Genomic DNA, 121,896 nt, shown 5'->3' on the forward strand with positions numbered 1-121,896 from the left:
CCCCTCCCCCTACACTGCCACCGACATGGTCCAAGGCACTCTCAGGAGCATCCTCCTTGGTCCCCCTGCTTCCTCCCTCATCCCCACCTGCTGCAGATTCCCCTCACAGCAGCCAGCAGCCACAGGAATCCTGTTAAAATGTAAGTAGGATCATGTCACTCCTCTGCTCTAAAACCTCCTGTGGTTTCCCATCTCAATCAGTGTGACAAAGTCCTGCAGTGGCCCAGTGCTCTACCCAGTATGCCCCCCATTATGTCACTGGATTTGTTTCCTCTGTCTCTTCCCCTGGATTGCACCACCTCCAACCAGATCTGCTTCCTTGCTTTTGCCTAAACATTCCAGGCATACTTTGACCTCAGGGCCTTTGCGCTTGCTGTGCTTGCAGCCTGAGACTCTTTCGCAGTTATTAGCATGCCTCACCCTCCCACTTCCTTCAGGTCTCTGCTCAAATGCCACTTTGTCAGTGAAGGCTCCCTGACTTCCCTATTTAAAATGGAAGACACATCCACCTCATTCCCACACTCCCTATTTCTCTTTTCTCAGTTTTAACTTTCTCCATAGCGCCTTATTACACCCCCCCTCCCCGGATTTGACCATCTCTCCCACGAAAATATTAATACCATGTGAGCAGGAATCTTTCTCTATTTTGTTACCTGCTATAACCCCAACACCTAGAATAGTGTCTGGAACAATAAGTAAACACTGTACTAAATATAGTATATAATATAAATATGAAGAGTATAACATAATATATAATTATATGTAAATGTATAATATATTTATAATTATAATAATAAAATATATGTATATAGTATACTTCTAGTAATTATGTTATACAATTGTAATAAATATATGATGATATATTTATATCATAATCATATGTTATATATAATATTTGTGTTATTGAGCTGCTATAACAGACATATCATAGACTGAGTGGCTTAAACAACATATATTTCTCATAGTTCTGGTGGCTGGAAAATCCAAGTTCAAGGTGCCGGCAAATTTGGTGTTTGATTAGGGCCAGATTCCTGGCTCACATATATGGCTGTCTTCTTCCTTTGTTCTCACATGGCAAAAAGAGGGCAAGGGAGTGCTCCGGGATCTCTTTTACAAGGACGCTAACCCCATATACGAGGGCTTTACCCTCATGACCTAATTACCTCCCAAACCCACTTTTCAACACCATCACCTTGGGGGTTAGGATTTAAAAATATGAATCTGAAAGGGACATGCAAATATTCAGTCCATAACAATATATAAAACATAATACATAATAAATTATATTACATATAATTATAACATATAGTGTATATTTTATATAACATTATTTATTATATATAATTATATAAGATATAGTATATGTTATAAATAGTAATATTAAAAAGCGACTGCTCAACAAATACTCACTAAAGGAAACAATTAACTGAGGCTGAAATTCATGCCCAGAACAACTCTTCTGAGCCCTGCAATTTCTTTTCCTCCTGCACCAGCCCTTCCAGTTTCCCAAAGCACCCCCACGCCCTCCTCCTTCCCTCCTCCACATCCTTGCTCAGGCTGGCCTCCTGGCCCTGCATGCCTGCTCTACCCCACAAGTCCAGACCTTACTCCTGCTTCCCCTGTAGCCCAGATCAAGCACCTAAATTGCTGGGAAGAACTTCCCATTATTCCAGCCCCCACAGTGGACTCCTTTGCTAGCTGAGGCCAGCATCTGCCCTCCATGCCATGTAAGCAGCCATGTGATCATGTCCAATTTAACACTTCATCCCTTCTTTGATCATTTTATGTATATTAATCATGCCAGCCCCTATCCAGTAGAACGCAAAACATATTGATGGTTTTGTTCTGAGATCAGGGACCCAAGCTATAGGATTTGCCCCTCATCTTCCCTTACAGTACCTAGACTTGTAGTCTAGGTACACACACTCCCAGGAGAATTAAATACACACATATAATATAATACAGTATAATATAATATAATATAATATAATATAATATAATATAATATAGTATAATACTATATATATATATATATATATATATATATATATATATATATATATATATATATTCCCAGGAGAATTAAAAACATATGTCGACACAAAAACTTGTACACAAGTGTTCATAGCACCATTATTCATGATAGCCAAAAAGCAGAAGATACCCAAATGTCCACCAACTGATAAATGGATAAGTAAATTTTGGTCTATCCATATAATGGAATGTTACTTAACCATAAAAAAAGATGAAATACTGATCTAGGCTTCAACAACTATGAACCTTGAAAGTAATATGCTTAGAAAACAAACTTACGGTTACTAAGGGGAAAGGAGGGGAGGGATAAATTAGGAGTTTGAAATTAACAGATACACACTACTGTGTATAAAATAGATAAACAGCAAGGATCTACTATTAGCAGAGGGAACTATATTCAATATCTTGCAATAACCTATAATGGAAAAGAATCTGGAAAAAAATATATTATGTATATATACATGGGTATATATAATTAAATCACTTTGCTGTACACCTGAAACTAATACAACATTGTAAATCAACGATACTTCCGTTAAAAAAAAGAAATAAAAATAGACGTTTGAACATATGTATTGTATGTATGTGCATGTGCTATATTTTATATAAGATACATGAATACATACACACATATTATGTATACAGACATATAGGTAGCATGATAGAGAAAGACGTGGATACAGAGAGAAAAATACAGAGTGAGAGACTTTATAGATCTTATCTACCTTATTCACTCGCAGTTTAATTTCATGTACAGGGGAAATGCACTAGAAAATAAAAATTGGAAGAGTAGGCAGTATGTTAACCATGACTGTCTTTGGGAGAAGGGAATGTGGGTAATTTTTGTTATTTGCTCTTTCTAGTTATTTAATCATTATATACTTACATAACCTTTGTAATTCATGTAGTATTTTAAATAAAAAAATTTTATATCCAAATTTCCAGTCATTTCTAATAAAAAGTATATCAGCAAAACTTAATTATTTCATCTTTCGCCAAGAAATAAAACTCATACCACATTTTCTATTGTTATGAAATGAAATTTGGGCATAGTCAGTAAATAATATCGACCAATAAAATGAACCTTGAATGGTTCACTTTAATTAAGCATTAAATGAACATATGCTACGAAAAAGCAGGCATTAAAGACGGCTCCTCAAATCATTCTTAAAACATCCTAAATTCAATACTACAACTTTAATTCACCCAAGTTAACATTATACAACTACATGTAACACATTTCGAAATAACCAAGTCACATGAAATTTTAAAGTAAAAAGAATTCAGAGACATCTCCAGTCAAGTATTACATGGGATTTATCATTCTGTCAGCCAATGTACCTAGGAAGCACGATAATTGATAAATATCTTTGCTTTGTGTAGAATGGAGGCACACGGCTTTTCTTTTCTTCTTTTTTTTGTGGGGTGGGTAGGTGGGTGGGAAGCAATTAGGTTTATTTATTTATTTTCAGAGGAGGTACTGGGGATTGAACCTAGGACCTCATGCATGCTAAGCATGTGCTCTACCACCTGAGCTATACTCCCCTTCCTTTTTTTAACGTGGCTTTAAGTACTTTTTAGTATAGCACTATTGAAAGCAGAGTCAAAATTAAATCAGGAAACTCTGTTTTCTGTATTAGTTTATTCTTGGGATTTTTTTTTTTTTTTTTTGTACTGGCTCTGTTCTACCAGGCAAAAGGGATGAATGGGGATTTCACAGTCCTCCAAAAGCTTCTCCAGACCTTAGTTTACCGAACCTTATCATATCACATTAGAACAATTTGCAAAGATGGGGAGGAAACTTCAGACGAGGAGGACCCAGATCAGAAGAAAATAGCCAACTGCCTTCCCTACTTTGTAGGTCAGCAGAAACTGGGAAGAGAAAAACATAAACCGGCTCTTGGTGTGCGTATTGGGGCCTGGGAGGTGCGGTATGTAGCAGACAGGCTCGGAGGCCCTACCTCATCTTGGGAACTGTTTTGATGAACATGCAATGTCTCCTACTTTGTAAAGTTCCTTTCCTGTACTGTGTCTTAGCCCATGACTCAAGATTTAAGAAACTTCAGTCTTGCCCCACATTTTCAGGGACAGTGTAGGTGTGCAGACTGCTTTGATCTGATGGATAGTTACAGAGAAGGCCAAGAGAGAGTAAGGGCACTTCTGAGAGGATAAAAACCAATGACGTTAATAATGACCACAGTTACAAGAGTTAGTGGGAAACTTTTATCAGATTATCAAAATTGTGAAATACTGGACAGTCTACAGCTGGGAAACCTGATACCTGGGTTGTGACTCTAGATTTCTTACGGTCATTTATGTGAGTCTGGGCAAGTCAGAGGCTTTGGAAATCAGTTTCTTCAACTTAGAGATGAGTTTGGGCCAGGTTTATTAAGTTATTAAAATCCCTTTCAGATGCATAGTTGCATCACTCTAAGGTACATACAACTGTGGACACTTAACAACCATCAGGTACTGCTTTGGCAACAGTGAAAAATAGCAGTTCCAATCCTATTTAAAGCAATAAATGAACTACTAACATTTTCACAATGTGGTGCAATACAAACCACTGGAATATTGTTATCCCTGAGAAGTTCTTATTTTCTTACATTAAGAAAATTTTAACCTCCTCCTGATCTAAAAATACCACGTTTCCTTTTCTGTAACACTATTTCTTTTTCATAGTTATTATAAAATTTTAGTTCTGAATAAAATTGTATTTTTCAGTATTACTATTTCAGTTTCTAGGGAATTGTTCTCAGAAATGTTTTAGGTTTACTTATTTGTTTTTTATTTTTATTTTTAGAGGAGGTGCTGGGGATTGAACCCAGGACCTTGCATGTGCTAAGCATGCGCTCTACCACTTGATATATATTCTCCCCACTTAGTAATGTTTTAAAATATTCATTAAAGTCCTACTTACTTTGAGGTGTCAGTATTCTTCAAGTGAGCAATACAGTTTACAGAACTAGAAGTTTAATCTGAAAATCTATAGGCTTTTAGTGTCTTTAATTTGAGTTAATATTCCTTCATATTATAATGAAAACTTAATGAAAGTTAGTGATATTGATATCTGATAATTTCTAAGGAAAAATGGGGAAATACCTCTTAAATAGATAAATATATTGAGAATTACCAGGCTTGATTCTCCCCTTTGGATCTCAGAAAGTAAAGAGCACTGTATTTTCACCCAGCTCCCAAAACTCACTTTATTTCTGCTACAGGAGAAGAGGTTGATTTCATTCAATGAGACAACTGAATCCGCACAGCTTGCTGTAAACAGGAAATAATACATTATTTATGATAGTGAGAAGAAAATCCCCATTTAAGGGAAATTACTTGTTAGGTCTTTGCAAACACCTCAACTTCCCACCTCAGCCTACGTCACAAGCAACACTAAGGGATTAGTGTTTCAATTTCTTTTCAGAAGGTCCCAAATACAGATTCCCTCTTGAGCGCTATGGCCGAGCCTGGGCAGAAGGGCCGAGATTTCTTCTTGTAGGCCAAATAGGAGCAATGTCAAATTACCACTATCAGCCCCATCCATGTTAACCTTCTCACAAACATGAGGTGGGGAAATACAGGGCTCGAGGTAGGAAATAAATGGAAACAGTGAACATTTATTAAGCCTTTTATTATGTGCCATATGCTTTACATTAATTAACCAGCTTCATTCAGTTCCCACAACTAAGAAGTGGTAACAGTTAATCCACTAAACATGATAAATTAGAAGAAAATAATCAAGACATTTAAGTAAATATACAATGTGAAATCTACGACGCACACACTTAAGATCTCACACCCCTAAAAGTAGCTGTGCTTTTTTCTATGTTTCCTTCTACTTCCCTGGAATTCAAAAATACCTTTTAAGCTCTGAATAGTTAATTTAATACAATAAACACTTAGCAATCTGTTCTGGTAGGCATTGTGTTTGGTACTATGGAGGACACACGGATGAATAAGAGAGGCTTTTTAAATCCCACGCTGATAACACATATTGCTGGTAATTATTTCAATTTCACGACATATTCACCCAGTTCCTGCAGTATAAAAGGCTTCTAGTTTCACTTATGAAATTTTAAAAATCTATCTGTAGCACTGATGGGATCTTACAAAGTGATCCACGACATCTATCGTGTCTTGCACGTACACTGCAGCAAGAAGACTAATGCTCAGTGTGAAAACTCCTGAGTGACTATCGCAAAGCCTAAGTTTCATACCCGCTGGGAGTTCTGACATTCTAGTACTAGATACAGGCATTTGACTAATTCCTTAAATATTATGAATTCTTTTTTTCCTTTTATAGATCTAATGAGGTTCACTGTCTCTAATAACAAACAGCCTGTTTCTTAAGGGGAAGATAATCTCTGGGTAACAATTCATGATTCAAGGATCTGAGAGGTAAAACGTGTCTATAAGGTTAATATAATACAGAGGTCTTAACAGAACTTAACAAAGAGCATGAACACGAGCATCCGGATTCCAGAGGTAGAGAGATTTCAGCAGCTCTAATCCCAGCTCAATCACGTGCTCAATGCGTGGTAAGTTCTTTGATTTCTCTGAGTCTCAGTACTTTTATCTGCCAAATGAGGCTAATAACACCTACTCTGAATAATTGTTGTAAAGATGAAAATAACATTTGCAAAGATTCAGCAGAGAGGATACAACAGCTGCTTGATAAATAGTAACTGTTTATCCTCATCTAACACTGTACTGCATCATTGGCTAAAGCAGCATTTCAACTCTGGGAGTATTCATTTGGTGTGTGATAAACTAGCTGACCAGTTCCAGTGTGAGTCTGATTAACGTAAGGATATGCAGAGACCAAATATAGATTCTTTGGACATTTTCTACAAATTACCTTCCCGCATAGCTGTCTTCAAATATAAGCTATAAGACTCTGGGTTAATTAAGAGGACAAAAACTGCCTCTATCATCTTTATGGCTTTAGTCTGGAAAATAATAATAGTGATAAAGACCTTGGATTCTTGTGGAATTTCTATAACTAATGTACATCACTACCATGAAATGGATATCTTTTGATATCAATGAAATAATAAATAAAACAGAATTTAGAAAGACATGTTTCAGAGGTCCGCTCATTATAAAGTGCCTATGATTGTCACTTAAGAAGGAACAGATAAAGATACTAAAACATAAGGGAACATTCTTAAATAAAATGCCTTGATGATTGGTGTTCTACTGAACTCAACTGACCAAAATTCTAACTTACACAGTATAATACAACTGCTTTGAGCTAAAGATTAGTTTTAAAAGGAATAATATATGCATACTCCTCAGGGACAATTCATTTTAAAATGTGAATCTAAATGCACAATCATTCACAAATTCAATTTTTGTGATTATGGTACCTAGATGGTTTTCTTTTTATATTGGGGAATAAACATACTTAAACAACATGCACAGGTTAGTAAAAAGTGATCATGGTTCATCAGACTATAAGAATTATCAGGACATGATAAAGGGCTATGTATCTGAATGGTAAAAGCAATCTGATTATTAGGTTTTCATTTGAGGCAGTTTATCTACAGTTCAAAAAATGCTTTCAATGCTTTCCTTTCACTGATTAAACTCCAAAGCATCTTTTCACTGTCAGCAGAAATAACCAGCATCTAATTAAAATAGACTCTTCTCACTATAAATAACTGAATGAATAGCTTTAAATTTAGTTTGGCTAAAATTGGTGAACTGATAAGTAACTAAATAATGCGAGAGTAAGAATTATCAAAACACTTTGGAGAACACAGTTCTGCTTGGAGGGCTCCATGGAGGAAGGGCCTCATTTTCAAGAAAGGAATGACGTTTCTTTTGTTTTCGTTCAATTCTTTCCTGCCTCTCTTTCTTTTCCTAAAAAGAAAATAGAACTATAAATTTATATACATATACGACCATTATTTTCAAATCAAGTTGTCTGCTGAAGAACAAAATAATCACTATAAGATATTCAAATGTCATTTGCTAGTTTAACTGGTTATAAAGCAATGGCAGCTAACGAACATTGCTATTTATAAGTATACTCTCAATAGGCATTAATGCACTACTTTAAAAAGAATTGTGTAAAATAGAAAAAAAAAAAAAGACCTGTGATCTCATAATTCAAAGAGAATAATTATTAGAAGTTAGTGATGACTTTCTGAGAACAGAGTCTCAGAAGTAAAGTTCCTGGGTGCAAAGGTTGAACACGTGATGGCAGTAGGGGATACGCCACATTTTTACAAACAGTTGAATATTGAGGCTCATTCTTCTTTGCTTATTATTGAGCTTGAGCACATTTTCATTTCTTTGGCCCTTTTGTGAATTTTCTGCTCGATTATTTGGCTCTTAGAACCACATGGGTGTCAGTGCTTTCAAGCTGTAGCAATTTTCATAGAGTAAATACCATCCTTGCAGCATTTTAGCTACTTTATTTTTAGTCCTTAATTTTTTTACCAAAAAAAGAAAAAAGAGAGAAATATTTCAACCACAGACAGCTAAACTGTTTAAAGAGTAATATAATCAAAACCTGTGCACCCTCTACTTGCCTTTTGAAATTAAACATGGCCAATACTTGTGAAGCCCTGTACCCACTCCCTCACTGCACTTGCCTTCTCTCCGCCCTCCAAAGCCAACCATTAGTCTGAATTTCCTGCTTATCGCTGCAGTGAACCTCTTAATACCTTTATTACACATGCATTCGTCCCAAACAACAAGCAATTTTGTTTTGCAGGTTTTTTTGAATTTATGCTAAAAGGTAACATGCTATATATTCTTTTGCAACTATCTTTTATTTATCATCCTATTTCTAAGATCCATCTATATGGAGCTGTAGCTCTAAGTTCACGGAGGCCCAGAATTCCAGCATATCAACATATCACAGTTTATTAATCTATATGTTAATCTATTTAGACATCATGTCCTAATGTTTTTTCCGCACAAAGACAATGCTGCTGTAAACATCCCTGTTTGACTCTCTGTGCTTATAAGCCAAGATTTTCCCTCCACATGCATGCCCAGGAGCAAAACTGCCAGTTTTCAGGACATAGATATGTTTGACTTTGTTGAACAACGACAATTTATTCTCCAAAGAAGCTGTAGGAAATTACCCTCCAACCAGCACCTACACTGACTTCTGATCTTGATGTATTAACAATTTTAAAATCTGTATCTGTTCACCGTTTCCTTTGTTATTTCTAGGGCCCTTCTAGACTTAGAAATGCATTTCATCCCCATAAGATCTGATAAATATTGTTTCTTTTTTATTCTTCTAATGCTTGGTATTTTATATTTAATGCTTTAATTCTTCTGAAGTTTCTATTCAGAAGTAAGGTAATTGTTTGAAGCGATTTTATGTTCAAATGTTACAATCTCAATTTTTATTGCCTCGCATCCACTAATTTGTGTTACTTTATTATACAGCACATCCTTACAGGTAATAGGTTCTGAGGTGCCCATGGGTCTATTATTCTGCTGTTCCCGTCCCTTAGGGAAATTTCAAAATAGATGGTTAATTAAAAAGTAAATAAACAACAGATAATTCCAAATTATGTGAATTTCTATGAAACATATAAACAAGCTTTTGTGATTGACAAAAAAAATAATAAAAGCACTTATTTTCAAAGAAAAGCAGACTCAGGGAAAGTCGCGTTAAGAGAGATGTGACGGTTCAGAGGAGCCACTGGTGATGTGCACTGAGGGGAGGGCATCCCAGGCAGAGAGAGCAGTGTGTGTGAGGCTCTGACAAGTGGGGGAAATGCTGGACAGGGCAGGAAACGAGAGAGCCAGTGTAGCTAAAGCCTGGTGGGAGATGGGAGATGGAAGATGGAACTAAAGCCCAGAGGAGAATGATAAGGTAGATGAGTAAGATGAGGTGGGGCCTGGCAGGCATGGGTAACATTCAGAACACAGGTTTGAAAAAAAAAAAAAAGGCTGTCAACAAGTGACTTGGAGAAGAAAAGTATGAGAGGTAAACCGGGGAACAGGGCAGCCAGGGAGGAGACAGTCACATGCAGCAGAATGCCCAGAGTTCTAGGAAACAGGGCAGAAAAGAATACATTCCATTGGCTAAATGGTCTGGCAAAATCTTAACTCTCAAAGTGTAGTTTTGTGAAAAGGACAAGACTGGAGTTTATTGAGGTTGAAGCGGATATGGAGAACTAAGGAAGGGTAAGCAAACTTTCCAGAAGTTAAGCTATAAAAAAGTGCAGAGAAATATGGGATTGTAGCTAGAGAGAAATGAAGAATTTAGAGTTTATTTGTATGTAAGATTACATATCCTGAGACTTTTTGGGAATAATCCAGGAGGGTAGAAGAATGCTGATTCACAGCAGAGTGGAATGGTACGTTCATATTTCATTGCTTGATTGGTACAGTTCTGTTTCCTGTTATTCTGAAAATATTACTTTCCATAGCCTCACACTGTTAGCAAACCAGGTGAATTTTAGAACCACTGGTTTCCCTGCACATACTCCCTTCCAAGAAGTGACTAAGTATGTGAGGATTACTATGAAATCTAAACGTTGATCTAGGAATACCTCAAATGTTAACGGCATTAGGCCTTTCCATCCTGCAGCAAAGACTGTCTCTTCATTTCTTTAAGTCTCTGCTAAAACTATAAAGTTAGGTGGTTTCCTTGCATTCCAAAAGGGCAGTGGTGTCAGGCAAACTTTGGACAACCCCGTCTCTGCCCCTCCTGGATGGCTTGGGAGGAACGGCATTTTGGTAAATTATTAAGATGTCTACACATCCTTCATCAGTACATATATGGAACTGATAATATCATAAGAGGAATACAGTAATGTAACGTTTCCATTAGCATGCAGTTATCCCCATACAACAAAAGGAATGAAGAGAGGTGTGAGTTTTTTGTTTGTTTAACGCCTTGCTCTTCATCATGATAATGTCTGCATCGTTGCTACTCCTAACAAAGCAAAGAGGATACCTCCTTTCAGAATCCTAATTGAGAATTAGAAGTTGTATCTGGACAACTGGGGAGGCAAGCCCTCCAGCTGGATAAGGGAAAAGCAGTGACGGGCTGTGGCCACAGAAACTGACAAACCTCTCTGTCCATTCCGCCTCACGTGGGGAGAGAGAGGAACTTGAGTGTGATTTTACTAGCAGGCGCTAAAAAGTCAGGGCAGGAAATAGGCAATTAAATTATCCACCTTAATATCAATTCATATGAATCAATGCTATCTTGGGTAATAATTTAAAAAGCCTTGATAGAACTTCCTCCTGACTGTTGTCTGTTGGACGCTGAACCTTTTGCTCATTTTCTTATCTTAGGTAACTATGAATTAATCTGGGAACCAGCATGAAGAAGCATCTTACCTGATCTCTGGCAACAATTTTCCCCTAAAACAGTTACCCATCTAATCCTCACCCCCCAAGCTAGGTTGTACATCAAAATTTTGAGATATTACTTTACATGAAAATGGAAGTAATTAGCTCTCCTGTAGTGGGGTATTTTTCCATCCTCTTTGCCAATAATTTTAATAAGATATTGGTAAGATGGGGAATAGATTTTCAACATGTTACACATGAATGTTTTCATAGGTAGCACTATATTTGTAGAGTATACTATATATCAAAACAAGTTATTTTGTCTTAGGTCTTTGATGAGTTTTTGTTCTCCAGAGGGTTGATTAGAATGAGAAAATGACTAAATACTATAATAAAACATGATGTACCTACACGGGACTTAGTCATTAAGGGAATTCTATCACCTTTTCAAGATAATGTGAAAATAAAACTGAAAACTGAAACACTTACATTCAATTCCTACTACCCTAAGTGATACTAGCAGAATCAGCACACATCTCCTTAATATAAGAAGATTTAAAATTTTTCCTAGAACAAAGCATTATTTAAGAGTTTAATCTAAGGAAATCATGGAACACTACTTCCCTTGTTCAAACCATTGAACCAAGGCTGATCGCCTTATTTTAATGCTCTTTCTCTGCATGGATGTAGCATTACAGCACTGCCGAAGTCAACACATAAAAAACAATAAACTGTTAGTATTTTTATTAGGATTGCATTAAATGTGTAAATTACTCCAGGGAAAACTGACATCTTTATAACATCATTATAAGATGAAGTGTTTGTATCCATAGGCAGTTTTGTTCCATTTTGATCTCAAGTCTTCATTTGTGTCCTTCAGGAGTGCTCTTAAGTTTTCCTCATACTGGTCTTACACATTTCCTAAGTTTATTCCTAAGTGTTCCATTTTTTTATCCTATCTTTAAATAGCCTGCTTTGGGTCCTGTGCGCCTCTCTAGCTACTACTAATTCTAAAATTTATGTGGAAAAAACAAACAAACAAAAATATTCAGAAATATTTTGAAAGAGCAATGAAGGGAGATTAATCTGAATGACATGAAAACATATAAAGCCCAGTGTGGTACTGGAATAGTATGAGATGGACCAATGGAACAAAGCCAAGAAATAAACAGACTCTAAAATGTGAATGTATCTAATGCATCATATAACAAAGTACCTCAAATCAGTGGGTAAAAGATGGGCTGTTCTATGAAAGATGCATTTGGAAAAAATTAAGGTGGAATCATATTTCCCATCATACATCAGGATAAATTCTAAGTACAGCACATGTTAAAATATTAAGATATTAAAATCATAAAGTTATTAGAAAAAAATGGGAGCTTTGATCTCAAATTATGGAAAAGGTTCTTTCAACTATGCCTGAAAATCAGAACCCATAAAAAAAAAGATTGATAGGTTTGACACCTGAAAATAAAATTCTTTATGGAATAATATAAGCAAAGTTGAGAGACCAAGAATACAATGGGGAAAAAAATTTGTAACTGGTATCAGAAATGACAGGCTAATTTCCCTAGTACATAAAAAAGCTTCCAGAAAACAGGAAGAAAGAGACCAACAGAAAAATATACAGTTTATGAATTGACACTTGACAGAAAACAAAATACAAATAATCCTTATCCAAATGAAAAGATGCTCAAGCTCAGTCCTAACCAGAGAAATGCAAATTAAAACATAAACTGGATGATACATATTTTTTTAAACTAGCTGATAGACAGAAACTCAGAAAAAGTTTGATACGTAACGCTGCTGGATCCTGAGTCCTGCGGAGAAATCCTGCACTTTTTGTTTGCTGAATCACTGAACGTGTTAACTACTCATACAAACGTTGTCAACTATTCACTTAAAGTACTTATTCATTGGAATGTATCATTAATTCAAAAATTAATTAATAAAATAAATATTTATATTGGTATTTTAACATAGAAGGTGGTATTTTGTTTGACATAAGGAAAAGTAACTATAAACGTTAAGTACACGGAGACAAACCAAAAAAATGTAAGTCACCAAAGTGAGTGACTGAACGTGGGATGCAGGGAGGGAAGAATATTCTGGCTGAAGTTTCAGGCCTGAGTGCTTTAGGGAACAGCAGAATCATTAATAGAAGTGAGTGAACCGAAGCAATTATGTGTTGGGTATGTATGAAGACATGAATTTGAGAGATCGAATTCAACAAGGCAGCTTCCAGGTAGAAGTGGTCAGCAGGCATGGAACAAACAGGAATTAGGGACAGAAAGGTCACCAAAAAAGTGCATTTAAAAGACACAAGTGTGTTAACAAGTTACACCTACCAGCCATTTTTCATATTCATCAAGAGCTTGTATATCTTTATCTTTTTTCTCAGCTCTTTTCAGTTCTTCTTTTCTTTTCTCATTTATTTTCTCTTTTTCCTTTTCCTTGAAAAAAGCTTCCTTTTTTTCATTCCTAGGTAGAACAGTACAAAACACTGGAAAGTTAAAGGACAATACAGAAGAAAGATTCCCGAACGTATATTTGCAATCATGAGATTGAGTGCCTTAGTAACATTCAAATCAATGAATTTTAGAAAAGCCTAAAGTGTTATTAATTTAAAATCTATCAGAACATTTATTATTTTGGATTACCATTTTTCAACAGCAGTCAAATTATCTTTCCTTTTCTCAGCAACAGTTTCCTCCTCTTTCCGTTTCTTGGCTCTTTCATATTCTTTCTCTTTCTTATTTTTCTCTTTAAGATATTCCATCTTTTTCTCTTTCCATTTTTCAAAAGCCTGAAAAAGTTCAGAATTATTTTCTTAGTTAAGGTGAGTATTATAAAATAAGTAAAAACACAGTTAATCACTAATTTTCAAGTATTTAAAAATAATTAGGAAAGATAGTTCAAGCCCCGGCATACTTGAAGTGCTTCTCCTTTTCTCACAGCATTTTCTTCCTCGGTTTTCTTCTTGTTTTTTTCCTCAAGCCTCTTTTTTGCAGCCATCTTCTTTGCTTCCTTTTCTTTCATGGCTTTCCAGGCCTCAAATGATGCTAATGCTTCTTCTTTTTTAGCAGCTCTTTTCTATTTTGGAATGATAATAGACAGTTACATGTGTATGTAAAAACAGCCAAATACAAATAGATATGACAGACACATGTGCCCTTATCTTTAATTTCCTTCATAGTCATCAAATGAGGTTTCAAAGCAATTTATTTAAAATTATTTAGAGAAGTTAATTTATAACAAATGTTTCTGAATTCTTCATTGCATTCAAAAATCTTTCCGGACCCTCCTACACTGTTGGTAGGAATGTAGTTTGATGCAGCCACTGTGGAAAACAGTAAGGAGATTCCTCAAAAGACTAAAAACAGACTTACCATATGACCCAGCAATCCCACTCCTGGGCATATATCCAGGGGGAACCCTAATTCAAAAAGACACCTGCACCCTGGTGTTCATAGCAGCACTATCTACAATAGCCAAGACATGGAAACAACCTAAATGTCCATCGACAGATGACTGGATAAAGAAGTTGTGGTGTTTTTATACAGTGGAATACTACTCAGCCATACAAAATGATAAAATAATGCCATTTGCAGCAACATGGATGTTCCTGGAGAATGCCATTCTAAGTGAAATAAGCCAGAAAGAGAAAGCAAAATACCATATGATATCATTCATATGTAGAATCTAAAAAAAAAACCAGACAAACAAACACATATATAAAACAGAAACAGACTCACATAGAATACAGACTTGTGGTTGCCAGGGGGAAGGGGGAGGGAAGGTATAAACTGGAAGTTCGAGATTTGCAGATACTAACTGGTATATATAAAATAAATAAACAAATTTGTACTGTATAGCACAGAGAAATATATTCAATATCTTATAGTAGCTCATGATGAAAAAGAATATGAAAATGAATATATGTATGTTCATGTATGACTGAAGAATTGTGCTGTACAGCAGAAATTGACATAACATTGTAAACTGACTATACCTCAAAAAAAAAAGTCTCCTTTCCTAAGCATTTATCAGATATTGATCTACTACTATTCATGAGAAGGAACTTTTTTTTTGGAAGTGTACTGAACCAACGTTATCAAAACAAACTGTAATAGGCTAAGTGATACTGTGAAATGATTGTAATAAAATATTGCATTAAAAGATAAATTTCAGGGAAGTTACTGGCTTACAGTCAGTCAGAGTAAGGTAATTTGGCCAGGTCACACAGTACACCACAGATCTTTGCTTTGACCCTGAGGTTTGACTGACATCAGAGCATAAAATTCTTACTGCATAAACTTATCCCAAATGTTGAAAACATGTGCCAGGTTGGAAAATAGGTAGGTGAATGTACAGCAAGTATGCTATTACTTTACATACTTCAATCTAATCCCATAATATTCCATGTTTGCTCCATAATACTGCTTAGCATTAAATCATATAGAGCCTTCTCATAGAGATAACATAATTTAGAAGTCAAAGTATGACCTCCCTCACTGCGTCGTGAAGACCAAATGAGAAGGTGTCTGGCACTGGCGGCAGAGAACTCCTCAAACGTGGTGCCAAGGTCCAAGCACGCCCCCTGCAGGGCTGCTCCACATGGCGCTGTGCGCTGGGGAAACAAGTTTCTATCCGTGGTGGTATTAAAAAGCAAAATGAAGGGTCTGCTTTGTTTTGTTTTTTTTTTCGATTTTACTTTAGAAGATGGGAAAGAACTGAGCATGCTGTGGGCTACGGGGCAGGAGTCAGAGGCAGGAGAGACTGAAAGAGAGCCCAGCTCCAGTCCATGTAGGGGCTGGTCCTGAAGATACATACAAAATACAAGACAGAAAAGAGGAAAACTGAAGGGTAATGTCTAAAGACAGTATTCTTGGCTAAGTTGTAATACTGAAGTCAGCTTTTAAGAGTGAAGTAGGTTTCTGGTCACAAGAAAAAATAAGTTCAAAATCAGTAGTACCAAAGCTATTCCACACATACAAAAAGCAAAATATCTCTGTGTATTTGTGTTTTCATTTAAACAGTTATAATATATTTATATCAAACTAAAAATGTACAAAGTACCAGAGAAATAAAATCAGAAATCAACCCTTTTATATATAAGTTATTTCACTGTTTAAACAGTTGATTCAGAAATACTAAACATTCAGAGCAAATAGCTGACTTAAAAATCCAGAATATTTTTCTCTTCTATATTTCAGAATACCTGTTCATTTTGAATCCTTAAGTTTTCACTTTCAATTCTTTTAATTCTGTGCATTTCATGTAAATACACATTTTTCTTTTCTAACCACTCCTGTGAGAACAAGAAAAAGGCTATATAACATTCAAAGTGTCACAAATGAATTAGAATTCATTTCTGAAACATATAATTAAAACTTTAAAAAAGCAAAACGTAAAACTTACAAACTATATATACTAGTACCACTTTTCTTTTTCTGATAATATTCTAATATATAAAGATGAATAAGAATTAAGAAAACCCTATGTATGCTATTTTTAAAACAGATTTCAAAGACTAAATATAGTGGCTAGATATATTAACATTTTTCTCTGAAATTCACATGGACAATTTTCTAAACTGTACTATATTCTGTATAACAAATAAAACTAAAAAAAGACACTTTTGGAATTGTGAAAAATTTAGGAAAGTTTTTTTTTTCTATGCAAGTTTAACTTAAATACAAAGTCTCAGGAAAGAAAAAAAATGAAACCCCCTCTTGTTCATTACAATATAAACTTTAAGGAGAAAAAGTATAAGAACACATATGCCTTAACTATATTTTGCTTTTGCTATGTTTTTATCAATTGCATGGCATATTCTCTTTCTTTAAAAACAATGATGGTCAGTTAAGCAAAGCTTGGAAAGAGATAATGCAGTACCAAAAAAAAAAAAAAAGCTGTAGATTGCTCAGGTATTATAAAGGAAATAAGTTAAGTATTAAATCATTATTTCTGACAGGATCATTTTGTTCCCTAATAAACAAATCTTACGTAAGTGATTAGTTCTTCTAATTTTTTTAAAAATATTTTCCTTTTTACCTGATAAACAGCTGCCCTTATGTTATCTGCTCCGTCAGGCTCTGCATTCTGTTTCTGTGAGGGCTTTTGGTCCAAGACTCTCAAAGTCCCTAAATAGTGAGAAGTGGGAACTGTTGACGGAGTTCTCCTTAGAGAACTAGATTTCTTTAAGAACTCAGAGGTCATTAATCTGAAAAGATCCAAATGAATCAAGATAAGCTATTACAACTGCACCTGGTAGAAGAAAGATTCATTAGAATTTGCAACTATATTTGAAAACTACATTATAATTCAATAAATTATAATCACTTTGAAAATGATGTCTAGTCTTAGTATACAAAGATCCCCATTCAACATAATTTAAATTTTATTACTTTAAGTTATATAGCTTCAAAGCAATTTTTCTTTTTAGATATTTGTAATTAGAACATTTTTAACAAACATGGGCCGCATCTCAGGTAACATGGAAAAAAATATTAATAAATCGGTTTTAATAATTTCTTGTATCACTTTGTTACACAAACCACCTTAAATATAAAGTTAGATTAGTATGCTCTGTTTCAGGGGTTGGTGGGAACACCTAGCCCACCATCTATTCTGGGATATAAAGTTGATTAAAACCATGACTATTTAATCTGTTTACATATTGCCAACAGTGGTGGCTTCCCTGCTACAACAGCAGAACTGAGTAGTTACAACAGCACACTCGCCACGTGGTCTACAAAACCTGACATAGGTACTCACTGGCAATTTACAGAAAAAGTTTACCGACCACTGTTCAATTTCACTGATGATAATTTAAGATTCAGAAGGTTTGGATTAGCATTTTTGAGTTAGGCAACCATTATCATCGGTATGAACAAAGCTATATTAGTTCTTCTCATTTTAATACACCAATTTAGTCCATAAAACCTCAAAGTTTAAAGTATAATTAATTTTTCATGTACTGGACAAAGACACTTAACAGAAAAGTACCATGCGGGGCTTCAGCTTTATTACCTCTTTACTGCTACCATGTCAGGAAAAACAAGAGAAAGAAATTTTATCCCAGGAGCAATGCAGAGCATGGAGGATCCTTAACCAATTCCTTTTGATATAAGAATATAATCAACTATTGGGATGTATCATGAAATAACTACTTCATTCTTCTCATGAGATAAAAATTAAGAGAAAATTAAGTAACACCAAATGAAACTTACTTTACAGAAGTCACACCAAAACTAGCTTTGTTGGAATATGAACCCATAACTGAGGGATACTGATAAATCTATTACCTGCCAGATGCACTGGATGCTCTGTTATTTGCTGACTTCTTATTCTTCGTATTTCTATCTTGAATTGTGTTCTATTAAATAGAAAAAGCCATAAATGGGTTGGTTACTCACTATATCTATCACAGACTCAGCGGTCAATCTGCTAGTACATCAATATTTTTTAAGCATCTACTATGTGTCAAGAACATCTGTCAGCAGGGACAAATAAGAACATTAGATTTTAGAGAGGGTTGACTGACGATAAATGCATAAACAAATGTGACTCGTGAAGGTGATGAATTAGGGGCAGTGACAGTCAGAGCGGAGTTGAGGGACTACTTTAATGAAGGCGATCGGGGAAGGCCTCCCTAACAGCTTGACATCTAAGACAAATAATGAACAGAAAAGGGCCACATGAAGTTCTAGGGAAAGACCCTGACAATTTTGAGGACCAGAAAAGGGCACGCAAGCAGAGGCACAGTGAACGGCAGGGAGAGGGGAGGAGTGTAAGGTCCGGGAAGAATCATATGAGATCTCCAGAAAGTGCTGAGTTTACGTTTTATTCCATAATGAGAATCCAGCAAAGAGACCTTACAGGGGAATGATTCAATTCAACCTTAAGAAAGATCACACAGTAGAGAGGTAAGAGTAAAGCCAAGAATTCAGTCAACAGAAGTATGTTGTAATCTTCCTTGCTATACATAAATCACCTGTTCTAATTTACAATTATCTCTGTTAGACATATCTGTGGCCCTGTCTATAAATTCCAGAATACCTTTCTTCCTTTTAAGGGATAACTTTTTACTTTACACAGACATGTGGGTACTAGGACTAAAATGAGGGCACAGAGTAAACACTTTCCTAACTTGGCATTAGTGTTTTTCCCTAAAGAACGTGGTTGAGGACAATATACCTGGAACATGGCTTAATGAACCTTCTTCATAGAATGTATAAATAAATAATATTCTGTATTTTAAGAGTCCTCTTCAACCACAAGTTTTCAGCTAACACTGTTATCTTCCCCAATAATAAATACATACAGCCACCAGCTAACTGCAGACGTAAAAGATAAAGAAAACTCAGGGGAAATAAAGATTAAAAATGCTATGCCACAGCTTTTACAAGTACGGTATTCTGGTGCAATATAGCATAGGGACAAGTAATTCTATACACCACAAACCTGGTTCTCAAGGTAATTAATAATAATAAGATTCCTGATAATGATTCTGTTCATCCATTTAAATAAGCACAGATGTTGAAAAACATTTCTTAAAGATTTCCAGTATAGTTTGTAAAATATTTAAAAATGATATTCAAAAAATTATCTTTCACTAATTCAAAATCTCAGAAATCGTCCCAGACAGCTACACTTTTATAACACGAAGACCTACAGAAACCTACTCACTTGTGGGTATGTATTTCTGAAACATTTAAAACTATATTATGGTCATATACCTCTGATAATTATAATGAAGCACTGGGTTTTATTATATTCACTGCAAAACTTCCTTGAAGTTAAAATGCCATTGAATTAAGAATCACCTGACAGTATAACACCACTATCAAAAGATGAGTTTTCCACAGATAATTCAGAAGTACCTAACATGGAAGTTAAAATATTTAAAAGTTCTATTTCAAGATTTAAGCTGTAGTATAGAAGGTACAATTTTATATAAATACCTTTGCAGACTCAGTGCATAAGATCCCCTGAGGTAGCAACAGTGGTGGATTGTCAACTGTTACGTCATCATTCGTAATCGGTTCAGCTTTCTCCTTTTCTTCTTCAGGGTCATCAGTAATCACTCGACTTTCCTTGGGTTCCTCAAGTGCACTAGTGACAAAGTCTATCAAAAATTCATTTTCGTATGATTTCAAGGAATTACGGTTTTCAGTGCATTCTTCATTCTCATCTATTTTGTGACAACGTATCAGAACTAGATCCCCTTTCTGAATTAATAAGGTGGATAACAGATTCATTTGCTTTCCACTAAATGAGAACTGTATGTAATCTCCTTTTCTTTAACAATAAAATATGGAGAAAACTATCATATTCAACTTGAATAAACTTTTTTCCAAAGTGATCTATGAAAGAGAAAATGGCTACTAAATCTACTAAAGCATTTGACACACTTAATACTTAGAATAATATCATATAAGTACATAGATATACCACAAGCACTTGCTGATGTGTAAAACCAAGTGAGAGGGTTATATCAGTTCCACTCAAAACCCTGTTTCTTAGCTGGAACAGGAGGCACAGATCTCTAAGCTACTACAGTTACTAACAATGCAGTTGTAAAGTTGTACAGATGCAGAGAATCAAGAATCCATGCACTATACCTCAAAAATAAAAAAAAAGAATCCATGCAATTTGAGATGAGTCCACCACCCAGAGATTCAAGCCACCCTGTAGAGTTTTATTCCCACTAAGGTGCAGTGTTGCCTCTGACGCCGCACAGGCAGTAAAGGCTTAGTACTTATCCTCTCAGTGCTCGAGGGACAGGCCCAAGCTCTGGCATGGAGGGTTCAGCTTTGTTTTTACAGAACGGTTTCTGTTACTCTGATCCTAGCACACTTTGGCATGCTCAACAGAAAATCAGTGCTCTCCGTACTGATCACCAACTTTCATTTCCACTAGGACCCACCTACTGGCCAAACTTGTGTCTTTACTGCCAAAGTCTTAACTCTGCGGCCTTCATTACAGCCATTTTGGGGGACCTCGTTTTGAGGTAAACTAGATTTAATATCACTTTATAATTCCAGTTATACATTCATATTTGGAGAGTACTCGTGATTCACAGTATCATTAATGGATTCTTTAGAGCTGCTGATCAATGTACTCAGTGAAAAGAACAAGGACTTTGGAGCCATAGATTCTAATTATGGCTCTGTCACTGACCTTGGGTATGTTTCCCAATCTCTTTGCACTTCACTTTTTCTCATCTATAAAATGACAAAAATCACACTACACAGTAAGCACTTAATAAATGTTAGCTACACATCGCAGTCCTAGAAACGGCTTTGCCTTCAGCTCTCATTAAGCTGTATGTCATAGGAATAAGGGAAGAAACAATACTAACTACTAGTACCTCACGTTTACTACATACTAACTATGGTCCTATTCTGTGCTTTATATGTATTAGCTAGTTGAATTCTCACAACCACCCTACTCTTATTATGCTTATTTTAAAGATCAACATACAGGGCCAAGAAAGGTTACTTTGCTCATGTAATTGTGCCTGGATTCAAATCTAGCTTAGTCTCTCTCTAAAAGTCCACCTAATCATCATGCTGACTGTTGCAGCAACACATACATAACAACAGCTCACATTTACGGACTACTCTGCTTGTGCCAGGAATTGGGTTAGCAGCTAAAATGCCGAGTATCACTTAATTTTCACAACAGCCTTATGAGATTGGTCTTATTATAATTTGGGGAGATGGAGGCACTGAGAGATTAAGTTCTGCATCTAAAATCACATGGTTAGTAAATTGCATAGTTGGGCTTAAAACTCAGGCAAACACATATATTGTTCCTATATCTATGTAAATAATTATTAACTATCTATTACAGGTAACATTCTAAGCAACACAGAGTTCACAAATGAAGTAGAATAATTTGACATAACCACCAGTAGTGGATGCTTTTTCCCCAGATTCTGGTGCAAAGGAGTCTCCAAGACTTTCTTTAAGGGATGATGATGATAGACTTGTTAACCATGGATCCTATGAAAGAAAATGTATTTAATATGTAAGTTCAGTTCTCAAGATTTGTTGGGGGGCAATAGCATGACTAAGACTATTTCATAACTCTGACATCTGCATTATTAGGAGTTTTCTGCTGAAACACCACAAGTGTTAAGTCGATAGAGGTTATAATATGCTTTACTTTCTAGCCTTGATGTCTTGATCATTAAAAGGGGTCATTAAGAGCTAGTCTAGTTCTGCATTTGTTTATAGCATTTTCAAAGCTCCTGTCGCTCGAAAATCAAATCTTATAAATATTTAAGGCAAACATTTGATATCTCTAAGTATATACTTTCTAAGAAAGTATAAAGAGGATAGTAGGTAAAAACCCTTAGTTTCAAACAAATATTACTGGTTGTTGAAATAAAAGTAATTTATAAAACCAAGTAGACAGCTACTTCCAAATATTTTAGATTAAAAAAAGTAGATTTCATGCACTTTAGCTTTCCTCAAAATTATTGCATCTAAAATAAAGTAATTATTGTATCTAAAATGAAATAATTGTATTTGTGTGCCTAAACTAAACAACTCTTTACAGAATAATATTCAAGTCCAAAGGTGACGATATGATAATGTAAGAAGTTTCATTTTGTTGCATAAGTAATAAAACTTAATTTTCTTCCCCACAATATTTTATAGGTACAAAGAAAATCATATGTCAAGAGCAACAGAGAGAAACCATCTGGGAAGATGGCAGAGGGGGTGAAACAGTGGAATCTACCCTGAGAGAGGATGCTTTGCCCAAGGAGATTTGCAAGTTAATAGCTTTTTTTCTTGAGGAAACTCCCTCAGCTATGCAGCTCAAGCAGTAGAAGGCTGTAGCCTTACTGGACTGGCTTGAGGGGTCAGACAATAGAGTTTAGGACTGTAAGATTAGCTGATACATTTGGAGAAGGGCTGCAGAGGGCATGAACCCTGAAATCTGCATATAGAATCCACCTCAAACCCTTGGCTCACCTATGCATGGCATGGGAAACACCCCAGAGGGTCCTGTACAATCACAGTAGCTTGAAAGTGAAAAAATTAAGTAGACATTTCAGTCAATGCCTACAGCAAGGGAGACAGAAATGGGAATTTGAGTCTAGACACATATCTATGTGCTAAACACATGTTCAGAGGAATAGAACAGAATCCAGAATCTCTACAACGTATCATTCATAATGTCCAGTATTTAAGCAAAAAGTTAATAAACAGGTAAAATAACAAAAAACACTGATACATACTCATGAAAACAAAAACAAAACAATAAAAACAGTCTATAGTAACCAACCCTGAGATGACTCAGATGTTGCAATTAGCAAATAAGAACTTTAACGTAGGTATCATAAATATATTCAAGCACTTAAGATGAACTATATACATAGTGGCTGAAGAGATGGGTGTATCTTATTACTAGAGATACTGAAAATACAAAAACTATCACTGGAAATTCTAGAGATGAATACTACTGAAATAAAAAAAAATCAATGGATAGACTTTAACAGCAGATCAAAGATGGCAGAAAAGGGCAGTGAACTTGAAGACAGAACAATACAAATTACTCAGTCTAAAAAAAAAAGGAAAAAAGACTGAAGAAAGATGAAAGAATTTTAGAGCTCAGTGAGACATATCAAAAATGTGAATGCACATGTAATGAGAAACAAGAGGGAAGAAATATAAAACAAAAAATATTTTTAGACTTCCCATTTACATGGAAAGCATCATTTTACAGATCCTGAAAGCTCAGCAAAACCCAAGCGTGATAAATATAAAGAAAACCACACCTAGACATCTTGTAATCAAACTGTTGTAATTCAAAGACAAAAGGCAGTATCTTGGAAAAAATTCTGAAAACAGTCAGAAAAAAACCAAAACATTATATACAGAGGACAACAAAATAATGTTTTGCTGATTTCCTAAAAGAAGTAATAAAGGGTAGGAAAAATGGAAACCTATAAAGAGCTAGGAATAGGAGAAGGAAACTGTCAACCAGGAAGTATCTATTCAGCTAAACCATCCTTCAACAATGAACATAAAGTGAATATTTTTTAGATAAGACTGAGAGAATCCATCACTGGCAAATCTACATTACAAGAAAAGCAAAAATAAGTTCTTAACACTGAATGGAAATAACACTCAAAGGTAATCTGGGTCTAGAGGAAGAAATGAAGATTCCCAGAAATGGCATATATATTTAAGAAAACTATGAATATTTATTCTTTCCTTTCTTTAGTTCTTTAAAAGTCAAAGACAAAAGGTTTAAAAGGCTCTTTAAAGAAAAGTTATAACACTATATTTGGGAATTATATCATGTAGAAGTAATGTACATGACAACAACAGCATGATGGATGAGGGAAGTATATGGAACTATACTGTTATAAGGTTTCTATATTAAATGTAAAACAATGCAGTGTCGGCTACTAAATTACTATCCTGTAATTCACAGAGCAACCACTAAAAACAGAATGTGGACAGGTGCAGCTAAAATGGCAACAGACTAAAAGGTATGTGATTAACTCTGGGGAAAAAAAGGCAAGAGGACTTAAGAGATGAACAACAATAACATCAATTTTAAAAAAGATAAAATAAATAGAAAACAAACAGTAATAAGTTGGCCCTAAGTGTACTTCCATAAAAAGTATATGGACTAAACACTCATAAGTGGAAAAATGGATTCATAAATGGACCACAATTAACAAGCAGATTGTCAGACTTGATAAAAAAAAAAGTAATACCAAACTGTTCTTATAAGAGTCCTTTAAAGAAAAAGACACAAATAGTTTGAAAGAAAAGTGATAGAAAAAATTATACCATGCAAACAGTGAAGTACTGAAATATCAGACAAAGCAAACTGGAAGACAGGAAGCACGACCAGAGATAGAAACATTTCATAACGCTAAATAGGGCCAAGACATAATAGTAACACATGTGAATGTGTCTGACAGAGTCATGGAATGCTGCCTGATCTAAAAGGCAGTGCAGAGAAATTCATAAATATTACTGGAGATTTCAACACACTCTAGGTGGTACTTGGTAAATCAACTAGACAGAAATTCAGTAAGAGTGGAGAAGATCTGAATGACACTACCAACCATCCTGACCAAACCAAAATTACAGAATATTGTATATAACACTTGCAGAATACAGTCTTTGTAAATGCAAATGAACTTTCACAAGGCACACTTAGTCTGGGCCATAAAAAAAAAATCTCAAAAATTTTAAAAAATGTGAATTCATGTAAGATAATATTCTGTTTACAATAAAATTAAATCATAATTAATGCAGAATAGATCAAGAGAAGATACAAATGTTTGGAAATAAAATCATTTGCCACAAAATAACCAACTGGTCAAAAAAGAGATCACAAGGAAAATTAGAAAATATATTTAAAGGGATGATGGTGAAAAGAAATGGCATAAAAAAAATTGGGTGCTGTTAGTCAGTGCACAGAGTAAAATGTACAGCTTTCAATGGTTTTGATAGAAAGAATGAAAGGCTTAAAATGAATGGACACTTAAAGGTAACCAAATCAAACCCAAAGAAAAGAAAAGAAAGAAATAATAAAGAGTGAAAATCAATGAAACTGGAAACATACAATAGAAAAAACTAACAAAGCCAAAGCTGGTACTTAGAAAACAAAACTGAGCAATGCCTATCAAAATTTAATAAGAAAGACAGAAAACACGAACTATATATTAGAAATGAAAGATGGAATGTCATGATAACTATACTGCCTTCAAAAGGATAAGGGAATATCACAAACTTTATGTTTATAAATTCAACATCTCAGATAAAACGGACAAATTTCTAAATAGATATAAAGTACCACACTGATGAAGTAGAAAATCTGAATACCAAAATACACACACACACACACACACACACACACACACACAATCAAATTTAGTGTCAAAGACCTCTCCAAGAAAGAAAATTCCAGGCCCAGATCATTTCACTGGTGAATTCTCTCAATTAAGGAAAAAAAATGATACCAAACTTTTGGTCATACCAACAAACGTTTAGAAAAAAAGGAAGAAGAGACATTCTCCAATTCATCAAATACCCATGCCTGATAATAACATTATAAAGAAAAAATTATAGAAAAATAGCCTCCATAAATATAGATGTAGTTCTAGCAAAATATTAAGAAATCAAATCCCACGCTAAAATAGTCTATTACGATCAACCAGATTTTATCCCACAAAATTAACATATAAGCATGAATATATATCATCATACACACTCATACACACAAAGGAAAGCTGGGAAGTGCAAATAGCAAGAAAGAAAATGTCACCCTTTCAATATCTAGCTATGGCAGCTGCAGGAAGCTAAGGCAGTAGGGAGGGAGGTGCAGTTTCAAATGAGAGTTCATACAAATTTTAAGAGGTTTGAGCACAGTTGAATGTGGATGGAAACAGACCCTTTCAGAGCCAAAGGTTCTGAGAGAAGGGTTGGACAAAAAAAATACATGGGAAATCCCTGAGAAGGTTGCCTTGAAGAAGACTCAGAGCCTGGTCAGGAAAATTTTTATAATGAGGAATATGGAAAATTTAGATTATTAAAAATAGGAGTATCTAATATAGCCAACAATGAGATGATAGCTCTACATTATGAGCTATGTCGTGGTCATAAAGGTGAATGCAATCTCAATGTCACCCAGCAACACAGAAACGTTTTATGGATTAAAAAAAAAAGTATGATACAAAACGTTATGAATGTTAAGATGACAAATATGATAAAACAAGTAAAGAAAAACAGCCCAAAAGGGAATAAAAATAAAAAACATAGTTGTTACTATGTGGTGGGACTATGGGTAGATAATTTTCAATTAATTTTGTCATAGTAGGATGTTACTTTAAAAACTTTAGGAATACTTTAATTAAGCGACACAGAAATGCACTGAAAAGAGAAGTTAGGTATCACGACCAGTTTGCATAGTGTTCTCTCAAACTTCATGCCTATCCAGAATCTCAGAATGTGATCTGATTTGAAAATAAAGTGTTTGCTGATGGAATTAGTTAAGATGAGAACACACTGGGTTAGGGTGGACCCTAAATCAAATGACTTATGTCTTAATCTTAGAGAAAAGTGAGAGGAGACCAGAGACTCAGGGAAGAGGGCCATGTGACCACAGGGGTGGGGAATGGAGAGAAGCAGCCACAAGCCCAGGAACACCAAAGATTTCTGACAACCACCAAAAGCTGGGAGAAGCAAGGAAGGATTCTTCCCTGGAGACTTCAGAGGGAACATGGCCCTGTCCACACCTCGATTTTGGACCCCTGACCTCCAGAACTGAGAGAATAAATTTCTGCTGTTTTAAGTCATCTAGTTTACGGTAATTTGTTACAGCAGCTACAAGGAACTAACCGTAGTCACTTGGCCAGACGATTCTACCAAATGTAAAATAATTGTTTGGTGTTGATTAACACCCTCTCTTCTTCTCCTGATTTTCGGAACAAATCAGAACACAGCATACTGAAGTCAGATTTATATCAAATTGCCAGCTTTACTGGTAGAGCTAATCTACAGAACAAGACTGAAATCAGTAGCCCGCTGTGCTCATCCTTCTGGTCTGAATTAGAGAGATTCATCCATTCATTCACGATACAAAGGAGTTCCTCTGGCTCCCTTTGTTCTCCCTCCCAGGGAGCACAGCCGTCCTCACACCAGTACCAGAGAGGAGTCAGAAGAAGAAGGAAGCTCACTTGGCCAGGCATCTAGTTCCTTTTCTCTGATCTGCTCCAGTAGATTATGGAGGAGGAATGTTCTTTCCATACTTTTCCCTTCTGAACCGTGTTGTGGAAGTTCCCTAACCGTAGTGAAGTAGAAACACAGGGGGCCAAGTGTTCTTCCCTAATAACAACACACAGTTGACTCCCTGATGAAATCCTGGAGGATCACATCTCCTCCCATCCTGGCACATCCCCCAAAATATCGCACAGTGCCACGAACGTTCAATATACATTTGTGGAGGGAATAAAACCAAACGAATAAAATGACATGGCCATATTATCCTTAGCCATAAATTATACAATTCAAAGATATGCAAAGGAAAACTTACTTATCTATAAAATAAACTTGTTTATCTATAAAATATAAAATAGATAAACAAGTTTATACTGTATAGCACAGGGAAATATATTCACTATCTTGTAGTAGCTCACGGTGAGAAGGAATATGAAAATGAATATATGTATGTTCATGTATGACTGAAGCATTGTGCTGTATACCAGAAGCTGACACAACATTGTAAATTGACTATAACTCAGTGAAAATAAATAAATAAATAATAAAAATATTTTTTGAAAGTTTTGCAATTAAAGTGCTTCATAGATTCAAAAAGGCAACTTTTTTTCATGTTTCTCTTTCTCTGAAATTGCATGCGTCTTACATATAATTCCTGTGTGTTTTGGCTTTACCGGCAGTTTTCTTCTTTCTTAGCAGTACATAAAATAATGCTATATCTTTGCTATGTCTTACAATCAAGTTTTAGACCCAACAGAATATATCTGAAAAAACTTAAAATTATTTCCTTATCAATTGCTAAAGAAAACATGTGAAATACACACACACATGCATGTACATAAATAGTCTCTCTCTCATAATCAGATGCAAAAAACTGAATTCAAAATACAATTAAGTGGTAGTGCTAACCTCAGGATCAAGGTTTTCAGAGACGGCATGTTTCTCAGCTTCCGGCTGTCCGCCATTCAGCTGTGGGAGGGACGCAGGTACAGAATGTGCGTCTAATTCTTCACGGAGGGTGGTTTCTCTATCTTCTCCCAGCCCATCTTTCTCCTCCCTGTGGCTGTGCTTTTTCAACATGCTCCTTGGCCGAGGTGAAGGCTTAAAGTGCTTGTCTGCTTCAAGGCTGCTGTTGTTTTCTGCAGAAAAATACAATGTTTTCAGGTGAGTGTATAAAAAAAATGACCACAGCTCGTACTACACCCCAAGTGCCCCCACACTTCCCTCCTGTGCCCCAGCACCTTGGCCCTCTGTCCTGGAGCGTCCAGAGGAAGCCCACACCCTTCTCTACACCGAGCTCCAGGAAGTACAAATAAGTTCACAATCAAAACTCGAAAAAAAAAAAATACGGGGGACGGTATAGCTCAGTGGTAGAGTGTATGCCTAGCATGCATGAGGTCCTGGGTTCAATCCCCGGTACCTCCATTAAAATAATAAATAAACAAACAAAAAAACCTAATTACCCCTCAAAAGAAATTTAAAAACACATTAAATAAATAATGAGAGAAAAAATAAAAATTAAAAAGTTTAAAAAAAAAAGCTGCCATCTCAGAACTAACTAGTATTCATGTTTTAGGAAGAATTAAGCCTTCAATGTCATCAACTCTCACAATATTAATTTTTTTTTTAAACAAACAAAACAAAACCATGCCTCAGTTTCAGCCTTTATAAGACGAGGCAGTTCATCCATCAGACCTTTAACTGAGTGTCTGCTGCCAGGCCCCCCCCACATCACTCACAGTCCTGCACCTCATTATCAAGGTGCTGGCAGTGGCCATGTCCAAGGACTTTAGAGGATGGGAAGGGAGCCAATTCTAAACAAATACAATTATAGGACAGAGGTAAGTGCTGTTACGAGTATGAAGATGATGCCAGTACAGGAAGCAGAACAGCCAACTGTCACCGGAAGAAGAAATGGAGAAGGAGATGACTTATGAGTTGCTGTTCTCTGAGTCCATAAAACTTCTGCAGCAGTTATTAAAGTTTCTCCATCACAATTTCCAGTACTTCTAAGTGTAAAACAACAATCTAATGTTGGTACACTTCCAGCCCTCAAAACATAAGAAAGTTTTTTTCACATGAACTCTTCCCTGAATTGTACCTATTGCACATAACCAGTTCTCCACTGTTTCACCAGTGTAGTCTTCTGACTAAGCTTCAAAACTGAACCAATTAACACCTTTCTCCTTTCTATCTCTAAGTGGGCTTATAAATCCTGCTACAAGATTCTACAACCATACCTAACTGGAACCACTATACGTGTGTTGTTGCCAATTTGAGATATGTCCTAAACTCTGGCTGAATTGTTCAATCCAAAATCCAAGAGTCAACTTAGATTCCTCCATCTCCATCCAAGGCACCATGATACCCTATTGATTCTATGTGCTAAATTTCTCTCTCATTTATCTCACTTTCTTATCCCCACTGCCAGCTCCTTGTCCACTCTTACCTAGGCGACTACCTCAGTGAGATTTACAAAATACACATCAGATCACATCATGCCTCTCCAGAAAATTCTTCACTGGCTCCCCATCACCCAGTCCTGCAGAATAAAAACTTCATTGCTGCTGAACAATATAAATGTAAGGTTTTACGGTCTCGTCCATGTCTACCTGCGCTGCCTTGTCTCTGGCAGACCCACTTAGGAACCTACCCTGAAATGCTAGGCTCACTGCCCTGCAGCTGTACCACATCCCTTCTGCCACTACGCCTTTACCCAAGCTCTCCCTCTGCCTAGGATGTCCGCCTCCTGCTTCTCCTCCTGATAAACGCTTGCATGCCTCTGGAACCTGTTTCAGCAGAGTATTGTATATCTGAAAAGAGGTGTTGAGTCATTTTTTTCATTATCATTTCAGAAGAGGTTCCCTCGTCACAAGTTTTTAAATGCACAACATGGTATTGTTAACTAAAGGCACAATGCCATACAGCAGATCTCTAGAACATACTCAACTTGTGTAACTGAAACTTTGGTGAATATCGGCTCCCACTCCCCCCTGCCCCCAGCCCCTCACAACCACTGTTCCACCCACTCTCTGTTGGGTTTGTCTATTTCCGATGTTTCCCATTTGAACCTTGCTCTGACACGCATTAGCACTGCAAACTTACACAAGTCAGATGATACCACACACCCCCGTTTTCCCATTGGTAGCATCAGTTAGGAGTTGCTAAGGTGCTCGTGAGACTTGAGTGAGACAGTATTTACAAAGTACACCGCACAGTGCACCGCACACGGGAAGTGCTCAATGAAACATCAATGACTATAGACATTTCCTGTTTTGGTTTGTCCATCACTTCAGTTTTCCTCCTCTCCTTTCCCTCAGTGTGATTCTGGTGGACTAACAAATACGTCCTGCATACCTCAGTGAGAAGGGTGGGTCCACCATGCACCCCCTTCCTTCCTGCCCAACTGGTCACAGAACCTTCCCTTCCCCTGCCCACAGCAGGCAGTCACAAGGTCAGGATTCTACCTGGAGTTGGTGGGTATGCCTTTAAGGCCATGGAGCGGCAGGATGCGATCTGGAGACTGTTAGGGGCATCTCCACTGCCAAGTGAAGGTCTGGCCGAGACAGACCAAATGACAGAAAAATAGAACTAAAGGATGGAGAAAGCGGGGCAGTGACAGAGGGGGAGGAGAGAATGAGAGGGTCAGGGAGTCGGGAAGGGAGGACAGAAGTAAAGAGAGAATCCTGAAGACACAGAAGTACTGATTCTCTACACTCAATCACACCTAAAGCAAGGCCTTCTGACATCCCTGCTCAATATGGTGATAAATTCCTCTTTCAACTGGTTTCTGGGTCATTTACAACCAAGAGTCCTGACTACAGGTGCTATTATTTGTCAGTTTTTGCTATTAACACCGCTTCCTCTAGGAAGCCTTCCCTGATGCCCTCAGGTAAATTTCTGTGCCCACTTTCCTGTGTTCTTACTGTACCGTTTAGACACCTCCCCACCAAACTGTAGAGTCTTTGCTATGGCCTGAATGTTTGTGCCCCCAGCCAATCCTTCTGTTAACCCAAAGGTATTAGGAAGCGGGGACTTTGGGAAGTGATTAGGTCATGAGGGTGGAAACTTCATGAATATGACTAATGCCCTGAAAAAGATGCTCCCTCTCCCCTTCCATCGTACAAAATTACAATGAGAAGTCTGCGACCCGGAAGAGGGCCCTAGCAGACCATGTGAGCACTGTGCTCAGACTCCCAGCCTCCGGAGCTGCGAGAAACAGGTGTCTGTTGGTTAGAAGCCACCCACACTATGGAATCTGGCCACAGCAGTGCGAGCGGACTAAGACAGTATTGGAAGACTGGTACTAGGTCTCGTAATGTCATAGTCTCAGTTACCATCACAGCGCTTATAACAGCGAAATATATTTTACCCACAATAAATTGTGTGGATAAATAAAATGATCTGCTTATGAACAAATGCTGAATAATCAAATGAGCAGTAAAAGCATTACAGAGTGCTTAATTTATGCCAAGGTTGCTCTCAGCACTTCAAATATGAACTCATTTCATTGCCTTAAACCTCTAGTGGTGGTTCAACTACTGTCCCCATTTTACAGATACATAAAATGAGGAACAAAGAGGGTGTGTACCCATGGACATAAACTCTATGTTGTGGGATTAAAGCAGGAGCACCCTGACTCCAAAGTTCATGATTTTAGTCATTTTGCTGTTAAAATTAAAAAAAATATACCCGGTAAAAATTACTTTCTAGTAAATTCACATTCACTACCAATGTGACCATTACTTGATAAAGTGAAAGAATCTGATAATTGTACTTTTTACAGAAGACAAGCAAGAACAAAGGAAACTTTCAGGTTCTAATGTTTCTATAAAGCATTAAATGACACTCAGCAATATCTTACCACATTAAGAACATTAAGTTCTAAACTCTGTAATTAAAAGTCTAAAAATTCAGAGAAAGATAAAGCTAAGCTCATGAACCACATTCCTTCTTTCATGAATGACTCATTCATTTACACATTTATACATTCAAATACTTAATGAATTCTACATGCCAGGCACTAACAAGTAGCCTCAACTTTTTTTTTCCAATCTGAATTAACCTATGGAATAATAATTTTAGGGTATTTTATATCAAAATTCCACTTCCAGAAGCACTGTCAAGTTTTCATAAAGAAAAAAAAGTCTATATATTATCAAAATGTTTTGTTTTATAATGTACATGATTACCTATTTATCAATTACTTTTATAATACATATACTGAATTGCAAATGGTTAGTAATTGTTTAAAAATACAGTATTGTACAGTTAGAATCCTGGTGCCATCTTGTGGTCAAATACAGTATTTCCCTATTTGTTTTAATTTGTCACAGGTTTTTTTTTTTTAAGTATTAAATAGGCAGATTATTGCTGATTATCTACCATAAAGGTCATTATATACCTCTATCTATATCAGAATAATTTTTAGCTTCTATGATGTGCTCACATTTTCTTATTAACCTAATGAAAAGCTTTTCAGAATCAGGACAAATAGGACAAACATAATCCACAAAAACAGGTTTCTAAACTCAGTTAGAACCAAGGAATATTGCCTACTCTTTCTTGAAGAGTCACTGTGCATATTTCTTTATTAACGGCTCCAAGACGTTCTCTCATAAAAAAATCAGTTTAAAATTTCTATAATTCTGTTTTCCCCTTAATACCAATGAACAAACCGTGGAAATGGTGACATAGGGAATTAAGTCACCGTATGATCACATTTCCCTTCTCCCCATTTTTGATTTTATTTGGGACACTGGAAAGGTACATTTTAGCAAGTTAATTCTATTTCATTCAGCCTTGTCCTTATGTTTTTACAGAATTTCATAGTTTGAGACAAACTTCAGTAGATTCTTACAACAATTCAGTAGGAAGGAAGAACAGGTTTTCTCCCCCTCCTCATGAGGACAGTAAGGCTAACCCTGTATTTAATTGACATTCAGTGGCTTTTTCCCTAGTATCTCTGCTTGTTCATATCTTCTCCCCATTTGAAAGTAGATGGGATGATGAGGGTGGAAAACATAATGGGTCCCTAATACATGGATGAAATAAAGCTCTGCCTGAGGTTACCAGTGGTATCTAATACGTAAAATACGAAATACTTACCAGTACCATATTTAATAATGATATAAAGGAAAGAGATTTTTATTAAGGTTAGCATCAACAACCATTTTTTTCTATAAAACAAAAAAAAGACTGGAAGACCCCCAAACCCTTAACCTTCCACGCCCTCCTTTCTGCGTGGCAGCCCAGGGGACGTCACAGCGCTTGGTAGCTGCTCAGCTCCGTCTGTGCTGCTCTGTGCCCAGAGCTCAGTAGAATTGTGGAGAAACTATTGTAATATCACACCAGGAAATTTCCCCTCAGAAAACTGCGTTTTAGCGGGTTTTCCCGGGGAACGGAGAAACCAAATGGAGATTCTCTTTTTTTAAGGAAAGCCTGGAGGCTTAAACAACGACAGTAGCGACAAAACACCCCCCTCAATATACAAACAAATGGCAAATGGTTGTGTGGAAATGACGGTTTTAAGGACTAGCCTCAATGCTGCTCTAACTCTAATATCTGGAGTGGCCTCCCTCCTATCAGGCACCAGCAGAGACACAACACTGAACGTACAACTGGACATCAGAATTAGGGCATTTCTCTAAGGTTCTATTAATTTTGATTTATATCTGTAAAATTAAAAAGTCTGATTTTTTCCCCTAAATATTTACTAGCCACCATATAAAAGTATTTTGTGATTGAATATCTTAAAATAAATTCTGAAGAAATGCAATGAAAGTAACCTAACCAACTACCTGGAGATGCGCTTTTGATTGGAAGAATTCTGGGTTTAGTTTCCATTTTAATGTTCTCTCTTTCAGGTTTCTGTGGCTTACTTTGAGATTCAGATAAGCGATTCACTACCAAGTCTTCACTACCATCGGGTACCAGCTCCTCATCATTTTTGACGGTGACTACAAGCTCATTTTTCTTCACTTCATTGTTTGAGTTCTTGGTTTTCAAAAAAGACAGTTTTGGAGAATTCTTTTCTTCATCATCAGATATATGAAAATCATTCATTTTTTCCTTAACTGAATTTTCATCTACTGAAGTGTCAGAAAAATCACCTAAGGAAACTAAAAAATAGAAGAGAAAAAAAATGTTTTCAACAGAATGTTTTAACATTTTGAAGGTTACATTAATCAAAAAGATTATCTTAAAGACTAGAAATGAACTTATAACTGTGAATAGATTTGTAGCTCTAAAAAAACAGCTAACTTAGGTCGTTTTATTGACATTTATAAAATAAAAATTTCAATTTCATTCATTTATTCAAAACATACTTATCAAGTGTGAATGGTATGTCAAGCCAAGGACTGTATTAGCTCCGAGAAAAGTCATCCAAAAGTTCTTCAAAATAACAGTCATGGACACTTAAATTAGATTTTGGACTGTAAAGCTTTTATTTACAAAAAATTCATCATACAGAATCAAGAATATTTGTAAATGGAAGAATTTGCTAACTATATATTCTTCCATAAAAATTTTGGAATTGCCATTCCATCTACACCAGAGAATTAGATTTTACTATGAGAAGAATAATAAAGAATGTTAACCTAGCTATATGGCAATGAATTAACTATTGTTCTGATTACTTTTACAGAGACCACTGAGTTCCTTATTGAATATTAAATATAAAACACTGAATTTCAAGTTTAGAATTTCGCATGTTTATCCTGAAATGTAACATGTTAGTATTTTTACATAATCAAAAGAAATAAAATTAATCATTACAGTACTGACAGATTGTGTTTTTAAAACTGATCCCCTTTCACAGCCAAGAAAATCTGATTTATAAAAAGCATTATAAGAGATTCTGATGTGCACAAAGTTTAGTTCTGTGCTCTCTAGTTATGAACTCTCTGTAGAGTCTCATAGGGTTGACCTTAAAGATGAACTTGTCATCTCCAGTGTGGTTTATCACTGACAGTAAGTCTGCTGTCAGTTAATTTTCATTTTCATATACATATTCAGAAACAATCAAACAGGACTATCATGCAAATTCTTGAAAATTAAGAGTGGCTTTTTACTCATTAAAAAGTTGGAGATCTAAAACCAGTGAATTCATAGGCATTATTTTAACCTAGTGATTTTCTTGGAGGGCTGGGCTAAACGAAACCATGGAAGAAAAGACAAGAAACATGGTTTACTTTCCCACATTCCCACATACCAATCTCATCACTGTCAAAGTCATCTGAGTATTCAGAACTCCTTTGTCTAGCTGAGCGAGCTGTAATTGCTTTTATTAGCTCATCCTGAAATGAGATAATTAAAATCAATTTCCAATCAGATGTGAAGGTCTCACATTTAATTCTTGAAACAAATAAGCTCGATTAATATATGCTTTAAAGCCTAGGTTTCATTCATCTAACAAATATTCCCTGAAAGCCTATCTTGTTCCATGCACCCAACCCCTCAGACTCAATGCAGAGCATCACAGACATGATCCCTCCCCTCATGGAGCTTACAGTTAAAGGAGACAGACAATATGTAGTAAATTCATTGAGAAACTCAATTTAGACAGGGTTCATTATAAACTGGCATTTTGGAAGAAACTGGCATCCTTTATGATCTTTTGTTTCAAGATATTGCTGTTAACAGATGTAATCAATACTGCAAATTTAGAGGCTGAGTTCAACATTGTACTGACTGGACAGAAAAAGCTTAAAGATTATGTTACAACAAGAAAAAAAAACATTAAAAAATTTATATGAAAATAGCAATCTGAAGTTGTTATTCCATTTTAGAAGCTAATTTAACTTGTAACTTTGTAAGAGCCTAGTATTGAGTCTAGTTTGGTAGTCTTAAAGCCACACAGAAGAGTCAGTAATATTGGAGCCCAAATACAATCAATCACCTGCAGAATCTCAAATGAAACATGAGATTTACTCCAGCTTTACACAGGGCAGTTCTAGAACCACTTTCAAGTCCAATATTCCTAATACAGTGTTTACCTTGTAAAATCATTCAAAATAAAAAAATCCTTTACCTGGAAAGTAGTTCTTTTGGTGACTTTTGGACTCTTTGTATATGCCAAAGTTGTACTAAAAACTTCATCGGACATAGTGTGTGTTTTAATTCTCTACCTTTATCAAATGGCTAACAAATGACAGGAATATTTCATCCTCTGATGGTGGCTGAAATATACAAAAAAAAAAAATCAGACTTTTTTGCATGCTTGAGAATTTCTATTACTACACTTAGTGCTCCACCCCCCCCCAAAAAGCCAAACAAAAACAAAGAAAGCATCATATGAACAGTGAACTACTTCTTCACTTAAAAATGTAGAGTTCTTGTAAAGAAATAGCAAATTCTAACTAACTTATTTTCAAAAAAAAAGTAAAATTCAAATTGAACTTGCCCTAAAATAGTTCTACAGTGAAGGATGAGCAAATAAATGACTGCAATAGGTTGTCGCCAATTAAGACAAAGTTTTTCTCTGTGCCATTCAAAAAGTGTAATATTGACAATAGCCATACTTATTTAAAAGGCTACCAAGAGGACAACTGTCAGCATAAAGTATATAACCAAGACCAATCATCACTAAAAGCAAAAAAAAAAAAAAAAAAAAAAAGCTAGCGCACAACGCTGGGAAAAAAAAAATTATAAATAGCGATATCTTTCTTGTCACTCTTCCCTCTCATAAAAGTGTTGATAGTATTAGATAAAACAAAACGAAGCTTCCGCGATGGACTGCACTAAAATCACTATACAAAAGGTCCCGTGAACGTTTCCAGAGCTCGAGACGGAGGCCAGAGCCCAGCCCCGCCGCCCGCCGCGCGCTGGGACCGCTGGGCCCGACCAGGTGGCGCCGGGTCCCCGGCCGCTCCGCCCCGCGCGGCGGGCCGAGCGCCCCGCATCAGCCAGGCGGGTGCACAGCCGAGGGCCGCCGACGCTCCGATCCTCTGCGACGCCCAGGTCCCCAGCTGCGCTCACCCTGCATTCCCGCGGACAGCCCCCCACGGCTTGGAACCCAGCGGCGGGCCTCGGGTAGGAGCCCCTCGCCTGCGCCTGCGCTTGGCTGCTCTCGGAGACCCGGCTCTGCTGGCAGCGAGGAGGCGGGACTAAGAACGGAGGTGGGAGGCGGTTGCTAGGAAACAGCGTCTCCGGGAGGAAGTGACTTCCCCGCCACCTGGTCCCTCGGTTACCTAACACCGCCCTACAGCCCGACGCGTCACTGGGGCAACGGCCCAGACGACGGAAATGACATCAGCCCTCTGGGTCTGGGGAGAGGGGTGCTTTATTTGCGGCCTGTGTTTCAGTCGTTGCCTAGGAAACAGGACCCGCGCAGCTCCCACCGGGGAACTGAGAGCTGGCGCCTGCCAGTAGCTTGAGGGTCTTCATGCGCACTGCCATAAAAACCAAAGCACATCCATCATTTTGTCACAGTTAGGACATGAAGTTCTATGAATCGGAGTAGTGTACTGATGGAAGAGTGCACTGACAGATGGGACAGAATAGTACAATAGTGACGTTTGCACAAACTGCGCGTTTGAATCCTTGGCGCCCCTCCCTCTATTCGTGTGATGTCGTGCAAGTTAATGTCTGTGTATCCCAGTTTCTTCTGTTAAAAAAAAAAAGCCACCTTAATAGCTTTGCTATGAGTAGTGAATGAAATCATGCAGATGATTGCTTGGAAGAGTGCCTAGGATTGCATTCAGTCAATGTTAGTGAAATTCTTTTTGCAATTCAGCCGCAAAGGACCTGGACAGAATTCATCCCTGTCGACACAGCGAAAACCCATACCGAGTGTTTCTTAACTGTGAAGTTTCCCCCTTTGTATACTCAGTGGCAAATCTGGCTAAAATCAAACAGTCAACAAAATGATCTAATGGGCAGAGGACTGTATGTTGATAAAGGAACCAAAATCAGCAGCACTTAATTATTATAGGTAATCCTTAAACAAAAGACAAAAACACTTATTTAAAGACTCTAAAATAATGAGGGAGGGGGGATATAGCTCAGTGGAGAGCACATGCTTAGCATGCAGGAGGTCCTGGGTTCAATTCCCAGTTCCCCCATTAAAAAAAAAAAACAAATGAATAAATAAACCTAATTACTTCCCCTCCAAAAATTAACAAGGACTTGTTATTTTGAATTTAAAAGAAGCTTAATCCTAGTTAAATTGTCTGAATGAATTTATTTGTTATTGATTAGTAATTAAACTTGTTACCGGTATTTTTTCCTTATCTCCGAAATTCATTTTCACTTGTTCAACAATTATTTCTAAACAAATCACACTGAGATATATGTTTAAAAAATCAACGTATTGAAAAACTAAATGTACATAGAAAGAAATAAGAAATATAGTTTAAAAAAAACTATGCTTTTAACAATATGGGCAATGCAACTTTTTAAATGCTGTGTTCAGTTTATGCTCAACTTGTCCTTGTTTGAACAACTCAGTTTGATCAACATTTGTTTCATGTTTAAGTGTCTCTGCATAAGAAAAAGATTTTTCATTCACTACTTAGCGTTAAATTTCTGACCTATATAAGTTATTAATCAACAAATGTGATTCCATCATAGTAGCAGTGCCCACAGTGAGAGGACAATGTCCACATTTTGCTTATATGTGCAGTACTAATTTTCTCATGTTGAAATATTTATATTCATTCAAAAACCTCTACTCTGTTAATTTTTTTCATCCATTTGGCTAAAATAGTTTTCACCTAGATACAATTTAAGAAAATAAAATTCCAAAAAACTAATAAAAAGAGCCTGTAATGAAAGATTCTATTTTTTTACAGAACGCATTAGATTTATATTTTCAACATTATTCAAAATAATTTTAAAGTATATCAAAGCTATGCCAGACATAGCCACAGTAAACAAAGACAATTAACCTGAACCGGTTCTTTTCTCCACAAGCCCCAGAGTACAATGCTTTTCCACTATTATCTTAAGCAGCAGAATATGATGCATTTTATTAATATTTTCAGGTTAATATATTAATAATATCATATAAAATCTGAATTAATAGTATGAAGTTATCTAACGTATAGTTTGCAATAAACAATTATTGAATGAAGGAACTCAAGAATAAACAAATATTTTTTAAACCAAAAAATAATTTTTGAAAAGTTCCTAAAATAGCTCACAGATTCTCAGAAAATGAAAACACAACACACAAAATTTCAGTAGTGTGTGTAACATTTTCTCTATATTTCATTTTTATAATATATATTTGATCACAGAAGTTATTTACCTAGCAAATTTAAGTTTAATACTCTTCACTTCTGAACCTTGGCTTCACTCATTCATTCACTGGATAAGAAAGCATACCCATATCAATTACATTCTGGGTCAGATTTGGTGAGTTCTAAGGTGAAGTAGACTAGGTCCCTGCCTAGGGATCCTGTCGACTAGGGAGAACTAGAAGACTGGGTGAACACATGATGACTGCACACTGTGATCATTTCTCTATAGCAATGCCAAGTGAGAAGCTCTCAAGGCAGAAAAATTCTTCCTGGACGTTCTAGAAAGTTTTCACAGAGAAAGTGAGTTTGAGTTGATTAACGAGTTTAGGAGATAAGGAAGGGTCAGTAGTACATTTCAAGCAGAGGAAACTATCTATATTAAGGCTACTCCATTGTGGGTGTAAGAAATTGAACAGAGATTGTGATGGTGCTCAGACTGTGCTAACTACTGGGCAAGGAGGGGAGCGAGAAGGTCCATTTCTAGATCAAGAAGCCACTGAGAAGTGACTCTTCTTTAAAAGTTCCCTGCCTTCATCTCATCAGGCAAATTGTTTATCTCCTGTGACTGGCACAAGCTAGAGACACAGGATCTTGTACTCACAGCCAGCGCTGGTTGGAAAAAAAAAAGCACTTGTCTAACATTTTGAGAAGTCTACTACAAAAGCAAATCCCCAAGGGTGTCGATTGCTAAAGATTACACTTAAACACTGAATGCCCACGTTGGCAGAGGGCAAGAGCCCAGATACAAGCACACTTACCAGTCAATACCAGAGCTGACTTACAAGATGAGAGCAGCAAGAGGCTTACAGAAGGGAAATATCTGAATCTTGAGGAAGGACAATCGTGATCAGCTTCAGTGGTGAATGTGTTTATCAGCTTCTTATGAGTGAGGGAAAAGTGGCCATTGCTGGTCAAATATACCAGTACGTATTCTTTTGGATTGTTATGTAGGGAGACATGAACTATTATATGGCAAGAGAAACGTGATTCCTCATGATTCCAACTCAGAACGTGTCATTCTGAAAAAAAAAATTACTTTCGTTATTAGGATAATGTCCTTAGTTAAATGCTCCCTACAGATATTGTTCTAGACAAAGATAACTGATCTGGGCGGATACCACATCTATTACCTGTATACTGTGCCTAGTATAATTCTTTGTACTTATACCATTTTTTTAAACAAAACTCAGTGAAATTGTGGCTTTTTATATCTACATTTTACAGGTGAAAAAAAGGAATTAATTATTAGCCCCATTTTACAGATGAGAAAGCTGATGCTCAGAAAGGTGAAATAACATGGCCAAGGTCATCCAGTTTGTAAATTGCAAAACCAGGCATAAATCCAGGTCTCTCTGACTCCAGACCCACCCTGTTTGCTGCTGCCATGCCACTCCCTGCCACGTACAAGGGCCCCTTGAGGGCAGAACTCCCACCCGTTGGTCCATGACGATGTGGAAATGTGGGTCACTGTTTTGCTAATGTAACCTCTAGGTAGAGGTCTTTAATCCACTGATGAGGAACTGGTCATCTAAACCCTCAGACCCCTTTAATTTTAGGGCAGCATACACTTCTGATTCTTTTCTGTAACATTTATTTCACACCAAGGCACTATGCTGAGAGCTGGAGATAAGATAAAAAGAAGCAGACCATGTACTCCGGTAGCTTACAAATCCAGGGAGAGAATGGACATGCAAACAGAGTGTCCGAAACAACGTAAGACTTCATTATGTCCTCAGACTAACCCTGGAAGGTCAGGAATCTAATCCCCACTTTAGAGATTAGAAAAAACAAAGGCTTGGGGAGGTAACATGACTTGCCCAAGGTCGTCAGTAGAAGACCCAGGGCTCAGCTGAACCCTGTCATCGGGGCCTGGGGTCTGTCTGTTCCATGACAGAAACTCACATCCACTGGTCTGGTCGTGACAGAAGAAATTCTCTTCTTCCTGTGATCACTCGAGAAGAAGGACCAGGTCTTTTTTTTTTTTTTTTTACCATTTTTTTAATTAATAGACTTTATTTTTTAGAGCAGTTTCAGGTACACAGCAGAATTGAGCAGAAAATACAGAGTTTGCACATAGCCCTCCCCACCCACATATATACTCCCCTACCCTCAACATCCCTCATCAGTGTGGCATATTTGGTACAATCGATGAACCAACATGGACACATTATTATCAACCAAAGTCCATAGTTTACACTAGGGTTCATTCTAGATGTTGTACATTCTATGGGCTTTGACAAATGCATAATGACACGTAGCCACCACTATAGGATCATACAGAATAATTTCATTGCTCTAAAAATCGCTTGTGCCCCATCTATTCATTCCCCCCTCCCTCCCTCTCCCCAAACCCCTGGAAATCACGATCTTTTTATTGTTTCTGTAGCTGTGCCTTTTCCAGAATGTCATTTGGTTGGAATCATACAGTTTATAACCTTTTCAGACTGGTTTCTTTCATTTAGTAGTATGTCTTTTAAGTTTCTTCCATGTCTTTCATGGCTGGATAGCTCATTTCTTTTTTTTTTTTTTTTTTCTGCACATGTATTTTTTAATTTACATATACGTACTGTTCATTGTTTCTAAGAACGTTTAGACCTTTAGCTTTTTAAACTTACACAGTTATCAAAGGAATAAAGCCAACCACAAAATGAGAATTAATTCAAAAAAATACATACACCCTGCGATTAACAGCAACATTATTTATAATTGCCAAGATACGGAAGCATCCTAAGTGCACACCAATAGCTGAATAGATAATGAAGATGCAGCATATATATGTGTAATGAAATACAACTCACCCATAAGAAAGAAGGATACTTTGCCATTTGTGACCCTTCATTCACTTTTTTTTTCACTTCAAAAACCAGAATTTTATAACCAGCATAAACATTTCCATTACATCAAAAACAACAAAATACCTAGAAATGAACTTAACCAAGGAGGTTACCTATACTCCGAAAGCCGAAATGACACAAAGAGATGGAATGATTTCTTGTGCTCTTGGATTGGAAGAATCAACACTATCAAAATGGCCACACTACCCAAAGCAATCCACAGAGCCAATGCAAGCCCTATGCCAGGTGCTGTTCTAGGCACTAGGGATACAGCAAAGAAGTCTCTGTCCTCTCGGAGCTGATATTTCAGTGGAGAAGACAGACAATTGACCAAAAAATAAAGAGCAGAATAATTTCAGGTAGTGAAGTGTGCTGGGAAGGACACAAGACAGAGTGACATGATAGAGAGTGACTCGGGTGGTGTCCACTTTGCTTAGAGTGGTCCAGAAGGGTATCTTTAAGAAGATGAAATTTGAACTGAAACATAAATGACAACAAGTCAGCCATGTGAGGATCTAGAGCGAGAGCATTTCAGGAAAGAGGATCAGCATGTGCAAATATCCTGCAGCAGGAATCGGCTTGGGACATTTGAGGACTAGAAAGGAGCCAGTGTGGATGAAGGGAGGTGAGAAAGGAAGACGACAGAGTCTGGAAAAGTGTTTGATATATGATGTGAATGTATCACTGCTTGGTCAGCATAGAGACATGGACAGAGGCCAGAGCATCTCAACCAAGGGAATGCTAACTCCCTCCAGGGAAACCTGGTAATGCTTGGGGCGAGCTTGTTGTCATAGTGACTATGGGACCACTGACATTTACTGGATGGGGGCCAGGGATGCAAAATATCCTCAGATATGCCAAAGAGTCCCACACAGTGAAGTTCTGTCCACTCCGAAATCCCGGTAAGGCATTTGGACTTTATTCTGGGTGTGATGGGAAGCCACCCGAGGGCAGGGGAATCCAGCATGTGTGTTTATGAGATAGCTGTGTGTGGAGAAAGGCAGTAGCGGAGCATGAGCAGAAATGGAGGCCACTTCAGATCTTACCTGTTTCCGGGAACACTGCTGCCCTGTCTCCCTGACCTTCAGAAAACAGCAGTGGCTGGACTAGGGTGGCAGTAGCAGAGCTAGGGAGACGCGACCTACTAGGTCGGGATCTGTGCTTTAGGAGAGTAGACGGAACTGGCTGCTGGGGAGGGGTCAAGGAAGATCCCTGGGTTTCTGGCCTCACAGGGTGGTGGCCATGCCATGTCCTGTGCTAGTGGAGGAGACACCGAGAGCGTCCGCCCAGATTTTCAAGTGGCTGGTGCAGCCTTCTCCTGGCACTGGGGGTGATGGCTCACAGCTGGCCCCAGGGGGTCAGGGCGGTTCTGCCTCCACTTGAGACCAAAGCTGCTTCTCTCCTGCTCTCTCCTGCCCCCCTCACCACTCCCCTTCTCCAGAGGACCTTCCTTCTGCAGATCACTTACCCAGGAGTCCTCATCATAGGCCCCACTTCTCTCCAGACTTTGACCTAAGACAGATGGGGCAAGGGCTCCCTGAAATCTTATGATTTAAATACAAAAAGTTTATTAAAAAGGTTTTTTGTTTTTGCTTAGGAATAGGAGGGCTGGGGAGGGGCTGGGAAGTAATGGCTGAAGGGAACAGGGTTTCTTTTGGGGGTGATGGAAAAGTTCTAAAGCTGACTGTGGATCTGGTTGTACGTACCTGTGATAGCCTAAAAACTACCGAACGGTATAGTTTACAGTGGTAAATTGTATGGACTGGAAGGTGAATTATATCTCAATAAAGCTGTTTAAAAAAAAATAGTTGTCTGTCTTCTGTCCAAAACAAAAATAAGGCCACCCTCCTTGATCACAGCCCTGCGTGCCTTTTCAGTCACATCTCCCACTCCTGCCTTCAGGTACGGGCTCCAGCTAAGGTGATCACCCCCTAAAGCATGTGCTCTTCTGCCCTGTGGCTCTGCCTGCCTGCCCACCCCTCCACGTCCCCCATCTCTCCCCATCCTCTCACCCACAGCAAGTGAGAAGCCGTCACTCTCCCTGGGACTCCTCAGGGGTCAGTGTGGTGAAAAGGAGGCGGCAGACAGCCTCAGCTGGCCTCAAATCCTAGCTCCCCACGTACTAGGTGAGTGGGGCCTCTCCTAAGTCAGTTCGTGTGCCTGAATCTCAGTTTACTCATCGGTAAAATGGAGATCAGCCATTCGTCCTACAACTGCTAAGTTCCTGGGGCACCACACTCGGCATGGGGTGTATGGCGGTTAGCAAAAGACAGGAGGGTACCTGCCTCACAGGTTTCAAAATCGCCTGTTTACCGCCTCTCCTGGTATTTGGCATGTAACTGTCACTTAGTAAATGAAGCGTATTAACATCATTTCCTTCTACTTTTTAGTCATGATCCAGGCGTCATCCAGAGCTGTTTCATTTTCCATCTTGTATTCCGCCTAAGTGTCTCCTTTGCCTAAATTGGCCACAAAGTCCTTTAAGACAGGGATTAAGACAGATACTTGTTTTGTGTTCCTCATAGCAGTGGCTCACTGGACTCATTAAAAAGTGGCTGAACAGATGCGTGCATGCAGATTCTTTAGAGTTTTTGAATCTGAAAGAAAATCTGAAGGCATTCTGAACTCACTGGCCTGGATAATTAAGACTGGTTTCACAGTCAGGGCTGGCACAGAGCGACGCCGAGAACGCGCTCCCCGGCTGCTGCGCGCACCCCCACCGAGAACGCCCGTCACAGCGCGGCCACAGCCACCGCGCGCAGACAGGCGCACCCCGCGAGCACCTCAGGAGCGTTTTCTAGACATTGATCCTGATGACTCATAATTCCAGTCAGGTTAGCCAGTCATCGAGAATTAAGTATCTCTATTCCTAAACTCGAAAAAAGACAGATCCAGAATGCGCTAGGGGAAAAACAGTCAAATGACATAAAGAGTTCACAGAAAGGCAGATACAAGGCATCTGAAAAGATGTTCAGCCTCCTTTTTTAAGAGAGATGCAAATATAGTTATACTGAACTGTCACTGTTCGCCTATCAGACCGACAAGGGTCCAAGTTTGATGGAAGGTAGTTTGACAAAGGTGTGAGGAAAGAGGCTGGGAGGGCTGTAACCAGGTTCAGCCTCAAGGGGGGACAATTTAGTATCACACGTCCAAGTAACAAGTCTAAACCCTTGGAACCAGCACCTTTACAGCGAGACCTATGTTCAAAGTTGCTCTTGGTCCTCGGGGTTAGTGGGAAACACTTCATGCGAGTAGGCGTGGAGGAGAGACTTCCCTGTTCTAGGTGAGTGTGTTACCTATTCAAAAAAATACACCCGATTTTTAAATTCGGAAGAGCTTTAAGCCTAAGGGGGGAACTTTTTAAAAAATAAAAACAAATTGGTTCATTGGAATTGGTTGTCTAATTCCTGCTATTCCCGCTTTGCTTAGCACCCTGTATCTTTAGTAGCGCTTATCCCAAGTATAATTAACTGCCTTCTGACGTGTTCAAGACCTAGTTCCCGTTAGAACATCACCCCCATGTCTGTGTCAGTCACTGCCTAGCCCCCGTGACCAGCACAGATGCAGGACGTGGCGTTTCGAAGGTGCTCCGTATTTCTTGAATGGATAAATGACCGGGCCAGCCAGCTAAAACCAGCTGCATCTAATTTACATGCATTAAGAAATCAGTTGAGACCAAGAGGAGGGCAATAGTTTTTTACACCATAAATAAGTAATACAAAGCACTCCTTAGATTTATCAGAGAGAATGAGTTTTGTTGTTTATAAAAATGATTTCTTTCTGCCAGTGTCGGTGCAGTGCTTCCAGGAGAAGCAAATGGCCCTGATTTGTATGAGGACTGAGGCCTAAATCTACGTGAAGGGAACAGCTGGTGTCCTACAGCACATAATTTACTCCTACAAGCCTCCTTTATCATAGCTTTACTTCATATCCCCATCCAATACTATTTACATTCAGTTCTGTTTTCTAATCATTTCCTGTATGTTACACAGACACACTTCTTATTTGCTACTTACTCAAAGTTCTTCCAAATAAAATTTCCTTTCCGTCTCCCAAAGGTATTCATAACGTAGGCATTCAATAAATGCCTGAAGAACTGATTCATTTATTCCATATTCCAAGTTCCCATCTAGCTAAGAGCTGCCGAATGCCAGCATTTCTCTAGTGTCAGAGGTTCAGGGACCCCTAATCCCAGTTTTTCCTGGACATTTCTGATGAAGTAAATGACAAATACTGTAATATAAGAAAATGGTTTTATTCCTAAGTTTTAGTTCCCATACAGTTTACAAATACACTTTTACTCTGATAATACAGCTTTGCAAGTAGCAAAGCAGTTGAACTAACACCCATAAATACAGGTGGGGAGACAATTAACATCCACTAATGTTTCTCTACATAAACTATTCTTTTAATGTCACTTTTTTTTTTTAAAACAACTGCAAACAGACTACATAATATACGTGGGCAAAAAAGGCAATTAAGTGAATCTCTTGAAACACTAAATGTATAATAAACAGTGCATATTATCAACATTTACATGATTCACATCAAAATGATGACATCCTAAAACGTATTCCTTTTAAAGGATAGATTTATCAATAAAATATTACATATCTTTTAATACTCTGGTACAATACTTCATATACTGCAGGAAAATTAACTGTAGGCCTAGTCATCAGCTTAAGAAAGGATCCTTTCCCATTAGCTTTTATTAATAAAAGAATCACAATTAGGTCATAAATAAACAGGCAAATTATTAATTACATGATTTGAGGTTTAGGATGAAAACTTGTAAAAATTAGTTTGATATACAGCAAAGTTATACAACACGCTAAAACCAACTGTTTAATATTGCTGCCTTGTGTGAACCGCCCATAGCAAAAAAGGAACAAACTTTTTTTAAAGATGGAAGATACAATAAACTATATTTTGGAACTTATTTTTCAAGAGGAAGAGGGGAAAAGATTTCAACGAAATTAAGGGCTAACACAGATCCTAAGAAAGGCATATTGAAATCGGGGAGGCCATGTGCTTGCTATACAAAACTTCATTCCCCCAACAACACACAAAACAAAAAACCGCACTGGGTTTGTACTTATGTCTACAGTCTAAGTGTCCCTTATGGATTAATAAGCTACAACAAAACAGTTCACAATTGCATACCTTTTCCACATTCCTCTGAACTAGAAATAACCCAGGATATTATATTAGTTCTTAAAAATCCCAGTAAACCCTTAACAACCCCTTAATAACCCCTAAAAATAATCCAGATGATTTTTCTTGCCTGTTCTAAAGCAACTGGGCTCCGTAAAGGACGCACAAACACCAAGAAAGTCGTGCATGTGTTTTCGCAGCCCCATTTAGCCACATTTGGAAAGTTATTGATTTTGATGAGAGAGATGACCAGAATCTGCAGGAGGGCCACACTCTGGCTATAAGGTGTCTTTTTGGTTGTTGTTGTTGTTTAAAAAAAAAAAAAGCTATTAAGACTTTGAAATTTGGCTTTAAAAAAAAAAACAACCCAATACCATGTGCCAGATAATTTCTTCACCCCAAATAGAAAATCTTATGTTTATCATTTTTAAATACTTAGCCAGCTATGGGATATTGTGCAAATTTAATGTCCACCAGCAACCCAGAAGCAGGTGGCAGACATGCATCTATCACACCTGTTTTCCAGGTAACCTGATTCAACCGTTACTGACTGTTGTGGCCCCAGGCCCTCTGACTTCCTCAGAAACCACCTCTTTGGAACTTTCATTTCCACTATTTTTTTTCACACCCGCACTCAAGCTGCACCTCCGCCCCAATCCTCACAGCCACTCCCCACACCTGAATCCATCCCGCATAATCTCATCTGAGAACCTGCTATCACCTTTACCAAACACACGACAAACCTCAGCAACCTAGGGACTATTACAACCGTGTCTTGGCATCAGTTTATATCACAGGATGGTTTGTTGACTTCGTGGAGGGAAATCCAAATGAAATCAATGTCCTATTACAAACGAAGCTGGTCTAGATCAGGTGTTTCCGTTCCAAGTGCAAACACAACTGATCTTAAGCTACAGGCAGAGACGTTAATGCAGCAGATATATTGTACAAGCAAACCCTTGTATGCTGGTGAGAGACCCTGCCCCCGAAGTCAAACGTTATCACAAAATCGAGGCAAAATGAGAACCATTCACTGTGGCAATGCAATAAGAGTAACAGGATTCAAGATCCTTGTTGCAAATACTGACCTGGAATCTCTTTCTTTACAGGCTTGACAATAAGACAGTAGTCATTTACATCCTTCTTATAAGGTAATTACCGTCAGGCCACACGTGTGTTCTGAAGCAATTCTAAGTTCCATAGATGGGTGCGGGAGGTGGGTGGGCAGAAAATCAATGTACGTTTTATCTGAAAATGGCAGCCAGTCTCCCCAGACGACCTCAGAGTTTCAAGGGAGGTAAAGACACCAGAAAGGAACTACTAACAGGGCTGGATCTCGCCCTTCCATTTCAGGAGACAAAGCAAGAAGAATCCGATTTAGGAGACCATGACTTAATGGCAGAGCTGCCGTGGCATTTTATTATCTTTCAAAGGCCACCAATGATACTTTAATTGAAATGCAGTCACTGAATGATGATTCAACACACCGGGCAAAGAGGGATGGCTTTGGAGAAGGCACTTCAGGTAGAACATTAGCAAATCTTACTGCTCGGTTAAAACAAAAATGAGCTACTGCTAATTCTGGCTGATTAGCGGCCTCATTAGAACTGCCCCTCCTCACTGCAGCCCGGCTGCGAGCCTGCGTGCGGGGCCCGACCAAAACCAGGGGCGTGAAGAAAGTGCCCCATTCACCTCCCTCTGCAGGGGCCGTGGCCATGGGGTGGTTCTGCTTTCAAATGCTCTGCCCTCCCAAACACAACCATCCTGATGAGACCAGTTTCCCCAAGTGATGGCTCAGAAAATACGCTCAGAGCCAGCAGAACTGGTTCAGGAAGCTCACTGAAGGCCCTCTGCTTCTGTCCGACTTCCAGCTTACACCAGCTGTCACAACCAGCTTCAGCTTCCCAGGGTCACTAGCAGCTTCTACTTTTGCTAACTTTTTTTGTTTTCAGCTCTTTTTCCATGACACTGGTTCCGACAGTCTCAATGGCTGGGGGTCTCCAATGAACCTCACCTCCACTTCACACTCTCATGCCCTCTTCCTAGAGTCTGGGCTGGGCCTGGGACTGGTTTTAATCATTAGTAGAAGCAATGCTGTGACAGTTCCGGGTTTAAGTCTTAAGAAGGCCCGGTCACTACTGCTTTATACTCTTGGGACCTCTGAGCTGCCATGAATATGGTCCAGCTACCCTGCTGGCGAGGCCACATGGAGAAGGGGATACCTGAGGACCACCTGCAGATGGAGAGGTCCAGCCATCTCGCTGACCACGAGAGATAACCAGCAAGACAAAGAGAGGAACAGTTCAGCGGGGCCCAGCCCAGACTGAAAAACAGTGGGGAAAAGCAAGTTGTTGTTTTAAGCCACTAAGTTTTGGGTTGTCAGCAATAAATGATAACCAAAACACTGGTTATTCATCGATGCCTTTGTTTTTTCTAAATACAAGACAGTTACTCAAATGAAAAGAAAAGATGGCAAACGTTTGTCCACCACAAACTTCTCAGTCAACAAGCTGACTGGTCAACTGCTAAGAAGAAAGCGTGCCTTTTATCCTAAGTTCCCATGATTTTTTTCCCCCATGATTTTTTAATGGTAATACAAAGGTAGACAGTCTGGGGCACTGACTTAATTATTATTTAGCCAAAATAAGAGGCCGTCAAAATAAACTATCCACTACTGGATAAGTGATGATACATGAAATTGTTTTCACTTTCATAGGACGTTGTTACTTAATTATCCCAAATCATTTTTCCTCTTAAAAGTGCCCTATCATTCCCCACAAAGAGGAGGAAAAAATTAAATTTGTTGAGGTTATCAAAAGAAAAAAAATGCCAATAACTAGAATTTGAGTCAACATCATCTGTAAAATAGAGAACACATTTTAACTGCTTCCTCAGTCTAAAATAAAATTCCATAAAATATAACACTGTCTACATTGTAGAGATTTCTTCTTATTTGAGGACATGAGATTAGAAATCACATATTGTTGAGTTAGAATACAGTGGTCTTTAAATGGTTTCAAATTTTGCTTATCAAAAGGTAGTCAACCACAATGCAAGCCTTCCAAATTCAAATTCATTCTTCATGTAAACTTTCTTGCATCTGTTCTTAATCTTTTCAGGGAGAGGGTGAAAGTCCATATCTGGGAAAGAAATAAGTTAGAATTTTTAAGGAGCATACAGCTAGAAGTTTGGCAGAGCATTAAACCATTCTAAAGTAAATTTAAAGCTTTTAATAACACAACTCATTGAAATGAGAATTTCAACATGAAATACTAAAAATTATGAGTCTCTCATTTATCTTTTAAAGATACGTCCCACATTTGGGCCACTGTCTAAAAAGGTGATTGACAGGGAGGAGATGTACAAGGGAGGTGAATTTCCAGCATCAGAGCGGTAAGGGATATGGGGTTGACCAGTCAGAGGCCTGAAGTCCAGGGTCCTGTGCCACAGGGCTAGCCAATCAGAGGCCCACAGGGGTGGCAACTCAGGCATCCTGACTCCAACCATCCAGAGCTGTGTGCCTACGTCCCAGGTCCCTACAGACCAAATCTCAGTAGAGCGTGGGTTAAGTGACTAACCAAAACCACAGGAATGGTGATAATCTGTTCTCCATCACCAGTAGCAACCATTTCTCTCTAAGTGCTAACCTTGCCCCTCACAGAATTAATTTTGCATTTGATTTCAATGTCTAATGAATCCAGCTTGGAAAAAGAAATATAGGCAGAAGAAAAAGGAGGCTGGTTTGTAAAACTCAATTATGGTCCACTTTGCTAAAACATTCACAAATTATCTGCCTGCTTCAAAACGCCACAGATGATATAAACAATGAACTGACAGAGCACTTCCGTTTAAATACCCATTTCTGTGCTTGAAGTCTTGGTGCGTCTTCTCATCTGAAACTTTTCTGCTGCTGCATCAGACCCACATTTTCATAGACTCTAGCATTATCTTCTCTCATTCTGAAAAGAAAAGAAGACATTAATAAAAATGCAGACACATTGTTCAAGCTTCCATGATATTTACAGGGCACACACTCCATTATCTGGGGACTTGTTATGGCACAGACATCAATCCTGCCCCCCGGAGTTGACATTCTAGGAAGGGGCATCAGACAGAAACACACAGCAAAATAACTGTGAAGTAAGAACCTTGAGTCCCTGTGCTCTCTGGGGTTTGGAGGAAGGAGAGTTGTTTTCCAGGAGGATGGAGCAGGGAGGCCTGCATGACAAGGCACTGGGTTAGACCTTGAAGAAAGCTGGGACGTGTGCATACAGAAAGGGACGGTATTCACTGCAAGCAGAGGATCGGAATGGGCCAGAGCCCCATGAAGGGAAAACGGTGGAACTGTCGGGCAGGGACTGTAGACCCGTTCAGCCCCAAGTCTGGCTATGTGAAGGTGAACATGAAGCTGCCTGGCAGTGCAGAGCCCCAGGGTGCAGGGCCGGCACATCAGAGCCCAGACTCCGTCTCACCGAGCAGAGTGGAGATCAGAACAGTCCGGCAGCACGAGGAACCCAGCAACTGTGGGCACCCGCCTGAGAGGAGCAAAGCGGCTGGGGTCTCCTGGGTCTGCACCCTGCAAGAGGGCCTGTTAGTCCCAGGCAGGCTCCTGGTAACAAGGGAGTCGTCAGAGCTAATTCTGTTGAGCCAACATGTGGGGAAGCTTTCTGGCAAGGACTCGGGGGCCTGATGTGCTGGTTCTACTGCAAATTACTGCAGATAGCAATTTAAAATATCAACTCTCCCCGTCAGTCCGCTGGGAAAGAAAAGGCAGGCAGAAGGAAGAGGCAGTTGGTGAAGAGAACACTTTAGCTCTATAATTTCAATGTTAAAGAGAAAGCAAATATAAATAAGAGCCTTATATATGCTATGGAAAATGCTTACATAAAGCATTAAAGCCAGTGGGGGTTTAAAAACCCACAACAGAAGCAAGTAGAGATAAGAGTCTTAGGGGAAAATCAAAAGCAAGTGTTATACCAAAGAGTGACTTTAGAATATATAGAAAAATAACTTACAATTGCTATTCACATGATCATTTTAACAAATGTTTTCCTAACACATGTTTTAGTTTAAACAAGGAGTTGGCAAAGGTTTTCTGTACAGGATCAGAGGATAAACAGTGTTGTCTCTGGGGGCCACACAGAGTCTCTGTTATATATTATTCTTTGTGTGTTGGAGGAGGGTTTTGTTTTTTTTTTAATAATTCTTTAAAAACCATCCCTGAGCTGTACAAAAGCAGGCTGCGGCCCAGATTTGGCCTGGGGGCTGTAGTTTGCTAACCCCTCGTTTTAAACACCCAGAGTAGATTTCTGATGACGGTGGAATATGAGCAGACCATGACTGCGTTGACACAGTGACTGTCGATTTACTGGGTTTTATGTAACGAAGAGTCTTAACACATCAAAAGGGGTGTTACCTACCTCTGAAACGATCCTCAGCCCTTCAAACAAAAAAATCTTAGAGAACCAGCACTTGATATATTTATAATCCCACAGACTCCCTAGTGCAGCAAGCAACCTTCAGTTTAGGTCAGTTACAGTTTAATTTAGACAGCCACTGATAACACTCACCCATCAGTGAAGCAGAACACGCACCGGGGGAAGGCACGTGCTGCAAAGACTTGTTATTTTTTAAGCTTTTCTGTAGGATTGTGTTCAGGTAAAAAGAATTTCCTTCATTTCTACTTACTCTGCACAGGATGGCGTTGGGGTACAAGGTGGGAGGGGACTCTGATCTCCACTTGCCTGGTCCGTTAGGGAATACTTAATATTTGTGTATTCGTGCCCTTTCCTCTTGCTTTTCTGAAAGGTGAAGATTGCATGGATGAAGAATCATGACTTTGTTGAAGGAATAAAAAGTAAAACAGGCATTTCACTGAGAGAGACAGACAGACCGACAAACAAGCTGGACCGTGAACACTGATATGTTGACCAAATGTCAGGGGATTCACCTCCTCCATGCAAATACATCATATAGGTAAAAAGTACTTTTGACCCATACAATTCAAAAGCAGAGGGAGTCATGCTTTAACAACTTGTTGTATTAAATTAAACGTACCAGTTTCTGAGCTAAGAGAGAATTCACACTTTCTTTGCCACATTAGCATCTAATCACTTCATAGTTCACTTGCAACACATTTAATGATTTTCAAGTAAACAGGTGGGAAAAGAGTTCCAGAAAGAAATGCACTCCAAGTAAAAATGGCACACAGGTGGAAAAGAGGGTAGCATTCTTATCAGAATAACACACCTTATATCTTCCCCACATTCCACCCCCACCCCAGAAAAACCCTAACACCTTTCAAACTTTATTTTCAGCCTCATTAAACTCAGGGGTTGGAAAAAAGGCAAAGAAAACCAGTAGGATGTAATCTCATCTCACACTCGGGACGAACTGCATCAGGTAGGACTTCTGGTTAGATGATTTATCATTCTTTACTCCTAAATCCACCAATTTTTATCCACAATTCCAAAAAACGAGTCCATTACGTTATCATCATTAAATAATGCTGCCTTTATCACAGGATTCAAGAACAGCAAATTATTAGAAAGGATATCTGTATCAAATACTGATTTTCATTCACTGCTGGTGAGAGGGTAAACTGGTACCATCGCTTTGGTGCAAAATTAGCTGCTTGTCCTCCACTCCCTTCTGCCACCTGCGACCATGTGGAGAAGGAAACACCCTAAAGGACAGTAAGTGGAGTGACAAGACAATGTACCTGGGTCCCTGGATGACCCTATGTCCCTGCCCATAACCCGACCCCCCCAATCATCTGCTAACTCGAACTTTTATATACAAGAGAAATAAGCTCCTATCTTGATTAAGGCACCATTATTTAGCCTCTGTTCAAACAGCCAAAACAATTTATTAAATAATAAAGCAGTCATTACAGAAATTAGTATCTAGGAGGAAAAGCTGCAAGAAAGAAGTCCAAGGAGAAAATGTTTTGTTTAGTCTATATAGTATTATAATTTTTTGAAAAACTGGTTTTAAAGATCTAAAGGTCTTTTGAATAATCACCTCTAAATAGAAGCCACAGACCTTAGCACTGAAATACTGACTTACATAAGAAATAACTTTTTTAAAGATACAGTTTACAATTAAGTATTAAATGGAAGAATTGGCAAAGAACATTACTTATTTAAAAACTAACTCTAAAGTTTAAAAATCTTAACTCATTTTTAATAAAAAATTTAAATACACAAATAAACTGAAGCATAGTTGCTTTCTACTCAACACTTTTTTTTAAAATGTGGTTAAAAACAGTAATGAGACATATCCTTGTAACAAAAATTTTTAAATATATGGTACAATATTGTTAACAACTATCGTTGCACAGGTTTCTAAAACTTTTTCATCTTGCATGACTGAAGCTCCAACTCCCCATTTCTCCCTCCCTACTACACACTTTCTTAAAAATCAAGATCAATGTTTCTACATGAAGTAATGACAAAAGAATTTTCCAGTGAGGAATAATTAATACAAATGGAACAGGAATTACTTCAATAAATCAAAGCAGCTCAAGGAAAAGCATAAAAATGCTTGAGCTTTTTAGCTTATTTTGAAAAACAAGAAATAACCCTAATTCACAAATCAGATGTGTTTGTTTCTTGGAACCATGACAGCCCAGGCTATCTTGTAGATCAAGAAAAATTCTCAGGGAGTAGGGACAGTTTTGTTTCATTTCATTTTCTTTTAGAAGGAGGGTGGAGGAAAATTTATTTCAGAGGTCTAAAAAAGATCTGAAATTGACCTATCCTTCACCCAAATTCAATGACATACCATGGTTACCAAGTCTCTTGCAATGTTTATAATAAATCTTATGGCCTTTCCAACTGACACACAGCCAAAGTTGAGAGGAGGGACTAACCATGAGGCTCTAAAATCATCTGCTATTAAAGATGTTTCCATGTGAAGTCACCACTTACATTCTTAAACCTTAAATTACAAAAAAGCCCCAAAGCCAAGGGTAGGAAGAGAGAGTAAAATGAAAATGCTCTTGTCTCGGTTGCAGAGCGACAAAACAACACATCCAGGGTGCTCTGGGCTCAAGGGTCAGGATCACACACACCCTGACTCCATCTACATCTGATCACAGAATCTTACTGGTTCTTCACTCCCCATACCCTCTGTCGGCCCCTGGTTATCCTTCCAAACCACCATCAGTTCTCACTGACACTGGTCGCCCTGCAGCTGCTCAAGCCTGGTGCCCACCCATTCTTCCCACTTAAGCCAGGGCCCTTTTTTTAAAGTGAGGATCTTTTTATGTCACTTCCCTGCTTCAAAATCCTCAATGATTTCCTATTTTCCTTGGGATAAAGTTTTAAATCCATAACATGGCCTGTAAACCCACCCCCTCAAAATCTGGCCTCTGTTGACTTTTCTAACCTCCTCCAACATTGACCCCACGCTCTCCCTCTAACTTCCTCTACTCCAGTCTTACAGAGTTATTTCCATTTCAGGAACATGACAACTTATATTCCCAGGACCTAGCATAGTGCCTGGCACATAGTACAACCTACTTTAATTAATAAGGAAGGGAATAAACAAATGTGGAAACACCTTTTCATTGGACCAAGGAGGTTAAGGAAGATATGTGAAGAACCACAAGGCTAGGGAAACAAAGCAGTCAGGACAGATGGCGGCATGGGCTCATGCTAAGGAAAACTTTCTGTCCGGTGAAACAAGCTCCACAAGACAACAGCCTTATCTATCTTATTCTATTCTATCTTCAGTATCTAACAGCGTCTGGAACACAAAAGGTACCCAAATGTTTACTCAAATACAGAAAGCTGAAAGGTAATGGCTATACCAGGCCAATTTAAGCCTTGCTGTCAACAACTTAAATTCAGCCTGCGTTACTACGTTTCTATCCCAGCTCAGTTGTGATTACAGAATTTTTTTTAACTGAGTTATAGTCAGTTTACAACATTGTGTCAATTCCTAGTGTACAGCACAATGATTATAGAATTTTTTAAGGTAACTTCTGTCCGACAGTACGATTCACTCAGAGAGACTCCAGCCCAAGTCTCTGTACCCTACAGCCTAAAGGACGTTCCCTATGGGATGTGGAATTACTTTCTTCAAAGAAGAGCCGTCATTCCACAGGGGTAACAGGTTAGCAATTCTCAAACTACTTTACATGCATACTAGGGTTGAACAATTGAGTAAATAAATTGCAGATCAAGGGAGCCAGGTTTCTCCCAGCTAGAGAAGTTATAAACAAGTGAGGGAAAGGCTAGAATGAGCCGCACAGTACTGAATTAGAGTCAGAGACATCAGTATGAACTCAGGTTTAACTTACTATATATACACACGTAGAGAAATAATTATAGATTTGTGTGTATATGTGGATTATAATACAGACATTATTTCCTAGCTCTATCCCAAGGCCCCACCTGAAAGGACCTAGAAACAGTAATACCCAGTAGATGGGTATTGGGATGCTAAATACTACTCTTCAATAAGATGCTAATATTAGGGAAAACTGGAAGAAGGAATATACAGGAACTCTCTATACTATATTTTTTGTGAATCTAGAACTTATTTCAAAATTAAAAGTTTATTTTAAAAAATTATATATATAATAAATATATATAAAATTATATATTTATATATTATATATAACATATATTTATATATAAAATACGTATATAAATTATATATAAATGACAAAAATATATAAGTGATATGTAATTATATATATATATATATATATATATATATATATTATTATATATATAGGATGTTATACAGAGAGCTGCACAGGAACAAAAATTAATTAGCTAATAGGCAATTCAAAGACTATTATACCAGTACAAACAAGCACACTTAGTACCCAGATCTTGGCTTCAAAATAATACTCTTCAATAAAAAGAATCAGGGCTCCTTTATAAAGTGTCTGGGAAAATACAAGATGAACCAAGATCATCTTGTGTTGTCAAAACAAGTAAGAAAATAATAAAAAAAAAAAAAAAAAAAAAGGGAACATATCAAAAAAACACAGGAACCAACTTGAAAAGGCTCCTACTAGGCAAACTTGGGACAGTTGAAGCAACGAAATAAATAATATTAATGGATTAGAACCCATTCTGACATAAATAAGTAAAGGAATAAAGAAATAAATAAGGGAGAAGGGAAAGCTCTTCCTTATAATAGTCTTCCAACTAATAAATGAAAAGGGAATGATGGAAACAGAAAATTGCCACTGGGCAAATGTCACAGTGGGTAATTTTTCCAGGCCAGAATCGTGAATGAATGTAAAATTGGTAGGCAAAAAGTATGATGAAAAATTGTTTATTTATATAGTCTCAAGTGTCTACCTACAAGATATTAATTAAGAAGGGGAAAACAGTAACCTGACGGTGGAGAAATCTAAGAGACAATGCCTTAATCAAGTGATCAAAATTAACACCACCAGGAGTGAAATAAACCATCTCATCTCCTGATGAGAAGGACCGGGAACGGCACAGCATCACTTCTGAGACAGTCCTATCAAAATGCCTGGCCTGAGTCTAATCGAGAGAATACATCAGACAAGTCCAAACTGAAATTTCACTGTCTCCAATTTGACCAAATTGGCGGTTCAAACTCCTGTGTGCTATTAAGAGTGAGGCATTCATTTAAGAGATGGAATCAGGATGAAGAAGGCCTGGATCAAAACTGGAACAGGCTGGAAACTTCGAGGCTCTGAGTTCTAAGCTTGCCATGTGAGCGTGGGGAAATCCTAGCCTTTCTATGTGGCCGTTCCCCGATCTGTCAGGCCAGGTGCTCCTCCCTGAGCTACTCCATACTGAAAAATCAGAGTTGTGGCACTAGGAATAATTCCTTTTCAGAGAGGCCCTTCCTGGTTGGGGACTTGTTCCTCACTCTCAAAAGAAGACAGTTAGCTATCAAACGGAGAGCACATCCAAGCTGCCCAGAAAACAAGGAAAAGCCGCACGCCAGCCTCCCGCCTGGTACCTGCTCTTCTTCGATCCTGCGCTGTAGTGTTTCAATATAATGCTGGACGGCCATATAGATGAACCGGTACTGCGCTTCCGTCTGGACCATCCCTGACCTCTGAGACCGCACCATCTGAATGGTTTTGGGAACGTCAATGTCGCAGTCGACGCCTACAAAGCAAGCACCATGAAGCATCAGGAAGAACCACGGAGCCAAGGTGAAGCAGTTTAATGCACAAATTTTAGCAGATTCAGAGACAAAGCAAAGTTAGTCTTTAATGTTTAATGGAACCCGTTCCAAGGGCTACAGCACCAGCCTCCTGTCCAATAGCAATCACCCAGGGAGATTACACAATAAAGTGCTGGAGGTGACGGTGCCCCCACTTTGCCACAGCACCACCCCAGACCATCAGCAACAATTAGATGGCTGGCTAGAGACCCCTACAGTCTGTTCAACAGAAGACCACAGCAGTGGGATCCACACCAAAAGCTCAAACAGCATCACTTCTGCTCTCCAGCAAACATACTGAAAGGTAAAGTCTTCAGCCTAGATTTTTGTGAAATATTTTAACCATCAATTCTCTTCCACAGGCTATTTTCACCAGCACTTTTCTTCTATAAACTAAAAACAAGAACTGTAGCTTCTTGCCCTCTGGATGACCCACCTTTCTCCCTGATGATGTCAATAAGAATATCAATCACAATGAACGTCCCCGTCCGGCCAATTCCAGCACTGTGGGCAGAAGGACAGGAAGCAAGGACAACGGGGTCATTCTTGAGGGTTTTATACTCAAAACCAAGCTATTAATATTAACAAAAACAATGTCTGCTCTTGGGAGTATTTATAACGTTGTCTATATTTGCAAATATATTAGTAAAGAACATAGGGCCTTGGACTCAGTCCATTCTGCACTTGGAGGCCAGCTTCCCCAGCACAAAATGCCTGAAGCAAGTCCTTTAACCTCTATGACCCTCGGTTTCCTCATCTGTGAAATGGGTTGCTGTGAAGATCAAATATGAGTCATGTATGAAGAACACTGAGCTCAGAGCAAGCACTCAATAAATGGGAGCTTCAAAAAAATTGAACAAATAACCTTTCACACACATCTACTTGCCCAACATATGAATAAGATTTAGGAAACCTCCCGCCACCCCCCACCCCAGCATAATCACAAAGCCCAAACTTGGGCACCAGCAGCCTGCAAACTCTGGTGAGGAGGCCGCGGGCACGGCTTCTAGAAGACTGGGTGGGCAACAGTCCGAATCTTCTGAAGCAAACGAGCGTATTGTCAGGGGAAAAAATAGATCTTATTTCCACAGAAAAAGAGAATAGAACCACTATCAAAGAGATAGTGTTACTATATTAAAAAAGAAAACCAAGCAAACATTACCAGGCTAATGGCCCCTTGAGAGCAAGGACAGTGCTCCCCACCCTCTGCCCCACCACCCCAGTACCTGGCAGTCCTGTAAGATCTAGGAGAAATATACTTTGGGGCCAAAGTGTCCCTTAATACAGTTTATCTATGCCTCAAACAGAGGTTAAATTTTTCCCACATAAAAGAGTCGGGGGTGGGCAGGCCCTGGGCATCAGGAGACGGGACAGACTGCGGCCCAGAGGCGGGAGGGGCTGGTCACCTGCAGTGAACCACCACCGGCCCCGCGTCCATGATGCTCTCCTGCTTATGGTGGACCTCCTCCAGGAAGTCCAGCACGCCCCCCGGGTCGCTGGGCACTCCGTGGTCCGGCCAGGTCCGAAAGTGGTACTGCCAGACCGTTCTCTCCGTATTCCCCTGGAGTAGAGCCAAGAAAAACCAGAAAAGAATTAAATAAATCAAGGGGTTGAGGAAGCACCCAGTTCCCATCTTCCCAACGTCCTACATGAGCCAGGGGAGCAGGCCGTCACAGGTCCTCCACCCCAGTGTCCCACCTCTCCCCTCCTTTTGGGTCCAGCTGAGTGGTCCTGGGGGCAACCTGTTGCCTCTGTCAGAAGAACCAAGATGTCTGGGACAGTGATTTGTCCTTCAGGAAGCTACAACCTGAGTCATCCCCTGCACCATGACGGCAGGCAACGTCCCTGCTCCCCCTTGTCCAGGGGCAGCTCAACTCACCAGGCAACCAAGGCCTCTGGACTCGAGCTCTCCTCCCACCAGATGGGAAAACGGGTTTTCCCTCAAGATACTTGCTCCTCTTTATCTTTTTATACCTGGCCCTCCTCCTCTCCCCCAACACACTTTTCTATTATAATCTCATGGTATTTAAGCTTCTGTTTGGTGCAAAGCGGATAAGAAGACGGGCTGTGCAATCAGATGGCAGGATTTAGGCCCATATCCCAGCACTCACATTCACTGTGGCCCCTGGACATCCCTAGGCCTCAATTAGGAAGTCTGCAGGCGGGCATGAGAATCTCCGTCACAATACCGCTGTGAGGGTTACACAAGGCCACTGAGCAGCAGACAGTAAGGGACTCGGCACACTGGCACTCTCCTCTGAGCAGTGATCATTCATAAAGGTAACAAGGGCACCGAGACTACAGAAAACCATACGCATCGTGTTCCGGGTCGGCCCAGATCAGGTCACTGTGACAGTGCTATTCATCACCACACCTTCCTCGACACCTGGACACAATCCAAGCTAAGGGGAGAGACTGTCCACAGCAGCATCCATCACCAGCGACCTTCAGAACATCCAAGGAATCTGAACTACAGCTACAATTAATCTTTTCTTAAATCATGTGCATTTAATTTGCTGAGTCATGAAAAGATTGCTCTGGATGTTACCAGTACGCTAAATATCGGGGCTACAAGAGTCACAGAAAGGACAGGGAATGAGAGAGACCCAGCTGCCCTGAGCATCCTCGCTCCTCCTCCTTCATAAATGGCCACTGAGATCCCTGCCCCAACTCCTCCCTCCAGGCGATTAAGAGGCTTAAGTGAGATCACGTGACAGCACTTTAGGAAAAATGGAAGGTGCTACACAAAAAGCAGATAATCTGTGACCAGCAATGCTGGAGAAATGATCTATCCTATGTCAGCACCCACATCCAAGGGTGCAAAATACAAATCCAAACGCCAGCATTTCCTGTACCTGCTACTCAAAAATCTCTGATAACAAGAAGATGGACAGTTTATCACTAAAACTAAGAAAAACCTATCTGGCATCTTTGCCAATGTCCTCTAACCCTCTCTCTCATTTCTGCTTGACAGTGACACTTCTCCAGCTCTTCTCCCTGTCTCTGCAGTCGACTGAACCTCCACCCACTCCCCATCGGCAGTAGAATTGCACCCCCGCTGATATCAGAAGCTCCCACATCCCACCCGAGACCACAAGCCCCGAGATTTCCGGCTCACTCCAGTCCCTGGACCACCTCATGGAACTCACCAGACCACTGAGCCCCTCCTCCACTCTCCGCCTGCCTCCTCCTGCCCTTGCTGCCCCCCTCACCCAGCTCGGACCCCACGCCCTATCCTGACAGTCACTCTCCATCACAGACCTCCACTCCCTCCACCAGCTCTCCATCCACTGTATCCCCCCCACCCCAAACCCTCGGCAAAGCCCCAAGCCTGGACGAATCCAAATACCCACTTTCACTGTTTTGCACCCAAGGAACAGTATTCTTGGCACAAACTCACACGAGGTGACTGGTATCGCTGTGTCTACGTTCACCACCTCTACTGGGTACGCAGCACTCCCATCTTCCCTCCTCGTCCAACCCCCACCCCTGCCTCCCTGGCATCTGGCTTTGATGCCTCAAAGGCATCTCAAACTTTCTATGTCCAGGAGGTCGTGCTACAATCTACCCCTCTCCTCAAATCTGCTGCCACCCACCCCACTTCTCAAGCTTTAATGCCACCCTGGCCCCTCGTTCCCACATCAAGTCCCTTCCCATTTACCTCCAGTTTCCTCAGCTGATGTTCCTCTTCCCATCGCCCCCGCCATCACCCTACCATCTTGAACCTCTTCCTCCAGCTGTTCAGACCTCTGCCACAGCGCCACCATCCACTCAGATTCTAAACCCTAAGATGTCTGAATCACCCTCCTCCTCCAGCCAAGCTACCCTGCACACTCTGCAGACTTCACCACTGCACCCTCCACAGGCTTATCACCTCCATCACTTCTCTTTCAGAGTTTATGGTGGCATCTTTATGTAATATTCATTTCCAAAGGAGGGAAAAGGAAGAAAAACGTGGAGAGGAAGCCATCAGACCCAGATCCCTGTGCAGGCCTCCTGTTAACAGGCCTCCTGGATGCTGGACACCTTCCGTCCCAATCCTCCCCCGGGGCTGCCGGACACCTTCCTGACACCCGTCTCCGCATGTGACCTATACCTCACAGGTCCCATACCAACTAATGAATAAAATTTACATTTCTTCACATGAGAGTTAAGACCCCTCCTGACTTGGTCCCAACCTCACTTACCCCTACTCCCTCAATTCCCCACTTGCCTTCATTCCCTATAAATCCTATTTCCCTGCTGTTGGCACTTCAGAGTCCCGGTCACAATGACACCTCCATCTGGGAGGCCCTCCCCACACTGTCTTCTTCCACATAAACCTCACCCTTAATGGCCCAGCCTCTTCTGAGATGCTCTCCCTGATGCCCCAGCTGGAAGGAAGCCCAGCCTCAGCAGAAGCACAGCACCTGAGACGTGTGACAGCCGGCGTCTGCTCTAGAGCTCAGGAGTGTGTATACACGGCTTCTCATGGCTGCAGGACTGTAATTCTTTGAGGACAAAAGCTATTTTATTCACCTATGTGTCCCCAAAGGATCTTGAATAAATCAGCCCCTCTAACCATGAAATTAAAATGAATCCAAATCTAAAGCTACTTTGTAAAGTCAGTCACTCCAGGGACAAACCTGAACTGCATGCAGTTGAGACCTGATGTCATGGAATTTGATCACTAATAAGCCTCAGGGCCTTTGCACTTGCTGTTCCCTTGGCTTAGAACACTCCTCTATGACTCTCTGGATGCTCCTCCACCTTTGAGTCTCAGCTTATGTGGCACTGCCTCAGAGAAGCCCTCCACTTTACTCCTCCTCAGTCTCTAACACACCGTCCCGGGGCTTTCACAGACTGAGCACAACTGGAACACTTAGTTGGTTATCTGCTTCCTCACTTTCCACCTCCCTAGGCTCTGGGAGACCAGGGACTGTGCTGGCCTTGTTTGCGATGTTCCAGTAGTAACTCAACTGTACTGGGTACCTAAGAGGCGCCCACTAAACAGATGTTGGATCGGTGAGTGGATGGATACGTGGATGCATAAAAACAGGAGTAACCGCACCACCCTGGAATGGCGCACACCCGACGCAGTTATCAAAGTCTCTAAAGTACGACAATATACTTACTTGTCCAACCTTCGAAAGTTTAAGTTCTCTCAATGTATAATCGTGAGCGGCACTTTCTTTGACGTTCCTGACGCGCATGACCCCGTATTCTTTCAGAGCGTACTCGTCAGGCCAGTATTTGACACATTTACTCTGGAAGGGATCAGAGAAAAGAGAGTTAATCTCTGTGAACTCTGACATGAAAGCCTAAACCAGCAGATAACCAGTGTTCAAGTCTTGCTTAATGACCACTAGCATGGAAAATGACCTGTCTGGTGTCTAACTGTTGGTTTTCAAAGGAAAGGAAAGGAGAATTCAAATAAGAAAAGCAGGTGTGTGGAGAACCAGGGAGCACTGGGAAGAGATGGCCGCCTTTGTAGAGTTGTCTGATCTAAGCCACAGGTCAGAGGAGAGTCAGTGCTCATTTATTTCCCTCTAAGGATCCAAATAGACAGAGAGAGGGGGGCTACCCAGGCTGAGGGTGCTGTTCAGAGACCACTGAGTTTTGAATTCCGGAGATCTGCCAGTCACTCTGCAGGGACGGCAAGCAGGGACTCTGGAGGTGGATGGGCCGCCCCGTGAGCCAGACCGTCTGGTTCCCTTCCACACCAGTGTAGGAGGCCTCCATGCCTTACCTAACCCAAGTGTGAGTTAACTCCAGCACAGAAAGGCAGCCGATGGGGTTTTGAACCAGCTGCTTTTTCTATATCCAGATCCATTTGATACCTGCTACACACGCCACCTTCACTTAACTGGGTGCCTGAGAACACCACGCCTGCAACAGCTGCTGGCTTCAGAGCAGGCAGACTGGAAATACGGCACCAAGAGAATCATTCTCGCTGCCGAAGAGGAAGCTATGTCGCTCAATGAGAGATGAGTCTGCACATATCTGGTGATGCATCCTGGGCAGAGAATGAATTTGTGTCTTATTTTTCCCTGGGAGCAGTCACCCACACCACTCACTTTGCACAGCCACCAGCAAGAGCAATGTACCTTGTACATTAGGAGGACAGAGAAATTCACCATTATGAAATGAGAAATATGAGAGCAGCTGCAGACATCCCCACAATCAATGAATAATTGAAAGAAAAAAACATAGTAGGAGGAACGTTCAGCAGAAGAATTAATGGACAGTGCTACTTTTTTGCTTGGCATGGTTTATGTGGTCTTTTATTTATTATTCTGAATTCAGCTTTCCCTCCAGTATTTTATAGATCTAAATACCTCTTTGACAGATTTGATACAATTTTTATTATCTCCAAATAAACACTTTTACTATTAAGTGTATGCAGTGTTGTCACAGGCCGATCAATTCTGAGGACTGCCAGTTGCTCAAGAGAACACAAGTTAAATCACAAGTCCTAACACTGTAGCTGACTCACACATCTGCAAACTACTGTGGCCCTCCTCCCAGTTTCCCAAATTCTGATGTAAACCTTGGCAAACAAATTCTAAAATGTGAGCACTGAAACTTTAGCTTTCAAATTAAAGCCCAGGAATCAAAGGGAATCTAGAGGCTGGTTTTTCTTCTGTGCACTGGGGGTACCAACAGAGGAGGTTATCAGAAAAGGCCTGTGTGGAGAACGAAAGCCCATGGTGCCCTCTTCTCCAGCAGCAGGGGGAAAACAGGGAAACAGGCACAGGCCAGGGGTGGAGGGAAGGAGCGGGGCAGAGGGACCCAGCCCAGTGTCTGTCTGTCCTAGGAGCTTCTGACAGCTCTTCTGAAAGAGACCAATCCTGATCCTTCTGAAGTGACCCAAGAACCCTCTCTTCACAGCCCCCAAGTCCTCCGAGAACAGGTGGCCTCCTACATCTGCAACCAGGCAACAGGCAGGACAGAGGCTTGGTTTTCCCTTCTGTCCTTAGGGCAGGTGGACCCTCACCCAAAGCAGAAACTATGAAGACGTTTTAAGTTGTCCATTCATTCAAGAACATCTAATGTTACTGCAGGCAGCCACTGGAGGAAGCCTTTGTTTCACAATGACCAGATCTGGCCTCAGAGGTATTCAGAAGTGTAACAACCAGCAGTACAACAACAAAAATCTTATAAAATTACACTGCCCTTCACAACTGATACGAAAATTACATCAGGAGGACTAAAATCCAAAATCACCCACTTGTCTTTTTATGGGGTATGACTGCTACATTTCATGCAACTTTTATATAAACCAATTAAAGTGTATCTAAAAAAGAATTTTAACTAGAACACGGACAAAAACAGAGAACTTTTCCACGTTAAAAAATCCACATGGATGGGCTCACTTTGGGATAACACAGAGCTGTCACTCAGCAAGATTTGTCTGCTTCTCTGTAGGTATGGAATGTTATCACTTTCAAAACGCTGAAGTGTCATGAAGAGTGTAGGGAGATGGGTACTTGGCACACGCTGCTTGAGGGGGTGTGCCCTGGGACAACCACGCTGGAGGTCAGTTTGGCAGAATGCATTAACGCTTACAACATGCACACCTGGCAATTCCATGACCTAGCAATTCTCCTTGACATCTAACCTCAGAAACACTTGGCATGTACACATAAAAGCAAGAACAAGACTGTTCACTTCAGCACTATTTGTAAAAGCAAAGATTAAAACATTTAAATGCCCGATATATGATGTTTAAATAAATTATGACACACTCATACCATGGAATATCACATGAATACTAAAAAGAATGAGGCAGGCCAATATGTACTAACAGAAGGAGTTAGAACATATATATAGTTGTGGGGCGAGAGGAGGGGAGGAGAACCCAAGATGCACAATAAGGTTACTGTATGACAACACTTTTTCATACAGTACTTTTCAGAAAATAGTACTATATATTTCTATAGGTGCAAATGTAGGTAGTAATGCATATAATACATATACGTAAGCAAATGCCAAGAAGACAGTATAGAAGAATACGTATCAAACTGGTAACAGGGTTTACACTGGAGGAAGGACCAAATTGGGTGGACAAGGGATGATGACAAAGGTAATTTTAACCTTAACTGTAATGTGTTTGAATGCTTGTCTGAATATATTGTTTGCGTAATTCTAAATAATTTTTTAAACGCTTAAAAGTCGTAAGTATAGTTCACATGAGCAGTGAAATCAGTGTTTATTAATTAGCCCTCTAGGCTCTTGAACGTACTAGACAGGCCTTCTTACGTTCCCTTTATAACCTCTGCTCCAGGACACAATGAAGTAACAGGGACTGGGTTTACCCTTACACAACTGGAAAACTGGAAATAAGGTTAGTAACAAGGACATTGAAAAATCTCCTATAAACGTATCCCATATGTTCAAAAGGTATAGTAACTGATGTACATGTTAAGAAGAGAGACACAGACGATACTAAAAAGACTCCAAACTTGTAGAAATGAAAAGGACAATGTCTGCTATGAAAGTTATACTGGATGGGACTATCGGCAGATGATACACTACAGAAGAAAAGATTAACTGAAAGATGAATAGCAAAAGAAACTTAACCAAAAGGAAACACAGAAGGAAAAAAGTGAGCTGAAAAAAAAAAAACAAACAAAAAAAAACGAAGGAGGACAACTTCCAACAGCCTAATATACGTGTAACTGGTGTCCTGGAACAGGGTGGGGTGGGGTACCAATTTGAAGAAATAGTAAACATTATTCAAATTTGAAGAAAAATATAGATCCACAGACCTAAGAAGCTCCATGAACCCTGTGCAGAAGAAACATAAAGAAAACTACGCCAAAGTATGTCAGAATTAAATTTCTCCTCCTTTTTGTCCAGAGGGTCAGTTAGAGGGAGCGAAACTTGTTTATTCAGTTCTTAACGTGGTCAACCTCACACGTCCGATACTTTAAAAATAGTTTATCAGAAGAGTATGTAGGATACCTTTCCTCTTTCCACTTCTTTCGTTGTCATGACAATCACTCGAGAGTTCTCTTGAAACACCATCCGCCAAAAGTCATTCACTGTGTTTTGCAGGCAGCCTTGCGTGGCGATGTAACTCTTTTTGGGCTTTGAGTTGTTGCACTTGGTTTCAAATTCAGGCTAGAAATTTAAGGAGAAAATCCTTCAAACATTTGACAGTTGCTTTCAGGCCACAAGGAAGGATTTAAAATACAAAAATTTGGCTCATCAGGAAATACCATGAAAAACAAAGTTTACCATGATAATATTTGCGTTGATGTAATCTGAAACAGGCTCATTGGGATCACCGTCATGTAGGACAACCCTGGTATGGTCAACTGGAAGAAAAAGAGACCACAGTCACAAAGGCACTCAGACCTCTTCAGGACAAATCAGTTCAAATCAGTTCACCCTCAACCCAGTCCAAGTTCTGTTCATTTAATGATAAAACAATGTTAAAACTGAGTACAACAATAATCTGAACACCACTGGATGCCTCATAATGCTTTTCCTTCCTTTAAGGAGAATAAAGTAGCAACGTCAGTTCCTTGGTTTTGATAACGTACGATGGATATACAAGACACTATCACTGTGAGAAGCTGGGTTAAAGGGTACGTGGGAACCGTCTACATATTTTTGTAATTTCTTGTGAGTCTAAAATTATTTCAAAACAAAAGGTTTCATTATAAAACAAAAGGAAGAGTAAAGTACAGATAAAATGACCTGATATCTGAGATTTGCTTCAAAATATTTCAGGGAGAGAAGTACATCAGAATACAGATGAATCAAGACGGGGCATGAGTTGACAACTGTTGGAGCTGGGTGATGGGTACGTGTCGGTTCTATTTGTTTGTTTATTTGTTTTTTTAAACTATTCTGCCTATTTTTGAATATATTTTAAACTTTCCATAATAAAAACTTTTTTCTTTAATGAAGTAGAATTAAATACAGTATCTAGAAAAGACTCTGATGACAGTATCTGCCAACAAATTCTATATAGAAGGACATGGTATAAAAATCTGCGTGTTCTACTAGGCAACATACTTTACACAGGGAGTTAGTGATACAGCTGTATGTCTTAACAGAATAATGTTCTTTTGCTCTATGCTCCCCATTTTTAAAGAAATAAGAGGCTAATCAGAAGAAACATCTGATTGGGATCTTTAAGGGAAAAGAGGGCAATAATATTCCATTTAGATACTTCCTACATCTTACTAATGAGTACCATTTAGACCTCTTGAGCAGAAATGAAAACTTCAGATATAGAGGATGATTCCTCCTCAAGGTCATTAAGACCATGCTGTGGCTCAGACTGATTCTCTGTAAATTTCTTCTTGTCTTTTCTCAGGATTATCAATGCCTCCACGTCCTCCCTTCCTCACCTGCACACATTACGAATTATCTCTATGGATGTAACATACATATACACCGTGTTATGTGCACACATATACAGAAAGAGAGAGACTGTACTACACACGCATGTACACACACACATGTACGTGGTTTGAGTTTACAATATCTGACAAAATGGCTCTGACCTGATGAGACGTTAGAGCAATGCTCGCCAATTTGTCATGCTCCCCAATAAACTTACATAGTTTTTGAACGCCGAAATATATACACATACCCACAATCATAGATATAAACAAGACTTATTTTTAAATTGGGTAAATTCATTATGCATGCTTTGCCATTATCAGGTTTAAATTTTTCTTTTTTCTCTTTTTTTTTTTTTTGGATAAAGCACATAAATCAAGAGAAGTTCTACATGTTCCTTCTGTGCCCCCTGGTGGACTGCCTTGCATAGCCCGCTCTGGAGATCCTGCATTAGAGCGTGGGGCTAAGAGCAGTGACTCTGGGGGCTCCAGTACCAGTTCCCCCATGCACTCCCACGTGTGACCTTGCTAAAATGGTCTATAAGGCGAGAACAGTCAGAACACCTGCTCTGCATGCAAGCGACATGGATTAAGTGAGACGTGGACGCAGGGTCTGGCAGAGTCGGCCCTCAGGAGAGGTGAGCCGTGACAACTGCCTCATGCCATTTCTGGGCACCTGGTCCAAGGCCTACATCTTTCTGGGCCTCCTTTTCCCCTTGGTTCAGCTCAGACTCTGCCTGGCAGCATCTGAGTGTTAAAGGAGGCACTGCTTTGTGCATATCACAAGGTCCTCTTCTGAGCAAACCATAGGTATGTACCCGAATCTGCAGTAACTCGAGCTCCAGGGATGAGGGGGAAGAACAGTTGGAAGAATCATCAGGAGGAGCTTGTCTGTTCCCCAGATGAGGGGGAGTCCCAGAAAGGAGGTGAGCCCTCCCAAAGACCCATGGGCTGAGGACTGCAGAGCAAGGACATAAGCCTGGGTCCCCTGAGGCTCCTGGTGTGGCCTGACCCTGGGAGATGGCAAGCCTTGAGATTATCTCTCTGAGGCAGACAAAGCTCATTAACAGAAGAGGAAACAGCCATGCTCCAGCCTCCTAGTGGCAATTTTATCCATATCAGCATCACAGGAACTCGGTGAACGAGGCCATTCAACCCCATCACAATTATTTTGGAAACCACTCACCATTAAAAGAAGCTAAGGCCTCGGATCTGCTGAGAAGGCACACGGCCCCCAGAAAAGTTACAGAGATGCTGGGAATCAAAATCTCCAAGAGTGACTATTTCTGAGAAATACAGTGATACTTACAGGGCAGGATGTTTTTATATCTATTTTTGTTTTTATTTTCTTGCCTCTGACCCTCTTTTCGGCTGTAGAGAAGTTTGCACTCCTGTTGTTGTAGTGTCTAGAGAGAAACAAAAGTAAACAGTATTATGGATCAAAAACTAAAAAAAAAAAAAAGCCTAACCCAGTATTTCTGCTTTAGGGAATTTATCGTAGGGAATGTTCAAGACTCATGACATAGTAGCTCATCTTAACGCTGTATCCACAGTGGCAGAAACATCAAAAACAACGTAAATGTCCAACTGCAAAGGGCTGCCTATATCACACTTTCATTCATTCATATAAAAGAACGTTCTGCAGCCACTTCATTTAAAAGATTTGCCAGGAGACTACTTAATGCCTTGGGAAGTATTAACTGAAAAAAAGGTCAAACTTCCAAAACAGTGTCTTACATAAATCACGTCTGCACGTGCCCATGTATATGGGAAATGGCAGAAAGATATACTCCAAAGAAGCGATGGGGATGTTTTTTCAGGCCAGTAGGACTATGAAGGCTTTTTCTTTCTTTCTTTCTTTTTTACATTATTTTTTACCTTAATTTTCTACAATGAATAAATATTTATAAGAACAATTATTAAGTATGAATACCAATTATTAAGTACAGGCGCCAACGAGCACTGGTGTATAGAATCCAAATAACAGATGTGATCCATGTTCTTGAGGAGTTTATAATCTGCCTACTTTTACCATTGATTAATTCAGAGCAAGCCATACGTCAGTTCTCAAATTTGGATTCTGGTGGACAGGAGAAGTGGTTTTGGTAGCACGGTATTGCGGGCGTGCAAGCTTTGTTAGCAAGGCTTTAGAGTCGACCTATACCTGGGCAGCCAGCCTGCGTCTTCACAGACACCAGCTCCCCTATGTTGTCAGGAGAGGGAGGGCCCTGTACCCTCCCCAGCCAGAGACTGAGGAAGAGAATGCAAGTGGTCAGGAAGGGTGTCTCCACCGGGAAAGGAGTAGGGACCGTAATCAGGGAGAGAAGAGCCTGTACCAGGCTGCCGCCCCGGGGCTGGGCCCGGGGGAGGAGGGACGTGGGGAAGAGAGGAGGACCAGCTGCAGAAACAGACAGGAAGTCGGCCCAGCCAGGCTGAAACATTTTCAAAGACTAGGTTGCATTATCAAAACTGCCAAAAGTCCCTCTTCAAGGGGCCAGTGGTTTCAAACAAGCCTAATTTATAACAGGAAATCACAAATGGGCAAATCAAGAAAATGAATTGCAGACTAAAAAGAAAAAAAAGTTTTATATATATATATATATATATTAAATATATTTATATATGCTAAAATGGTTATCCCTTAAAGGTTTCTTTCTCTACAAGGAGAAGCAAAGTCAATATTTCATAACATGGCAGCCCTGTTATATTTCCATTTCATTTATCTGAGTTTTATAGACAGGTACAGAGTCAGGAGTTTAAATCGCTATTTGACTCTTGGTTTCAAAATGCAGTATTTGGCCTTGACACACAACTCATAACCAAAGTGTTTGGCCAGCTGAAACCTGGACAAGAATAAAATACAATGTATGCATAACTCTGGCAATCAGACGGTCATTCAAAATTCTTAAATAAGCTAAGACTTAAAAAAATACAGCCATTTGCCTTCACGGAGCTGGCATCTCCTTTAAACTGTGACCCAGCCTTAACTGAGCAACACTGCTGCGTTAGGAAGAAGGTTCAATCTTGATTTTCAGACATTCAGGTGAGGTTCAAAAAGAAGTTCAAACACTATGAACTGAATCCATCACTTAAACATCAACCAAGTGAAGAGAAACACCCGACAAAAGCTGCAAGGGGGGGGGGGTGTACACACTAGGAAGTAACAAGGTGCTTGATTGAAAACAAAGTTAACAGCAAAGCCTTCAAGTGTTCACTTATGAAACACACGTCAAGTGACGCCCCAGCTGCGGAGGGCACGTTGCCAGAGGCATCTCTAGAAAAGGCGAATTTCATCCAGTCTCCCTGTTGAGTCACCTTCAGTTTCTCCCTCTGCCAAGATCAAGTGCAAGCTTTTCAGAACAACTCCGCCCTTCTTGTCTCTGAGCACGTGGAGGCCTGCCTCTAACCTCTGCTTCCTCTTCGCCAAGTTACCCTCCTGCCTGTGCCTCAGTTTCCACAAGTGCAGAGCGAGGATGACCCTAGTCACCTACCCACAGCTGGTGTAAGAGTTCAGACGCACTGTCCGGACTCCAGCCACACTAAAATATACATAAAGGTCTTGAACTCACCGTACGTCCTCAGGCCTTCAGGTTCTTGTACCAGCTGTCCCCTCTGCCTAGAACTCCCTTTCTCTGCCTTGGGTACCTGTGAATGGTTACGTTTTACGTATTCATTAGGACCCAACTCAAATACTTCCTCCTCTGGGAAGCTTTCCTGACCCACTCAGCACGGTGGAGCATGACTTCCTTGTGCCTCCAGATACCAGTGCGCTGCGTGCAGTACCTCCTTCTCGGAGCACGCTTGTCACATTGAACCCCAGCTGCATCTCTACAATATGTCTCTTGTGCTAGAGAGCATGGACCACGCTTGTTTGCCTGCAACCAGCACAGCACTGGGCACAAAGCAGGCACTCAAAACGTATTTGCTGAATGAACAAATACACACAGAAGGGGTGGGGACAGACAAACCACAGACTCTCATTGGTGATGGCCTCCCCTGCTGACACTGTCGACCTGGATTTCAACATAAAGGAAAATCACTGTAGGCAAAACATTAAAACAGCATTTCCCAATCTTTGCTCATTTGAAAAGCATCTTCAAGATGTGCCATCTCGGCACACCACCTATTATCAGCTGTTTTCTTAAACTGACCTTCTCTTTTTCCCCTTCACAGTATGTATTCCAGAAGGAAACTTCACATTACTAGCACACATGAACATCAGTATCACTTGCCATATACAGAAAGTAACCAGAAAAAGGAATGTAATAAAAATGAAATACTGTCAAATTCTACCTAGATACCATAGCATACCTGAGGTTTTTTGTGAAAAAGGGACACCACCCGCAGGTGTTCGAGGTAGATGTTAAAAGCATATTAAAACTATACTCAGACCTCCTAAGCCACGTCAAAAGGAATAGACAAGGGTTAAAAAGAGAAAACCTTCCTCATTTGCTAATTCAATCCTACTTACTATAGTGGGTTACGACCGAAAATCAGCACACGAGAACACTCAGCCAGACTAAAGCCAGAGTTCCAGGCCAGGGAAAGCCTCATCAATCCCCATGGCATGTTGGCTGGACCTTCCACTCAGGGCAGCCAGAGGCGTCCCTCATTCAGCAGTAAGTTACCCATCACCTCTTCCAGCAGGATTTGAGATGAACAGCACACAAGCTGAGCCAGTTTGGGCCCCAAGTCTTCCAAAAAGGACAGGCCCAGAGGCCCTGCGTCCCAGGCACAGTCGGGTGCTAACTGCCAGCAGCTGGCAACTGTCATGGATTGATAATCACTCAATGTGCCTCTCCCCACAGCTCCTTCCTCAGTGCCTATTAGCCCATTCTCATCTGTTCCTGGGGCCTAAATTGCTTGAGCACATTTCATAGCACACAGTGGAAGGCTGCTATCCATCTAGAGGGATACTGAAAAAAAAAAAAAAAGGACTCAGAAGTTGTCACTTTCCATGCTCTACCCGCAGAGGTTCCCCGAACACCCGAGATAATCAGTGACCACCTGCTAAGGGGCACTTCCTCCCCAGCACCAGGCTGATGGCTGGAGGAGGCAGAAGAGCCAACAAGCCCTGCCCCTAGGAAGTTATAATCCCTTCATGGTTTCTCTTCACAACCTCCCTCTCACCAGCAGTGCTGGGGCACCAGAAGCTGTGAATGACCTGTCAAGCTGAATGTCACCGTCTCCATCCCCATTCTCCACCGGGCCTGGCAGGATGTTAGTGATAAGCGTTGGGACAGGCAGCAAAAAAGACACTATAAAGCTGGGGCACAGGCTGCAAGATACCTTGTTTTCCCAAGTAATACAACTAAAGTGTGTGCACCCCAGGATGAATCCTCAGAAAGGACCAGGCTAGTTACAGTCACCTGATTACATGAGTCAAAGCTGATCAACAAAGGGATTATGTCAACTATTAAGCCTTTACAAAAGGCATCAAGAGAGTCGATCCTCCGATCCACGCTGTACATTAGGAATGCCCAGCAGCACGACCAACCACGGACGCAACAGGTGTTCACGGTGCAGAACCAACTGTCCCTTATATTTATGGCTGCTGAACACCCCTGCTCCCCACACCAGGACCCTTGCCAGCCTAAATGCCAGCAGCGGCGTCCCAGTCATTGTGGTGACCAACAGACACCCTCACAGTCTACCAAAGCCTTCCGATTAAAGACCACTGGAACTGGCTCTTGGCCAGAATGTCAATGCAAGTGGAGAAGCAGGATCAAAGAAAGACAGACAGTCAACAAGTGAATGGCAGAGCCACGCAGCCTCGTGCACCAGGACTGTGGCCCAAGAATTTGCCTGCACTGCTCTGAGCAACAGGGACAAACTGTTATGGGGGAAAAAATGATGCCACTAACCATGAAGTCCAGACCAAACTGCACAGTCACTTTACTTTTCAAAACAAAGCTACAAAGGGTGGGAAGGGAGGAAACAATGTTAACAAAATATTGATACCTGTTAAAACTGAGTGTTGGGAAAAAGAAGGTTCATTGTTCTGTCTTCTCGATTTGGGGGCATGTGAAAACTTCAATAACACAAGGGTTTTATAAGCCAATTATAAAAAATCAAAATGTAAAAGCTCCTGCGAACTCTCCCCCAAGCCCGCTCCTGGCCAGCCTCCTGAAGGAGAGAAAGGGGGCTGAGAGAGGCTGTCAGGCAGAGGTCCTCTCTGGTTTGGGGCCCACAAATAATTACGAGGACAGTGGTAACCACCTGGCAGGCTCCAGAACCCGGCCTTCCACCTGGTCTCAATGAACTTCTGTTTTCCTTTGGCATCTGTCCTCCACACAGAGAACGCTGCGGTTTCTCACTCCATCCTCTTTTCTGCACACTCAGCAGTGTTACCAGGCACCAGGGGCGGGGGAGAGCCCCCACTTCCAGACACCACGCCGCAGGGCCTGTCACCATTCCCCTGCAGCGCCCTCTGGGAATGAAGGGGCAGCTGGAGACTCGTCACCAGAGAAGATCCCAACTGATGGGCCAGCACTTACAAAACACCGTGAGGGACAAAACCGACCCAAGATCTGGTTCCCTTCCAGGTACTTGTTGTAAGTCAAGTCACCTCCTTCCTCCGACAAGGTGGAAGTATAAGTAGAAATACAAATTGAGAAGATGCGGTCCCCAGAGGAGAACAGGTTCTGACATAGGAAAACGCAGCAAACAGCACAAGACAAATCTATCGCTAAGTGCGTAATGAACTACATGGTATGGAATTTTAGGGAGTGAGATCCACAAGAACAACTGAAGCAGGGTTCTGGGAGGCGCCGAGGCAGGTGAGGAACTGAGATGAGTACAAGTAAGAAAGGAAGACATCCCAGCAAGTTAGGGATGCGAGTGAAGGTGGCTAAAGGGCCAGAGTTAGTGGGAGGGTGAAGGAACCTTGCCCAAGAGTCTGGAAGCTGTGCATTGTAAGTGGTGGGAAATGAGACTGGGTGGCGAGAGGAAGAAAAGCATCAGATGAGATCCCCATCTCTGCCTGCCGCTGCCCACCCAGGCGGTCCTGGGCCTTGACCTCTCAGAGCATCCAGGGACACAAAATCTACCTACCTCACGAGATCTGGGGATGCAACAAGATGACTCCCCTAGCCCAAAATGCAGCACCAAGTAGACAATAAATACTCGTTCTCTTCATTCTCTTCCTTCCTCTAAGATCAGAAAGACACCCAGGAAAGAAAAGTCAACAGGACCTGGTGGACGGCAAGGTATAGGAGGAAGAGGAGAAAGGTGAGTTAAGGGACACTCTGAGGATTCCAGCCCACAGGGTCAGGGAATAAACAGGACAACCACCAGAGACAGAGAAGTAAAAGGGGGCATTTGGTTTGAAGGGGAAAATAACAGGTCCCATTGTGAGTGCTTGAGTTTGAAGAGATATGACAGCCAAGGAGAAGCGTGGAAGGCACCATTGAAAAGGTAAAACCAGAGCTCGGGGGCAACGTGAACTTAGGGGTAATCAGACCAGGGTGAAAACGGGTGTACTCCCCCATGAAGAGCGAATTTAAAGCAAGATGAGTAGAGGGCCCAGACAAGGTCTTGGAGAACCCCCAGGGTTAACCGGTTAGGGAGAAGAAAAAGCAACGAACAGCAAGAAAGGCACGAGGGAGGGAAAGAAGGAAAAAACCAGGCACAAACCAAGAAAATGGTGGGAATGAGAAGCTGGACAGCTGTCTGGAGAGCAGCACACAGGAGAAAGAGGTGAGAAGACTATTTTAATCACAATAAGAAAGCCGTTGATGTCTTCTGAAAGCGTCCTTCAGTAGGCTGGGGGAAGTCACACGCGAGGTTAGAGAAGAAAGGGACTAAGAAGACATGGAGGCCGCAGCACAGGCCCAGGGGAGGGAGGAGACAGGAGGACAATGGCAGGTGCAGAAAGCTGCAAGGTCGCCCAAATGCAGAGGGGGAGGTGTGGCAGAGAAGTGAAAGCACGCGCCGTACCTCTGGTTCTCCAGTAAAGCTGTCAAGTGGCTCCAGCAAATGAAAGCAAGCCAAAAGAGAAAAACGTGACGCTGGAGGGGCACAGAACAAAAGCGATGGCAGGGAAGAGAGGGGCTGAAGGAGGAATAGTTCCAAGGAAACAAAGGAATTTCTCCACAGTGGAGCCTGTGGAATAAAACCCCGTAACCACGGCGATGCTCTGCCCCCAGGAGGGTAGCGGCCCTTCTGTTAAGCAACTGGCAGCTCGGGCTGGGATGCAAAATCCTGCTGACAGTTCAAGGCTGCCATCCTGGAGCATTTTTAAGCACGAGGTGGGAATCCTGGTTGGAGGGCTGTTGTTCAACATGGCACTGCTTAGTCACCAAGGGGAAGATTTCCACTAGAAATCATCAGCAAGAATTATTATTCGAGACACAGCTTTGGGGTACAGTTAAAGCCTTGTCTCCGTAAAACCTAACCATGTCGAACCAGAACTTGTAGCTCCCCTGAGCAGGATGTAATCACTTTAAAGAAATCAAACTGGACTGTGGGTCTGAAGACAGGTACTCGCTCCTCCGGGAGACACACCGGTTGGTAGAGGTGCTGGCAGAATCCAGGCCATCTATGTAGCTGTCAGCGAATTCCCTGTGATACCCGTGCAAAAGGAGGCAGGCTTCTGACCACAACAGAGAAGAGAGTCTTGTGTGACGAAAGGAGGCTGGGCTTTAAAGAAAAATCAAATTACTAAGGACAAAGAAGCTTTAAAGTGCTGGGGGAAAAAAATAACCCCAGTTAATAAGGTATTGTGTGGGGTTTGTCTTTGTGTACTGCAGTGTTTTTTTTTTTTTTTAATCAGAAACAGTTGGTTCAAAACTAAAATCTTTCTGAAATTCATTACATTCTTTTAAGCAAGGGTGTAGAGGGTTCTCAGAGACCAAAATGTGCATTCACAAAGCCTCAAACGGGGACTCCAAATGGAAACTGCATGAGAATTAAGAGGAACATAGCAAAGCCTGGAACATTCCTCCATACTTTTTAAGCATCAGAAAGCTGTCCCTACTGAATATACACAAAGGGTCTGAATCTAATACAAGTCTCTCTTGCTATTGAAAACAACTCAGATTCAACACAACAGAAATACACTGTGCCCATTCTGTGCCAGGCTCACTGCTGGATTCTGGGGCTACAGTGAACAAAACAGGACTGATCTGGACTATTTTCTTAGACAATATGCATGCAGCAGCCATAAAACAGCGGGATCCAAGTGTGTCTCTTTATTTGTTCACCAACAGTTTCATTTAAACAAAACCTCTTTTGATTCCTACAGATCTAATAATGTCACCTGCTTCTATGGATTCAGAGTTATAAGAAACAAACATTAAACCAATAACCACACAAATTATTCATTAATTCCAAGGATGGTACGTACTATAAAGGAAAGGAGTTGTTGCTAAGTGTACATACAACGGGAAGATCCAATCCTGGCACAGGGACAGGGATGAAGGAAGGTTTCTGAGAAAATGACCCTGAGGCTGAGAACTGAAGAGTGAAGAGACGTTAGCAAGGCGAAGTGAGGAAGGAAGAACATTCTGGTACAATCGCACATCACTGAATTAGAATTGTACTCCCATTACATGTTTGACAGACAGAACCTAGAACAGAGACTCCAGTATAGAGTCTGTGCTTAACAATATTTGCTGAATGAATAAACAAATCACTGCTACTACCAACGTCTACTGTTGGGAGATATTTTGGGGGTGTCTGCTCAACTCCCGATCAACCTCATCTCTGAGAACCATTTCTCCCTGAACAGGGTGGTCTATGAAGATGTACTTGTTCTATGTGATCATGTCCTTGGACCAGAGATGGATGGCATCTGAGTCAGCGAAAATCTCAGAGACTCTGGTATAAAGACAGAAAGTTGCTAGTTTCAATATTCGAAAGGGATGAGAAGTAAGAAGCAGAGAAACTTGCTGAAGGAAAAGAAGAATGAAGCATGTGTGTGGAGAGCTGCATTCATGGGGGCAGACAGACGGCAGAAGAGGGCAAAGGGAGAGACTGGGGGCTGAAGGACTGTCAGCAGCAAGATTTTTACTCGCAGCTTTGGTCCTGTTCAGATGCGGTGTCCAGGCTCAGCCCATGGCACCCCCTGGCAGCTCATGTCTAGAGACTCTAAAGGGAAGAAGAGGCACAGTGAGGGCGAATACCCTAGAAATGCATCCATGCGACACACACCTCGCCATGACGCACAAGGGCTGAATTCAGGTTTCAGGTAACTTGCACATCGCAGGCACAGAATTGCAGGAGCACAACCTGCCTTTTCATTTATTTAATGTCAGTCTCATTTTAGCAGAACTTTACTTCATTTCAACAAATCTAGAAAGATCATCCACCTTCATGAGCAGAGATAGGCAGGTGACACAAGATGTTTACACCAATCAGAAATGGGCAACCTCATTTTACCACAATTTAAAAAAAGGGGGAAAAAAGAAAAAAATTAAAGAAATGGGTAATCTCTGGGAAAAATCAAAGACGGGTTTGCAATGTTTTCATCATACCACATATTCTAGAAGAAAATCATCAACGTGAATTTATTTCAAAAGCAAAGGCGAAAAGAACCAAAGAGCTTCCCAAGGGACTCTATAGTTGAAGATGCATCGAATTTGGAGTAATTTGTAAGTGTCTTCCAAGAGAAAGTACCCAAAAGAACACAAAGATTTTTTACAGAAAACCGGAAGTCAGGTAAACAGACTAACAAAACATAGCTGTTAGAGTTAAATTATTGATGGCATTGCAATTTAGAGCTTTGGTTCACTTTAAAGACCATCAGAACACACAGTGAGAAGGAACTGATCTCAGATTTATCACCTTTCAGGAAACAACTAAGGTACCACCACCAAAATAATAATGCCCAGCTGTTGTGGATCAAATTTCAACTTCAGAGGATTTAGATTTTAATGAGTCTCTGCTTCCACATACCTAAGTTTTTCTGTAGTGGTTTGTTCTGTTCTCAGCCTTATTCCCTCAGCCCCAATCTTAAAGGGCAATTTTTTTCAAATTCACTGTATTCGGGAAGCAGGCAGGTAAGAGATCTAGAAAGCATGTCATCAGCTCTTTGGATCTAGCTTCAGTTTAAATGAAGCGTTAATGCCTTGATTTAGTGCATGACAATTTATCACCCCAGGCTGACCTCTACAGAAAATGTAGGAGAGTACAGATGTGATCCTGTTTTTTTTTTCCATTTCCCCTGAAAGCCAACTCAGTTTTCCCCCTTTTGTTGGTAATAATGTATAAAAGATGACCTGAATCTGAGATGTCAGAGTGAAACCATCAAGTCAGCATTTAGAGTCAACCTTTTCCCACGGCCAGACAAGTCAGGCTAGGATTTCCTCCTAAGTTCTATCCTGATTTCCCAAATGGGATCATGAAAAACTCCCCACTTGTACGAGCTGTGGGAAGGTTTGACTTTGTTTCTCTAAACACTGCCTAAGTGAGCTTTAAGAACCCACCACTGCACCAGACACCCCCCACACTGCTATAATTTTTTAAACGTTCATAGTCACTTTATAGACAGAATGGTATATATAAATGATCGCCTCAGCTATCACTTTAAAGGGAAGTGTTAAAATTAAAATGGGTCCTCTAGGGGTTCAAAATTTGTAGATACTGACAGGCATATGTAGAATAGATAAACGAGATTATACTGTATAGAAGAGGGAAATATATACAAGATCTTGTGGTAGCTCACAGCGAAAAAAATGCGACAATGAATATATGTATGTTCATGTATAACTGAAAAATTGTGCTCTACCCTGGAAATTGACACAACAGTGTAAAATGACTATAACTCAATAAAAAGTGTTAAAAAAATTAAAATGGGTCTAGATTACAAAATCGTTCACTATTTCTTATACTTACCAAAAAGGTTTCATATATTTTAATTAAAAACAGTATTATAATTTTTTAAATGAAGTAATTACAGATGAAATAACACCAGGGATTTGTTTCAAGATAAACCAGGGATGGGGCAGTAAGTGGAGAGTAGTTTAAAAAGACTGGCCAGATAGCAACCACTGTTCATGCTGAGTGATAAGTGTACACTGCTGTAACTATACCATTCTCTCTGCTTTTGTCTATACTTGAAATTTTGCATAATAAAAAGTTTTGAAAAACAGGTTTTTCATTCAAACTTTGATGTAAGTTTTCTAAAATTTCAGTACTTATCCATCTTACCGCATCAGGCTTTATAGAGACTAAATGAAATGAAGTGAGTGTAATTAAATGAATGTTGAAATGCTGCCTTTTATTATCTAGGCTGGAGGGACAGAAGGAAGAGAACAATGAGCTTGAGATTTAAAATAAAATTCTGACTCATGGTGTTGATCATCACTTTGTCAACAGTGCTTTTTTCATCAGTGTCTTCCCTCTCTCAACTCCAAGCTCCTTAAAGACGAAACCCTGTCCATCTTGCTCACCATGTTGTCCTTGGTGACAAACCCAATGCTGGTAATAAAAGAATAAACGTGAGGTCAAGTCCCTGTTCAGCAATGTGGAGCCAAGACCGTGACTGTTCTATACTCTACCCAACCTCGGGGCCGCAATTCAATCAATATTTGTGGTACAGAAGCTGGACAAGTTACTCAACTTCCCTGAGCCAGAGGCTCCTCATCTGTAAACAGAAATAGCATCTCTCTCACCAAGTGAATCTGACACACTGTGGTTAAAAGGACTTCACGTGGCCATTCATTCACTCACTCATTTTACAAACATTTATGAATTCTAAAGTCCTACACAAAGTATAAAGTAATCATTCCCATAAACAGAGTAGTAATAATAAAATAACATAAACATTAGCTAAATGTAAATAGTCATTCAACAAACATTTATGGAGTTTCTACTGTGTATCAGGCACTGTGCTACATACTAAGGATAACTACGAAGGTAAATATGGCACAAAAACAAAAAAAAATTGTTTTTGAGGAAGTTTTCTATCAAAGGGACGAGACGAGAGAGAACAAGATTACAGCGTGTTGGTAGGTGACACACTTCAGTGCAACAGGAACACAGCCCATTCCCATTGGGGACATCCTCCTACCCAAGCCAGTTTCGGGAAAGAAATCAGTTCACTTAATCTCTCAACATTATATATTTCAACTCCCAGATTAAAGGCATGATGAGGTATTTCTCTTCTACTTATTCACTGCAAGAAGGCTATGGATTCTTTCTAAAGACCCCAGCCAATGCTGGAAATCTTCCAAAGGAATTAGATCCTTTTGTTTTTCTGGGGTTTTGCCAGAGGTCCAAACCAAAAGAGACAAATGGAGCTATTGGGTCATCCATTTAATATTAACTGCCAACTCCCTTCTCCCAGAACACAACGCCCTTCTATTTTAAAAAGCACCCCCAGCAACTCGCTCTGTGTCAATCAATGGCCAAATTAAGAAAGGATGCAGATTCCAGTCTTTCAGCTCTAATTCCAAACACGAGACCAACTTCTCTTCCATTAAAATAGGATTTAATAATAAATCATGTAAAAAAAATGTTCAATAACTTACCTCAAATTCTTCCCAAAAGCCTTGTTTGACTTTATCTGTGGTCTCAGCTAATTTGCTTAGTTCTCGAACTCGACTTTCTATTTCAGCAGCATTGATACGAGTTGTGTTGAGGGGCTAATCAAATTCAGCAGTTGGTGTGAAATAAAGTATTACAGAAATAAAGTGTTAATGCAAAAAAAAAAAAAAAGACTTCTATGTTGGTGTTCATAAAGGCAACACAGGAAGTTCACAGGACACAGTATTCACAGTAAAAGTATTCAAAGAGAGTTTCACTTTCTTTTCTCTCCTGTCAGGAAATATATCTTTCTTCAACCTCCACACACGTTACTCCGCTGATACAATTCAAACTTATTTTGCTTTATAAAGAGACTACAGTGTTAGAGGGGCAAAATCATCTGCCCTAAGGAATAAGAGTGAGCTCTGAAATAGCAATAACTCCAAAGGGAAAAGATAAGATCACCTAAAGGGAACCAAATATGGATCTACAATGAAAACTTAATAAAAACTTGCTTTAAAAACTCCATAAGGCTTTTAGAAATACATATGGAGATAGGCATGAAGATGATGTAATACCTAGAATGTTTCCAAATACTACAGGAAGAAGGCAGTTAGTGGAGTAATAAACTAAAGAAGAATTGATGAGTTGATCATAATTGAAGCTGGGTGATGGTACGGGAGGTTCACCACACTATTCTACTGATGTCTACTTGGACTGTTCTAATTACGGCTTTTTAAACTCTGTGAGGAGATGGAGTTTAGCTTTCCAATACGCTTACCTGCTTGAGTTGTAGTACTGTGCCCAACGTTTCTACCATAGGATTCTTCTTGTAATGCTCCACGAGATCTGTCAAAGAGTCAAACCGTTCTCCTCCACCAACGTCATATTTCAATTCCTTTCAAGACAAAAAAAAAAAAAATGTTTATGGCCTTTATATTAAATTACTGTTTTTCCCATCTCAAGGACAGAGACCAACTCTCCCCCAACAAAGGAAAGATCAAAGAGCTGTACGAGCACAACGGGAAGCAACAAAGACGACAAAGATGGAGAAGCTGGCCCAACGTAAAAAAGGTCATTGTGAGGTGTGAGAAGCTCTAAATAAATATCCAACGGTAAACAGGCCACAAAAAAGTTTTTTCCTCATAAGTTCACTAAGTAGCTTAAAAAAAAATGAAAAACCGTATTCTTTACTGTTCACTTATACTCTAGGCTAAGTGACTTTTAAACACAAGGCTGCTGAACAGAAGGTAAATAACTACTTCTCTCTGAAACACAACAAACTCCAAGGCTGGTGAGGCAACACTGAAACCCAAAATACATGTCTTTACTTTCATCTTTTTTTTCCTTTCATCTTCTAATGACAATTTAAAAGGGAAATTATACACAGAGACCAGGAAACTTTTTTCTGACAAGGAGACCAGAATAGGCTATTTCAGGAAAACAACAGGAAAATGGTTAAACTTAGAAAATACAAAACCCTAGAAATGATACACACTTGGTACATACTTGGGTACGAGCTTTTATTCAAAAGTCAAACTAGATGGGGGAAAAGCACTTTCTGAATGACAAAGTGAGGACCTCTGAAAAATCCACTCTTCCACAAAAGTAACAAGAACCCTGGCAAAAATTGTCATCAGATTTTTCAGGACTCAGAAAACTAACCGAGAACTTGTAACAGTCCAAGGAGCATTTATTCAAGAAAAAGGTTGAATCTTGATAAGAACAACAAACTGTGACCTTTTAACTTACCCTATTCCCACCTACCTCTCTCCAGCTTCTTGGTAGCATTAAAAACCAACAGCCATAGTAGCTGTGAAAACAAAGCAACTTAGCACAACTGGAGCAGACAGGATGGATCTGGGACTCTTTCATAACCTATCTCAAGAGAATTACCACTATTTGACCTGTTTAGCAGCTCCCTGGGAGAGCCCTAATTTCAGAGATGGTCTTTATTTGACTGACGGAGCTCACTCACACCGACCTTTAGGGAATCTCCTTAAAACAACTGGCAGCAAACGTCTTAATATCACAGCTGCCTGAGGCGGCAGTATCAGTTAGGGCAAATAAGAGACTGACCAAAAACTTACCAGGAAAATCTATGTCCACAGCGGGGCTCTGAAAACCTCCAAATATCCTTGAAAATCTAGAAGGTCATGTGCACGTGCAAGGTTATGTGAAGCCGAAGAAAGAGCAAAAAAAGCCCTAATCTTTGCCTCTCGCTGACCCTGAGGTTCCGTGCAAGCAGGAAGTGAAGGCTAAGGCAGAGTTTTAAACTGCCAGAGCACTGAAGGCAGATGTGCCCCAACATACACACAGAGTCTCTCTGGTAAAGGCTGGGAAATTTAATGCTTCAAGGCATTGAAGGAAATCTCTGTACAATCATGAACTGACCACTAAGCTACCCAAGCAAAGACTTCAGTGTCCATACATGACAAAGAATACATGAAAATCACTGAACACACAAACAGCAACAACTACAAAAATAATAAAAAGTAACAACAACAAACGCTGGGAGAGGAGGGCATCAGATTTCCAGAGTTGCCACATTATTTAAAATGTCTAGTTTCCAACAAAAAATTACGAGACATGCAAGGAAACAAGAATATATGGTCCATACATGGGTGGGGTGGGGGTAGGGGGCTGGGGCACTCAGTAGAAACTGTCCTTGAGAAAACCCAAAGGCTTTAAACCAGCTGGTATAAATATATTCAAAGAATTAAAGGAAACTATACTTTACAAATTGAAAGAAAATATGGACATGATATCTCATCAGAGACAGAATATCACAAAAACTTATACAAAAATATTCATAATAGCCAAAATGCCCATCAATTTTTTAACAGAGAAACAAAATACAGGCTATCCATATAATGGAATGTTTGACAATAAAAAGACAGTGTTTACCGACACAGTACAACATGGACAAACCTTAAAAACATGCTAGGTAAAAGAAGCCAGTCACAAAAGGCCACATATTACATTATTCCAGCTATATGAAAAATCCAAAATAGGCAAATCCATTGAAACAGAGAGATTAGTGGTTGCCAAGAGCTGGGGGTGGTGAGTATTGAGAGTGAACAGTAATGAGCACAGAGTTTCTTTTTGGGGTGATGAAAATGTTCTGGAATTCGATAGTGTTTGTTGTTGGTTGTATAATTTGTGAATATACCAAAACCCACCAAATTGTCTACTTTAAAGGGGTGAATTGTATGATGTGTGAATTATATCTCAATAAAGCTGGGTTTTTTTTTTTTAAATCTTATTTAAAAAACTGAAGCAGTAAGTGAATAGACAGTTGCTAATAAGAAACTATACCAAAACAAAGTTTGACGCAGTTGACCAAGAACCAACCTCCTTGGTCCAGCCACCACATTAAAAACAAGAAATAGTGTTCAATTCTCCCAGCCTTAATGCAGGAGCTCAGTAATATGAAAGCACGTGTAGTCACAGGGTAGACGGTGATGACCCAAAGGAGGAGCTGAGGCCATTACTCTCAAAACTGAGATGCAGGCAGACCCCAGCAGCAGGCAAGCATGAACAGATCAGATACTGCAGGGCAGAAGGTGTTGCGCTGAGGCATGACTTAATCTGCCAAAGACTGACTGGAAAGAAACAATTTAATGAATGATGAAACAACTATAATTAACAAGGTATTGAAAGTGTAGACGCCCTCGACTAAATGAACAAAGAAGACCTGACTTTGGAAGTAATGGTGTTGGTTTTCTCCCAGCAGAAAAAGCACCCAAAGATGACATTTCACCACACCCACAGTTCACCTGGGGCTTTACCTGACAGCGGATCATGACGTGGGTCACTTTAGACTTGCCGTCGTTGCTCTCCCCTTTGTCATCTCCGGTGCGGACAGAGAGAACAAAATCTCCAGGGTGGCTCTGGCTCTCCCGTACAAGAAAGCTACCATGTTTTCCTTTCTCAGTTAACAATTTCTCTGCCTCTTTCCCAGAGAGGTGTCCATGAAACCACCTAAATTTTTTAAAATGAAAATCAACTGAGTTCACATGGGATCACAACATTCTTTCACAAAACTACCATACAAAGTCACCTCTCCTAAACACAGTTAAAAACAGACACATTCCTCCAAGAGACTAATCCATCCCACATAAGACAGAATTTGCATCTCAAGCAGGCAGGAAAAATGTCAGAGATGTTACGAGTGACCACTAAACTTGTTAAATAAGCCTTCAGTCATTTGGAGGTAAATGTCCTCCATCTTTCCTATTTCCTTTTAAATCTCCCATCTTTTAAAAAGGCAATTTTAAAACAGTCATTTAAAGAAGTTATAATAAAAAACTTCTGGTAGAAACAGAGAAACATTTGAACAGCTGCCCTTGCTTGGGCATGTAAACACTACCTGGAAAAAGGATCTTCATTATAAATTAATTTAAGCATTCCAAACTATTCCAGATTTCCAACCTCTATTTCAGGAGCCTCCAGCTTCACTGTCAAATCTTTGGACTATATACTGGGTTACCATTTCAAACTTTAAAGCACATAAGACTCAGAATAGGGGCAAGAGATTTTGCTAAAAATGTGAATTCCCATGCCTCAGAATCAGAACAATGCACTAAGTCTGAGTGAGGTCCAGCGATCTGCGTTTTTAACCAACACACAGAGTCCTGATGGAGGTCATCTGAGGTTGGTCTTTGAGGCAACACTACTCTAAGTTACTACAGAAAATATCTTAACATAATCATATTAATAATGTGGCTTTCCTCCTTGGGATCTTGGTGAGAAAACAAGCATTATCAGCTCACAGTGTGAATGGCTTAATACTAAAGGAATGTACTGTGAGGTATTTTTCATCTACCCTCAATTGAACAGAGTAAAATTTAGAAATAAACTGCACATAGTTGCCTGACAGCCTTTTGTCTAATAATTTGGCTGGAGAAACAAATTATCAGCAGAAAATAGTAGTGACATGAAGGGACAAGTGGAAGAAACCTACATGCAGATACAAAATATACAAACCTAAGGAAGAGACCCTGATTTGGTAATGAGTCAGAGAGCAGACTGGGAATGCAGAAAACCAATAAAATCAATACAAATAGTCAAGCCCCAGCTTTCATCAGCTTAGTTCCAACACGGGGGAAAGATCTCTGAGACAGTACAGTTCCCTCTAAGCAAGGTCATGCCCACACATTTGTGGATATAACATAAAAGAAGTGATGAAAAATCTGGCCCTCTGAGCTCTCTGCTTTTCCACTTCTGAGCTTAAACTGACATCTGTTGGTGGCGTTGCTGAATAGCTGGTCGGGAGCTACTACAGGAAACTGCTACTATTTTAGTGTCTCCATTATCTTTTGCTCTCATAACTTACAAAATTCAGCAACGCTCAAGTTCAGTAGTCTTAAAATTACTGCATGTACCACGTACATACAGGAATAGTCTGAGACCTCTGCAGAATGAGTGTAAGTAACACTGACTAAACCTTTTGCGTGAAAAGGGCACTCTGAGAATAATCTGGGCCTATTATTCCTACTTTAGTAAAACTTTTAAGATTGCAGCTCAAGAAACAGATAGATGCCAAACCCCCGCAAGGCATTCACATCACACCTATGGCACGGGAGAGATGCAGACTCTGCAGTTACTAAAATGTAACTGACCTTTCAGAGGTAGGATCTGCACAGTTCAGAGGATATTTGAGCTCAATAACATCTCCATTCTTCTCTTTCAATTGCCCATGATGTTCCATGTAATACTGGACCAACTCAGCCAAAGTGGCAAACTTCTCCCCTCCATACAAGTCATAGTAGTCACCAGTGTTCTGAATCTTGATGTGGGTGACAGCTCCATTTCTTCTAAAATAGTCCATTAGAAAGAGGAAGAAAAAACAGATAAAAGGCTATACTAGTAAAAACGGATCTCATATTCATTATCAGATTCCATTTAAATATTGAAAAATAAAAAAGTAAGGTACGAGTTTACACTTTTCCTGTAACAAAAGCAGTGAGTGAAATAACCACACAGTCAACCATTTCAATACCCAGGCTGTTTATTAATTTCTTTCTCTTGTACAACTTCTATTTTGAAAGTCTGATCTATCAAATTGCATATGTCAAATGACAATCATTTTTCTCATCACTAATTAATCAAGACAAATATCATTAAAATTAAACAAACATCTACCTCATAATCCAGTAAACCCACTCCTAAGTATTTTGCCCCAAAGAAATGAAACTGGATGGCTACCAAAAGACTTGCATAAAAATATTCATTGCAGCCTTGCTTGTAATAGAAAATAATTCAAAAATCAAATGTTTATCACCAAAATGGATAAACAAATAGTTTATCCAATGGAAAACCACATAGCAATTAAAAAAAAAGAACCATTGATATACACAAATAACATAGATGAATCTCAGAAACATTATGTTAAGAGAAAGAAGCCAGACACAAAAGAATATATACTGTAGATTTCATTTACATGATATTGTAGAATAAGCTAGTCCTTGGGGATAGAAATGAGAATAGTAGTTGCCTCTTAGGGGAAGGAAGATTAGAAAGGGGCACCAAGGAACTTCCTAAGGTGATAGAAATACTCGAGATTTTGATTGGAGTGCTGGCTGCATTAATAATTGCATGTGTCAAAACTCATCTCACTGTACACTTAAGATACTATACATAATTGTATCTTTAAAAATCATTTTAAAGACACATAATTGACAGTTTCCAACCAACTGAACTGACATAATACTGGCCAAAAGTTCCTAAAATTTGGTATTTTAGTTAGCCTAGGCCATCTGACGATTTCCATTTGGTTTTCTGAACTACTAAATACATCTCAAGGACACCCATAATAATCTTTGTGGACCCAAGGGGTCTGGCAATCCCAAAATGGTAGCCACTGACCTGTTTATTTTTAGTTTGACCCTATAGTGTTATTGATGAAGCCTCCGGAAATAAAAATACACTTCTACCAAAGAAAAAGGAAAATTGGAACTAAAGAAAATAAGAAAAATTGTCCCACAATGTTAGTAACAATATCTGCTTCTTATTTTTGGTAACAACCTTTTCCAGTGGGCAAAAAAGGCATTTCAGGTCACTCTCCTCCAGTGACCTCTGATTCTGTTTTAACACCTGAGCTTTTTAATACAGTTGGACTTCTAAATCTTATAAATGTTTCACATATTTATTTCAAAAAATAAAGTTGACAAGGATAAAAAAATGACTACATAACAAAAAAAAACTGAATACAAAAAGAAAGAAATGAATCTAACTTCACAGTAGTTCACAACTACACAGAAAATTAATTCCCAAAACTTTTGAACACAGTACTGATTGAATACACCCTTAGTGGGACATAGTCTGAGAACAAAAATACTCCAGAGAAATCACAAACTTTACTTAACGGGTTTGTAATTAGAAATGATAGTCGTATGGTAATTCTGAAACTATTTCTGTGTTATAAGGTTGGACTCATGAGATCATCCACTGATGCTGCCGGGAAGAGGAGAAGAGAAACACAAACATGGAACGGGAAAAGGTGAGGAAGTGGGGTAGAGCTGGAACTAGCAAACCTGCCTTGATATATATTTATTGATACGTCGATACATTTAAAATTTGGCTTTAAATATATAAATATTTATTTCCCAGCTCTGCCTACTAAGGACCCAGAAGCAATGACACGCCAGGGGTGTAAACACCAAAAGATGGGGAGAACAGATATTATGTGCTTCCTGATGTGAAACAATAGGATGACTCCAAAAGCCATTATCGAAGTGAGAGAAATCTGAATATGGATTACATGTTGGATAATATTATTGAATCGATGTTAATATTTCTTATATACAATAACAAAATTGTAGTCAACACAGGACATCCTTGTTCACAGGACATGCACGCTGAACTGTTTAGAGGTAAAAATAAATGTCCTGACATCTACAACTTATTTTCAAAATGTACACTCATAAAGAGAAAGAGCAAACATGTCAATAAATACAGGAAACGTGGGTGTTCACTGTATTCATCTTTCAGCTTTCTTACAACTTTCAACTTTCCTTTTCCTATTTGAAATTTCTCAAGATAAAAAGCTGAGAATAAAAAGGGAAAAAAAAAAAAAACAAAACACCTCACCAGTCTGTAGTCCTGCCTCTGCCCTTACTAGCTATGAGGCTAGCTTTTCTTTTCTTTTCAACATTTTGTTAATTGAGTTTTAGTCATTTTACAATGTTGTGTCAAATTCCAGTGTAGAGCACGATTTTTCAGTTATACATGAGGCTAGCTTTTCAACTTAATCTCTATGCCTCAGCTTACTCACCTCTAAGATGCAGATAATAGTGGTATTTACTCACAGGTTATTGGAGAAATCAAATAAAATATGTGGAGACTGCTTAGCAAAACAGCCTAGAATATGTCAAGTCCTCAATATTACATTTGCTATCATCACCATCATCATAGTCATTATTATATAATCTCCATTCAAACCCATAAACGTCAAATATCACTCAACTTTAGGTTAGAAGTCTGTGTTAGGACAAGCCCAGAAGACTCACGAAGGCTTCCACCCACTCCTCGTAGCAAAACGGAAGTAAAAGCCAACGACATGGCTCTTTGAGAAACTAATCTACATCAAAAAGAGGCCTCCCAAGTCCCAAAAAGGTCCTAAACAAATCTTCAGGACGTGTGATTACTTACTTCTTTATGTAAAAATAATAATCATAAAAGCAAGTTCATAGAGCAATTCAGTTCTGGCTCCTGGAATGAGCTAGAGTAAGGGAGAATGAGTGTAGAAGAGAAAGCCAATTTCTAGAAAAAACCTTCCCACATCTGCTCAGAGACATGTAACAGGATGTTGGCTGCACTGTTCAAAAAAATTTTAGACAAGGGGGAGGTATGGCTTAGTGGTAGAACGCGTGCTTAGCATGCACGAGGTCCTGGGTTCCATCCCCACTACCTCCGTTATAAATAAAATAACCCTAATTACCTCCCCCTGCCCACCAAACAAATAAACTTACAATGCAAAAAAATTTTAAGACAAACTAAAAACAACCCAATGTCCAACAACAGAGGATTGGATAAATTGTGCTATGTTCATACCATTCAAATAGTATATAGCCATTAAAATTAACAGTTAGATCCAGATGTACCAGCACAGAGCTCAAACAAAAGTTAAACTGAAGAAGGGAGGGGTGCGGGGTAATTACAGCTCAGTGTCAGAGCGCGTGCTTAGCATGCACAAGGTCCTGCTTTCAGTCCCCAGTCCCTCTATTAAAACAAACAAACAAACAATAAAACACAAAGGTTAAAGGAAGTTGCAGAATACATACAAGTAAAGCCATGGATATGAATTCTAAAAACACACAAGCCAACATCACATTGTTCACACACAGTACAAACGCAGTGTAAGTATAAAAACATGTTCAGGAAGGAGATATGCCAACCTCTTGATGGTGGTTTCCTCTGAGGAAAGAGGGAGGGGAATGGGACCGGGCAGGGGAACAAACGGGACCATAACTTCCTCAAGGGATGTTTTATGAAAAGAAAGTAAAAAAAGTGAAAAAGTGAAAAGTGAAAAAGAAAAGCGATCTTCTCTTAAAAAGCATTTCTTCCCATTCAGAAATCCACAGAAGGGAAAGGAAAAATGCCGGGAACTAGGCTCAGGATGAATGTCACCAGGACTGGTCCTTGTTTCTGATGGAATCAGGAATGAACCTGGCTTAAGAACTGGTTATCCTCTGTTCCATCCCAACCCGAGTGGTCGAGAGAGTGAGGAGAAAAGCCCACCCGCAGGCCCCGTCTGCTGGCCCCCCAAGCCTCTCACTCTCAGGGGGCCACATCCTTAGCCCCACGAGCAGGCCTGAATCACACCTACTCTGTGGGCCGGGGCGCTGGCGGGGCCTCACCCACAGCGCAGAGGGCTGCCCTTCACACTATGAGTGAGGGTAGCAAGTTGTCCAAATGCGGGCTTAACATTTCCCACCTGGAAAACACTCCAGGAGTCTCTCTTTTTCCTCCAACTTACCTGACAGAAAGTGTGAAGTCTCCGGGGTTACTTTTACTGGGCCGTGCCAAAAAACTGCCATCCACTCCTCTTGTCAACAGTAGGTTTTCCGCCTCCACGCCAGTGATATTCGGGTGAAACCATCTTGAGAGAGAGAGACAAAGAGAGCAATAAAAAACAAAGGCCTCTGTCAGGACTACTTTCCACACCATCATAGCTTAAAAAACGCCCATGAGGAGAGTAGCAAATAAAAATGCCAATACGACCCCTTTGCCCTCTTCTCCTTGGTCCCCAGCACCTTCCCCAGAGTAGGGGCCTGGGATCCTGTGAACACAGTGAGCAGGGGCATGGTCAGTGGGCCTGTGGCTGGAGGTATGGGTATTAAGCCAGTGCACTTGGTGGACCGAGCCCAAAAAGACAGTCCACATGGCCAGGAGACTGAGCACATGAAGTGGGATGAAGCAAATAAGTAAGCAAATAAACAACTAAACCACTAAACAGTAAGTAACCATACTGAAAATAATGGGAGCCAGGTCTCTCACTGCTGGAGAGAGAGAGACAGACACATGGGAAGGGAGAAAGCCAGAATAACCTTGTGGTAGTAGATGGCAACTGGAGGTATCAATGCAAACTTTAGTTTTTAACATATATATGGAGATAGATACAAAGACAGAAAAATACAGATGTGTATTTCTGTGTATATTTTCCTAAGTCTCTTCTGAAAGGGTCTGGAAGCAATTTCACCCAGTAGCAATCAGCATACTCGGAACCCTAATCTTGGTTTCTAAATACTAAATGCTGTTTTCTAATAAAAGGAACTGGGCTCCTTGGAGAAACAGCTGATTGCAGGGCTGGGGCATGAAAAGTAAGATGAGCTTGGAAATCTTACTGCGCTACAGCACAAAAGAGCTCCAAAGAGCACATGTCAAAAGTATACAGGAGCCAGCTTGAAGGGCCTCCCACGAGCCAAATTGGGGACAATTTGTACCTCAAAATAAACAATGATATTAATGGATTATAACCCATTGAATTAAACAGGAAATCAAGTGTCTATGCAGATATTAATTTTTAAAAACTAATTAACGTTTCTCAAAAAATTAAGCATAGAATTACAGAACCTGGAAATTCCACTTCTGGGTATGTACCCAAAAGATCTGAAAGCAGGGACTCAAACAGATATTTGTACACCCAAGTTCACAGCAGCATAATTCACAACTGCCAAAAGATGGAAGCAACCCAAGTGTCCGGAGACAGATGAATGGATAAACAAAATGTGATGATATACATCAATGGAATATTATTCAGCCTTAAAAAGGAAAGAAATTCCATCACATGCTACAGCATGGATGCACCTTGAAGATATTATGCTAAGTGAAATAAACCAGTCACAGAAGGATAAATATTTATGATTCTGCTTATATGAGGTACCTAGAGTAGTCAAATTCATAGAGACCAAAAACAGAATAGTGGTTGCCAAGGGCTGAGGGAAAAAGGAGAGGAGAACTACTGTTCAATGGGTACAGAGTTTCAGCTGGGAAAATGAAAATGTTCTGGAAATGGATGGTGGTGATAGCTGCACAACAATGTGAATGTGCTTAAAACCACTGACCTGTATGCTTACAAGTGGAAAAAATGATAAAACCTTTATGTTATCTATACTTAACTACAATTTAAAAAATAAATGGGGAGAAAAGGAAAGCTCTTTGCATTAGAATCATAAAGAATCACATATAATAAGTATAGAAGGAGTAACAGAATTAGAAAATCACCATTTGGCAACTATTATCTTAATAGCTGATGCAAGAATCATCAGTGGATGCTAAGTCTAGTGGGAGTAATATTTTAGGAGGGACAGGGATTTACGGTAACTCAAAGTACCTCCCCACAAAATGCTTATTAGTTACTTGTTAATTAACAAGTTAAAAATACTAATAAACTTCACAGTGGAGAATTTGACAGATACTATCTTAACCAATTGATCAAAAGTTAACATCACCAGTTCTGGGTTAAACTGGCATTATGTGCCTCCTGACATCACCTACTGGGAAGAACACAGTACCGTTTCTGAGATATTTCTGCCAAAAATGAATTACCTAATTCAATTATGAGGAACATTAGACAAGCCCAAAATGAGTAACACTCTACGAACAAACTGACACGTACTCTTCAAAAATGTCAAAACCATGAATGGAGTCAAAGAACTATCCAGATTACAGGCCAGTAACAAGACACAGGTAATACAATGCATGATTCTTCCAGGACTGTATCATGGACCTGAGGGAAAGGAGGCAAAGGGAAAAGAAGGGTTTTGGTAGTGGTGGTGGTGGTGGTGGTTCTGTCTTTTGCAATAAAGAATATTACAGAAACAATTTGAAAAGGGGGTTGAAATTTGATGATAATGTTATTATAATGTAAATTTCCTGATTCTAATGAGTGTACATGTGTGAATGTACTTGTTTTTAGGAAATACACACTGAAGTCCTTTGGAGTAACCTAGTCTCAGATGGTTTGGAAATAAAATTATATACACAGCCCATATATATATATATATGGTGGAGGGGGTTGGGGGAGAGAGGAGGCAAATGTGGTACAATGTTAACTGGTAGATCTGGTGACAAGTAAACAAAAGTTCTTTTATAATTCACTCTACATTTGCATAAATTTGAAATCATTTCAACATTTAAAAAAAGACCCACACAAATAACAAAGTCCACCGGGGATGACACTTCAAGGTTTTCCTCTCTAGTTTCTAGCCAGATTTCCTTCGTGGATTCCAAAAGTCACCAACATTTGTGGTAAAAGGAGTTAACTTCTAAAGTCAAGTTATCCTGGGAAGGGGAAAGGTGGGTACAGCTCAAATAGTTGAGCACGTGCTTAGCATGCACGAGGGCCTGGGTTCAATGCCCAGTACCTCTTCTGAAAATAAACAAGGCTAATTATCACCCCCACCCAAAATAAAATAATTAAATAATATAATAATAAATAAATTAAATATCAAAAAAATAAAAATAAAAAAATAAAGTCAAGTTATCCTGGACCTTTATAGGCTAATCCAATGCTCCCAGGAACATAAGTCAATATTAACTGTGGAGCCCTGATACTGACAGTCAAAATGAACTTTTCGCAACAAACACTGGCCCAATTAAAGTGTTTTACAAGAGTGAAGGAGAGTGATAATATCAGGTGAAAAGCTGTCATAAACTGAGCAGTAAGGACATGGAGACGTGTCCCACATAACCTACAGCATGGTGGCTAGGGCTCCGATCACACAGACCTAGGCGTCCATCTGAGCTCTACCTCTTACTAGCTCTGTAACCTGGGGGGCAAGTTCTTTCCACCTCAGATTCCTCATCTGCAAAATGGAAATGACAGGTCTTAGGCTCACTTTAAGGATAAACTGATAATCCACACAATGGAATATTCTCTAGCCATGACGAGGAATGAAGTACTGTTAAACAGTACAATCTGGATCAAACTTGAAAACCACATGTTGCATGATTCCATTGATGTGAAATGTCAGAATAAGCAAGTCCACAGAGACAGAAAGTAGTACTTATTTAGAGAGGAGGCATAGTTAATAGGTACAGGGCTCCTTTTGGAAGTGATAAAAATGTCCTAAAATTGTTAGTGATCGTTGCAGTATGTGAATATACTAAAAATCACTGAACTGCATATGTGTGAATCGTAAGGTATGTGAATTATAGCTCATTAAAGCTGTTTTTTAAAAAATAATAATAAACTGGGATAATAAAAGAGAGGGCTTACTAAATTCATTCATTCAACACTTACTGAGCATCTATCACAGATGAGGCATCTAGGCACAGAGGACACAGCAGTTAACAGAGTAACAATCCCTGCCCTCAAGCAGCTTTCTTTATAATAAAGGAAATAAAAGTAAATGAATAGAATGTCAGCTGGCACTAAATGCTACAAAGAGGAATAAAGCAGCAAGAGGGGAACAGAGAGAGAGAGTGCAGTGGATGCTATTTATACAGGATGGCTGGGGAGGGCCTTGGCACTGAGGTAGCATTTGATCAGATCTGGAAGAAGTGAGGCAGCTACATGCAGACACACAGGAGAGAAGCACACCAGGCAAACCGAGGAGCAGGATCAAGGGCACCGGGGCAGATGGTATTCGACATGCTCAGGTACTCAACAGCCCAGTGCGCTTGAAGCAGAACAGATAAGGGACAGAGGGGTCAGAGATGAGTTATAACAATAAATGTGGATGAGTTTGCTATCTACCAAAAGAGATCAACAAGTCTATGAATATTTATGTACCAAATAACACAGCAACTACCTTTGTGAAGCAAAAACTACAGGAGATCCAAGGAAACATAGATGGAAACACACTAATAATAGGAGACTTTAATACACCACATTCAATACAAAATAAAATGGACCAAAAAAAGAAAGAGAGAGAGAGAGAGATAGAAAACCTAAACAACATAAACAACAGGGTAGATCTTATACACATATATTGAACTCCATACCCTAAATAGAGAATACACATTTTTCTCAAGGGCCCAGTGCATTTTCATAAAAACTGACCTCAGATTAGGTTGCAAAGAAAACAGTACCTTCTATAAAGTAGAACTATTACACAATGAAATACCACACTGCAATAAAACTGAACTTTACTAACAAAACCAAAAAAAAAAAAAAAACCAGACAAGCCCTTCTACCTGGAAATTTTAAAACCTCCCATCGAACAACTTCCAGGGTAAAAGGGAAAATACAAGCTGAAATTACACAATTTATAAGAAATAATGGCCATGAAAACACTTCACAACAGTATCCACGGGTTACATCTAATGGAGTGATCAGTGGAAAATTCACTACACCAAACACTAACATTAATAAAAAATATTTCCCAGCTCGAAAAAAAATCATTAGAAAAAGGATAGCAAAGAAGTAAATACATTTTATAAAGATGAAAACAAAAAGTAGTAGATCTAATTAAATAATCATCCTGCTTTTTCTTTTTTTTTAAACATTTTTTATTGATTTATAATCATTTTACAACGTTGTGTCAAATTCCAGTGTTCAGCACAATTTTTCAGTCATTCATGGACATATACACACTCATTGTCACATTTTTTTCTCTGTGTCATCCTGCTTTTTCAACTAACGAAATAGACAAACCACTAGCTAACTTATTCAGGGGTAAAAAAAAATGAGAAAAAAAATCACAAATACACAAAATAAGAAATGACAAGGGGGAAATAACAAGCGAAACAGAAGAATTTTTAAAAAAGAAACTACTTTGCAGACTGTTGTGCAAATAAATTAGAAAATCTAGATGGAATGAATAATTTTCTAGGGAAATACAGATTGCCAAAATTCGCCATTAGAGAGGAAACTTAGGCAAACCAACTTCTGTATAAAAATAGAGAAAGAAATGCAAAAACTACCCCACAGAAAAGCACCAGGCCCAGATGGTTTCACAATGGAATCCTACCAAACTTTCAAAGACCAGATCATCCTAATGCTCTATAATTTATTCCAGAGAATCAAAAAGAAAGGAAAACTCACCACTTCCTTTCATGAAGCAAATACAGCACAGACATTTATACCAGAAAAAGACAACTACTTCAGTGACAGGCAAGGGAGACACCTTGTTCCTAATTCTAAGATTTTAATTATTTTAAAATTATAATGATGGTTATATTGTAGTATTTCCAATAAAAACCCTTAAACCTACAATTACCAGGCTAATGAAGTGAATGAAAGGAAACCCATTTTTGTCCTCCCCTCTGTGCAAGGTGAAGTGTGGATCTCTCCCAGTGTCTTTCTGCATCATCAGTCCTCGTTAAATGAAATACTGCGGGTTCAGTAGTGGCTTCGTTTTTAAGTACCTGTCATCCAGCCTGGGCCCCCACCACCTATCAGGGGACCTGTTCCCTTACTGTCACCACTGTTATCTCCTCTTTCTTTTTTAAAAATGGGTCCTAAAAGAATTTCTTGGGTTTGTCCTCAACCTCACCACTGGGATGGCAGCCTCACATGCATTATTTACTGCTTCTAGCAAGAACTTTTTATTTGCTTATCCTGTTTTTCATTCCCATTTCATCTTCCCTTATCTCAACCAGCTATTTCAGGCTGCTCAAATTTTTTACAGAATCAATATCCTTTAGGATCTTGTTGAGAACACAAACATAAACTTTCTAAAATCTTTTTAATTTTTAAAATGTATTATAATAGCACAGATAGGTATGCAAATTCAAAGAAAAAGCCCAAGCGTCTCTTAGACCCCTGGTTGCATTCATCAGAAGTAACTACAGTTAGAGGCTTCCTAATCTTTAAGAAATGTCCCACACACATACGTGTAGATATGATATTTACCTACGTGTGCACGTGCACCAATGCATTACTCCCTCCACGCCAACCTGTGTGAAACACACAAGGAATTCTGATCTACACCCAGATTTTTTCACTTGTTACAACACTAAGATCTTTCTGAATCAAGAGATTCTTTTTATTTTCATTTATTTTTGAATACTTTTTTTACTGAAGTATAGATGATTTACAATGTTGTGTTAGTTTCTGGTGTACAACAGTGATTCAGTTATACATTTATATATATTCTTTTTCATATTCTTTTTCATTATAGCTTATTACAAGATACTGAATTCCTGTTCCCTGTGCTATACAGGACATTCTTTTTAATGGCTACACATTATTCCATTGTAAGAATGTACCAGCCATAATTTAACCCCTATGATAGGACATTTATATTATTCCTAGGTTTTTGTTATTACAAATAATGCAGCGTATCACATCTTTTATCATCATCTTTATACACTTTTAAAGTATATCTATAAATTAAAATTTTAGAAATGAAATTGCTCTGACAAGAGGTTTTTCACTGACAAATTTGTTGAACTGCACTCAAAACAAAGTACCAGTTTCAACTCCCACGAATTGAGTGTGAAAGCCCCTATTTTCTCAGTTTTGCCAATACTACATACATTACCAAACTTTTTCATCTGAGTTGTGGAAAATGGTACCATTCTACTTTGCATTTCTATGAGAGACTGACGACTTTCTCATATTTTCAGACCACTTTTTTTCCTTTTCTGTGAGTTGTTCATTTGCCACTGTTCGTTTTCTATTGGATTTTTTTTTTCTTACTGATTTAAAGGGGCTCTTGATAGAACCAGAAAATGATCCTTTATTATATTTGTGGGGCAAGTATTTATCTTAGCTTTTTTCTCTTTTTACTCATTTGTGGTTATTTTTTTCCTCAAGAAAGTCATCTTGCCTTGGTTAAATTTATCAGCTTTTTCCTTTATGGCTTCTGGGTTTCTTGCTATGTTTAGAAAAACTTAAGGCACAGTACTGTTGTGAGATGAAAATAAATTAATACATATAAAATGCTTAGCACAGAGAAAGCCCACAGAGTTTCACCTTTGGAACTAGGAATTTAGTTTTAGGTCAGAATAAAATACGTATAATAAAGGCACAAAAATTTAACAGGACCCTGCAGTAGGTACTAAAAAGGGGAGATGACTGGGAGAAGAAAGTAAATAAGACAGAGATGAGAATTTAGGTCAAGAGAGAGTATGGAGAAAAGAGAAGACAGAATTGTATTTTTACAAATAATAATATTTTATCTTTAAATAAAAAACCTACAAATTACAAAATAGAAAAGATTTATCTATGCTTATATCATTACATATACTTTTTTTTCCAGCAACTATGAACTAGTTTCGACAGCAAGAAAAAAAATAAATAATTGACCGGCTATTACACATTACAGCTGGTTAAAATTACAGCTACCTTTAATGATTGTCTGCCACGTGCCTGTGCGCAAAATGGACTCCAGAAATCAAACTTTCAACCATTACACTCTGCTGTTTATTTCTAAACAAATCTAAAGCAGGACTCTGGATCTAGATTGTCTCTGTTCATAACCATGTGTTCCCACCATCGTATATTTTACAGAAATAACACACAGATGTCCTGCTGATGATGAGGGACATTATAAAAGTGACTTCTACTGTTGAAGGTGGGGCTGGGTAACCACCACTGACACCATCAGGCACAGGAGATAAGGCAGGTGGTGGTCTCTTTACCCCTTTATTAAATAAACTATTATTATTTCACTTACAACTTCTAATTATACTTACCATGTTATTAAGAGTGAACAGAGGAGCCTGATGTTTACAGGGGAAGCTTAGTAACCAGCATTTAACGCACAGGGTGGACAGAGTAAGGGCTTAATAAACGTTAGCTATCGCTGTTGTTAGCATTATTACTATTGGCGGAAGATACGCAGATAGATTCTTCACCTGCATAATTATGTTAGTTTCACACAGGCCATTTTGACATATGAATCATTTAAGCTACAGTGCCTTTTCAGAAACTGAACTTCATGGCTCAGGGGCCGTCCCTACATTATTTCAAACAGTATATAATTAGAAATTGAAAGTTCTATTCCGTAACTCACCTACTCGAGTTTTGATATACTGTAAATGCTTCTTCCTTAGCTATTTTTTTTTCAAAAAGCCTTTGTAATTACTAAAAACTCTTTCCCAATTGTATTTTAACATTTGCAGTTCAATCACGGGCAGTTTTGTGATTTGCAACATGCTTATCACTAATACAGAGCAGTTAGAGTTCATTTAACCCCTGAGATCTTAGTAAGGATAAAGAAAAATAGTGCAGTTAGGAGGACTAATATTATATTATAGATCTGGTCTCAAGGATTATATAAACACTTGTAATATGAGGTACTGAGGCCACACACATCTCTAAGCCCTGCCCCCATCTCCCACCTAGTGTGAATTCAAATAGCAGAAGTTAGCCTGCTCCCAAAAAATAATGTCAATGTATCTGTGTTACCTAAAAGGAGGGGGAAAAGGCAAGTTAGTGCATCTACATTTGGGTTTACCAATAAGGTGATTAATACAGTGGTTCCAGACAGGATGAGAAGAAACAGATACACTTCCAGTCCTCCTCATGTATACAGTAGGCACTTGAGGAATGACTGTTGCCTGAATGAATTTTGGGGAATGAAGAAAAACCAGGCAGGATAAAAGACAGAGAGGAGAGGCACAGTGAAAAAACCCCGCGAGGAAGGGGGGGAAGGGCGTCATCCTCTGGCACATTCTAAGACCTGCAAACCCGCCAGCGCTTCACAGTCCCTTCTAACAGGCCATCCTCTGGCATTGCCTATCACTTACTAAGATTCTCAGGTCACAACATGGCCCAGGTGGGTACCATCCATCTCACAGAAAGAGCTAAAAACCCAGACATACACAACACCAATACTTGTGAAGAAGAGGCTCAGATCAATGTCTAAAATAAATCAGCTCTGTGCTGAGGGGACCTAAGAAAGGAATGACAGAAGCCGTGCCTCCAAGAGAGTTTACAAACCCAAACTATCCTCCAGAAATCTCATTAGGGAGCACAGACTCTACAAAGGCTTAGCTCTCTGAGGCCAGGAACTTATTTATGTCAAGGGAGTTCAAAAAAAAAACAAAAAACAAAAAACAAAAAAGCGCTGATGAACCAAAAACAAAATACAATGATGCTGAATGTTTTGTTTTATCTATGCATCCCCTTCCCCCAGTGATGTGGGGAAACTGCTAAGCAGGCCAATAATTTCAGGAACTTATTCTCAAGGCTGCTATGCAAAGAAGGGAGTTTAGAGATCCAAAATCTAATTTCAGTTTCTTGCCTAAATAAAAAGTGATACTGGGTATAGCTTTCTTACCCGCTCCTCCAGAAACATCATTTTCTTTGTCCTTGGGGAGAGGTTTTACAGTTCGGTACTTTCTGCAAATTACAAGAATATTCCTTTCTTTCTAAATATTTTAAATTTTAATATTCTGTAGGAACAGGATAGGTCATGAGGAAGGCACAGTCGACAGGGACAAGCATTCTAGGTAACAGAGGCTAGAAAAAAGTTGTTAAGGCAGGTTTTTAATGGTAGTGGATAGCTATATCTTTATAAATCATTATCTTTTCCTAGAGTTTCATTGATTAGCATCTCTGCTCTAATGACAAGGCAATAAAAGGAAACTGCCTCCAAAAACTTTTCCAACAATGGCTTCTCCTGTTCACACCCTGTCTCCTGCTGGTCTCCCCTCCCTGAGACTACTTGTCCTCCTACAATCCTTCCTTCACATCAGCTCCAGGGATATTTTTAAACAGATCTGCTCATGCCACTCCCCTGATCACAACTTTCTACGGTTTTGCATTGCTCTTAAAATACAATCCAAACTCGTCTCCGTGGTCCACATGACACTGAGGCCCTTAAAAATCCCTGTGTGTTCTAGTCCCCAGCTACGGCCCCAGCCTCATGGCTCCTCCACGTGCTCCCTTCTGTTCTTCAAGCACTCCAAGAACTCCCCCACCTCAGCACTTTCACACTTGCTGTTTCCTTAAGACCTGGAACAACCAATGCTTAGCATGGTGTTCGACACTCAGTAATCCCACAATAAACAGTTCTTGAATTGAATGGGTCAGTGTCTCATCAGAGTTGGTCAATGGAATGACAAAGACTTGGATCTACAGTCCATTCTCTTTAAAATAAACATATTGCGTGTGTGTATATGTACGTGTGTATAGCCAGGTACATACAGTGTATGAATGTGTATATCAGTATACAAGTACGTATACATTTTAAACAGTATGCGCTATTCGGAAAAATTTCAGTTTCAGTTTGGTGCTACAGTCATCAAACTCATTTGATGCTGTCGTTCAAGTCTGTCTCCCTCTCTAAATTCAATGCTCCTTGCAAACATGAACTGTATCTTTCATATTTTAATGTTGCCAAGGACCACAGAACACACAAGTTTGCTAAATGCACATAACCCTCCAGAACTCAGTAAAGAACTGAGCTGCATTTTAGGGTGTCTGAATCCATTTCAGGGACTCTCAAACCCTTGTTTGCAGTCCTCATCTCCCACAGAACCTGCCAAATATCAGTATTTACCTTTCTTAAAAAGCTCAGCTTTGGAGGGCAAGTGCTGTCTGTGTTTCCCAAAGGGAAAGAGAATTAAGCACAGTGTCTTCCATTGTTCGGCAGTTGCTTAACAAAGTACACCAAGGCCCACTAGTAACAATTACAAACAAGGGCTGGCTCTGCTTTTCCAGACCTTGTGCGACTCTCTAACAGTCTCCACACCGAGCACATGCAAGAAGGGTAAGTAGTCTTAGCAGCGGCCCCAGCATGTGAGCAGCTCTGGACAAAAATCTGACCTTACATCAGGACAGGACATCAATAAAGACATCTCAGTTTCAATTGGAGAGACACAGAACTGTTATGTTTCAGTAAGGCAAGTTTATTTACTCCCATAGGAGATAAACAAACATGGCCACCAGGGAGAGCCAGGGACAGAATGTACCTGACCTGCAACAGATAAAAACCAAAAGCTTGGAGTCTGAGAACAAGCTAAATTTTCTGCCCCTTTCAGTTCAACTCATGGGACGTTATCTTCCAGAGGAACAAAAGTAAATGCAAAAGATGTGCCAGATGCTGAAGAAGACCTAGAGGATACAGCCAGTTTTGTCAGCTGAATAAGGCAGAGCACGGCAGCCGAGCAAAGTCTAAACTCAGTAGTGGCATTGCTAAATTACGGTGCCTTCCTTTCTCTCCCTAAGATGTTGAGGGGTACCAGTACATCGAACAGGATATTCTAATTACTGAATGCGTACAAACTCTAAACTCTAAACCCATGAACTACTGAGTTTAGCAGCAAGGTTGCAGGATATAAGGTGAAAACACACACACACACACACACACACACACACAAACCCATGAACCAAAAAGAATTATGATAATTAAGCAAAACAAAATTCAGAATATCAGTCATTCAGGAGTCAGCCCACATGATCACATCCTCAGAGACTTTTCCTAAACCCATCATCAAAACTGACCACATTCCCCACATTTGGGTTTTTTTTCCCTCCCAGCAGTTATTACTACCTGAAACGGTCTTATTTATTCATGTGTTTGTCCACTTTCTCTCTCGGCCATAAGAAGAGCAATCTTTGCCTGTCTTACTGCTTCATCCTGCCTAGTTCAATAACTACTTGTTGAATGAATTAATTCTGAGGTTAAAAATCATTTGAAAAAGAACACAGCTGGAAGACTTACAGTATCTGATTTTAAAACTTGCTACAAAGCTATAATAATCAAGACCATGTGATACTGGCATAAGGAAAGACAAATAGATCAATGGAACAGAATAGAGTCCAGAAATAGACCTGCATATAAATGGGCAACTGATTTTTAACAAAAGCGCAAATTCAATAAAGATGGACAGTCTTTCCAACAAATGGTGCTGGAACAACTGGATATGCATGCAAAAAACAGAAGATGTATCCACACCTCACACCACATACAAAAGTTAATTCAAAATGAATCATAAACCTAAAATAATAAAACTTCGAGAAACCAAGAGAAAACATTTGAAACCTTGGGTTAAGCAAATATTTCTTAGAAATGACACCAAAAGCATGATCCTTTTTTTCATTGATTAACTGGACTTTCATCAAAATTAAAAACCTGTGTTCAACACACTATTTAAAAAATGAAAAGATGAGCCACAGACTAAGAGAAAATATTTGCAATTCTGATCAAAGACTTGTATCCAGAATAAAAAACTCTCAAGTCTCAATAAGAAAACAAATAAGTAAATTTTAAAAGGGAAAATATTTGATCAAATAGACATGTCACCAAAGAAGATACGCAGATGGCCAACAAGAACATGAAAAGATGATCAATATTATTAGTCACCAGGGAAGATACAAATTAAAACTACATTAGCAAATCATTATGCTGTGCGCCTGAAACTAATGTTATAAGTGAATTATACCTCAATTAAAATACCAAATAAATAAAATTAAAATTAAAAAATTAAAAATGCTGATATGGAAAAAAAACTACAATGAGATACAATGACACACCCTTTAAAATCGCTAAAATTTAAAATCTGACCATAGCAAGTGTTAGCAAGGATGTGAAGGAACTGTAACTCTGACATACTGCTGGTGGGAATGTAAATGGCACAACTATTTTGAAAAAGCTTGGCAATTTCTGAAAAAGCTAAATATACATGTGATCCAGCCTTATCACTGATAGGTATTTACCAAAGAGGAATGAAAAATATATGTCCGTACAAACACTTGTACACGAAAATTCAGAGCAGCTTTATTTGTGATAGCCAAACTCTGAAACAATCCAAATGTCCATCAACAGGTGGATGGATAAATAAATGGTGGTATATCCATACAATGGAATATTACTAATCAACCAAAAGTAATGAACCATTTGACACACTGTACAACATGGATGAATCTCAACATAACTACAATGAGTAGAAGAAGCCACATGTACCAAAAAAGGAAAAAAAAGCCACACATAAAAGTCTATTTACGTAAAATTCTAGGAATGTAAACTAACGTATAGTGACAGAAAGCAGAAGAGTATTTGCCTGACAACAAGGAAGGGACCACAAAGGGCTGGAGGAGCCATCACAAGAGGTGTTAGATATGTTCATTATGTCCACGTGGTGATGGTTTCACGAGTGTATACGTGTGTCAAAATTTATCAAATTGTACACTTAAACATAAGCAATTTATTGCATGTCATTTATACCTCAATAAAGCTGGTTAAAAAAATAAAACAGACCTATGATCTGAAAAATAATAATAATCCCCAATTATGTGTGTTACGTTCATAATCTGACTTTTGGGGTAGCACACATTTCTTTTCCATAATAAGTAAGGGAGGGGCGGAGGAGAGGGAGAATTACTCCATTTCAAACTGTCATCTTTACCACTTGCTGCTTTGGCTATACCCACATTTCTCGGCTTCTAAGCTAACAAGCTGGACAATGTAGGGTCTATTACTACCCAGCCCCTTCCCCACTCCCAGCCCCCAGTCTTTTTGTCTCCTAAAAGAAGATCCTTACTTGTCTGCAAGAGCAGACACAAGGAACAAAAGGCTCAATGACTATTTGACAAATTAAAGAATAGACAACTGTTTTATTTAAAAACTCCCTAGAGAATGAGAACATTTAGGGTATACAGTGTTCTGATGAAATGAAGTTATATATTACCCAGATCTGTAAGCACTTGCCAGCAGACTTGTCCAAATCACTCACTTCCTAAGTTTTCAGTTTTCTTTTTTAAAATTCCCAAAATGAATAATAAGCAGGTGTATTTTGAGAAGACATTCCTAATATTTTGGAAAGTCTCTCATTCAAATACCCCCAACAGCTTGAAACAGTGTTTCAAATGTCTAAGACAGTGACCATAACAGACAAAGAAGGAAAGTCTAAACAATGGAATGGGTCTTACGTGTGTATATAAAGAGTGGGATACAAACTAGTAGGATGATTATCTGAAAACAATAGATCACACTACTGTTTAACAACAGAATTAAGCCTTACAAATAATTGACAATAGCTATTTAAAAAAAATAGCCACCTGGTAATTAACAGTGGGGATTCTTGCTCCACCACTTATTGACTGAGTGACCTGAGGCAAGTTGCCCAACTTCTGAAACTCGGTTTACTCATCTTTATAACAGAGATAATAGTACGAACCTCATAGGGTTATAATAAGGATTAAACGTGTTTGGCATTAGTAGTATGGTTACCCTGAACTTTCAAAGGATCTCATTAAGTCACTAATCTTCCTTCTGACTCTTTGGTTCAAATTCTATCATTTACTAGCATGTTTCTCCTGAGTCTCAGTTTCCACATCCGTAAAACGGGGGTAATTAATGTTACCTGACTTTTAAGGTTGTGAAGGATTAAATAACTAGAGATACAGCTCCCTTCCCTCCCATCTCCCAAAGCGAAGATCGCAGAGGAAGGAAATACTTCTAATAGCTGCAGATACAGTCAGTTTTTCCATTTCTGGCACGTGAGGGTTGGGGGGGAAACGAGATGCAAAGAGGGATCGGGATCGTGAGCAAAGCTCCCAAATGCGCGCGAGAGGCAGAATGACCCTGAGCGGCTGGACTGCCGGGGGCTCGGCCCGCCGCAGCTCCCTTCTCTCCCCTCCCGTGTCCCGGGCGGAGAAGCCTCCTCAAGTGAACGGGGTTATTTCGGAATCACCATGAGGCAATTCTCATGAGGCAATGGGTCAGGAATGCGGCGCCAAGCCGGGCCCGCTGGCGTCCGCGGTTCCACGGTGGCTCTACCTGCCCTGGTCCTGACGGGCATCCCCAGGGCTGCTGGAGCCGGAACTCGGGGAGGCAGGAAATGAATGGGGACCAGAAGGGTGGGGGCGCGGTGGGGCCGGGCCCCGGGGGCCGGGAAGGCTAGGGGGTTGGGAAGGAGTCTGCCCCCGCGACCCAGGGCAGGAGTCCGAAGACTGGCCGGGCCGCCCCCTCCCGGGCGGGGCTGACCAAATGCGGCGGGGGCCGGGCCGAGGCCCGGGCCGGGCCCTCGGGGCTCCTCACCTCCGCGATGTCATGTTCCTCCCGCCCTACGGCTCCGCGACGGACCGGTTCCTTGATCAGGCTCAGCGGGGCCCGGTCACATAGGGCTGGCCCGAGGGAGGCCCGCTCGGGACCGGACGGGGGGCAGAGCCTGCCGGCCGCTCGCAGACCCCCCTCCAGGCCTGGGGATCCCGGAGACTGTGCAGCCGCCCCCAAGTCCGTTTGCTCCTCCTTCTCCCCCGCCCTTCCCCGGCGGCGCCATAGTGACGTCACCCCGCGCGACGCCCGCCGGTACTTCCTGCTTCCAGTCGGCCGGGGACTGAGCGGCGGCTGGTAATGGCAGGTCAGTGGCCCTTAGGGTCCGCCGCCGCGCAGTTCCCAATGCACCGTCACATCCTCCTTTAGACCTTGGCGGCAGAGCGTGCTCTGCGCGCTCAAAGTTGCACACACTCGCGTGAATTGATTGCATCCGTCCCATCGTGTCAATTTCCATCCCTGCGGTGACTGTCAAATTGAATTTCATTCATTTCATTCCACAGACAGCCCGTCCACTTACTAGCTGTGTAACCTCGGGAATTCCCTTAATTTTTCTGAGTCTCAGTTTCCTCCATTCCTTCATTTCTGTAACATAAAGACAGTGATTGTATTTTCTTCGTAGGATTATGGTGAGCACTATATATGTAAAATGTTTAGAATGGGCCCTGCCTATTTAATAAATGCTTTGTGATTATTAGCTCTACTATCATTGTAAGTAAACCTATGAGTGTTTTCTATCTCCAGGCACTGTTTTTGACTATGGGGTTACAACAGAAAACTGAAAAGACGAAAAATCCCGGTGTTCTCATGGGAGGAGCTACATTAATAAAGATAATCAGTCCATCCTCATTTCTCTTCTTTTCTTCTTAGTCCTGTATAGTATTTTAAATAGAAGAGTTCGGGAAGGCTTCACTAAGGATGACATTTGAGTAAAAGAGCAATTAGTGGGAATAATTTAGGGGAAGAGCATTTCAAGCACAGGGAGAGGGCAGTGCAAAGGCCCTAAGGCTGCCTCCTGTATTTGAAGAAAAATGAAGAGGTCTCTGGCTTCAGCACAGTAGGAGGTGAGAGGGGTATAGGAGATGTAGAGAGAGTAGTAGAAAATGAGATGACAAAGGAATAGAGATGGTTTACGGTCCTATAGGCTGTTTAAAGGAACAGTAAAATGGAGTCATTAAAAGATTTTCAGCAGAGAAGGAATAGAATCTATGTTTTTAAAGTATTATTTCGGCACTTTGAGTAATCAAATCAAGAGGGCAAGAATGGAAACAGACACCAGTTCAGGGTACTAGAATACTGTAATATTCCAGGCTGGAGATGATGGTAGCTTAGACCAGAGTGAGAAGGTAGAGCTTTTTACCTGATGAATGCCCATGTGACTCACTAAGGATCTAGTAAGTGGCAGAGCCAGAATTCAAACCCACATCTATAAAGCTCCAAAATCCTCATTTTTTCCCTCCCAAGGCTCCCCATCTCACTTCTATGCAAAGAACCCTCATACCATATGCTAACTGCCTCAGGATTGTTGTCACCCCCAAAATCCTTTAAAAAATGGCCTTAAAAAGTTGTCTTTAAAAAAACCAACTTAGTTGAGGTAACAAGCATTCAACAAGCAGTTACCCAGCCTGTTTCTTTCCATTCCCCTAAATCCTCACCACCCAGGTGACTCAAACAATATCCTAACTGATTTTAGGCCTATAGGCATGCCCTTTCCAATCCATTCACCACATAATAACCACAGTAATCTAAAATGCAAAACTAGTCACTCCTTAAATTGAACACATCAATGGCTTCTCTTTGCTTTTAGGATGCAGGCAAAACATTTTTTGACAATCACTTGGTCTGATCCATGCTTACTTTACCAGTCCCTTCTCTCCCCACCACTCTATGACCCATCCATGCTGAATAACTTTCAGTTCCCCTTAAATAAGCCATGTTCTCTCCCAGCTCAGGGCCTGTAAACCATTTGCTCCCTCTCCCTAAAGGATTCTTTCTGATTCGCCACCCTCCCCCAGCATGAATACTAGTCTATGCCTCTGATTTCAGCTACAAGTCATCTTCTCTGAAATAGGAAAAATCACCTGATTATCCCAGACCCAGGTTAAATGGTCCCCAAGACACCTATCCTAGTTTAGAACTGAATGCACTCCATTATAAATCTAAGACAGTATAATATGAGGATTAAGTACTTAATCTCCAAAGGTCAGCCTGCCTCCTGCCTGTCTGCCTGGGTGTCCATAGGTAAGTCACTTGACTCCTCTGTGTCTCAGTTTCCTTCTCTGTGAAATGGAGGGATCAAAATCCTACCTACCACATAGGGTAGGTTGTAAAGAATAAAAGTTAATGTTTGTACTCAGAACAGTGCCTGGCACAGTAAGCACTTAATAAATGCTCCTTTAAATTTGTCTCCAACTGGAAAACTAAGTATCATGCAAGATTCAACTCCAACTCAACCAGCTCCTCCAGGAAACATTCACTGCACACACCCCTTGACCAATTTCTGAGAGTAAAATAGAGAGCACTCTCCCTGTGCTTTGGTGGCTTCCTGTTCATGTCGCTACGGCCCCTAAGCCAGTTCAGTGTCATTGTTGGTTGACTTTTCTGTCTCTTGCCCTAGATTAGGAACGCTTCTTAAACTCATTGTCTTCTTCATTTTCATATTCCCAGAGCCTAGCGCAGGGCCTGGCACATAACAAGCTTAAGAAATATTCATTTAGACAATACTTTATTTTAATTTCTTTCCCAACTACAAAAATAATACAAATTCCTTGCAACAAGCCAAATAAAATCAGTAATTTTCCCTGCTTCACAATATATAAAGCCTCCCTACCCCAACCCCCACCAGGTTAATGGTTTAGTGTGTATCCTTCCACACTTTTCTCTATACCTGTACAAACACACACACATATCCCACACCCACGCTCACTCACACAACATATACAGGGATTTTTTTTCAATTTTTAATGGATTAATAATATGGGTATATTTTTATATATATATACATTTGTGTATCGATGTATGTATATATGTGTGTGTATATATGTGTATATATCTATGTATGTATATATATATATATGTGTGTGTGTAAAATTTGTGATGGGTTTTCTCTTAGTATATTATGAACATCCCTCTACACCAGCACTGATTGTCCACTGCAAATATAATGTGAGGCATATATGTAATTTTTAACTGAATATGGAATAATTATTTTTATTTAAAAACTAAAGAGATCTCATGGTTACATATATTAAATACCAAGCCAAAAGTTAAGTAAAATAAGCATGTTGTATATTTTAAATTTTTATAAAGTTTCTTTTTCATTTGAACAATACCTTTTTTAAAATTGAAGTATAGTCAGTTTACTTCAATTAAACTGACACGACATTTACTTCAATTAAATGTCATGTCAGTTTGCCATGTTGTGTCAATTTCTGGTGTACAGCATAATGTTTCAGTCATACAAATACATACATATATTTGTTTTCATATGCTTCTTCCTTATAGGCTACTACAAGATATTGAATATAGTTCCCTGTGCTATACAGAAGAAACTTGTTGTATATCTCATATATGTAATTTTAGTTTCTAGTAGTCACACTTAAAAAAGAAGCAGGTGAAATCAATTTGAAAAATATGTTTATTTAATACAATTTATCAAATAATATCATTCTACATATAACTAATAAATACGAAAATTTATTTGAGCTATTTTACATTCTTTTTTTCTTGTTAAGCCTTTGAAGTCCAGTGTATATTTTACACTTACAGCCAATGTGTGAAAATCTCAGTGTGAACTGGCTCCATTTCCAGCGCTCAATAGCCACATTTGGCTAATGCAACTATAGTGGACAGCACATTTAGATTTGAGTCATTCTTTTCCATAGCTGCATGATATTCCATAGTATGACTGTTATTTAGTCAATTCATGTGTTAATAGATATTCAGATTACTTGCAGGTTTTTTTTTCCCAATGGTGCTTCCATGAACTTACTTATGAGAAAATTGAGTGAGAGAGTGAATCACTATGTGTCGACTTTCGCATTAACATTTAGGGAGTTATTATTAATGTTGTCAATATCATCCCCATTTTATAAATAAGAAAATTCATGAGCAGAGGTTTATCATAAGATCAGATAGCAAGTGATCCCTCGCTAGGACTGTACCCTTTCTGCAGCACAACTGCTTACTGATTTTCTGTCTTTCTGTGGCACAAAGAGAGATGACTCAATGTAAATGTATGTGTGACCTTGTATAAGTCATTTATTGTAATCAAGCCTCAGTTCGTACATCTTAAATTCCTACTTCATAGGGAGGTTGCATCGAGGCTTGAAATGATTTAGTGTCTGCAAAAATGTTTACTTTGAAAAAAAAGTTTACTTTGTAATTAATAAAGCACTGAACAAGTTTAAGAGTATTTTATAGATGGCAAAACCAGATACTTAATAATATCGTTCTTGAAACTAATAAAGTGGTGATAACTTTGCCTAACTAATGAATGGTAAATTTTGCACTACCACAACAAAACACAAGAGGGGGCTCACTATGTTTTTATTTTAAAGGCAGGACATCAGGCAAACATTTGGAGCATTTACTAGGTGAAAGTCTCTGAGATTGTCAGAATTTTTGAGGGACTCAAGTAAGCAATTCTGCAGTTTATTCATTGTGACACACTTTCTGAAGTAGCAGTTTCTAAGAAGTGCTTTGCTCAGGAAGCTGAACAAATAAAGGTGCTGACATGCCCATTCTCAAAAAAAGAGCATTACTTAAGCTTTTCCTTGAGAATATTACATGCCTGGACAATGAATAATCCTAAACCAGTATAAAATACAGCCTATTAAGATCACAGTCATCCTTAATCTGAAGTCAGACATGCTTAGAAGTCACGTCTCAACAAGCACGGCAACCTTGCATTTACTGTAGTCTGAAACGTTCCATTGAAATAACTGAGGTCATCAGAAGCATCAGACCGCTGTATCTGTTTCCTCAGTCAACCAGAACCAGAAAAAGGCTACACATTTCCCAGCAATACAGCCACGAAGCAGGTGGTTTGGATCTGAAGAAAAACAAGGTGAAAAACTCCAGCCACCAGAAATAAGCAAATGAAGAGAATGGAAAATTCAAGCTAAAACATATTGTAGTGTGTGCGTGTTATCTTAAGTGCTTTGATGCAGGGGAAAAAACCTATAAAATATACTCTGCTGGGTTATTTTTTTTTTTGCAAAACATAATAACTATTCTTATTTTTAATTCCAACATGAGCTAAGAACTCTCTTATCATCCTCATTAACCATCTCTTTAATCTTTACAGACTAATGGTTAAGAGTGCACTCTTTGGAATCAGATCCATGCTATGAGCAAGTTACTGAACCTCTTTGAACCCCAGTTTCCTCATAGCGGTTCCTTTATAGGTTGTGGGGAGGATTAAATGAGATAGACGAAGACACACAGAACAGTTCTAGGCACAGAGCATACAGTATTGCTCTTACTATCCCTGATGTATAACTTTTAGTGGAATACTTGGCTAAGAATACATAGTAAGATTTCATCAATAACTATGATGTAAATAATGATGGTGGTGGTGGTGGTGACAACAAGAACTAACATTTATCTAGAACTAACCATGCATCACATACTGTTCTTAGTGATTTTGTGTATATTAACTCATTTAATCTTCCTTGCAACCCTGTGACATAGATATTATTGATATCCCCATTTTAGAAATGAAGAAACAGAGTACAAAGTGGCCAGAAATGCTTGAAGAAGGGATGAACAACCATGCTCTTTGATGCCTCCACGTCTCTTACATTTACTGTCCCAATTGCCACTTTCATCTGCCAAATTTGTATTTATTCTTCCATATTCAACACAAAAACAGACTTTCAAAAAAATTTCCTAAATCCCCTAGAAGAAATAACATAATTATTAATTTTTCTGTTTGCTTTTTCCCTTGAATGCGTGTTTTTTTTTAAGTGAAGTCAGTTACAATGTGTCACACACATTATTATTACAGCACAATATCCCAGTCATGCATATACATACATATATCGAATGCGTGTTCTTCAGAGCAGGGATTGATTTTATCTGTTTTAAATTCTAGCTTTTTTGACCCTCTGCCATTGCGTATAGTCTGTAGTCTGACTAGAGGATATAGGCATTAAGCCAACTGTGGAGAAAACATCCGTGAACGGTTCCCACCTAGCCTTTCATAGCAAAGGCTTCACTTTCCTCGGGGATTAAGTCCTTTATCCTATTGAAAATGGTAATGCTTTCTAATGTCCTTCGTAAGCAAAATATAAAAAGTTGCACTTTTATGCTGGTCCCCAAAAGTACTTTGAGAATTCTTTTGGTCTATAAAATGTGGTATCTGCAGACAAAAATGTTTCCCGTTTTCGCTTCCTACTAGGATAGCTCTGCATCCAGTACAAAGGAAGAAAACTACATTTCCCATGATGCCCCAGAACCGGAAGGAAGTGAGACTTGACACCGCGCGTGATTGCTTATAGACCGGAAGCTAGGGCCTTAGTTCTCTTTCCCATCTTGCAAGGTAAGAATGGCGGGATCTTTCTGCAAGACTCGATCTCAGGACCCCAATCCTTCGCCATCCTACCCCAGGAGGGTATCAAGTCGACATCTGCAGGGGTCGGACATGCACAGGGCCAACCATGAGGCCTCTGGACGCTTCATTTCTTTCGCTGTGGTTTACAGTGGGGCGCGAAGAGGTTGAGGGTGAGGAGGAATGCCGTAGAGGCTCCGGGGCTCCGGCTGCTCGCTAGCCTCCTGGGCTTGGGGAACACCGTCCCTCTAGGGATCCGTAGCTGGTTAGTGGGGCGACAGGGACCAGGGTGGCGGCGCGCGCTCGGGAATGCCTGGGTTGGGTTCCAGGAGACGCCGCGGAGTTTGTTTCAGCCACGTTGTAGATTTGAGGCTGAGGCCAGATGTTGCTTTTCCCGTGTCCCCACGTCCACGACCGGAAGTCGCCTCCTGGGTTTTGCGCTCTTTTCAGTCTGAGCTGAGTTTGAGCGAATTTTGTGTGTCTTCACTTCCTAAACAGAATGTCTTGAATGAGGTAGTCTGATAAGGCCAAAAGTCCTGAAAGCAAGAGGTTTCAGGTTCCAGCCTCGCTGCTTCCTAGCTGTGGAGAATGTTAACTCTGTCTTAAGAGTTCTAATTTTCAAAACAATAGTGGAATAGGGACGGCTAAGGATTTAGCAAACACCTAACAGTTGTGAGGTATCTTCAAATCGTCAAAAAAGTTTATAGCGTATAGAGGAGACAACCCAAAAATCAACCGTTATGAATGTGGGAATTTGGAGGAAGACCTGTATCTTACAGTGGGAGGGATGAAAAGGATGGTATAGCTGCTTGAAGAGGGAAGGTGAGGACTTGTCTGGGCAGCCTATCCGTGTAGAGCTATGAGATAACCGGTGAAATGCCTTTTTTTAAATACTTGTGTTGGTAGATGGCGGGTGAAAAAACGGAGAAGCCAGACACCAAGGAGAAAAAACCTGAAGCCAAGAAGGCTGATGCTGGCGGCAAGGTTAAAAAGGCTAAGAAGGTAAAGAAGGTTAAGAAGGGGAAGCCCCATTGCAGCCGAAACCCTGTCCTGGTCAGAGGAATTGGCCGATATTCCCGATCGGCTATGTATTCCAGAAAGGCCTTGTACAAGAGGAAGTATTCAGCAGCTAAATCCAAGGTAAGGGGTCAGGGGAACGCTAACCAGCTGTGTCTTAATCTCGGTTAAAATATTCCTCTGCCTCTGACTTGATGTATTTGTGTCCTGATAGGTGGAAAAGAAAAAGAAGGTGAGGGTTCTTGCTACTGTCACAAAACCAGTTGGTGGTGACAAGAATGGTGGTACCCGAGTAGTCAAGCTTCGCAAAATGGTAAGATTTGGAAGAGATTGTAAATTGGGTGGTTGAAGCTTGAATCCTGTGAGGATTTGGGTGCTCAGGTTTTAGAAGTTTATGTTTACCAGAGAATTACTAATGGAGAGTTGTGGGTTCTGGGTTTGCAGCTTGGCTTTATTATTTATGCTTACGTAGGGTTACTTTTTTGTGCTTTTGTTCTTTGTAAAATAAAGGTTTGCCTCACAAGGTGGTTGTGAGACAGAATGCATAGAGTCTAGGATGCGGCCAGCAGGCCCATAGAACATTAATTCATTGTAGCAGTGTTTCTTGGTCCCTCTTTACTATGCACAAGACCTGACATTTTCTCTGAAAAACAAAGGTTTGCTTTGTGATTTCCATCATGGGAATATTCCTGCATATATTACTCTCTACAGTTGAAAATTACTACACCAGGGGGGAAATGGCACTTTGATTTCCTTTTGTCACAGGTTTTGTGAGCTGATTTGTCTGTTAGGTATTGTTTGTGGTAAGAGCAAGACTGTTCACTAAAATGATACCATTAGAAAGGTTATCGTGAGTTGTCATAAGTGAAGCAGTCTTTGTGTGAGGTCTTATTTTTACAGTAATGAATTAGCAGTCTTGATCTAAATTGATGTCTGGTTTCATACACTTTGTTTTTCTTCGTCGATGAGATGTGAGTGATGCATGTTAATGTGAGGCTTATGAACACAATTTGAATTGGAAAACAAGCCATGCCTTTTTCATAATATGCAAAATGGGCATGTATTTCTGGAGGAATATAGTTTACATTAGAGGTCAGGGGCCCTGGAAACACTTGAAAATCACTGTTACACGATAGTGTATAGTGATAGCTCCCCGAACAATCTCTAAAGTATGGTTTAATCCCGAATTTACAAAGGTAACTTGCTTGATGCTTTCCATCTTTGCTTGAACACACAGCTGCTTCAGTTAAGTGGATTCCACCCTACGTTTTGCATGTAAAGCTGTAGGAGCAGCATTGACATTTTCCAATTTTAGAATCCCAGGAGAAATGAAAATACAATAGTGTAAAGTGCTAAAAGTAACTAGAAGGCTGTAGCCAAGGTTTCCCTGACTCCACAGCCAGCTCTGATTTGGTTAGCTTATTTAAATAAGTTGGACCTATGGACTCTCTTCAGCCTAGATATTATCCTACTGAAGATGTGCCTCGAAAGCTGTTGAGCCATGGCAAGAAACCCTTCAGTAAGCACGTGAGGAAACTGCGTGCCAGCATCACTCCGGGGACCATTCTCATCATCCTCACTGGGCGTCACAGAGGCAAGGTGAGCAGGGCACCTCAGGTGCCTCAAGTACTTGACCCCAATGTGTTCGCACTCTGGGTAGGATTTCTTTGTTTACCTGTGTTGACTGCAGTTTGCAGAGGGAGGTTCTGTGGGAAGAGGCAGGGGTGATCCGTTCCAGAACCAACAGCCCAGTCAGTACCGTATCGTGTTTAGCCGATGGTAGACAATAATTACCATTTCTTGTTGGTAATACTACTTGTTACAGATGATTCAGAGGTCCCTGTACCCAAAAATGTATATTTGCATTACTTACTTAGGATGGATTTGTAGGGATAGAATTACTGGGATAAACGGTATTAAATAATTACTTTTTTTTTTAATGTTAAAAGTAATGGCTGCTCATTTTTTTAAAAATCAAGCATACAGAAGTACGTACAGCTCACACTCTGGGCTCATCTGTTAATAGTTTGGTATAGTTGTTTCCAGAACTGCTGCACGTGTATGAGAATAGAAACTTCCTTTACCAGATTTAGGAACCTGTGATTTGATTGAATGAAAAGTTAGTTTCTAATTGTGGAACCAACTAGCATTCCTGTTTAATTTACAGAGGGTCATTTTCCTGAAGCAGCTGAGCAGTGGTTTGCTTCTTGTGACTGGTAAGAAAATCCTTGGTCCCCCTGCGCCTTTCAGTTTTGTAATTGGCACGTACAACACTCTCATAAGTCTTAAGGTTTACAACATGACGGTTTGATTTACGTATATTGTGAAATGATTGCCACAGTAGATTCAAGCTCAACATCCATCTTCTCATAGGTAAAGGAAAAAAATTTTTCCCCTTGTGATGAGAACTCTTAGGATTTATTCTCTTGGAGCTTATGTTTTTAAATGGTTGCAGTGTGCACTTTTGCTCCCACCTGAGTGGACGTTTCAGTGCTGTGAGATTCTTTGCCCTGTTTCACTGCCTTATGAACATGTAAATTCTAAGGAAGCAAGCATTTAAATTTGCCTAGCAACATATCACCAAATAACTGTCACCTGAAATGCAGAATGGTTGGCTACTAGCCCCAAGGAATGCATCCTACTTAAGACTTGTTATTGGTCTGCCACTTAGCACTAGGGTGAAGTTCCTAAATAAATGAAAAGTAAATTGTTCGCTCCAGAAAACAGTGCTCAGTTTAAATTTGTCATCGGGGACCAGTGATTTTGACCAACTTGTATTAGTGACTTCACTCTCCCAATCTGGATAACTTAAGACTTAAGCAGGGAGTGAGGAGGGAAATCTTGGGCAAACAGACCTTGAAAAAGTCTTGATGCTGACAGTAAAAAGAGCAGTCTGGAATTTCTTCAGATCCAGAAAAAAGTTGGAGATTCAACTCAACAGTTTTCTTCCGATCCAAAGTCAGTTCTTGAATCTTTGCTTTCACTTCCCTTACTATATTGATCCCCCCTCCACCCCTAGGACCTCTGTCCCTCAATCGAGTTCCTCTGCGTAGAACACACCAGAAATTTGTTATTGCCACCTCCACCAAAATTGACATCAGTGGTGTAAAAATCCCAGAACATCTCACTGATACTTACTTCAAAAAGAAGAAGCTGCGTAAGCCGAGACACCAGGAAGGCGAGATCTTTGACACAGAGAAAGAGGTGGGCTTCTGTTTCTCTTAGCCGCTGACAGCTCTGGCTCCCCTAGTTGGGAGTGAAAATAAACAAGGTTAAGAATTGTTAAACATGGAGAGAGTCATTCTAAGGGAAGTAAGCCAGAAAAAGGAAGAAAAATGATATCGTTTATATGTGGAATCTTAAAAAAAAAAAAGACTTATAAAAACAAACAGGCTCACATAGAGAACAAACTTACGGTTAGCAGGGGGAAAGGCGGGTGGGAAGGGATAGATGGGGAGTTTGAGATTTGCAGGTGCTGACTACTATATGTAGAATGGAGAAATGAGTATTGCACAGGAAACTGTATTCAATATCTTGTAATTTATGGTTAAAAGTATGAAAACAAATATATGTGTGTTCCTATATGACTGAAGTATTGAGCTGCACACTAGAAATTGACAACACTGTAAACTATGCTTCAATAAAAATATTTTTAAAAAAGAATTGTTAAACATGAAAAATAAAAGCTGTGAATAATGAGCTTTTATTAATGATACTTGGGAAATAATATTCCAGATTCTGCTAAATTCAGTAGTTCTTAATGGCAGCGGAGAGCTCAACTGTAATAAATCCTCAGGTTTTGGTGGAACTCCGTGAACTGTGTTCTGTTGGGAATTTACCATCATTTATCCTTTATGTATTAAAATAGACAAAAAGATAAGAGTTACTATTATATTTAAAATAGGTTATATTTCACAGTTCTCTGAGGAAAGGATTATCAAAATTGCCTTCTGGATATTCCTGGGATTGAGTACTTGGGAGATGGGATTTCTTAGTTGACTGTAGAGTTTGGTACTTGTACCCTACTTTTAAATGCTTTTCCTTTCTTTAGAAATACGAGATTACAGAGCAGCGCAAGGCTGATCAGAAAGCTGTGGACTCGCAAATTCTGCGAAGAATCAAAGCTGTCCCTCAGCTCCAGGGCTACCTCCGCTCTGTGTTTGCTCTCACAAATGGAATTTATCCTCACAAATTGGTGTTCTAAACTTACTCCAGAGAACCTAATTAAAGAACGGATCCATTTCCTTTGTGTCTTTTAAAATTTTTTTTTTATAATTTGCCTGGGGGTATGGTATGACTTGGCCAACCAGATGGGTTGTTAGCTCTTCTAAGAGGAGTGGGATTGGAGGGGAGTGGTCTCAGCTGCAGTGGAATCTCCTCTTCATCCTCTTTGGATCAGCAATCTTAGCTTCCTCGGTGGCTTCTCAGCTTTGTCACCCAGCACCTACCAATACAACATTTCCCCAGTCATCACTGAACAAGTCAGTGCCAGCTACCTGGGTAAGAAACAGCGGGGCTGTCTGGACCACAAACTTCCCTTTCAGTGGTATGATGTCCACTTCACCCCCATCTGCCCAGTTCAGCCCCTCCCCATAGTCATTGCTGTTAGTTTCTTATGTATCTAGTTTCTTAAAGCACATGTAACAAATGAGTGTAATTGTTTACCCTACCCCCCCTTTTTAACCAAAACTTTTATGTACTGTACATGCGTTACACAGATAATGTTTTGGTCATTCCGAAGAAAGTCCGTCTTCACTGCTGCATAGTGTGGTATTGCGTTCTGTGGATACTTGGGTTTCCATCATTTGTAATTATGCAGGTCTCCCCCGCTATCTGAATGTAGAGCATGACTGAAACCTTCTGTAAGTCTAAATGGTGAAAAAGCGAAGAAGTTACCTTAGAACACATCTTGCTAACGGATACATGAAGTGAGATACAGGGCAGATGTGCACACGCAGTTCAGTGCGATGGCTGTGGATGCTGAGATGCTGGATGTGCTTTCCAGGGAAGGCAGTTGGCAGTGCCACTCCCACTGCTCAGACATGCTGCCTCTATAATGGCTCTCTGGGAAACAAGCCAATGTTTCCCCTTTTTGTCTTTTTCCACAAAAGCGAAAATCTCCCAGTTAACGAAGACAGGTACAAATGAAGTTCTTTTGGTTAAAGCAAACCTTCGGAAAGTGGGATGCTTGGCTATGTTGTAGTAAGTAACCTAAAGTATGTGTGCAGATGAGCGAGTACCAAGTAAGAATGAAAGCTTTTAGCTGAGTTGAATTCAGGCAGTTTTGGTAAATGGTCTCAAACTGACCTCCACAGAGCTTGTACCAATTTATATTCCCTAAACAGTGGGTCATCAAACCCAGTGATGGAGCGAGCACTGTGACACCTAGACCATTTGGGAAGCACCACTAACGCCACAAGTTCTCTGTTCTTTTGAAGTCAGTTCCCACTCCTAGTGTTTATACTGATAGAATTTTTGTTTTTCTAATTTTGTCCTTTCCATCACACAGTGTGCTTCTTGGCATAACATCTTTGACATTTGTTCATATTCATGGTTGAGTCGGGTTTTTTTTTTTTAATGTCAATTAGAATTCCAGTGTATCAGTAGTCTAAAATATACCCATTGAAAGATAATC

General features: G+C 39.7%; 3 protein-coding genes across 4 annotated transcripts; 1 reads left to right on the top strand and 2 right to left on the bottom strand.

The window, feature by feature from the left end:
* Positions 1-5,646: 5,646 nt before the first annotated feature.
* Positions 5,647-38,156, bottom strand: MAP9 (microtubule associated protein 9). 2 transcript variants are annotated; one of them, XM_031442759.2, is made up of 14 exons: positions 38,055-38,156; positions 37,108-37,255; positions 36,289-36,373; positions 34,955-35,194; positions 28,983-29,212; positions 22,232-22,325; positions 20,280-20,443; positions 18,621-18,691; positions 17,368-17,536; positions 16,532-16,621; positions 14,242-14,403; positions 13,971-14,116; positions 13,659-13,791; positions 5,647-7,899 (listed from the first exon to the last, which is right to left on the bottom strand). In XM_031442759.2, exons 2-14 carry the CDS (start codon positions 37,180-37,182, stop codon positions 7,777-7,779), a joined length of 1,782 nt encoding a protein of 593 aa, XP_031298619.2. In that variant the 5' UTR covers positions 37,183-37,255; positions 38,055-38,156; the 3' UTR covers positions 5,647-7,776. The 2 variants fall into 2 exon arrangements, with proteins under 2 accessions (XP_031298619.2, XP_010994137.3); XM_010995835.3 differs by having other exon boundaries at positions 34,874-35,194.
* Positions 38,157-42,829: 4,673 nt separating this feature from the next.
* On the bottom strand, positions 42,830-108,897 carry PTPN11 (protein tyrosine phosphatase non-receptor type 11). Its single transcript, XM_010995935.3, has 16 exons — positions 108,677-108,897; positions 93,271-93,393; positions 88,913-89,107; positions 87,080-87,272; positions 84,070-84,186; positions 83,294-83,407; positions 71,131-71,227; positions 68,704-68,783; positions 68,428-68,586; positions 64,596-64,727; positions 60,888-61,042; positions 59,918-59,985; positions 59,272-59,423; positions 53,995-54,107; positions 52,163-52,265; positions 42,830-51,446 (listed from the first exon to the last, which is right to left on the bottom strand). Exons 1-15 carry the CDS (start codon positions 108,688-108,690, stop codon positions 52,196-52,198), a joined length of 1,782 nt encoding a protein of 593 aa, XP_010994237.2. The 5' UTR covers positions 108,691-108,897; the 3' UTR covers positions 42,830-51,446; positions 52,163-52,195.
* Positions 108,898-116,124: 7,227 nt separating this feature from the next.
* On the top strand, positions 116,125-120,505 carry RPL6 (ribosomal protein L6). The gene is made up of 6 exons (XM_010995836.3): positions 116,125-116,384; positions 116,476-116,574; positions 117,717-117,860; positions 118,429-118,477; positions 119,281-119,465; positions 120,313-120,505. The coding sequence occupies exons 1-6, from the start codon at positions 116,151-116,153 to the stop codon at positions 120,463-120,465; spliced, it is 864 nt and encodes a 287-aa protein (XP_010994138.2). The 5' UTR covers positions 116,125-116,150; the 3' UTR covers positions 120,466-120,505.
* Positions 120,506-121,896: the final 1,391 nt, after the last annotated feature.

Source organism: Camelus dromedarius, chromosome 31 (genome assembly GCF_036321535.1).
Source record: "Camelus dromedarius isolate mCamDro1 chromosome 31, mCamDro1.pat, whole genome shotgun sequence".
NCBI classification, from domain to species: domain Eukaryota; kingdom Metazoa; phylum Chordata; class Mammalia; order Artiodactyla; family Camelidae; genus Camelus; species Camelus dromedarius.

Bases quoted from the DNA above. Each gene is read 5' to 3' on its own strand.
- MAP9 (XM_010995835.3), bottom strand. From the start codon at position 37,182: ATGTCCGATGAAGTTTTTAGTACAACTTTGGCATATACAAAGAGTCCA. The intron at 14,404-16,531 runs GTATTCTGAAAT...ATTCCAAAATAG, and splicing joins TAAGGATTCAAAATGAACAG to AAAAGAGCTGCTAAAAAAGA. The intron at 14,117-14,241 runs GTATGCCGGGGC...GAACTTTTTCAG, and splicing joins GAAAAGGAGAAGCACTTCAA to GCTTTTGAAAAATGGAAAGA.
- PTPN11 (XM_010995935.3), bottom strand. The intron at 87,273-88,912 runs GTCAGTTACATT...TAAAAAATTTAG, and splicing joins GCAGATCCTACCTCTGAAAG to GTGGTTTCATGGACACCTCT. The intron at 84,187-87,079 runs GTAAAGCCCCAG...TTGTCTTGAAAG, and splicing joins ACGTCATGATCCGCTGTCAG to GAATTGAAATATGACGTTGG.
- RPL6 (XM_010995836.3), top strand. From the start codon at position 116,151: ATGGCGGGTGAAAAAACGGAGAAGCCAGACACCAAGGAGAAAAAACCT. The intron at 116,385-116,475 runs GTAAGGGGTCAG...GTGTCCTGATAG, and splicing joins ATTCAGCAGCTAAATCCAAG to GTGGAAAAGAAAAAGAAGGT. The intron at 118,478-119,280 runs GTAAGAAAATCC...CTCCACCCCTAG, and splicing joins TGGTTTGCTTCTTGTGACTG to GACCTCTGTCCCTCAATCGA.